We start from the raw sequence: 103430 nt of genomic DNA, 5'->3' as shown, positions 1-103430 counted from the left end.
TGACTTGTCCTCTCAAAGTGCTGGGATTATAGGTGTAAGCCACTGCACCCAGCCCAAGACTATTAGTTATTTTCTAACACCCTTTCTCCTCCACATCCACAGAAATAGAACTACTGATTTTTAACTGTATACATGGCTACCCAGAGTAATGACCACGGCGACTAACCTCTGACCAAGGGGATGTAAAAGCAAATTTCATGTGGAAGCTACTGGGAATCTCCCTTAAAAGATAGCTGCCATGTTCCTTTCTTCTTGACTCCTTAGTTTTTCCTGTTGGCTGGAATGTGAAAGTGAAGCCTAGAGCTGGAGGAGCCATCTCGGACCGTGAGATGACCTGAGAAATAGAGGTCATATAGAGTAGAACAACAAGATCAAAGGAGGCTGCAGTGCCTGAGACCATTATGAGGACAAACAGTCCACACTGGCTTTGGACTGCCGTTCTCTGGACTGCTTCATGAGAGATCAATTTTCCTCTTGTTCATGCCACTATTATTTTAGAGCTCTGTTTCTCTCAGCTGAACCTAATACTAACCAATACGATGAATATACAGAGAGAAAAGTCAAGGCCCTGGAACCAAGAACCCATATAAAGCCTGGATCTTCAATTACCCTTTCCCTCAGTGAAATGGTGAATTAGAAAAAAATCACGTCAGACTTGGGACAGAGGGGTGGCTCACATCTGTAATTCCAGCACTTTGGGAGGCCGAGGTGGGTGGATCACCTAAGGTCAGGAGTTTGAGACTAGCCTGACCAATATGGTGAAACCCTGTCTCTATTAAAAATACAAAGAGTAGCCAGGCATGATGGCGGGCGCCTGTAATCCCAGCTACTTGGGAGGCCAAGGCAGGAGAATTGCTTGAACTCAGGAGGCGGAAGTTGCAGTGAGCCGAGATTGTGCCACTGCACTCCAGCCTGGGCAACAGAGCGAGACTCTGTTTCAAAAAAAAAGAAAAAAAAGAAAGAAAGGAAAAGAAAAAAAAGAAAGAAAGAAAGGAAAAGAAAAAAAAGAAAGAAAGAAAAATCATGTCCATTGGTTTCCTGCCTAGGCCTGAGTTCTGGGCAGAAAAATAGAGAATCCATAATCCCTAATGGAGAATATTTTTTTAAAAGCAGGATATAAAAAGCACCACCCAAAGAGGGAGAAGATAAATCTGAGTGTATTAAAATGAAAAATACACTTCTGAATGACAAAAGACATCATAAATGAAGTTACAGACAATGCCACAGACTACATAAACAACAAGGGATTAGTGTAAGGAAACATAAAGAACCCCATAATTCAATAAGTTAAAAGACAGGCAATCTGGTTTAAAAAAAAAAAAAAACGAATGGGGAAAGAACATAAAGAGGAGTTTCGCAGAGGAGGAAACCTGAATGACCAACAACCAAATTAAAAGGTGCACGACCTCGATACTGAGTATGGAAATGTTAATTAAAATGATAACTCTGCCGTTATTGAGTCCCTACTATGCATCAGGCAACACTGTAAGTGCCGTACATATCAATTTACATCCATCAAATTGGCAAAACTGTTTTTTGTTTTCTTTTTTGCTTGTTCCTTCTCTTTTTATTGTTGTTTTATCTCTCTTTCCTTTTTCTTTCTTTCTTCTTTCTTTCTTTTTTTTTTTTTTTTTTTGGCAAAACGTTTTAAAGCACAACAAATAATCAATTTTGGCAAGGCTGTGAAGCGATGGAAACTTCCAGCCACTGCTGGGGAGAGTACAACCAAATTATAGGGCAATGTGGCAATATCTAGTGAAGTTGAAGATGCAACTCACGGCCGGGCGCGGTGGCTCAAGCCTGTAATCCCAGCACTTTGGGAGGCCGAGAGGGGCGGATCACGAGTTCAGGAGATTGAGACCATCCTGGCTAACACGGTGAAACCCCGTCTCTACTAAAATACAAAAAAAATTAGCCGGGCGAGGTGGCGGGCGCCTGTACTCCCAGCTACTCGGGAGGCTGAGGCAGGAGAATGGCGTGAACCCGGGAGGCGGGGCTTGCAGTGAGCTGAGATGGCGTCACTGCACTCCAGCCTGGGCAACAGAGCTAGACTCCGTCTCAAAAAAAAAAAAAAAAAAAAAAAAAGATGCAACTCACTTTGTTTTGTTTTTTTTTTTTTTTTTTTTTGAGATGGAGTCTCGCCCTGTTGCCCAGGCTAGAGTGCAGTGACGCCATCTCAGCTCACTGCAACCTCCGTCTCCTGGGTTCAAGAGGTTCTCCTGCCTCAGTCTCCCGAGTAGCTGGGACTGCAGATGTGTGCCACCACACCCAGCTAATTTTTGTATTTTTATTTTATTTTATTTTATTTTTATTTTTTTTTTTTTGAGACGGAGTCTCACGCTGTTGCCCAGGCTGGAGTGCAGTGGCGCGATCTCGGCTCACTGCAAGCTCCGCCTCCTGGGTTCACGCCATTCTCCTGCCTCAGCCTCTTGAGTAGCTAGGACTACAGGTGCCTGCCACCGCGCCCGGCTAATTTTTTGTATTTTTAGTAGAAACGGGGTTTCACTATGTTGGCCAGCCTGGGCAACTCACTTCTAGAAGGATACTTGGAGAAAGTTTTGCATGTGTGCTCAAGAATATGCAGCCCTTGGCTGGATACCGCAGCTCACACCTGTAATCCCTGTAATCCCAGCACTTTGGGAGGCCAAGGCAGGTGGATCACCTGAGGTTAGGAGTTCGATACCAGCCTCATCAACATGGTAAAAATCTCTCTACTAAAAAATACAAAAAATCAGCCGGGTGTGGTGGTGGGCATCTGTAATCTCAGCTACTCAGGAGGCTGAGGCAGGAGAATCACTTGAACCTGGGAGGCGGAGGTTGCAGTCAGCTGAGACTGCGCCATTGCACTCCAGCCTGGGTGACAGAGTGAGACTCCATCTCAAAAAAAAAAAATGCAGCCCTATTTGTAATAACAAAAAAAAAAAAAAAAAAAAGGAAACAATATAAATGCCCCCCAGCAGGAGAATGTATGTAAGTCAACATACATACTCTGGATTATTCTACAAGGAAGATGAATGAACTAGAAATATGTATCAATATAGATGAGTGTCACAAGCAAAATGCTGAAAAAGGCAAATTTGGAGATGATATGTACATATTACCATTGGTATATAATTTTAAAATATGTGTAACAATCCTGTAGTCTTTATGGACACCCTCATTGTAGTAATAGTATAAAAATATTTGAGATAATGAATATCTAGGGAGATATGGGGTAGGACAGACTCTGGCAAGGGTGTCAACTCTATATTTTCATTCTTAAAAAGAAAGGAAACTCAGGGAAATATAGCATAGGGTTACAGTTTGATAAAGCTACAGTCAGGCACAGTGGGGCACCTGTAGTCCAAGCTACTGGGGAGGCTGAGGTGGGAAGATGGCTTGAGCCCAGGAGTTCAAGGCTATATAGTGAGCTATATTTGTTCCTGTGAATAGACACTGCACTGCAGCCTGGGCTACATAGCCAGACCTCGACTCTAAAAGGCAACAACAAGGTTAAAACCAAGTAGGGGGTATATCTGTGTTCATACGTTGGTCTCTACACATTTCTGTATACTTGAAATATTAACAGTAAAAATATAAAAGAAGTAATCCAGTCATTTTGAAAAAAATAGAAAATAGCAAAGAACTACATAATCCCATCATTTAGAAATGTTAACATTTTGATCTAAAATGTGTCATCGATTTCTAGTACTTATTGAACCTCTACATTGTGCCTAGTCAGGACACTGGACATTCAAGATACCCCAAGCCAGTAATACTATGCCATTTCTGGATGACACCTTGCCATAGGTACTGTCGAAATCTGTCAAAAAGGTCACAGCTCCATAAGGAAGTATCTTTAGAGTGTATGTTTCAGATTTTTCACTGAATTAATAGTCAATATTTGTCAAAGGGACCGCCCACTGTTTTCTGGAAATAACAATAACCAACACTTTTATTAAGTGTTTGATATGTGCCAGGCCCTATTCTGAGAGCTTTACATGCATTAACACAGTTTGTTTTTCTTGTTTCGAGACAAGGTCTTGCTGTTGCCCAGGTTGGAGTGCAGTGACACGATCATAGCTCACTGTAACCTCAAACTCCTGGGCTCAAGCGATCCTCCTGCTTCAGCCTCCCAGTCGGGAGCTGGGATTATAGGCATGCGCCACCAGGCTTGGCTAATTTTTTAACTTTTTTTTGCAGAGACGAGGTCTTGATATGTTGCCCAGGCTGGTCTTGAACTCCTGGACTCAAACTAATTTTCCCACTTTGGCCTCTCAAAGTGCTAGGATTATGTATTGACACATTTAATTCTCACAACTACCCTCTGAAGTAGGTGCCACTGTTTTCATTATCATCCCCATTTTCAAAAGAAGGAAGCTGAGGCACAGAGAAGTAACTTGCAAAAGTCACATGGCTACTAACGGGTTCGGGGACGGGGGCGGCCAGGATTTCTACCAGGCAGTCTGGCTCCAAAGCTCTTGCTCTTAACTACTGTGAAATCTTATTTTCAGAATCACTAATTTTATGGCAATAATACTTTTGGTTATTGTTGTGTGGCAAGTGGAATCATTAGCATGAGTTGAGATTTGAATTCTAATATGGCATCGCCTAAATTGATCTCATTTCATGTAGTGTGTATGGCCTATCTCCTTAATCAGAGAGCAAGCTTCTAAAAGGCAGACAGGAGCTGGGCATGGTTGCTCATGCGTGTAATTCCAACACTTTGGGAGGCCAAGGTGGGTGGTCACCTGGGGTCAGGAGTTTGAGACCAGCCTGGCCAACATGGTGAAACTCCGTCTCTACCAAAAATACAAAAATTAGCCAGACATGGTGGCACATGCCTGTAATCCCAGCTACTCAGGAGGCTGAGGCAGGAGAATCACTTGAAACTAAGAAGTGGAGGTTGCAGTGAGCTGAGATCGTACCTCTGCACTCCAGCCTGAGTGACAGAGATTCCGTCTCTAAAATAACGCCAGGCACGGTGGCTCATGCCTGTAATCCCAGCACTTTGGGAGGCTGAGGCGGTTGGATCACGAGGTCAGGAGTTCAAGACCAGCCTGGCCAAGATGGTGAAACCCCGTCTCTACTAAAAATAAAAATAAAAAGTAAAAAGCTGGGCATGGTGGTGGGCACCTGTAATCCCAGCTATTCGGGAGGCTGAGGCAGAGAAATGCTTGAGCCCAGGAGACGGAGGCTGCAGTAAGCCGAGATCGTGCCACTGCACTCCAGCCTGGGTGACAGAGCAAAACTCAGTCTCAAAAAATATAATAAAATAAAAGGCAGACACCATTTTTTTAAGACAATATCTTTTTGTAGGCTGGTATGTACCTTCAACAGTGTTATTTGCCTAGAGAAGGTTTTCAATAAATGCTTGTTAGCGGTGGAACGTATCCATACAGCTCAGCAGCAACCTCAATTCTTGCCTCCTCAGAAGAAAGAACTTGACTGATGGGCATAAGGCAGAAGGAGAGACTGAGGGAAGTTTTAGAGCAGGAGTGAAAGTTCATTAAAAAGCTTTACAGCAAGAATGAAAGGAAGGAAAGTACACTCAGAAGAGGGCCAAGCGGGCAACTTGAGAGATAAGTGCCCAGTTTGACCTTTGACTTAGAGTTTTATAGGTTGGCGTACTTCTAGGGTCTTGTGTTACTTCTCCTCACTCGCCCACCTCCTGAGACCTTATCGGGAAGTTGCTGATCACCAGTTTCAGGTGTTTTCTATTAGGAGAAAAGAATTAGAGAATTCTTTCCCTGGCACCGGCTGTGACCAAGTATTACTTTTTTTTTCTTTCTTTTTTGAGACAGAGTGTCCCTCCGTCTCCCAGGCTGGAGTGCAGTGGCGCAATTTCGACTCACTGCAACCTCCACCTCCTGGATTCAAGCTATTATCCTGCCTCAGCTTCCTGAATAGCTGGGATTATAGGTGCACACCATCACGCCTGGCTAATTTTTTTTGTATTTTTAGTAGAGACGGGGTTTCACCATGTTGGCCAGGCTGGTCTCAAACTTCTGACCTCACGTAATCCGTCCATCTTGGCCTCCCAAAGTGCTGGGATCACAGGTGTAAGCCACCATGGCTGGCCACAATTATTACTTTAGCAAGACAGTTAACCACTCACTGCCTGACCATCACGGGATGGTTGCCTGATACTGCTGGTGTGTGTGTCGGGGGAGCCCTCTCCTGCCCTGCTCATACCTGACTAGCTATCTACTGTAACATACTTACTGAACAATTGAAGAGAAACACAAGAAAGCCCACCTACCTTTCCACACAGAAGCAAAAAGTTTAATTTCCTTGGTCAATCAAGAAAGATAGTCCCCAAGAGTTTTTTCTATTATTTCAGTTTTCCTTAACTTTTTTGTTGAGATATAATTCAGTGATTTGAAGTGAATTCACACTCTGGGAGGCCAAGGCGGGCAGATCACGAGGTCAGGAGATCAAGATCGTCCTGGCTAACACAGTGAAACCCCGTCTCTACTAAAAAATATAAAAAATTAGCCGGGCGTGGTGGCGGGCGCCTGTAGTCCCAGCTACTCAGGAGGCGGAGGCAGGAGAATGGTGTGAACCCGGGAGGCGGAGCTTGCAGTGAGCTGAGATCGCGCCACTGCACTCCAGCCTGGGCGACAGAGCGAGACCCCATCTCAAAAAAAAAAAAAAAAAAGTGAATTCATTGGTTTTTAGTATATTCATTGAGTTATAGAGCCATCACCACAATTAATTTTAGAACATTTCAATGAAATTTAAGACATTTTCATCAACCCCCCAAAAACACTTGTGCCCATTTGCTAATGTGCCCATTGGCAGTCACTCCTCTTCCCTAATTCCTCCCCCAACAGTCTTCCCGCCAGTCCCTGGCAACTACTAAATTACTTTCTGTCTCTACAGACTTGCCCCTTCTGAACATCTTATATAAATGAAATCACAATATATGGTCTTTTGTGACTGGCTTCTTTCACTTAGCATGATGTTTTCAGGGTGGTATATTCATACAATGAACTATTAACTGGCAAGAAAAAGGAACGCAGCCAATTTATAATGTATTGCAAGATTTCAGACATATTTATACATTTTATTTTGTACATTTTTATTGTGGTAAAACACACATCACATAAAATTTACCATTTTAACAATTTTGAAGTGTACAATTCCATGATATTAAGTACATTCATATGTTCTGCAATCATCACCACCATCTGTCTCCAGCACTTTTTCATCATCCCAAATTGAAAACTCTGCATGTGGCTGAGTCCGGTGGCTCATGCCTTGCTAACCCCAGCACTTTTTGGGAGGCTGACGCAGGAGGATCACTTGAGCTCAGGAGTTTGAGACCGGCCTGGGCAACATGGTGAAACCCCGTCTCTACAAAAAATACAAAATTAGCCAGGTGTGGCAGCACCCATCTGTAGGAGACTGAGGTAGGAGGAAATATTGAGCCCAGGAGATCAAGCCTGTAGTGACCTACGGTTGTGCCACTGCACTCCAGCCTGGGCAACAGAGTGAGACGCTGTCTCCAAAAAAAGAAAAAGAAAACTCTGTATGCATTAAAAAATAACTCCTCATTTCCCCTCTCACAGCCCCTTGTAACCACTATTCTACTTTCTGTGTCTATGTATCTGACTATTCTAGGTACCTTATTTAAGAAGAATAATATGGTATTTGTCCTTTTGTGACTGGGTTATTTCACTTAGCATAATGTCTGCAAAGTTCACATTGTAGCATGTGTCAGAATTTCTCTCCTTAAGGCTGAATAATACTCCATTATATGTGGATACCACATTTTGTTTATGCATTCATTCACTGATGGGCATTTGGGTTGTTCTCATTGTGTGGCTATGGTGAATAGTGCTGCTATGAACATGGGTGTACAGATATCTGTTCAAGTTCCAGCTTTCAATTCTTTTGGTTATATATTTAGAAATGTAGTCGTTGGATCATATGACAATTCTCTCTTATTTTTCGAGGAACCTCCATACTGTTATCCATAGTAGCTGCACCATTTTACATTCCCATCAGCAGTGCACAAAGATTCTAATATTTCTATATCCTGTATGACTCATGTTATCTTCTGTTTTTTGATAATAGCCAAACCAACCTAATGGTGCGATGTGGTATCTCATTGTAGTTTTGGTTTGCATTTCCCTAATGATTATACCTTGTTTTTTGGTCTGTTTTACTTTATTTTTAATAAATCATATTATCCGTTAAATACCTTGAGAGAATTCAAGAATTTATTTACGGCCAGGCGCAGTGGCTCACGGCTTTAATCCCAGCACTTTGGGAGACTGAGGGGGGCAGATCACAAGGTCAAGAGATCGAGACCATCCTGGCTAACACAGTGAAAACCCGTCTCTACTAAAAATACAAAAAATTAGCCGGCCGTGGTGGCGGGCGCCTGTAGCCCCAGCTACTTGGGAGGTGGAGGCAGGAGAATGGTGTGAACCCGGGAGGCGGAGCTTGCAGTGAGCCGAGATCGCGCCACTACACTCCAGCCTGGGCGACAGAGCGAGCCTCTGTCTCAAAAAAAAAAAAAAAAAAAATTAAATTAAAAAAATGTGTTTACAAAATAAATAATCCTTACGTGTCTAAAAATTGTTTAACTTAGTTTGTTTAAAGTCCAGTACATTTGCGAGTGAAGAAACTAATTGCTGCAGTCATTTAAGCATTAATATGGCAGGCATTGTGCTGGACAGTTGTCACAGCTGAGGTTCCCCAGGAAGAAAACTCTGAGACAGGTGGTTAAGTAAGGAGTGCTCTGGGGATGAATACCTGTGGGAGAGAGGGAAAGAAAGCAGGAATCAGGTCTTCCATAATTTTTGAAACTTTAAAGAGGTCTCGAGATCAAAAATTTCAGAGCCACTGGTCTACAGCATACTAGGGGAGGTAAAACCCCCTCAGAGTCACTTCAAATCAAATATTTATCTGGCTACTAATAGTGGAAGACCCTCTCTGCTGTTCATCTCTCTCCCCCTCTCATTCCCTACTTTCTCTCTCTCTGTCTCTCTCGTCTCCTTTCCTTTACCCACTCTTTCCTAAAAGTCCACCTCCTATATGTGTTTCACTCTGCATCCCTGTGTGTTGGTCTCCCATGTATGTTCATTCATCTTCTGCTCCTCAAATCTTTTCTGTGGATTGCAAGAAACCAAACTGCTCCTGTTTCTATGCTCGCAGTATCATTGTCTTTGATAAAGATAGATATGATAGATTATATATAGTTTGTTTCTTAGAACTTCTGAATAATATAGAGGCATTTTGTTATTGTAGATGCTAGCAGTCAGAAATATATTGCATTTCATCAGGAATATATTGCATTTCATCTACATTGTAAGTTGACATTGTAGTTTTGTAATAAAGAAATTTCAAAAATTACCAACAGTGTCTATTTAAACTTTACTGTGAAGAATGATAGCATATGCTTAGTTGTTGTCATCAAAATATTGGACTCTCAAATTGTCGTGAGACTCGACTGAAATATGGAAGTTCGGCACCTCTGTTTATTTCAATCCAAGTGTGGAAACCACCAGAAAACAGAAAAGCACCCAAAACTCCACCAAGTGCCAATGTTCCTCCAGTGACACAATGAATCTTGAAAGTACGTCATGCTACAAAGGACATGAAAAAGCAAAATCTAAAGCAACTAGAGAAAGGAATCTCTACAGCAATCAAATACCAAATTAGAAGAAGGCTTTTTGTTGTTGTTGTTGTTTTGTTTGAAGAGTTTTTGCTTTTTTGGAAACAAAATGTTTTGCTTTCTCCATGCATCATGAAGGAAACAAAAATACACAGCTTGTTAAATTTAGTTGTGGCTCTGTCACAACAATGATGACAAAATTTTCCTCTGACCACAATGTGTTTGAGTACAAATGGTTCCTCTTTCCAGGCTCTGGCCTGTGCATACACAAATTCCTAGTGAGGTGAGACCCACTCCCCCACAGTGGCACAGCGGAGCTCTTTCTTGAGAGTAGAGAGTGAGGATCCGGCTATCCTTCATATGTGAAGGTGCTAAGGAATTCAACTGTATCCTAGTTGGTGAACGCTATGGCCTTTAAACTCATTCATAAAAACCGGTGATCCCAGCTGATCTAATTTCACCATGGCCAGCCAGGAATGGCACCCAGCGTTGACTATGTGTACCTTTGCCAGCTTGTGGAGTGGGGATCAGTAGACGAGGCACTCCTCCCTGACCCTGTCCCTGCTGTGCCACCAAGACTCTTTACATTGACTCTCTTCCCCAAAAAGGGCTTCATCATTGCAGCTTGTGCATGTAGCTTGCCTGGGGATGAAAGGGTAAGAGGAAACAGGAAATTGAGTGGCAATAAAGGAGAAATGAAAGAAAAAGGACTAAGAACAAATGGGACAATGTCAGCAGAAAGGAGAACAACAGAAGCGGAACCGCAAGAGACAAGGGAACTGTAAAGATGAAAGAGTACTAGAAATTCTAATAATAGTTCCCATTTATTAGTGATTACTATGTGCTAGGCACTGGCTAAACATTTTATGTCAGTTTCTTCATCTCATTTAATCTTTACAATAAACCCTGTGGTAGGCACTATTATAGCATTATGCCTAGTTTACAAAAGATAAAACATGCTCTTGTTATGAAAAAAGGCCAAAAAAACAAATGCCCACAACATTTAGCAGAATTCTAGAAAGAAGAAGATAAAAAGAAACAGAAAAATGGGACAAATAGAAAGCACAGAATCAGATGGTAGATATAAGTATAAATATATTAGAAGTTTGGCTGGGCATGGTGGTTCACGCCTGAAATCCCAGCACTTTGGGAGACCAAGGTGGGAGGATCACTTGAGCTCAGGAGTTCAAGACCACATAGGGAGCCACACAGGGAGACCCCCATCTCTACCAAATTAAGAAAAAAGAAAGAAGTAAATATAAGTGAACTAAAGTCTACAGTTAAAAGACAACAATTGCCTATTGTATAGAAAAAAACAAATTTGCACTTTATGCTGTTCCCAAGATCAGACCTAAAACATAATTGCACTGAAAGGAAAATAAGGATGTAAGAAAATGTACCAGGTACATACTAACCAAAAGAAAGTTAATGATGTTATAATAAATTAGTCAAAATACACTTTAAGACAAAGAATAGTACTTCATTGATGAAAGGTACTTCATAGTGATAAGTGGTTTGGTTCACGAAGAAACTATAACAATTCTAGATTTGCATATATTCGATGAAATAGCCTCGAAAAAAATATATAAAGCAAAAATTAACAGAATTATAAGAAGAATTTGACAAACGCACCATTATAATATCATAGTGAGAATTGTAACACCCATCTCTCAGTAATTAGCAGGTCCAATGGAGCATAAAACCAGCAAGTATGTTGATTTGACCAACACAATCCACAAACTTGACTTAATGGAACGTATAGAACACTGGGCCCAGTAATTGGAGAATATGCATCTTCCTCAAACACTCATGGAACATTTGCAAAAACAAACTATATATTGTGACATAAAGCAAACCTCATCACACTCACAAAGACTGGTACCATCCTGGAAACTGGGAATGAGAAGAAGTTAAGGAGTGGTCCTTGCTTCTGTGGCTGAGAAGTAGCAAGGCTGGTGCAGTATAGCACCAGGGATGCCAATGAGGTCACACTGTGGTCAACTTGCTCTATGAATGAGGGTCGGAATATGCAGTCCAGGTCAACGACTATGGGAAAGATGGGTTTAGGCAGGGACTAAACTGGGGTGGGTTTTGCTGCTCCTCCAGAAGCCTGGTATTTTCCAATCCACAAATGAGGCCTCAATTCTGTGCTTGCATTTGTATCTGTCCAATAGCTAAATATGCAGAGTGACCTCTGGGGATGCAATTGCGATATGCAAATGAGAGCATACATTCCTGGGGTAGAGTCACAGACATGCAAAGAGTCCCTTCCTTGGAGAGGCGTTGTGGATTGGGGCAAGAGGGACTAGAGGCTTCTTTGTTTAAATGAAAATACTAATTACCCTACACTTTCAAAGCAAACAATGGAGACCTTTCAAGGCAAGAAGGTGCAGGTGACTGACACACAAATGGAGCATATGAATCAACCAACCTTCCTTCCTTCCTTCTTTCCTTCTTTCTCTCTCTCTTTCTTTTTTGCCAGTCTTACTCTGTCGCCCAGGTTGGAGTGTAGTGGCGTGATCTCGGCTCACTACAATCACTTCCTGGACTCAAGCCACCCTCCAGCCTCAGCCTCCAGAGTAGCTGGGACTACAGGCGTGTCACAGTGCCTGGCTAATTTTTTTTTTTTTTTTTGTATTTTTTGTAGACATGGAGTCTGGCCATGTTGCCCAGGCTGGTCTGGAACTCCTGTGTTCAAGTGATCAGCTTGCCCCAGCCTCCCAAAGTGTGAACGTTTAAACTGAGGAACCCGAAGGCCGAGGAGAGATCCTAATGCCAGGGAACCGTGTGGCGAAGCACTAACGGAGCTGGTAAAGGCTGGTAAATGTGCAAGGATTGGACCTGTCCTGCTTGGACCAGAACAGGGGACAGGCCCTACGTAGAGTTTTAGATCCAGGGCGGGGAAAGTACAGTGAAAAGATTGTAGGGGATCCTGGCTGAGATGCCAGGGTAGTGGTAGTGGTAGTGGCAGTGATGACAGCAACACAGCCAGAAGCTAAAGGAGGGGCCCTGGATGCTAAGACACAGAGGCCCTTCCTCTTTCAGAGACTGAAGTGTTGGAAAACAGAGTAAGGCCAACTCCAGAGAGGAAGGGTTGGCAGCCTGGAGGAAGTGAGGCCAGGGAGCTTCTGAAAGAAATAATGAATGCTTTCAAGAGGAGCAAGAGAGGGTAGGGGCTCCAGGCCCCAGGAACATGCTCCCGTGTAGAGCAGCACCCCAAGTAGTTTTGCCCAGGGAAGAATCAGCCTCCTGGAACCTGGGCTCTGACTGAGGGAGCCAGTAGTTTGCCTGGAGGCTGGCCCTGTCCCGGGCTGCCAATACCTCAAATAGTCTTTCCTGGGCCTTCTTACCTCCAGACAAGAATTAATGAAGTCTTGGTAATTCATCTTAGAAAGCTAAACACCACATATTATGTCAGCATCTTGTTTGTAAAAGTCTGCTGTGACTTCTTATTGCTTATGAGGTCAAGCCATAAACTGACTGCTCTCTCTCTCTCTCTCTCTCTCCCTCCTCTTAACCTCCTTCTCTCATTCTGGTCATCCTTCAAGGTCTAGTTCAACTCCCACCTACTGTAAGAAACCTTCAAAAGCAATTGCAACCACACAGGCCTGTGTCACCTTTCTTTGAACCTGCACCACAGAAGAGCATTTGTACCATTTTTGTTTGCGTTTTGCATTTTCTCTAATTGCTCTCTATACCTTTCCACAACGTAGACCAGGAGTCTCCTAGGAGCAGGCCTTTGGCTTGTTGGTTGGTATTCTTCACAGTACCTAGAAAAATGTATAATTTATTTATTCAATTAAAATATATTTATTGAGCATGTATTATGTACCACATGTAGTTTTGAGTGCTGGGGATCCCGCTGGGAACCGATCAGAAAAAACTTCTTGTCCTGATGGAGCTTACATTCCAGTGTAGAGAGCAAATGACCCAGGAAGCGGGAGGAGAGAGAGGAAGTGGACATGGGGCTTGCAGTTTTCAATGGGGTGGCCAGGACAGGCCTCAGTGAGAGATCTGACAGAAGCCAGGGAGTGAGGCATGAGGATATCTTGACGGGGAGAGAGCAAATAGCCAAAGAAAAAGTCAAGGCAAAGACCCTCGGACAGGAGTGCATTTAGCTTGTGTGAGGAACAGCCAGGCGGTCAGTGTTGCTGGAAGAGAGTAAGGGAGCCAAGGACAGCAGTAGGAGAGAAGGTTAGAGAGATAATGGGGTCAGATAGGGTAGGGCCTTGGAAGCCATCTTGAGGACTTTAGCATAGGAGAGTTCTGGGTAAAGAGGGTGCCGTGTTGAATTAAAGAGTTAATTTAATAACTGCTGTAGGCTGGGTGCAGTGGCTCACACCTATAATCCCAGCACTTTGGGAGGCCACGGCAAGTGGATCACCTGAGGTCAGGAGTTCGAGACCAGCCTGGCCAACATGGCGAATCCCCATCTCTACTAAAAATACAAAAATTAGCCAGGCATGGTGGCAGGCACTTGTAATCCCAGCTACTTGGGAGGCTGAGGCAGGAGAATCTCTTGAACCCAGGAGGTGGAGGTTGCAGTGAGCTGAGATCGCACCACTGCAGTCCTGTATGGGAAGCAGAGCGAGACTTCGTCTCAAAACAACAACAACAACAAAAACTGCCGTAAGGTTTGGAAGCCCACAGGTCTATGGGTTTCAGGACACTGACCCAGTCACCCAGAAGCATGCCTACTCTCAGGCAAAACCCAAAGGGTCCTGTCAGTGGCCTCTTGTGCAAGCAACACTCCCTTGAGTGAACTCCACTAAAACTGTAGAAGAAAACCACTTGCTGAAGAGCAAGGACCTTTAATTGAATTAAACCCAAACACTGAGAACGAGTTATGAGTCACTAACCATGTTCCATTCATCTTTATATTCTCTGTGGTACCGGAGGATGCCTTCCTCCAAGCTCCCCCGACTCAATCCACTCAGAATCTAAGTAAGAGTAGAGCTCTTGCTGTACACACATGGCTCCAAGACAAGGTCCCTGGGGATTGTTCCTTTCAGTCAGATTACCACCACTAAGCTCCTCCTAGGTAGAAACCCTGGAGTCACCCTGGACAGTCTGGCCTCCAGGAGCTTGAATCCAGTGGCAGAAATAGTCATGCACACAAACCTCTGTGTGATTTGATCTGATAGAGGAAGGTGTCTGGTGCTATGAGCACACACACAGGAGGAAGCAAAGAATTTTGCATTTGGGAGTTAGAGAAGCCACTAAAAAATGTGACACTTGAGAAATGGAAAAGCATTTTAGATAGAGGGAACAGCAAGAGAAAAGGTTTGTAGTGAGAAAATATCACAGGTGACAAACAAGAACCGGGCAAGTCGTAAGTGAGGAAACACTGACTAGGCCAGGGAGCAATAGGGAGCCCTAGGGCCTGTGCAGACAGGAAGTACATGCCCTGTTAACAAGGTGGCAGCCCATCTGACATCTGCTGACTGTTTCCACACTGAAACAGGTCCAACATTACCAGGACTTTTGATTTCTTAAGAGAAGCTGAAAATTTGGGGCCTTAGGCAAAATCTCGTCTTAAAGAAAATTTTGGCATCTAGATTCCCATGAATTCCAACATGATATGGACCAAACACAATTGCTCACAAGGGAGATTCAGCCTGAAGGTGGCCAGTCAGCCACCTGGGACCTGGAAGCCTGGCTGGAAGTGAAGCTGGGAAGAGTGTGGGGAATCTATCCTGAAGAGGCAAGCCTGCAGGCAGAGGAGCTGAGACTGCCTTTTGTGGCATTTGATGAAGGGAGGGGTGTCACTTAAGCTTAAGCTGAGGAATGACATGGACAGATTTGCTCATTGGGAAGATCTGTCTTGTAAAGAGTAGATTCTCATGGCCAGTTTGAAGACTGTTGCTGGAATGGTGATAAAGGCCTGAAATAGAACCATAGAGGTGAAATTGGCTGGTGCGGGGAGGAACAGATCTGAGATGTTTTACCATCTAATAAGTGACTGCAGGGCTAGACAGTGGATGGGGAACTGGGGGTATGAGATACAGGAAAGGGAGTTGTCAAGAGTAAGTACTTTTAGCGTTCATCTCTAATTTTGGCCAGGCATGGGGGACAGTGGGTGGGTGGGGAGCAAATACAAAAGACAACAAAGAGTATTCTAGCTTAGGATCTCTCACCTTTGGCACTGTTGTCATCTTGAGTAGAATAAGTTTTTGTTTTGGGGGCAGTCCTGTGCATTGTATTAAGAACAGCATCCCCCGTCCCTGCTCCAGTCTTGACAACCAAAAATATCTCTCCATATTGCTGAATGTCCCCTGGGATGTAAAATTGCCCTGGTTGGGAGCCACTGATCCAAAATCAGGAGGGAAATTCCCTGTTTTCAACTTCTCCTTTTTCTTTGTTTCGCAGTGGTGTGAGGTTTTGCTTAGGGGACCCTTTGTGAGATTTTTGTCTAAGGGACCAGCACTTTTAGCTAAGCCCTTGGAATATGCTGGTGTCTGTGTCCTTTTTGGACTCAGGAAGGTGTCTCTAACTGGATGGAAGGACACCTGACTTTGGAAAGAGGGACATCATTCTTTCCTGCCAGACATTTTCTTGCATATGCCCTTTTCAGCCTCCAGTTACAGAAAAGGATGAAGCCTTAGCGAGAAGGGCAAGGGTCAGAACAGTTCAGTGGAGTGGCCTAGGTACACAGGGCAGCACAGAACTCCGGCCACCCCAGGCCAAAGTGAAAGAAAGGCCACTGGTAGTCTCACACCCAAGTCATCAGGACTCTAAGGGTTAAACTTGATGTTGACTCATCATTATTTTGATTTACACAAAGCCAAACTGAAAGCTCCTTGTCTACTGCAGTTCCTGGAAAGCCTTCTATCTGTCTTCATTCTTCCTGCAGACCAGGGCAGTGGTCTGATTCAGTCCAAGACGCTCTTTGAATCACAGTACGTGGAGATTACAAATAAAAGTTTTATGTTGAAGAAACAGCATTCCTGACTCTTTCCACACCCTTCCAAAAATTTGAAAAATCGTTGCATGATCTTTAGGGTTGGGAAGAAGGGAAAGTAATGATATAGTCTTAAGTCCAGCAGGCCAGAACTGTCTTGGTGAAAAGAAATCAGGTCTCTCCCCTCTCCACATTGCCCTTTGTTTTTTTCCTCACAATGTTCAAATTCTCAGGGCTTTTCTGGAAGCTCATGATAAGTTGCAATCCCTATTTTTCTAATCATTTGCTACCATTACTGTTTTACTAAGCACTTGGTCAATCTATGCCAAGCAGTGCCCATGATGGGACTCAGCCAGTCCCCAGGGGCTCCTGTTCCAACTAAAGACTCCTTAAAAGGCAGATGACATAACCATTTTGGAAACGTTATTATAAACTTATCGTATAATGTTTATAGCAAACGTCGACAAGTGTATATGTTTGTGGTGGTGGGGGAGGAAAGGCCTTGGGTTACACAGTGGCTGACCTATCTGTGGGAGGGATTTAGAAATAATGACACTATCTCTCAGTTCTACAGGCCTTGATACTTTACAAACTGTTTTCATAAACATTATTTTGTTCAATAACATATGCAAGCCAGGATTTATTATTATTTTTTTTGAGAACAGGGTCTCACTGTTACAAACCTAGGCTGGTTTTGAACTCCTGGGCTCAGGTGATCCTTCCACCTCAGCCTCCAGAGTAGCTCGGATTACAGGTGCATGCCACCATGCCTGCATTCTGGAATTTATTCTGAACCATTAGCCACAAGAATCAACATCCTGAGATTCAGCACAGTAAGGCCCTCCTCCTGGAAGCTTCCCTTGCTCCTTCCCTCCCAAAAGGCACCCTTTTTGTATCCCACAATTCCTTGTTCTTTCCCTTATCACAGCCCCTCAAACTGACTGCAGCTTTCTGTTAGCAGAGCTTGCTTTTGATGAGTGTCTTCTACAGTTCCTGGAACGATTTCATAAATATTTATTGAATTTGAGGGCCTTTATTTCAAGAGTGGAACCTTTGTTTTGAATAGGTTAAACATCCCTGTGCCCTTTGGGTGGGGTCCACACTAGGTATATTATCAGCATTTTTATTGGTATACTTTTTGTAACTGTTTTCAGGTATATGCATTGGCTTAATTCGGCCAAAATACACCTCATTATGGTTCTCATCATCCATCTAGACATGACTCTTTTTTGGGAGAATGTGATAGAATAATGTCCCCCTCCCATGATTCCATATCCTGATCCCCAACACCTGTGAATATGTTACCTCACATAGCAAAAATGACTTTTCAGTTATGATTAAATCAAGGATTTTGAGATGGGGAGATTATTATGAATTATCTGGTCGACCTAATCTAATCACAAGGGTCTTTATAAGGGAAAAGGGGAAGTAAGAGGGTCAGAGTCAGATACGACAAGGGAAGCAGAGGTCTGAGTGGTTCCGCAACAAGCCAAGGAACGTGGGTAGCCTCTAGAAGCTGGAAAAGTCGAAGACACAGATTCTCCCCTAGAATGTCCCGAAGGAATACAGCTCTGCCCACACCTTGATTTCAGCTCAGTGTCACTTCTGACCTCCAGAACTGTAATAAAATAAAACTAAATTTGTGGTCATTTGTGACAGCAGCAGCAGGAAATTCCTAAGGACTCTTGTTTTCCTTCCTCCTAGCCTCACTGACCCTCATAGGCGCCCAAGTATCAATGTGTATTCTTCTGACTCACCTCCCAACCCCTTGAAAAATATGTAGAAAGCTGGTCGTGTGCTTTAAAAAACGCACGTATGGTACCCTCCCTCATGTTTGGAATGTTCCTTTTAAAATCAACAATATGTATTGCCAGCTTTCAAATATGCCCTTTGTCCTTTTCACAAAGCACAGTGCTGCCAGGGTCCCCAAGTCCACCCAGTGAAGTAGGGCTGGTATTACTAACCCTGGAGTCAGCGCTAGCAAACAAAGGCTCATAGGTCAAGGGCTGGAAGCCACGTTTCCAGATTCCCAGGCCAAGGCTGTTTTCCGCAGATGACTCGGTCCTGGTGTCCGGCAGGGCACAGCCCCTAGCGCTTCCGAGGCCCGGCAAGTGTGCAGGCGGCGGCGACGCCGGCTCCGCCGCGCGGAGGGAGGGGGCCCGGGTAGCGCCCGGACTGGGCGGCGACGTGGTGGAGGAAGTTTTGTTCGGTCAGAGACCGGACCCGGGAGCTGCGGGTGAGCCAGGTGTCGAGCCTTGGGAGCCCTAGGAGCCATAGGAGCTGCCAGAGCCGCCGGCGCCCCGCCCCGCCTTGTCCTGCTGCTCTCGCCAGCTCAGGTTACCTGAGGCCGGTGGGCGGGGCGGCCCTTCCCGTCTGCGCCGGCCCCCAGCCTCCAGGGCGGCGGAGCCGGGAAGTGGAAGAGGGAGCGAAGGAGGCGGGGACTGCCGAGGCTCCAGCCCCGCCGGGCTCCGAGGCGAGAGGCTGCATGGAGCGGCCGGCGCGGCTCTGCGGGCTGTGGGCGCTGCTGCTCTGCGCCGGCGGCGGGGGCGGGGGCGCCGCGCCCACGGGTGAGTGCGACCCTCTGGGCCCGAGGGCTGAGGGCGGTGAGGGTCACGAATGAAAGGCCCGGGAGGTCACCGCCGGGCGGAGGGCCGAAGCTGGGGTGGGTGCTGGGGGCTGCCCTCGCGAGGCCCCGCGCTTGGCGGCTGCGGCTTCCCGCGCGGGGTCTCTGGGGCCCTGTACTGGGGCCGGTTCGAGGTGGGACCTGGGAGCTGCGGGGTTTTCCCGAACTCCGGGTGCGGCGGAGGTGGCGGCACCGAAGTAGCAGGACGGCGACTTGTCGTCGCACTTCCCTTGGGCCGTCGGGAAGAGCCAAGGAGGCTGGCGTCCAGGCTTGCAGGGGCGGGGGGCACGAAACATGCCCGCGGGGTCAGAGGGCCGCGGGTCAGCGCCCGGAATGTCGTCTGTGAGCCTCGGAGGAAATGAGGAGCCAGAGCAGGCGGGGACCACGACCGAAGTCCAGGCGAGCTGAGAACGCGCTGGGGCTCTTTACCGGAGGCCGCGCCAATCCTCACTGTCTAAGGGTGGCTCTTGCGGGTGGAAGTTGAAGGGAACCTCTAAACATATCAGTCCTTGTTGAAAAAGGACCTGACGATCATGACCTCCTCTGGCGTGGAAGAAATCCTTTGGGAAACCCAGAACAGCATCCCGGCAGATGATCCCCCCACCAGATGCTCCCCCTGCCCCACTCTCTTTAATAAACCTTATATTTTAGAGTAATTGTAGATTTATGGAAAAGTTGCAAAGATAGTTCAGAGAGTTCCTGTGTGTCCCTCACCCTGTTTGGTAACTTCTAATCAACCTGACAGTTGTGAAAATTTGGGAGTTAATGACTTCCTTAGGAGCAGCTCCTGGAAGGAATGGCCTTCTGTATGTTTCTGGTGACAGTGAAAGCCCCAAACTGTATAGGTTTTATTATCACATTGACACAAACACCTACATATGCTTAGTGTGTTTTTACCAATGTGCTTTGAAATCCAACTTGAAATGTTGATTAGGAAACCTTGATGCCCTCTATGGATTCAGTCAATAAAATACATGCTGCCAGGCAGTGTTTTAGAGGCTGAGGATGCAGCAGTGAGCAAAACAGATCAGGTCCCTGCCCTCAGACATATGGGGGGGTGGGGGTAAATATGATATGTCGGAGGGTGCTAAGTAGAGAAAAACACAGCAGCTGGGAAGGGATTTGCCATTGTAAAAAGGGTGGATCGAGAAGAAAACATGTTGCTGAAAGGTGGCATTTGAGTAGAGACCCGAGGGAGACTTGAAGCTTGTCAGTCAATAATTATTCAGGTGTCTGCCTTATTTAGTACTGAGCCAGGCTCTTTAGGTTGACTTACAACCTGAGAGTGTATAGCAAAATTCTTGCCCCACAAGGGCCTCTAGTTCAGTTGGGGACACCTGATTTCCATAATCATACGGGGACATTGCAGTCCAGAGAAGGGAAGGGACTTGTCTAAAGTTACCCATCTCATTAGTCTCCTGATTTTCACAGTGCCACTCCAGCACCCTCCCTCCTACAGACTCACTCCCACACACACCTGAAACAACAGCTGGCCATCTAGACAATAGTGGCAACTCCCAACTTCATCAGTTTTGTCACAATGGTTTGTTGTTAACTTGCTTCTTTAGAAAACAGTAACTTCTCTCCCCGTTAAAAGTATTGATAGAATTGCATTGAGATATGGTGGGAAAAAATTAGATGTTTCCAGTGAGACTTGAGTTTTAGTGGTTCTGGGCTGGTCATTTCCTCTCTGTTGTGCTGCAGTTAGTTTTCTCATCTGTGAAATGAGGAGGTTGAACTGCATAACTTCTAAGAGCTCCTCCAGCTCTAATCCTCAGAGTGTTTATAAAAGTGATTAGATTACTAGCTTAGTTTAACCTGTCCCACTCAATGGCCCACACTGTGGCATGTCTTAATTATATGTATATGGCATGTATGCCCAGCAGTTTTCTAACTGCTTTACTTGTACCATTTCATTTAATCTTTACCAATAATATAACCTGTAGGTGCTGCTATTAGTCCCATTTTGCACACGAAAAAGTTGAGGCACAGTGCGACCAAGACCCTTGCCCAAATTCTCATAGCTGGCAAAGTGGAAGAGCTAGGTTTCCAACCCTGGCAGCCTGATTCCAGAGGCCACGCCCTTAACCACTGTACTCTGTGCTTCTGCCCAGCAGAAAAGACACGAGTCTTTAGCTGAACACCTCCCAGGGTAGCAGGGCAGGACTGCTTGGGACCCACGAAAGTATGTGCAAGCCATTTGTTAAGAAGCTAATGATACTATATTAGGCCAGGTGCAGTGGCTCATGCCTGTAATCCCAGCACTTTAGGAGACTGAGGTGGGTGGATCACTTGAGGCCAGGAGTTTGAGCATGGCCAACATGGCAAAACCCTGTCTCTACTAAAAATACAAAAATTAGCCGAGTGTGGGATTACATCCCTGTAATCCCAGCTACTCAGAAGGCCGAAGCATGAGACTCATTTGATCCTGGGAGGCAGAGGTTGCAGTGGGCGAAGATCAGGCCACTGCACTCCAGCCTGGGCGACAGAGCAAGACTGTCTCAAAACAAAAAAAAGAAGTGAGTGACAGTACATTGGAGACTGGCTTTATAGTGGCTGGGCTGTGTGGTCCAAACAACTAGTACTATAGGCATTCAAAAGAGAAAAAGCTGAAGGTTGGTAGTTTTATGGAAGAGGTAAAACTTGAGCTAAATCTTCTGGATGAGTGGGTGGAGAATTTATTCCGGGTGTGGGGAATAGCAGGAGCAGAGACCCAGAAATGAGGGTAAGGTGCTCCTTTGTGGTCAGGAAGGAGCCTGGCTTGGCAGGAGAGTGTATTGGTAAAGTCAATCCAGGCGGAATAGCTTGATTTGCCCTTGAAAGCTCTGAGTCCGGAACAGCATGAGGAAAATAACACAGGAGGAGGAAGCAAGCAGGGAGACGACTGGGTAGGGGAGCCCCTGGAGTGTGAAGCTACACAGGAATCTATGGTTGCAGGTCTCCACTAGAAAAATGTGCTGTGAACCCTTCCTGTCCAGGACCATGACTTACTGGTATCTTCCCACCTGGTGGGGCACAACAGAGTATATTTGCATGATTGGGGTAACTAAGAAAGATGTTGCAAGAAAAAAAACGAACAGGAGTTGATGCCTGAGTGGATGTAAGGGAAGGAGATAGATGACTCATATATGACTCTTGTGATTTCCTTAACTTTTCCCGAAATGTGCATGCCTCTGCCAGCTGCTGTGATTGGACAGGCGAGAGCAAAAGCTATAAGCTAAGCAAAATGCCTTCTTATTAAACAGTAGATTGTGTTAACTCTTAATTTAAATAGGATGTTGTGCTACATGACTGTACAGACTTGGGATTTGAGGTTTAGATACAGACATACTTGGGTCCTTTCCTACTCCCTTTTCTGAAGTCAGTGGTGCAATCCCCAAGAAATCGTTGAAATTCGGTGCCTAAGGGAAGCTTATCAGGTAGAAGGGATACTTGTTCTGTCTCAAAGGCCAGGGACATATATAAATTCAACAGAAAACCAAAGCAACCCTGGCCAGGCGCAGTGGCTCACGCCTGTAATCCCAGCACTTTGGGAGGCCGAGGTGGGTGGATCACTTGAGGTCAGGAGTTCGAAACCAGCCTGGCCAACATGGCGAAACCCTATCTCTACTAAAAATACAAAAATTAGCCAGGCATGGTGGTGCGCACCTGTAATCCCAGCTACTCGGGAGGCTGAGGTGGGAGAATCGCTTGAACCCAGGAGGCAGAGTTTGCAGTGATCTGAGATCACACCAGCGCACTCCAGCCTGGGTGACAGAGCGAGACTCCGTCTCAAAAAAAAAAAAAAAAAAAAGAAAGCAACCCTTTAGAATTGTTTTGTCTTAAAGAAATAAAGCAGATAGCTAACACATAGCACTTACTGCCTGTGGGCGCTGTTCTAAGCACATTGGTTGTATTAACTCATTTAATCCTCATAATAACCCTTTGCAAGAGGTTACTATTATTATCCTCATATTAGAGATAAGAAAAGTGAGAGGTTAAGTAATTTGCCTGCTGGCAAGTAGTAGAGGTGGGATATAAACTCAGGCAGTCAGGCTCCAGAGTCTGTGCTCTTAAACAGTACACTATGTTGAAGTTATCCACAAAGAGCTGTTAGAGACCTTTACGAGTAGTATAATCATCACTTATTCGTGTATATGTCTAGGCATGTTGTACACACACACAGCTCACATGTATTTGTATATATTTAAACATTTGGAGATTATATTTAAAGTTTCAGTGCCTGTATTTTTTTCAATTTTTTGCTATAAAATACACATAACATAAAATTTACCATCTTAACCATTTTTAAGTATACAGTTCAGTGTTACTAAATACATTCATAATGCTGTGCACCCATCACCACCATCCATCCCCATAACTCTTTTTATCTTGCAAAACTGAAACTCTGCACCCATTAAACAACTACTCCCCATTTTCCCCTGCGCCTAACCCCTGGCAACCACCATTCTACTTTCTGTCTCTATGATTTTGACTACTCTAAGTATCTCATATGAATGTAATGATATACTATTTGTCTTTTTTGTGACTGGCTTATTTCTGTTAGCATAATGCCCTCATGGTTCATGTTGTATCATATGTCAGAATTTTTCCTTTTTAAAAGCTGAGTAATATTCCATTGTATGCATATACCACATTTTGCTTATCCATTTATCTGTCGATGGACATGTAGGTTGCTTCCATGTTTCAGCGATTTCACAATACTGTTATGAACTCAGGTGTAGAATATCTTTTTGAAACCCTGTTTTCACTTCTTTTGGGTATATACCCAGACATGGAATTACTGTATCATATGGTAATTCTATCTTTAACTTTTTTGAGGAACCACCATACTGTTGTCCATAGTGAAATTTTACATTTCCACCAACTGTGCACTGGGGTTCGAATTTTTCCATATCCTTGCCAACATTTATTTTCTATTTTTTGATAGTAGCCATTCTAATGGGGGTGAAGTGAAATCTCATTGTGGTTTTGGTTTGCATTTTCCTAAATATTAGTGATGATGAACACCTTCATGTGCTTATTGGCTATTTGCATATCTTTGTTGGTGAAAAATCTATTTAAGCCTTTGCCTATTTTTGAATTGAGTTTTTTTTTTATTGTTGAGTTTTAGGACTCCTCTCTATATTCTGGATATTAATCCCTTATTAGATATATGATTTTCACATATTTTTCCATGCTGTGAGTCATTTTTTTTTCTGTGAATATTTTGATGCACACATTTAATTTTTTCCATGAAATCCAATTCATCAATTTTTAATTTTGTTACCTACATTGTTGGTGTCATATCCAAGAAATTGTCACTGAATCCAATGGTGTGAAGCTTTTGTCTTATGTTTTCTTCTAAAAGTTTTATAGTTTTAGTCTTACAATTTAGGTCTCTGATCCATTTTGAGTTTATTTTTTTACTTGGTATTAAGTAAGGGTCCAATTTCATTCTTTTTCATATGGATATCCAGTTTTCCCAGCATCATTTGTTGAAAAGATTGTCCGCATTGAGTGGTCTTGGCACTCGTGTCAAAAATCATTTGACCATACATGTGATGGTTTATTTCTGGACTGTCTATTCTATTACATTGATTAGTATGTCTATCTTTATGCCAGTACACACCGTTTTGATTATTGCAGCTTTGTAGTACGTTCTGAAATCAGGAAGTCTAAGTCCTACAGCTTTGTTTTTCTATTTCAAGACTGTTTGGCTATTCAGAGTTCCTTGAGGTTTCATAAGAATTTTAGGATGGATTTTTCTATTTCTGCAAAACTATGCCGTTAAGATTTTGATATGCATTGAATTGAATCCATGTATCACTTTGGATAGTATTGACATCTTAACAATATTAAGTGTTCTAATACATGAACATGGGATGTGTTTCCATATCATCTACAAACAGAGATAATTTTACACCTTATTTTAACTGGATGTCTTTTATCTCTTTTTCTTGCCTAATTGCTCTGGATGGAATTTCGAGTACTATGTTGAATAGGAGTGGTGAAAGTGGGCATCTTTGTTTCATTCCTGACACTAAAGGAAAAGCTTTCAGTCTTTCACCATTAAGGGTGATGTTTGCTGTGGGTTTTTCATATATAACTTTTAAGTCAATTTCCTTATACTTCTAGTTTGTTGAGTGTTTTTATCATGAGAGGTAAATTTTGTCTAATGCTTTTTCTGTATCAATTGAGAAGATCAGGTAGTTTTTTTCCCCTTTATTCTGTTAATGTGGTATATTACATTGATCGAGTTTTGTATGTTAAAACATCTTTGTATTCCCGGAATAAATCCCACTTGGTCATGGTCTATAATCCTTTTGATATGCCCCTATATTCACTTTACTGCTATTTTGTTGAGAATTTGTACATCAGTGTTCATAAGGCATATAGGTCTATAGTTTTCTTTTCTTGTAGCATCTTTGGCTTTGGTATCAGGTAATGCTGGCCTCGTAGAATGAGTTAGGAAGTTTGAGAAGATTTGGTATTAGTTCTTTAGATGTTTGGTAGAATTTTATCTGTGAAGCCATCAGGTCTAGGGCTTTTCTTTGTTGGGAGATTTTTTTATTACTGATTCAATCTCCTTACTACTTATAGGTCTATTGAGATTTCCTATTTCTTTGTGATTTAGTATTGGTGGTTTTGTCTTTCTGGAAATGTGTCTGTTTCATCTAGGCTGTCCAATTTGTTAGTGTACCGTTGTTCGTGGTACTCTCTTATAATCCTTTATATTTCTCTAGAGTCAATAGTAATGATTCTAGAGAAATACTCATTTTCATTTTTGATTTTAGTAATTTCAGTCTTCTTTCTTATTAGTCCATCTAGCTAAAGGTTTGTCCATTTTGTTGATCTTTTCAAGAAACTTTTAGTTTCATTGATTTTCTCTATTTTTCTATTCCCTTTTTCTTTTATCTCTGGTCTAATCTTCATTATTTCCTTCCTCATGATAGTTAAAAGATTAGTTTGTTCTTTTTCTAGTTACGTAAGTGGTAAAGTTAAGGTTGCTGATTTGAGATCTTTCTTGTTTCTTAATATAAGTGTTTATAGCTAAAAATTTTTCTAATAGTACTGCTTTCACTGCATCATCTAAATTTTAAATGTTTATATTTACGCCTTTCATCAAATTTGGGAAGTTATCATCCATTCTTCTTTCTTTCTTTTTCGTTTTCTTCTTCTTCTTTTTTTTTTTTTTTTTTTTTTTTTTGAGACGGAGTCTTGCTCTGTCGCCCATGCTGGAGTGCAGTGGCGCTATCTCGGCTCACTGCAAGCTCCGCCTCCCGGGTTCACGCCATTCTCCTGCCTCAGCCTCCCGAGTAGCTGGGACTACAGGCGCCCACAACCGCGCCCGGCTAATTTTTTGTATTTTTAGTAGAGACGGGGTTTCACCGTGGTCTCGATCTCCTGACCTTGTGATCCGCCCGCCTCGGCCTCCCAAAGTGCTGGGATTACAGGCGTGAGCCACCGCGCCCGGCCTTTTTTTTTTTTTTTTTTTTTTAATTTTGAGACAGAGTCTCACTCTGTCACCCAGGCTGGAGTGCAGTGGTGTGATCTCAGCTCACTGCAACCTCTGCCTCCCGGGTTCAAGCAATTCTCCTGCCTCAGCCACCCAAGTAGCTGGGATTACAGATGTGCACCACCACACTCAGCTAATTTTTGTATTCTTAGTAGAACTGGGGTATTGCCATGTAGGCTAGGCTGGTTTTGAACTCCTGGACCCAGGCGATCTGCCTGCCTTGGCCTCCCCAAGTGCTGGGATGAGCCACCACACCTGGCTCATTATTTTTTCAAGTATTCTTTCTTTCCTTTTCTCTTTCTTCTCCTGGAACCGCCATAATGCGTACACTGGTCTGCTGATAGTATACCACAGGTCTCTTAGACTCTGTTCACTTTTCTTCAATCTTTTTTTCTTTCTGTTCCTCGGACTCAATAATTTTTATTGCCCTAATTTCAAGTTTATTGATTCTTTCTTCTGCCTGCTCAAATCTACCTTTGATTCTTTTTAGTGAATTTTTCATTTCAGTTGTTGTGCTTTTCTGCTCCAGAGTTTCTTTTCGGTCTCTTTTTAGGTTTTCTGTCTCTTTATTGGTATTTTCATTTTGCTTACATATCATTTTCTTGACTCTCTCCACATCTTCCTTTAGTTCTGTGAACATCTGAAGATATTTGTTTCAGAATCTTTCTTTAATGTATTTGCCATCAGATCTTTTTCAGGGACAGGTTTGGTGGTGTTTAACTTTTTTTCTTTGAATGGGCCATAGTTTCCTGGTTTGTTTGTTTGTTGTTGTTTTGTCTGCCTTGTGATTTTTTGTTAAAAACTGGACATTTAAATCTGGTTTCTCTGGAAACCAGATTCCCCCCTTCCCCCAGGATTTGCTGTTTTTTGTTATTGTTTTATGTATTGTTTTTATTTTTTTGATTATTGTAGGCTGTGTGTTGAGCATCAACCTGAAGTGTAAACTTAGTCTTCTCAGGTTTTTTTCTGGGCTTTCCCTGAGCATGTGTGGTCACTTTCTATTTTTCTCTGTATATGTAGTTTTGTTTCATTTTGTTTTGTTTTGTTTTGTTTCTGAGACTTAGTCTCGCTCTGTTGCCCAGGCTAGAGTGCAGTGGTGTGATCATAGCTCACTGTAACCTCGAATCCCTGGGCTCAAGTGATCCTCCCACTTCAGTCTCCTGAGGAGCTGGAACTACAGATTCATGCCACCACACCTAGCTAATTTAAACAAACAAACCAAAAAATTGTTTTGGTAGAGATGGGATCTTGCAGTGTTGCCAGGGCTGGTCTTTGACTGCTGGCCTCAAGTAATCCTCCTGCCTTGGCCTACCAAAGTGCTGGAATTATAGGCGTGAGTCACCATGCCCAGCCTCTGTCGTCATTTTAGAATTTCTAATCTTTAATGCCTGGCTCCCAAAAGTGGAAAAGGAGAAAAATGAGGTGACAAGGGAAGAGCGCCATTCTTTTACATCTTCTGGAAATCACTTTAGCTAGATAGGGAGGGCTTGCAACAATGGGGATAGGTGCAACCACAATGGCTGCCAGCCTCTTTGTCTGTACCTCTGTGATCAGAAGCAGCAATCAGTAATCAGAATACAAATCCCTGATATTTGGAGGACAGAGTACTTTTGCCCACAGAGCCCACAAGCTGTGGGCAGAGGGCTCCAGGAACATGTGCACAGCTGCCTGCCATCGGGTTGGGGATGAAGGATGGGCAGCTACTACTGTGTAAAAGCTGACATTGATTGAAATTTATTGCAATTTGTTGTTCAAGCGTTTCCTTGGAGATTGCAAGCCTTCAATATAAGTGTTTCCTAATATAACTCTGCAGTCTTCCAAAATTGTTACATCAAACAGATTCTGCCACTACCATTGTTATCTAGGTGAGGAGACAGATGTCTGGTACTTCCTACTCTTGCCATATTCCCAGAATCCATGTGTGTGTGTGTTTAAAGTGTAGGAAGTAGAAAAATCAAAAGATATGGAGGGAACCGGAAGAGAAAAAGAAAAGGATAGCAGATAGCTCCAAGAAGCCCAAAATGCAAACTAGTTAGAAGATCTGACCAAAGGACACTTCAAAACAGATGGGAAAATATTAATCCCATTTAAAAGGTTGAATATAGGGCAGGCTATTGTTTTATTTCAAAACTGAGGTTAAAGTAGGTTTTAAAAGGTTTTAAATTACCTTGAAAATTGGAGTACAATTGAAATGAACCACAAATAGGTATATTTTTATTATCAGGGCTTTAATATTTGTGTGGGAGTGGGAGGTAGGCGGGTAGGGAGAGCACTGGAAGTGCTAAACTAGGTATGTTGGATGTGTGTCTGGGAACTGCAGAATAAGGCAGATAATCCTACAGTAAATAGTAGTCTCCAGTAGGAACAATGTTTTTATTAGAGGCTCTCTACCTGACAAATGATTTGTCTTCAAAAATATCATTGATATGGTGTTAGAAAGGCCAAAATGGAAAGTCATACATGCTTTTAATCACTTAACATCCTAACTATAGCTCTGTTGCCTGAGCCATTGGTGCTTCCTGGTACTAGCTCAGTTTTAATGCAGTGCAATAGGAATTCTTTGCTTCCACAAGGCCTTATCCTGCTGTGGGCTGCTCCTTCTCACAGTTGGACCTTGGGAAAAGCTATTGATAGTAGAGTTAGAAGAGGGAATGATTTTTTTTAATTTCAAATTTTATTATAGATTAGAGAGTACATGTGCAGATTTGCTACATGGGTAAACTGCATGATGCTGAGACTTGGGGTCCCAACTATCTGATCACTCAGGCTGTAACCATAGTACCCAACAGGTGGTTCTTTGGCCCCCAAACCCACCTCCCTCCCTCCCCTGTCTAGTGATCCCCAGTGTCTGTTGTTTCCATCTTTATGATCATGTGTATTCAGTGTTTAACACCCACTTATAAGTGAGAACATGCGGTATTTGGTTTTCTATTCTTGCATTAAATCACTTAGGATAAAGGCCTCCAGCTCCATCCATGTTGCTGCAAAGGGCATGGTTTTATTCTTTTTGTGGCTGCATAGTATTCCATGATGTATATGTGCCACATTATCTTTATCCAATCCACTGTTGGTGGGCCCTTAGGTTAATTCCGTGTCCTTGCTTTTGTGAATAGTGCCGCAGTGAACATACAGGTGCATGTGTCTTTATGATAGAATGAGTTATTTTCCTTTGGGTATATATCAGCTAATGGAATTGTTGGGCTGAATGGTAGTTCCATTTTAAGTCCTTTTTTTTTTTTTTTTTTGAGACAGAGTCTTGCTCTGTTGCTCAGGCTGGCATGCAGTGGTGCGATCTTGGCTCACTGCAACCTCCACCTCCTGGGTTCAAGTGATTCTTATGCCACAGCCCCCTGAGTTTCTGGTATTACAGGTGTACACCACCATGCCTGACTAATTTTTGTGTTTTTAGTAGAGGTGGGGTTTTGTTATGTTGTCCAGGCTGGTCCCGAGCTCACGATCTCAAGTGATCTGCCCGCCTCAGCCTCCCAAAGTGCTGGGATTATAGGCGTAAACCACCGTGCCCGGCCTATTTTAAGTTCTTTGAGAAATCTCTAAACTGCTTTCCACAATGGTGGAACCTGTTTGCATTTCCACCAACAGGGTATAAGCATTCCCTGTTTTCTACAGCCTCGTCAACATCTGTTTTCTGACTTTTAAATAATCACCAGGGAATGAATGTTGAGGGTCAAGGGCCTTTGTAGACTGCTGACCAAGTCACTGCTATGAGAAAACTCAACTACAGAGTGCCTGTGAGTTTGATGTTTTGGGACAAGTGGAATTTTTTGCTCAGTTAGAGAGGAAGGTAACAGTATAAATATTGCTGATTATGTAACAGGCCCAATGCACTCCAAAGTATTAGTGCATAGAGTACAAGATTTAACTCTTATCATTTGGTAAATTACTATTACTATAATCCTTAAGTAATTAATAATGATTCCGTTCATCACTTTAGAAAATTTGGGGGAATTATTTTCAAATAACTTTAATAAACCTCTATGTTGAAATAATTTTTGGTTGGCAGAAAAGTTGCAAAGGTAGGACAGAGGGTTCCTGCACACCCATCACCCAGTTTCTGGGGGATGATTTTGATAGTCTTGGTCTCAGGAGAAGTTCTCAGGAAAGTTTAAAATTATGTTTCACAGTTCCTCCTGTTTCTCTTCCCTCTTCAGATTAGTCAAAGCTCTAGCTCTAGCTGTTTAGTGTCAGACCTCAGGGGAACAAGGGCTGCTAAGTCTCTTTCTCAGTACTTCTTTGGAAAAAGCTATAAAAAAACAATTACCAGGTCATGTTAGCAAGCAGAATTAAAGATGAGCTTCTTAAACTTACTTATAGAACTGCTGAGATTTTGAACAATCTGTTTTTTGTTGTTGTTGTCATTGTTTTTGAGACCCTGTCTTGCTCTGTCACCCAGGCTAGAATGCAGTGGCATGATCTTGGCTCACTGCAGCCTCAAACTCCCGGGCTCAAGTCATTCTTTTGCTTCAGCCCCCCAGTACCTGGGACTATAGGCATGTACCAGCATGCTTGGCTAACTTTTGTAACTTTTTTTGTATAGACGGGATTTTGCTATGTTGCCTGGGCTGGTCTCAAACTCCTGGGCTCAAGCCACTTGGTCTCCCAAAGTGCCAGGATTACAGGTGTGAGCCACCGTGCCCAGCCTGAACAGTCTGTGTTGAGTGAGGTGTGTATCCCAAGGTTAGGGAACCCCAAATTCCTGGAAGAGGACAACTTGGAAATATTAGTATTTAAGAATATCACTCTTTTCTATGAAAGTGGTTAAGAATGTGACCTTGGGGCCACACTTTTCAAGTGACAGTCCCAGCTCTGCCTCATTTACTGTAACCATGGTATATGGAACAAATGACTTCACGTGCCTGTTGCCTTAGTTGCCTCATCTTTAACATGAGGCCAGTAGGCCGGGCGCGGTGGCTCACACCTGTAATCCCAGCACTTTGGGAGGCCGAGGCGGGTGGATCACTTGAGCTCAGGAGTTCGAGACCAGCCTAGCCAGCATGGTGAAAACCCATCTCTACTAAAATTACAAAAATTAGCCAGGCGTGGTGGCGTGTGCCTGTAGTACCAGTAACAGGCTAGATGAATCACTTCACCCCAGGAGGCAGAGGCTGCAGTGAGCTGAGATCGTGCCACTGCATTCCAGCCTGGGTTACAGAGTAAGATTCTATCTCAAACAACAACAACAACAAAAAAAAAACATGAGGCTAATACTAGTCCCTATCTCAAAGATTGTTGTGAGGATTAAATGGATTAATATGTGTAGAATATTTAGAATAGTCCCTGGCCCAGTATATGTTAGATATTGTTAACTCAGCTATTACTATCTTGCCCTCCAGAACTTGGGAGAATTATTAAGCAAACCATTAAAAATACTGTTGATAAATTCATTTTTTTTGTCCTTGATTTGAACAGAAACTCAACCACCTGTGACAAATTTGAGTGTCTCTGTTGAAAACCTCTGCACAGTAATATGGACATGGAATCCACCCGAGGGAGCCAGCCCAAATTGTAGTCTATGGTATTTTAGTCATTTTGGCGACAAACAAGATAAGGTAAGTTTTCTGCAACATGTTACATTGATGAGGTAAAGTGAACACTATGAATTGGAGCCAAGAATAAGCCAAATTCTAATCTTATATCAAAGTGGAAATTATATTTTAGGGTGTGTTTAAATTTCAGTTGGAGAAATTACAGAAGCAACTATTGACACAAGTGAACACTTAAAAATATTTCCTAATTGTTTGACAATTAAATGCAATTGAGATTGCTTTGACAGGAAATATTAGATATCTTTTTCTCTAAGGTACTCAATAAATAATTACGTTATTGTTAAAATTTGTTCCTGTGTTCCTGTCTGTAGCTATATCGCCTTGTATCTCTATAACACTTAATTTTTCAGGGAATTTTTACATTTACCATCTTGCTAATCACATGGACAAATAGATATAAAAGCACTATGTGGCGTAAAAGTAAATGGCCATATGGAAAGTGAAAAAGTAAGATGTCAGTGGCAGGTGTGTTTGAATAGAGGGTTCCATAATGCCTGAGGAAAAAGGAGGAAGAATTTCAAGATTTCTAGTCAACTGATATAAGTGAATTTTTGTTAATAGGTTTGGATAATTTCAGGTTCTTTATGATAATCTTATTCAACTGTTTTTTTTTTTTTAATGTTTTCATACCTTCTTTCAGTGTGTATGTGTTTGTTGCAGGGTGGTGACGGCGAGGGGGTTGGGTGTTTGGGGTTGAATTTGTCCGGGATTTTGAGTAGGCAGAATGAGAAGTTATTAGCAACAGTGCTTTGCATTGGTGAATTGTAGAAGCACCAAGTTCAGGCAGCTTTGGTGGCAGGAAGAGTCAGGAGAACTAGCTTCTGGTTGGCACTGTCACTCTTAACTGACTCTATAGCCCGGGATAAAGTGCTTAACCTCTCTGAGCCTTTGTTTCCTTACGTATAAAGTATGGCTTTACTCGTTTCCCTGGCTTGCCGGAACACAGAAAATAATGTATATAAAAGTTTAATAGTCAGGATGGAACATGCTCTTCGTCTGGAGGGAAATTTGCTATCTGCCTTCCTCTCCCTTGGCTTGCTGAGGTATTACTTATGGCTTAGGCGTTAATTGATGAAGAATTGAGGCTTGTCAGAAGTATTTGCATTTTAAAAGAGGTCTTCTAAATGTGGAAGCCAATGATACTACCAGCAGTGAGACTGGAGTTCACCTTTACATACTGTTGGCTTCCTCTTGTTCCTCCTAAGGAAGGGCCTTAGGCATTTGGAGTCTTAGTGGTGATTTTTGGTGACTGAGCCTTGAGAAATTCAGAGAGAGACCCTAAACGCCTCTGGATGTAAACCCTATAATCACCCAAGTGTCTAACTGAAACCCTGAGGAGAGGTTGCTTTTCAGGTCCCTTTTTCTTAAGTTGTCAAGGATCAATCAGGTAGCCAGGCTGGTATTCTAGCCTAGAAATCAGGCTATTTCCTTAGTGTATGTACAGAAATTTAGAGTTAAATGTAATTTTAGGAGACAGTAGAATCAGATAGAATTGTGCTTGAAATTTTATCTCTTCCCCTTTCAAGCTGTTTGATTTTGGGCAAATCACTTAACCTCTCTGAGCTCCCATTTTCTTGTTTGTAAAATATGGGGTTGTTGGGGGCAGGGTGGGTAATAATAGTACCTACTGAATATGGATGGCATGTGCGTTAAAGGAGATGAGGTTTGTAATGCACCTGACACAGAGTTAGTGCTAGGTAATTGTTAGCTTTTATTATTGTTACTGTTGTTAGGTTGAGCCATGTGAAATTACCACTTTTATGGATCAAAATGGTTGAATGTTGTCAGTATTATTTGGTTCAGCCTAATATTATCATTTAATCTTGTTTCTTCCATTTTACCCCTGAAGAAACCAGATAGAGACCAAAAAGGGGGACCTCTGCCTAAGGCCAGCTCATTTATTTTAGCCATTTGACAGCATTGATGGCCATCAGTCCTACAGTTGTGATGAACACAGATTATTCCTTCCAATCAGTGATAGGAGATATCCTGTCTGGACCTTTTTCAAGTTTATCATCCTGAGGCTGAAAATGAATGGCAGAAGTAATTTTCCTCTCCTCTTTCTGTTCTTTGGGTACAGCATTAGCATCATGGGGCCAAACTGAGGTATATTTATCCCTGAGGCATATTGAAGTGTTGACATTATGATAGTTCGTACATTAGGGGGCTTAGGAAAGTGTTCAAAGGTCCCAAGTTGCTAAATGAGATAAACTCTTGAGGTCATTTTCAATCTTAAGATTGGAGGCTCATCAAGTTGAGAGACAGGGATTTGCAGAGGATCTTTGAAAAAGAAAAGATTAGTGTAAATGGCTGCCCTCCACCATTTTTTAAGTAATGTCTAATAGTTCCTCAGCTGGCAAGTAGAAGGAGGATCTGGCATCAGATTTTAGATATCTTTCATCACTAAGAAATGGGCAAGTCCCATTAGGCAAATGAAAAGGCCAGGCATCCAAATAGGAAGATGCTGAAGCTAATTCCCTTTCTTTTTGAGAAAGGAATTCTGGAGTTGAGAGAGGTGCAGTCCAGCCAAGTGAACATCGGTCTGGGGAGATCACTTCAGGACTCTTGCCTTGGTTTTTGATAAATTTTAAAAGAGAACCAGATTCCCTACAGGGTGGAGCATAACGTCATACAGCAGCTACCAGTAGGAATGATTCACCAAAGCCAAAAGTCACGTGGGAGCCATCACACATACCTCATCAAGATTCGATGGAAGGGCTGGGCGTGGTGGCTCATGCCTGTAATCCCAGCACTTTGGGAGGCCGAGTTGGGTGGATCACCTGAGGTCAGGAGTTCAAGACCAGCCTGGCCAACATGGTGAAACCCCCTCTCTACTAAAAATACAAAAATTAGCCGGGCGTGGTGGTGTGCACCTGTAATCCCAACTACTTGGGAGGCCAAGGCAGGAGAATCGCTTGAACCCAGGGGGCAGTGGTTACAGTGAGCCGAGATCATGCCACTGTACTCTAGCCTGGGCAACAGAGCAAGACTCTGTCTCAAAAAAAAAAAAAAATCTAATGGAAGGAATTTAGGAATTTAGTTTCTTGTGTGATACAGAGAGGTATGCTTGACTTGGCAGTTGTTAATAATCTGGGTTCCTACTATATTAGTGCCAATTTAATATTGTTTACCTTGAACTTTGAAAGAAATTTTAAAAAATTATTATTTGAAAAAATTTTCCCTCTACTGTCCCTTTTCTGTGTTGTTATTCATATGCCTAAAGCATAAGGTTCAGATTTAGATACTAAGGCGTTTTAAAATTTTTTATGTTATTTTATTTTGAAATGGAGTCTGCTCTGTTGCCCAGGCTGGAGTGTAGTGGTGTGATCTCAGCTCACTGCAACCTCTGTCTCCTGAGTTCAAGCAATTCTTGTGCCTTAGCCTCCCAAATAGCTGGAACTACAGGTGCATGCCACCACGACCAGCTAATTTTTTTGTATTTTTAGTAGAGATAGGGTTTTGCTGTGTTGGCCAGGCTGGTCTCAAACTCCTGACCTTAGGTGATCCTGACCTCAGGTGACCTTGGCCTCCCAAAGTGCTGGGATTACAGGTGTGACCCACCACGCCTGGCCACTAAGGCATTTTTTAAATTAAAAATTCCGTTGTGATAATTTTTGTGTATTCAAACTCTGTAACCCTCTAACTGGAACAGTGTCCATTATAATATGAAAACTGGGGTTATTTTCATGATGATTCTAATTTGACTATATTTGACTGTACAGTCTAATTTGACATTTGACTGTGCATTTTCCCCTGGTGTCTTCAAAGGGCAAATATAGCTTCCAAACAAGAATTGCCATGGATCCTTGGATAAAGGTGGCTTCTTCAGAGATATATAGGACTTGCGCTTAGTAAAATTGTGAGGTTGGTAAAATTTGTATTCGAAACTTTCCTGCCAGCATTACCATGATCCTGGAGGCAGGTCTTCAGCTTCACATACTCGGAAACCTCATTTCCTCAGCACACATGCATCTCTCAAGGGCTAATTTTTTACTTTGTTGTGAAAATGGTAATGATAATGGTGAAGCAGTCTAGGAAGATTTCTGTCAGCATAACTGGTGCATTTCATCCCTGTCAGCAGAGCCTATATAGGAGGCCAAATGTTAAGTAGATTTCTTGGTGAGGAATCAGAAATTAGTTGTAAAAACGTACTCGTCTAAGAATAGCTGGAGGCCCTACTGAGGGTAAACAGCTTTGCCAGTGGGACAGAAAAATTCCATGTCCACATTCCTGTGTCACCCCCTTTTTCTTCCCTGTCAGGATTTTGCTCACAGACATTTCTTTTTCTGTTCTTCCAGGGCTGACCAACTCCCTTTTCAGAGTGCTGTCTTGACTGGACCTAAGAGCTATTCTGGTTCTATAAAGTGATTTTGTTTTTGTGTCCTTGCTATGATTTATTCATTGTTGACTTGCTAGTTACTTCTCAGAGGCCATCCATATGTCCTGGTTTTGGGGGTATCTCACAGTTGCCCTCATGCTCAGCTGGCAGCAGGCATGTGACATGGCAGAATAGCTCCTTACGGTAGTAGATAGAACTAACTGTAGCAAATTTTCCCCTTCATGGCCATCAACATGTAGATGAAATAGTATCTCTGACTTGAGTCAGAAGTTATTGCAAAACAGGAAATGCTCTCCTTGGAGCTCTGATTAAAAGCAGCTCCATTCTTAATTATTCCAACTCTGTCAATTTGGGAAATGTTTGTTTCCCAGACAGCCCATTAATCTCATTATTCTAAGTCATAGTAACCAGGCTGGTGATTTATGTCTCTATGATGTCTACAAATTGGCTTCCTATGGTTCCACAAAGCATATCTACTTTTCAGAATGAGAATGTATATACTCAGCACGTATAGCAGTGTTTGAAATTTATACATATATATGAGGTAGTCAAAATAGTCAAACAGTAGACAAAGAGGTTTAATGAAAAGTCTCTCTTCAGCCGTCAGGTCCCCCTCCTTTACTTCCTTACCCAGAAGTAACCATGATTACTGGATTTTTATTTTTTGAGACAGGGTCTCACTGCATTGTCCAGGCTAGAGTGCAATGCTGCAATCTTGGCTCACTGCAGCCTCCCCCACCGGGCTCAAGTGATCCTCCCACCTCAGCCCCATGAGTAACTGGGACTACAGGCATGAGCCACCATGCCTGGCCAATATTTTTTTTTGTACAGATGGGGTTTTGCCATGTTGTCCAGGCTGGTCTCAAACTCCTGGGCTTAAGCGATCTGCCTGCCTAAGCCTCCCAAAGTACTGGGATTACAGGCGTGAGCCACTGAGCCTGGCATGATTCCTGGATTCTTAAAACATTCCTTTTTTTACCTTAATTTTCATGGTACAGTGCATCTACTTCTAAGTGAATTTTGATAATCATACTGTGTTTCCTTTAGAATTGTCTTTAGAGAGTTGATATGTTAGCATTGTAGATTTATAGGTAAATTTCATGTTTATACCTTTAAAATGTGGGAAATTATTTTATCTACACCAGGGTTTCTCAATGGTGACACTACTGACATTTGGTGAAGGGTTTGTTGTAGGAGGAGGGGGGCTGTCGTGTGCATTGTAGGATGTTTAGCAGCATCCTTGACCTCTACTTACTAGACGCCGGTAACCTCCCCCTCCCAAGTTAGGACAATAAAAAATGTTCAATATTGCCAAATGTCCCTGAGAGTGGCAGGGAGAACAAAATCGCCCCCAATGGAGAATCACTGATCTATACCATTTGAGGACTTTTTTAATTAGAAAAACAAAAAACAAACAAAAACCAACACGTTTGGACATGTAATGTTTCATTATTTAAGTGTGTGTTTGCTGAAGCAATGCCTTTTACAATTTTCTAACCTTAGAAACTAGCTCCAGAAACTCGTCGTTCAAAAGAAGTGCCCCTGAATGAGAAGATTTGTCTGCAAGTGGGGTCCCAGTGTAGCACCAATGAAAGTGAGAAGCCTAGCATTTTGGTTGAAAAATGCATCTCGCCCCCTGAAGGTAACAACTGAAAGCACTATCTCTTGGTGTTTAGAGAATAAATCCAAATACTCCAATGCTTTTGTGCATCGTTCATTAATTCATTCAATTCTCAAACATTTTCTGAGTCTAATAAGTGCCAGGCATTATACTAGGTGCTAGCAGCTCAATGAAAATATGAGTATGTCTCTGTCTTGAAGAAGCTTACAAACAACTTGAATAACAATACCTAATAGTTATATAAAATTTAATAATTTAAAAAATGATATACACATGCACGTGTATGCATGTGCACATGAGCGCACGCGCGCGCACACACACACACCTCCCTTAGGTCGAGACTCACAAGCTTATCTTGGGAAGTGAGTAAGGCATGTATTATTACCCTGATCCATTTTATGAGGAAGAAAGGAATTGAGTGACTTGCTATATGTCTTCACATTTCAGTCCCAGTGCTTTCAAAATGAAAAACAAAATACTGTCTTGCCCATTATATGTGATAATTAGTTTGATATGCAGGATATATTTGGGAAAAGGTGTTTAAAGAGAAAAATAGTATGCTGGCCTGGCTCCAATACAAGTCTAGACAAGATAATACAAGACAACCCTAGGAAAAGCTGTCAAGTAGTGAGGATGATCATTGTTCCCCAATCCCACCTCACCCAGTGTCCTTCTGGCTCTTATGTTACATACAGGGAGTAGCATATACTGATTAAGTGCAGGGCTACCAGAAACCAACTGTCTAAGTCCCAGCTCTGCCAGCTATTAACTGTGTAACCTTGGGCAAATGTCTTAGCCCCTCTGCACCTTAGTTTCCTCATCTGTAAACTGGGCATGATGATGGTATCTCTGGATGCAGTGGCTCACGCCTGTAATCCCAGCACTTTGGGAGGCCAAGGCGGGCGAATCACCTAAGATCAGGAGTTTGAGACCAGCCTAGTCAACATGGAGAAAAAAATAATAATTAGCCAGGTGTGGTGGCGCACACTTATAGTCCCAGCTACTCAGGAGGCTGAGGCAGGAGAATTGCTTGAACCCGGGAAGTGGAGGTTGCAGTGAGCCAAGATCGCACGACTCCACTCCGGTCTGGGTGACAGAACAAGACTCTGTCTCAAAAAATAATAATTATTATACTATGCTATGACATAAAATGATTGAGGATGGCTCAGCGTAGTACCCCTTCAAGGATCATGAGGGATAACAGATTTACGTTTTAAACAGAGGTGTTTAATTTAAAGACATTATACCTTAACTAAAATGGCTTTGTAAAGATAGAGATTTTAGGTCAGAAAGATATTAGGGCTGTTAAAGTCATGACACGTAAGAGGCAACTACTAAGAGTTAAGTTAGGCTTACCTTTGCCCAGAATTGCTTTAGGAGGAATGTTTGTTTATTTATTTATTTAGAGACAGAGTCTCATTCTGTCACCCAGGCTGGAGTGCAGTGGCAAGATCTCGGCTCACTGCAACCTCCACCCCACCGGTTTAAGCAATTCTTGTGCCTCAGCCTCCCGAGTAGCTGGGACTACAGGTGTGTGCCACCATACCTGGCTATTTTTTTGTATTTTTAGTAGAGACAGGGTTTCGCCAATTTGGCCAGGCTGTTGAACTCCTGACCTCAAATGATCCACCCTTGTTGGCCTTCCAAAATGCTGGGAATACAGGCGTGAGCCATCCTGCCTGGCTGAATGTTTCTTTAAAAAAAAAAAAAGTGTCAGTATTGACCAAAAGACAGAAAGTTAAATTGTACCTCAATAATTTTTTTAAGACAGATGTATACGTAAGGGTTGTTTGTATATCCACATTCATTTAGGAATTGTGTGGATATTGTCTATGACTGAAATAGTTTTTGATCTTTTATCTCTCCCTCCAGTTACGGGTATTACTTAGGGTCCCTCAGGGATAGGGAAGATGTTTTCTTTGTATCAGGAGGTAAGAGAGAAGGTTGTGAACAAATTAGATTTGGGTTTCCTCCATCCTGGGTGACTTCTGGGTAAAATGGGGTGAAAGATGAAGAGTTTGCTTTCTGATGAAGCAGCATGAAGCACTCTCATCATCCCCCATGCCAAAGAGTGATTCGCTACTTTACATTACAAGGAAAGAAGGGTCTTAAACTTTTGGCCTGGATATTGTAGGTGATCCTGAGTCCGCTGTGACTGAGCTTCAATGCATTTGGCACAACCTGAGCTACATGCAGTGTTCTTGGCTCCCTGGAAGGAATACCAGTCCCGACACTAACTATACTCTCTACTATTGGTGAGTATGTACAGTACAATTACTGGAAGACTGATTGTGTTGGGAGCCTTTGGATCCAACCTAGTTAAAAAAAAGAACGGTCTATTTTTTTCTGCAAACCCAACAAGATGGACAATTTGCTTCAATGAAAAATGCATCTGCCTTTGGTGTCTACTTTTTAAATAAACTTTCTATTTTCAAGTATAGATCCTATATATTACCAGAAAAAATGTACAGAGAGATCCCATATACCCTTCACTCAGTTTCTCCCAGTGGTAACATCTTGTGTAACTATAGTGCATTATCAAAACCAGAAAGTTGGCATTGGTACAATCCGAAAACCTCCGTCCTATTTCAACAGTTTTACATGCACTCGTGTGTGTGTATATGTATAGTTGTATGCAGTTTTATCACATGTGAAGATATACAATGGTTCCATCACCATGAGGAGTTGCCCTTTTGTAGCCACACTCACCTTCATCTTTTTTTTTTTTTTTTTAATTGAGACGGAGTCTCGCTCTGTCTCCCAGGCTGTAGTGCAGTGGCACGATCTCAGCTTACTGCAAGCTCCGCCTCCCAGGTTCATGCCATTCTTCTGCCTCAGCCTCCCAAGTAGCTGGGACTACAGGCGCCCGCCACCATGCCTGGCTAATTTTTTGTATTTTTAGTAGAGACAGGGTTTCACCGTGTTAGCCAGGATGGTCTCGATCTCTTGACCTTGTAATCCACCCGTCTCGGCCTCCCAAAGTGCTGGGATTACAGGAGTGAGCCACCGCGCCCAGCCTCACCTCCATCTTAAACCATCTCTCCTTGTACACCCCTCTCCCCCAATCCTGTAACCTCTGGCAACCACTAATCTGTTCTCCATCTCTTTAATTTTATTATTTCAAGAATGTTACTGAAATGGAATCCTATAGTACATAACCACTTAAGACTGGTTTAAAAAAAAAAAAACTCAGCGTAATACCCTGGAGATCTGTACAAGTAGTTGTATATCAAGAGGCCACTCCTTTTTATAGCTCAGTAGTATTCCATGATATGGATGTACCAGTTTTTTAAACCATTCATTCATTAAAGGATATCTCAGTTGTTTCCAGTGTTTTGCTATTATGAATAAAGCTACTGTAAATATTCACATACAGATTTTTATATGAACATAACTTTTCATTTCTCTGGAATAAATGCCCAAGAGTGCAATTGCTGGGTCATGTAGTAATTGTGTATTTAGTTTTTCTTAAAAAATGCCGAACTATTTTCTGAAGAAGCTAGTTCACCTTACATTTCCACTAGCAATGTATGAGTTATTGATATCTACTTTTAAAAAGGAAAGTGATATCATGTCTGGGGTCAAAAAGTAGTTTGTTTGTTTGTTTGTTTATGTTTTTGAGATAGAGTCTTGCTCTGTCACCCAGGCTGGAGTGCAGTGGTGCGATCTCGGCTCACCTCTGTCTCCTGGGTTCAAGTGATTCTCCTGCCTCAGCCTCCCAAGCAGCTGGAATTACATGCATGCACCACCATGCCTGGCTAATTTTTGTATTTTTAGTAGAAACAAGGTTTCAACATGTTGGCCAGGCTGGTCTCAAATCCCTGACCTCAAGTGATCTGCCCATCTCGGCCTCCCAAAGTGCTGGGATTACAGGTGTGAGCCACCACACCCAGCCTCAAAAAGTAGTTTAGCTTCCTGCAAAATAACTTTGATATTTTGATATTTGATACTTCAGTATTTGGTATTTGTGACTGTATCTACTACAAAGTTTGTTAAATTTCTAAGTTAGTCTTCCATCATTCCCTTTAGAGCCTAGAATTATTAGCAACAGAACAAGGAAGAAAGACCAGGTTAATCCAATTTAATTCAGTAAACTTTTATTTAGAACACTTTGTGGATAAACCACTGAATGCACAACAGAGACAAGAAACATATCTCTTCTCTCCTAAAGCTTAAACTATAGAGAAGATAGTGCCTGATACAGTGACCTGCATTAAATTAAAGAAGACAGTGTATACTGAAGGCTGTTGCAGAGGGATAGATTCCTGTGGGAAGTTAGGTTGAAGCTTGGGTTGGTGGTCGAGGGGAGGTGGATGGGTGGATGGAGAGGGGACTGGGAGGCTTTGATGAAGGAGGCAGACTGCCCAGATGGGGAAGTTTCTCTGAGGCTGGCCTCTGAGGAAGAGCGTTTTGAGAAATGGAGATATTTAATCATTGTGATATCAGGGTGGAGAAGGGGAGACCTAGCATAGGCAGTCTGCCTCCACATGGCCTTGTTCCCTGACTGTCATTTGTTAAGACTGCTTCTGAGAGAATGGGATGTGGAGGGCCATGTCCAAGACTTGTGAAGCTACTGGATAGACATGGCCTTTCATGCTAGAGTGTCTGCTTTGCCTGATGACATGATGGAAAGCATTTTTGATACATTAAAACACTCATGGCTATACCATGGAATAGAATGCAAAACACACACACACACACACACACACACACACACACACACACACACACACACACTTTTGGATGAAAACCTCCAAAGTTGCCCCAGGATTCACATCCGCACTCCTCCCTGGTGGAAGGATCCTCCTGGCAAAGTTGGGAAGTCCTGAAGGTGGAGCCAGAAGTTCTGTGTGGTTGTGTCTGAAGTCTGTTTCTTTTTTTCCCCCTGATGTAAATCTCATTTGAGGTTTTGTAGTTTCACCTGCTCACTCTTGATACCTGTTGTTTCTCCTTTACTGAAAACCCTTCAGTGGCTCCCTGGTGGCTTTAGGTTAAAGTCCAAACTCTCCAGCATGACAGACAAATCGCTTTATGACCGACCTGGCCCCTGTCAACCTCTCCAGACTCGGTTGCATGTGCCTCCACGCACCCCCGCCCCTCTTGCAGCCTACCGTTTGCCCACAGCAAACTTCTTTCAGTTCCTCAGACTGCTTTCTTCAAATACTCAAACAGAACACTAGATTTCAAACAGAATATTCACACAGAATAGTGGAAACATTCTGCATCCTCTTGTAGCCCAGGCCTTTCCTTTCCACTTGGATGCTTCTTATTTGTCTTTATCTTTATTTCAGCCCAGACACCATTTCCTCTCCAGAAAGCCTTCCTTGACCTCTCAAGTCTAGACATGTGCCCCTTCCTCTTGTCCCACGGCACCTTGCAATTTCTTGTGTCATACTACCCAGCACATTGTGTTGTCATTTCCTGTTACTTGGTGGTAACCTGCCAGGCTTCAGTTTCTCTTGAGAGCAGGAGCTGTGTCTTGTTTCTCCTGGTGCCTGATATTTAGTAGGTATTCTATAAACAAGTTGTGAATGTTTGGTAGGATCCCAAGCTAGAGAAGATTTCAGTGATGACTTACGAGGTATAAGCAACTGAGGAGTATTATCGTTCATGAATAAAAAGAGAGAAGGATTGAGTAGATCCAGATCCCTAAAGAATTGCTAAGAAGGGGCCAAAAAACTAAACCTTACTAAGAAGGAGTAGCCTGGCTATTGATGTTGCAGTAAAGTTTAGGGAAAGCTGTTACACAAGCTTTTAAGATGTCTTGTGAGTTGGTAGCATCCATGTGTTTATTATGCTATTAACCCCTGTTGTTTTCCCTGGAGTCATTATTGGTAAAACCACAGGGAAAACCTTTAAAGAATCTATGTCTATATAAGGGGCTGGAAAAGAAGGGAAGAAGTCTTAAAACTGTATCTCATTCCATGGCAGACTGGGTAGGAAATTATCCCAGCTATTAGAATCAGGGTGCCACTGGAGGCAGATGGTGGCCTAGTCCTTGGGGTTCTTCTAAGACAAAAATAGGGAAGTGCCTTGGGAATATAGTAGCGAAAACACAGTCTCAATGCAAATTGTTAAAAGAATGTTTCCTCTGGGTGAATGAATTACAAAAAAAACGACTGACCAATTTGAAAAAGCATTCCTCTTCCTCTGGGCTGAAGCAGGCTGTCACCAAAGCTGAGAGCAGATGGTACTTGGGCTGGCTTTCAGCCCTCAGTTGATGTCTTTTTGCAGGGAACAATCTGTATAGCCACTGGAGGTGGCTCAAGCCACAATCCCAAGATAGTGGTGGGTCACTAGCATCCAAGGGAGGCAGGTATCAAGGATCCTACTTTTTTTTTTTTGGTGATAGGGTCTTGCTCTGTTGCCCAGGCTGAAGTACAGTTGGTGTGATCATTGCTCACTGCAGCTTCAACCTTCTAGGCCCAAGCCATTCCCCCACGTCAGCCTCCTGAGTAGCTGGGATCACAGGTGTGTACCACCGTACCCAGCTAATTTTTGTGTTTTTTGTAGAGATGGGGTTTTGCCATGTTGCCCAGATTGCTCTCAAACTCCTGGGCTCAAGCCTGCCTCGGCCTCCCAAAGTGCTGGGATTACAGGCGTGAGCCACCGCACCTGGCCTACTTCTTGTCATACACAGTCCCAGAGCTGGTCATCAGCAGCGGCTCTTTCTGTAAGTGTAGTTCTGTGCCATCCAGTATAGGAGCCACTGGCTACATGTGGCTAGTTACGTTTTAATTTAAATTAATTAAAATTGAATCAAATTAAAACTTCAGTTGCATAGTCTCACCAGCCACTTTCACAAGTGATGAGTGGCTCTTGTATTGGACAGCACAGATAGCAACCATTTCCATAATGCCAGAAAGTTCTGTTGGATGGTGCTGGTATAGGTTCTGTATCTTATCCCCTTACCACCTCACAGCTTATTCTTTCTGGGCCACACTGCTTGGGTTGAAATCCTGGCTCTCTTCCTTACTTTAGTGTGATTTTGGGTAAGTCCCTTCTCTCTCAGCCTTAGTTTTATAATCTGGGAAATGGAGATAGTAATAATAGTGCCTGCTTCTTAAGGTTATTGTGAGGGCCAGTGTTTAGAGCCATGACTAGCTGCTAGCATATGTAAAGTAAGCACTCAATCCATGATAGCTCTTATTACCATTGGCTGGGTGTGGTGGCTCACTCCTGTAATCCCAGCACTTTGGGAGGCCGAGGCGGGTGGATCACGAGTTCAGGAGATTGAGACTATCCTGGCTAACATAGTGAAACCCTGTCTCTACTAAAAATACAAAAAAAATTAGCTGGGTGTGTGGTGGTGGGCACCTGTAGTCTCAGCTACTCAGGAGGCTGAGGCAGAAGAATGGCGTGAACCTGGGAGGCAGAGCTTGCAGTGAGCCGAGATTGCGCCACTGCACTCCAGCCTGGGCGACAGAGCAAGACTCCATCTCAAAAAACAACAACAACAACTAATTATTATTGTTATTCATCTCCACTCCCTTGCAGTTGCAGTCAGTACACAGTGCTGGCCTCTTCCCCTGTCTCACAGAATTGGTACCTAACCCATACTCCCTTCTTTCTTGCTCTCCTCTAGATAGATCCTTTCTAATCAAAACCACAAAAGAAAGGGAGTCAAGACACAGTGCCCATTAGCAAGCACCAGAAATGGTTGCTTATGCAGGTACCAGTATAAATCACATCAAACAAACTGCCAGAAACTGTTTTCCCTAACCTCCAACCAGAAAATATACAGTCTCTCTTTGTAGGTTTTTTTTTTTTTTTTTTTTTTTTGGAGACAGAGTCTCATTTTATCGCCCAGGCTGGAGTGCAGTGGTACGATCTCGGCTCACTGCAGCCTCCGCCTCCCGAGTTCCAGTGATTCTCCTGAGTAGCTGGGATTACAGGCGCGTGCCACCACACCTGGCTAATTTTTGTATTTTCATTAGAGACAGGGTTTTACCATGTTGGCCAGGCTGGTCTTGAACTCCTGACCTCAAGTGATCCACCCGCCTGGGCCTCCTAAAGTGCTGGGATTACAGGCGTGACCCGTGACGCCTGGCCTGGAGTCATTTTTTGAAATCAAAATAATTCATTGCAGCCCTATGGCAATGACTTGTGTTCCTGCAGGGACAGTCTGGCATTGAACAGACCCTAGCCTGAAGAGCTGCAGACTAGTCATACCAATGAATTTTAGGGAATGTTTTTTACCACATTAATCATCTTCTGAGTTGGGAAAATAGTCTTTAATTTGTCAGTTTCCTTCTCATAGCTGCAGTGTGACTCTGCAGATGAATTCAGTATATAAATTTTAACAGGAATCACCTGCTGTTTTAGGTTAATGTTTCACAAGCATTCAAGAAATGTTATCTATTCAGAACCAGTATTTTCCCTTCTATAACTATTTCTAAATTACAACAAAATTGTTTTAAAATTTCATATCTGAGATCCATGAGCATATGCAGAATACTCAGGGTGCAGAAATGAAAAAGGGATCAAGAAGATTGTGCATTCGAGGAGTTCCTTTCATCATTAAAAAACAATTTTACACATGGCTTTCTTTAGTTATGTAAGAAAAATGTCATTAAATTTCTTCAGTTTCTGTTTTTGGCCGTGGGCGGGAAACATTCCAGGACTGTCTGATCCAAAAACTAGTCATGACAACAACTTCATTTTTACAACACTGTTTTCTTCATAAACCAGAGGGAGCTGCAACTAGGGGGAAAAGCTCATGTACTACCTTTTGAAGGAAAAAAGCATTTTCTATATTGAAGCATTTCTTTGTGCTGCCTTTGAAGGAATAAATACATTAGCTCTGAGTTTTTTTGTTTTTTGTTTTTTAAACTGACTTGCAGCAGAATCTCCTGGAGAATTGCTGTTCAAATACTGGTTCCTAGGTCCTGGCAAAACCTTCTAAATCAGACTCTCTGGGAGAAGGTTTGAGGAACCTGCATCTTAAAGTAGTACAGAGGATTCTGAGTAACAGGTTAGGGATTTGGGACTCTTTACTCTTAGTTCATTTTTCTTAAAATCGTCTTCCTTTTCTGCAAAACCTTTGTGCAACTCCCTTTGTGGCTGATGATGTAAGACTTGACTCTTGTCTTCTGCCAGTTACTACAAAACAGTTCTCTGATAGCCTAGATTAAAAAAAAAAAAGTGTAATAAACACATTGTCTGCCTGTGCTGGGCTAGATGCTGATGATCTTTGGGGAAAGATATGTGTAGAGGAGAAATGGTAAATAAGGTATCTACAATACTGCTTATGGAAGACAGTTAAAGCCACACAGTGGAGTGAGACACTTAGAAAGCCATTGTGTTTTAGAACATTGACCTGGCAGTGATTGGAGGGCACGAATAATGAAGGTCAGGGAGGTCAATCTGAAGAAGCAATGGAGCCTGTAGTCATTAGGGTGTGAATCTCAGGGTGTGGGCAATGGGAGTATCATAGAAGACGAGGATCCAGGAAGCTTTGCAAAGGAAGAAAGAACAGAATTTGGTGATAGAATACAGGGAACAGAGGTGGGGGGAAAGGTGATTTTAATTTAAATTATCTAATCTAGGAGCCCAAAGAAAATGAGCTCTGACTGATGGAAATGGGAAGGTTGGAAGAAAAAACAGTTTGGTGGGGAAGAGGGTGCATGATGTGTTTTGGACGCTGGATTTGAGGCAACGGTAGAACACTCAAATGGAGCAGTTGGAAATCTGAGATTAGTTCTGAGGTGAGATGTCAGGATTAGGAATTCCCAGCATAGAAACTGTAGTCGAGGGATAGGAGAGTGATAAACTGGAGGTGAGTGAATGAGGGAGTCAGAAAGAGAGAAGAATGTGAGTAGTCCTCCTACTCCCTCTCTGCTGGAAGAGGGAGGAGGGAGTGGAACAAGCCAAGAAATAAGGAAGGAGCAGGGCAGAGGGACCAGAGGAGGAATCATAGAATTCAGCAGATAGGCATTTTCAGGAAGCATGAAACTTCTAATCCCAGCCTTAGAATGTCTTCTCTTATACAGAAGAAATAGGCCTCCTGTAGTCTCCATAGCTGCTGATAGTACCAGTGTTCATCAAAAAGGAACAATCTAGGCTGGGCGCAGGGGCTCACGCCTGTAATCCCAGCACTTTGGGAGGCCAAAGCGGTGGATCACTTGAGGTCAGGAGTTTGAGACCAGCCTGGCCAACATGGTGAACTCCTGTCTCCACTAAAAATACAAAAATTAGCCGGACGTAGCAGTGTGTGCCTGTAATCCCAGCTACTCAGGAGGCCGAGGCATGAGAATCACTGGAACTCCGGAGGCAGAGGCTGCAGTCAGCTGAGATTGTGCCACTGCACTCCAGCCTGGGCAGACAGAGTAAGACTCTGTCTCAATAAATACATAAATAAATAAATAAATAAATAAAACAGAAAACAGTCTTTTCTTCCTAGCATATGAAATGAGTCACATTGTAAAATAGGGTTGTTTATTTTTAAAGTTATCTTGCCTATTGCGAATATTGCTTTTCATGGACATCTTCAGTCATTAAAAAGAATTCTGCCTTTTTTTTTTTGTGGGTCTCACTGTGTCACCCAGGCTGGAGTGCAGTGGTGCAATCTCAGTTCACTGCAACCTCTGCCTCCCAGGTTCAAGAGACTCTCCTTCCTCAGCCTCCTGAATAGCTGGGATTACAGGCGCCTGCCACCACACCTGGCTAATTGTTATATTTTTGGTAGAGACAGGGTTTCACTATGTTGGCAAGGCTGGTTTCCAACTCCTGACCTCAAGTGGTCCGCCTGCCTCGGCCTCCAAAAGTGCTGGGATTATAGGTGTGAGCTACTGCGCCCAGCCTGCTCTTATTTCTTGAATACCTTGTTGAATATAATGCAGAAGATTGTCTCATTTTTTCTCGTAGGCACAGAAGCCTGGAAAAAATTCGTCAATGTGAAGAGATCTATAAAGAAGGCCAATACTTTGGTTGTTCCTTTGATCTGACCAAAGTGAAGGATTCCAGTTTTGAACAACACAGTGTGCAAATAATGGTCAAGGATTATGCAGGAAAAATTAAACCATCCTTCAATATAGTGCCTTTAACTTCCCGTGGTAAGTTTTAGAAGTCCTCTAAAACAATATGGATAAAAAGTGTGTTATATCTTTTGCACAATCAATACAAATAATAGAAAACGATGATTTTGGATTTAAGATCTTCTGAAACAAGGGACTATATTGATGTATAACTTTCTTTGATAGGTCCTTTTTAAAGAAGCAAACTTGGAAGTTCTTTTTATTGAACACATGTGCCAGATGCTTTATCCTTGTTTACTTATGAGTACACTGAGAGTTAGAACAGTTAGTTGTAGAATCAACATTGGAATTGTCTCAGTTCATTGTTTGTTTCGTATTTTCTGGTATTCTGTTGTTTATAACAGAATACCAGAAATCGGGTAATTTATCAAAAAAAAGGAATTTATTTCTTACAGTTCTGGAGACAGGAAAGTGGAAGGTCAAGGGGCCAAATCTGGTGAGTGCCTTCTTGTTTGTGGGGACTTTCTGCAAAGTCCCAAGGCTGCACAGGGCATCACATGGTGAGGGAGTTGAGCATGCTAGCTCAGGTCTCTCTTCCTCTTCGTATGCATCCACCAGTCCCACTCCCATAATAACCCATTAATCCATTAATCAGTGAATAGATCAATCCATGAAGGCAGAACCCTCATGACCCAATTATCTCTTAAAGGCCCATCCTCTCCATACTGCCACATTGGGGATGAAGTTTCAACGTGAGTTTGGGAGAAGATAAACATTCAAATCATAGCAGGAATCAGGCCGTCTGACTCTAAGATCTAGTCTCTTGATACTTAAAGAGGATGATGCTCATAATGATCATATATAGTTCCTGAATAATCTGTCTCTTAGAAAAGGCATAGACTGAAGGTAGTGTAATCGGGCGATATTCCAAATATTTAACATTCTGTATGGCATGGGAACTGATCAGTTAGAAAAACCAGTATAGCCATAACTGTGGGTGCCAGCTGCATGTCAGCCTGTTAGAAAGTACCCTCAACTTGAACACAAAGTATCTGATTAGGTTCTAACTCCTCCACTTTGGGCAAGGCATATAAACCCCCTTCAAATATTTCCTTATCTGTGAAATGGAATATATAATCTCTCTCTATCTAAAAACATTGCCATAAGGTCCAAATGACATAAAGCGTATTAACACATTTTGTAAATTGCTAAAGCAAATTCCATAAGCGTAATGGGTTATTTGTTGAAATATCCCAACTGGGAGCTCAGATTCTGGCTAAGATAGTCATAGAAGTGAATTCTAATAGGGTACCAAAGTCAGCTTACTTTGTAGGCCAAGAGAGTGAGGTTGGAGTATTTTGCCCAGTGGGGTAAGCTGAAGCAGAGCCCTTTTCTTTGTTTGGCAGATTATCTTAAATGACCTTTTAAGGCTTATTTTGCTGTTTTTCTCCCTGGATATTAATGGTGATATAAAGGGAGAAGGAAGATCCTTCTTAAATAGAAGATGATATCTTCAAGTTGTTTTCTGTTAATTACCCATTATCTTCTATTGCTTGGTCTTAAGTATAACTGACTCCTGAAAAAGTAAATTGACCAGGCTAATGCTTTTTAAAAAATAAATTATTTTTTCTTTTTCTGAGACAGGGTCTCTGTTGCCCAGGCTGGAATGCAGTGGTGTGGTCACAGCTCACTGCAGCCTTGACCTCCCGGGCTCAAACTATCCTCCCATCTCAGCCTCCCGAGTACCTGGGACCATAGGCGTGTGCCACCACGCCAGGCTAATTTTTGTATTTTTTGTAGAGACAGAGTTTTGCCATGTTTCCCAGGCTGGTCTCAATCTCCTGAGCTCAAGCGATCTACCCACCTTGGCCTCCCAAAGTGTTTTATTCTTAATTGTGGTTATAAACACACAGCATTAAAATTACCATCATAAACATTTTAAGTGTACAATTCAGTAGTGTTAAGTATATTCACATTGTTGTGCAGCAGATCTTTAGAACTTGTTCATCTTGCAAAACCGAAACTCTGTTCATTAGACATTAATTTCCCCTCCCCCCCCCCGCCCTTGGCAACCACCTTTCTACTTGCTGTTTCTATGAATTTGACTACTTAAGATATCTCATAGGAGTGGATTTATATAGTATTTGTCTTTTGTGACTGGTTTGTTTTACCTAGCATAATTTCCTTGAGGTGCATTTATGTTGCAGCGTGTGTCAGAGACTAAGCCAATGTTTTAATGGTGGTCTTTGATTGACGTTAGTAAGTGACAACTAGGGAAGCCCCTTGTAGCTGGTGCCTTATTACTCATCAGGTGGAAGTACATCTGGATCCAAGCCCTTCTTTATTCTCTATGTTGCATCTAGATGTCCTGATTATACCCTGGCCATTTTCTAACCAGATGCAGGTCAGAGTTCATATCATCTGCTAGATATCCCAAATATGTTCCTTAAATACATTTTACTACACAGTTTTAAATAAACTTCTTCCATAATTGTGGCTAATCAGAAATTCTAAAACTATATATCTGATCATGAAAGGCCACTAAATGCATTGGCTCTGTTTTGATTTAACTTTATGAACCCTACATATATATGCAGTTGTCTCTCAGTATTTGTGGGGCATTGCTTCCAGGAACTTCCAAGGTACCAAAATCCATGGATGCTCAAGTCCCTGATAAAAAGTAGCATAGTACTTGCATACAACCTATGCACATTTTCTCATATACTTTAAATCATCTCTACATTACTTATAATACCTAATACAATGTAAATGCTATGTAAATAGTTGTTATATTATCTAGGGAATAAATGAGAAGGAAAAAGTCTATACATGTTCAGCACAGATGATATTTTTTAAAAAATATTTTCAGTTCATGGTTGGTTGAATTCATGAATGTGGAATCCATAGACTGTGTGTGTGTATAATCAAACTTTGGAAGCTTACTTGTGTTTTATTTTTGTTTTTCAGTGAAACCTGATCCTCCACATATTAAAAACCTCTCCTTCCACAATGGTGACCTACATGTACAATGGGAGAATCCACAGAATTTTATTAGCAGATGCTTATTTTATGAAGTAGAAGTCAATAACAGCCAAACCGAGACACATAATGTTTTCTCCGTAAGATTTTAAAATTATTGTTTTTATTTGGCTATTTTTCTTTTACTTGAATTTCTTACATTGAAATATCAATGAAACATAGCTCTTACATTTGTCAACTTATGATGATGATGATGGTAATGAAACTTCTTGTCTAAAATAAGGCATGGTGGAAGATTTGAAGATTTATGGTATAATAGTATCAGCTGCAAGTTTCAAGCCATTTATTAATTCATCTGTAAGCCTGTTGAAAAGGCCTATTAAACAGTAATTCATGTGCTCAACACGTTCTTATTAAATGTTCACCATATGCCAAGCACTCTTTTGTGTGCTGGGGTAAGGCAGTGAACGTGACACCTGACAAGTTTTTTTTCTTCATGAATCCTACATAATAGAAAACGTATGTAAATCAGCAAGCTAATTTCAGAGCGTGAGTGCTGTGAAGAAAATAAAATGGGCTGATGTAGTAGAGTGACTGGGAGAACCAGAGAGAATATTAGGTAGGGAAATCATCTGAGGTAATGACATTTGAGATGAGACCAGAATGATGAACAGACACTAGCCATATGAAGATCTGGGTGTAGGGGGTCAGCAGATACAGACTCCGAGGCAAGAATGAGCTTAGCATGTGTGAGAGACCAGAAAGAAGGGTGGGTGGTGTGGTCAAAATGTAGCAGGAAGAGATGTCTAAGCAATAGGCAGACATCAGATCATGCGGACACTTTGGAGGCTCTGATAATACCATTCTGTTTTCTTGGAGTTTGTGGCAACTAAAGTAATCAGATTTGAATAGTCAATATTCGTTGGATTATGTGCCTGTATGCTATTCAGAATCAAATGCAGAACATGCTAATTAGAGGTCCTGTAGGACACTGACCAGAATGTGCTATAATCTCAGGACATCAGTCCAGTTGTTCTGCTTTAGGGTAAAGGTCACAAACTAGGGCCTCACACTTTTTTTGTTTGGAGCACAAAGTCGTGATTTGTTTGTTTCTTTGTTTACTAGATTTGAATTTTTTTGCCCAGATTTTAAATCATAGTACCTTAAGAGTGTATGTCCATAAGATGGCGCCTTAGGACCATGAAGACTACACCACTCACTTGTGTGCTACCTGCCTGGACCCTTTGTGTGTTTGAGCTTTGGAGGTTAGAAGTGAAGTGTTTTATAGTGGCTTTTAAAGGAGCCTAGCATCTCGCACGTGGGTAAATTCCTTGGTCCAGTTGTTTCAGCTTGTCATGGAACTTTCAAAATGCTTGCTAAAATAAGCCAGTGTTGACAGGCTGTAATTCCAACTCCAGAGGGAGTGACCAAGTCCACAGCAGAACAGAACAGCAAATGCTCTTCTGGGCATTTGCATTATGAATCCTTCTGCTGAAATATAATAATCATTATTAGTACCAGAAATTAAGTGCCCCAGGAAATACAGCAAAGGGAAAAAACTAAGGGCTTCCATGTGGAAGGGGGTTGGTGCTTGAATTTACAACAAAAGCAGTTATCAGAAAACTGAAATACACTTGTTTACTCCAGTCTTTACTGTTCTCTCCTTTCTGAAATCCTGAGATGCATGTCTGAAATCCCGAGATAGTATTCATTTTGCCACTCAATTATTTTCTGCTGTTTAACCTATCACATGTATGCATTTTCTCTCCACTGAAAATATAAACTACAGAAAACCAAATGCCACATGTTCTCGCTTATAAGTGGGAGCTGGATGATGAGAACACATGGACACATGGAGGGGAACAACACGTACTGGGGCCTGTGGGGGTATGGCGGGGGAGGGAGAGCATCAGGAAGAACAACTAATGGATACTGGGCTTAATACCTGGGTGATGGGTTGGCATCAGGAAGAACAACTAATGGATACTGGGCTTAATACCTGGGTGATGGGTTGGCATCAGGAAGAACAACTAATGGATACTGGGCTTAATACCTGGGTGATGGGTTGATCTGTGCAGCAAATCACCGTGGCACACATTTACTTATGTCACAAACCTGCACTCCCTGCACATGTACCTCAGAATTTAAAAGTTGGTATTTAAAAAAAAAAAAAAAGAAAAGAAAATATAGACTCCTGTAGGAAAGTCGAGTGCTGTCTACTTTGTGCTGTTCCTGCTACTAAATAGCAGCTAGCATGTATTAAGTGATTACTATGTGCTAGGTATCTTAATAAGCACTGTATCTGAATTGTTTCATTTAATCCTCACAATAATCCTAAGGATCTAGGTCCTGTTATTTTGCCTCCATTTTACAGATAAGAAAACTTAGTTACTCCTAAGGTCACATTTCTAGTAAGTGGTAGAATCAATATTTAACCAAAGTTGTAACTCTAAAACTTAGATTCTTAACCACTAGACACCACCTCAATACTTCCTCTTAACAGCAATAGCTGTCATTCATTAAGTGTTTATGGAGTGCTACAAAGATGCACTTCTATGTGCTTCTTCATACAGTAGCTCATAGCAACCCATGAAATAGAAACTATTTTAACCTATATTTTATTGAAAAACTAAGGCTCAGAGAGGTTAAGTAACTTGCTACAAGCCACACAGCTAATAATTCAGTAACACTTCAAAGTTTGGTTGGTTTCCATGTATTTAACTTTGACCAAGAATACTTAGCATAACATCATGTGCATAATCATCATTTAATATATTATTATTGAATTGAGTTACTTTTTTTTTTTTTTTTTTTTTTTTACAAACTTCTGAACTGAAGAGAACACATACACTATGGAAGTTATCTACCTATATCAGAACTATTTTCTATTTGGAATTAACTCTGTACACTTGAGTTTAATGTTCTCTCTCCTAGCAGATGTAGAATGTCATCAGTTTTTTGTGTGCTCACAGATTTTGAGCTCTGCTGCTTAGAATTTTTTTTTTCCTTTTGGAGGAATTATTTTGTCTGGTGTTACACTTAAGAGGGGGAAGTAAGTGGGAACATGAACTGGTACTATCACATGGGGGCTATGGTTAGAGGTAGCTCATGACAGAATTATGAAGTAAGGAACAACTTGTCTCTGACCACCCCCCACCCCTCAACCTTCCCAGCAAACTATCTTCTGGGTGCCCTGACTTTCCTTCTCTTAGTGGTCTCTGAATAGCCAGTAAACTATGCAGGGGGATTTACATTTGAACAAGAACCTAGAGACCTAAATCTATAGGTTGATTCGCCAAGTTTGCAATTTCTGTATATGGGAGATGGTCCAGGGGAGGAGGGACATCAATTTGCAACTTGATCCCTCAACTGGTAGTTGACGCTTGTGATTCCCCAACAGGTCTACTATTCTAAATGGCCAGTAATAGGGTATACTAGCCCCCTGAGTGGGTTTTTTTTTTCTCAACCCCTGTATGAAATATTGAAAGGATGTCCCTTCATCATTTGCTTGGCCTCTCAGCTCTTCACACGTGCTGGTAGGAACTATTTAGTGAATGACATTAAATGTCAAAAATAATAGCTGTGTGTTCTGGTCTTGGTTCCAAGTTTAAACATCTCTTCGATAGAAGTTGACTATTTAAGCAAACAGATTTTCATGTGTTTTTTACTCCATTTTGGAAATACTTGCATTTAAGGAAATTAGTATTCTCTTTACATTAGACAGCAAGTGACTTTTATTATGTGGAGGAGAATTTTGCATTACACTTTCTTTTCTCCAACCCAGTCACGTTTTATATCTTATACTCTCAACAAGGGACACTGGTTTCTCACTCCCTGTCTCTTTTTTAGAAGTTTCTATTGAGGTACAATACACAATCAAAATTATACAAATCATAACCTATAGCTCAATGATTTTTCACAAATGATTTTTCACCTATGTAACCAGCACCACAGAAGCCCCCTCATAATCCCCTTCAGTTGCTATCCTCCTGAAGAGCAGCTACTATCCTGGTTTCTAATCCCATAGATTGATTTTGTTGCTACTTTAAAACTTTATATAAATGGAATTATAGAGAACGTACTTTCTTTCCTTTTTTTTTTTTTTTTTTTTTCCCGAGACAGAGTCTTGCTCTGTCACCCAGGCTGGAGTGCAGTGTGGTGGCACAATCTCAGCTCACTGCAACCTCCGCCTCCCGGGTTCAAGCGATTCTTCTGTCTTAGTGTCCGGAGTAGCTGGGATTACAGGCATGCGCCACCACGCCCGGCTATTTTTTTTTTTTTTTAATTTTTTAGTAGAGACGGGGTTTCACCATATTAGCCAGGCTCCTGGCTCTAGAACTCCTGGCCTCATGTGATCCACCATCCTTAGCCTCCCAAAGTGCTGGGATTACAGGGATGAGCCACTGTGTCTGGCCCAGAATGTACGTTTTTGTGTTTGCCCTTTTTTTCACTCAACATTATGTTTATGAGATTCACCAATGTTGTTTCTTATAGCTGTAGATGGTATGTTCTCATTACATTCATTCCATTGTGTGAATATACCATACTTTATCTATTATCCCATTGATGGACATTTGGATAGTTTCCAATTTGGTTTTATGAATGGAGTTTTTATGAACATTCACATACTTATCTCTTGGTACACATGTGCGTACATTTGTGTGGGGCATTTATATAGGCATACATGGGTCATAAGGTTACATATGATTGTCTCTAACAGATAATAACAGTTTTCCTAGATGGTTGTGTCAGTTTACACTACTAAGCAGAAATTGTGAGTTCTAGATGCTTCATATCCTCTCACAACACTTGTTGTTGTCAGGTAAGTGTGTGTATTGTTATCTTGTGGATTTAATTTGCATTTTTCTCATGACCGGTGATGTTGAACACTTTTTCAGATGTTTATTCACAACTTGCTTATCCTCTTGTAAAGTGCTTGTTCAAGTCTTTTGCCAGTTATTTTTTTAAATTGGGTTTTCTGTCTTTGCCTTATTAGTTAGTAGGGTAAGAAAAAATATATATGCAAGTCCTTTGTCAGAAATTGCAAATATGTTCTCACACTCTATGCACTGCCTGTTTATTTCCCTAATAAGGTGTCATTTGATCAACAAAAGTTTTTAATTTTAATATAGATGACTTTATTTAAAAATTCCCTTTATGGTGAATATGGGAGGTTTTTTTGGTTTTGTTTAAGAAATATTTCCCTTCTTCAAGGTCATTAAGATAGTCTATGTTTTCATCTAAAAGCTTGCTATAGTTATGTATTTATTAATTTATTTTATCTTACACATTTAAATCTGCAGCATATCAGGAACTGATTTTGTGAGTAGTGCGAGGTAGGGGGTCAAGATTCGTTTGTTTCTCCATATGCATATGTAATTGACCCAGCACCATTTATTAAAGACCAACCTTTTTTCACTGTTCTTGATCATCTTTTAATAGGATAAAAGGAAAGCTTGTTAGAAGTGACTAAGCGATGGAAAATGGGTTTTTAAACATTTAGAACTCATTAGTTTGTTTATTTATTTTTATTTTCAAGGTCCAAGAGGCTAAATGTCAGAATCCAGAATTTGAGAGAAATGTGGAGGTCAGTAAATTCAACATTAACTATTTGGGCTTAGACTTACAGCAGTTGGGGGTGGAGCATAGCATAAATATGAGCTGCTTTGAGAAAGACAAATTACTTTGTTCCATGAGTTCTTGCCAATTTTTTTGAAGAGTCAAAAATAATTTGAATTGCAATCCAAGTCTTAATCATAGACAGAATTTGGCAGATAATTATATTATGATTCAATAACAGTGAAAAAGAATAAGCTGGTAATATTCCTTGTGTATTTTTATTTTATGCCTAAGAATACATCTTGTTTCATGGTCCCTGGTGTTCTTCCTGATACTTTGAACACAGTCAGAATAAGAGTCAAAACAAATAAGTTATGCTATGAGGATGACAAACTCTGGAGTAATTGGAGCCAAGAAATGAGTATAGGTAAGAGAACAGAATTTTTATTAAAATGTAAAACATTGATGCATAAAAACTAAGCTGAAGCAGAAAATAGACCGGGGAAAGGGGCTGTCATGCTCTCTTGATGTGAGGAAAAGAGTACTTACAATTGAAATTTATTTTCTTTTTAATCACTTTCAAATCACCCAGGCAGGGTTAATTTACGTATACAGTTTTTTAGAAAACCATAATCCAAATGGTTTTGTGTTCTTCTCTATCTCATTTCCATTTTTATTAACAAACTGAACAAAAATATAGAAAGCAGGCATAGGCTGCACACAGTGACTCACGCCTGTGATCCCAGCACTTTGAGAGGCTGAGGCAGGAGGATCGCTTGAGCCCAGGAGTTGGAGACCAGCCTGAGCAACATGGTGAAACCCCATCTCCACAAAAAATACAAAAATTAACCGGATATAGTGGTGCACGCTTGTGGTCTTGGCTACCCAAGAGGCTGAGATGGGAAGATCTCTTGAGCCTGGGAGGAGGAGGTTGCAGTGAGCCTAGATTGTACCACTGCCCTCCAGCCTGGGTGACAGAGTAAGACCCTGTCTCAAGAAAAAAAAAAAAAAAAAAAAAAAAAAAAGGCAGGCATAATCAAATCTGCACATTGTACAGTACTAGAGACTGTCCTACAAGTGGTTGGCAGAAACAAGAGTGGAGCCATTTAATAGAGAGAAACCTGTATCTAAGTTTGAAAAAAAAAATCATTTATTAATTGAAAGGCTGAGCAAGCTAGGCTCAAGTACTGGACTGGAAAGACCTGTGCTTTATGGATGTGTGTGTGGTGGGGTGGGATACAGGGCTTTATTTGACTGTAAGTGCAATGTGACTCAACATTGTAACCTTAAATGTGTCAAAAAGGCAAATATAATCTTAGGAGTGATAAGTGGAGCACCCGGAAAGGAATGCTGCAGGTTGGGGCACAGAGCTATGGCCACATCAGAATTGTGCAGTATTCCATTCCAAGGCAACACATTAAAGGAGTTGCCTTGGCAGACCAGAATCTATCTTTGAAAGGGTAATCAGGATGTTGAAGAATCTCAAAACTTGGCAAGGAACAATTGGTAAAGTAACTTTGAGGAGTCATGATTGCTGATTTCTAATATTGGAGGTATTGTCAGGTACAAAAAGGAATAGGCTTTACTTTTTATGTCTCCAAGGGGCAACACAGAACCAACTTAAGAACTTTTTAAACAGCTGTATATGAGCCAAACAGGTTGTTGAGGTAGCCAATTCCCTATTAATTGAGAAGCTCAACAAGTTATGTGCCAGGCATGGTTGTATTAGTTTATTTATTGCTGCATAACAAATTACTCCAAAGTTTAATGGCTTAAACCAACATACATTTACCATCTCACAGTTTCGGTAAGTCAGGAGTCAGGAGTCTAGTCACAGCTTAGCTGGAGGTCTCATGAGGTTGTAGTCAGGCTGCAATGAGAACTGAAATCTGTCTGAAGGCTTGACTGGGGACAGAGAATCCATTTCCAAGTTCACTCATACAGTTGTTGGAAAGCCTCAGTACCTCACTGGTTGCTGGATGGAGGCTGTCGCAGGTTAAATTGAATCTCCCAAAAAGATATATTCGTAGGTTTCAACCCCTGGTAAATGTGAATGTAACCTTATTTGGAAATAGGATTTTTGCAGATATAATCAAGTGAGGATGAGGTCATGCTGGATTAAAGTGGACCCTTCATCTAATGCCTAGTGTCCTTATAAAAAGAGCAGCCACACAGAGCACAGAGGCACACAGACACACAGGGAAGAAAGCCATGTGAAGATGGAGGCAGAGATTGCAGAGATGCAGCTACAACCAAGGAACACCAAGGATTCCCAGGAGCTACCAGAAGCTAGGAAGAGGCAAGGAGGGATTCTTCTCTAGAGCCCTCAGAGGGAGCATAGCCCTGCTGACACCTTCATTTTGGACTTCTGCCCTCCAAAACTGTGAGATAATACATTTCTGTTGTTTTAAGCCATTCAATTTGTGGTAATTTGCTTCCCTTAGTTCCTTGCCACTTGGACCTCCCCATAGAGCTAATTCCTGACATGGAAACTGGCTTTCCCAAGTGAGTAATCCAAGCAAGAAACAGTGTGAGAGAACACCTAATATGGGAACCATGGTCTTTTATAATCTAACCTTAGAAATGACATCCCATTACTGCTGCTGTTCCGTTTTTTAGAAGTGAGTCAATTCGTCTAGCCCACGCTCAAGGAGAGGAGATTACACCAGGGTATGAATAACAGGAGGCAGGAATCATGTGGAGAAATCTTAGTGACTACCTAAAACAATGGTGCCAGGCCTTGATGATGCTTTCTAGATGTTCATGACCTAGTGGGAAAAATGAATATGCATGTAGACAAACGACAGTCTATATGTTAGATGTAGCAAGGCAGGCTTTGGAATTGCACAGTGTAACTGGAATTTGAGGCCTGATGCCATTATTTACTAAATCCTTCTGGATGACTTACTAAACCTCTCTGAGCCTTATCTTTCTCATCTGCTTAAATGGGAGATAATGCTATCATTATAGCATATATATGAGATAAGCATGCAAAACCACCCAGTATGGTATCAGACGTATGGTAGGTGCTTATTTAAGAATAATAGTAGTTGTTGTTAGGATTATTTTAGGTATTTTAGTAGTGGTAAGTAATCAGTAAAATATGTAGTCACTGTTAATGAGATGACATATTTAATATAGCATCTTTGTTAATAGTGTTTAAAACTAGTTAAGATCTTCCGATTTACCTGAGCGGGCGGGGAAACCCGCCCCGTGAGGATCCCCTGGGCTCGCCCAGTGCACAGGGGAAGCGTCCCGTGGCTGGGCCCCTCTTGGTCAGCCCATGCAGCCGCCATGACCTGGAGCATCACAGCCGGGGGTGCCCACCAGCTCAATACCACCACATTCACGCGGCAGCGCTTCCCCGCCTGGCAACCGCTGCTGTTGGCCAGCATTACGCTGCAGCTCTTCTACGTGGGCCTGGCCTTCTATTACTCCTCCAACAGCATCAAGGAGCTGGAGTACAACTACACTGGCAGCCCGGGCACCAGCAACTGCTCGGTGTGAACTGCAGCTGGCCAGGGCTGTGCACCACCGCCCACCTGCTCATGCGCCTGGTACTTCTCACTGCCTGAGCTCTTCCAGAGCCCCGTGTACCCCTACTACGTGCTGACCAACTTCTACCAAAACAACCGGTGGTATGGAATGTCCATGACAACGCGCAGCTGAGCAGGCTGCCCAGCACGCTGCACCACCCGGTCAATGAGTGCACCCACTGCGCCGCCTGCCCATTGCGCACCCTGCACCATCATTACCAACAGCCTCTTCAACGACTCCTCCTCGCTGTGACACCAGCGCCGGCCGGCGGGCCCTACGTGGAGGTGCCGCACTACCGCACTGCACCTGCATCGCCTGGTAGACCAACAACTATCCCATCAAGTTCTGCAACCCGCCACTGGTCAACGGCAGCCTGGCACTGGCCTTGCATGGCACGGCACTCCCGCTCAACTGGCACCGGCTGGTCTACGACGAGCTCAGCCCCATCCCCAACAACACCGGCTTCATCAACCAAGACTTCGTGGTGTGGATGCACATAGCAGCGCTGCCCTCATTCCGCAAGCTGTATGCGGACATCCACCAGGGCAACTACTCAGCTGGGCTACTACGGGGTGTCTACTGTGTCAACATCACCTACAACTACCTGATGCGTGCATTTGGCGGCCACAAGCTCCACATCTTCAGCAGCATCTTGTGGATGGGTGGCAGGAACCCCTTCCTGGGCATCGCCTACCTGATCATCAGCTTCCTCTGCATCCTCACCGGCTTTGTCATGCTGATCATCTACATTTGCTACCAGGACCAACCAGAACGATGAGGACAATGGGGAGGAGGGGTGATTCCAGCTTTCCAACGACCCTTCCTGCTTCTTGCCAAAACTGTTGCAAGCTTCTTTCAGCCTCCCCCCTTTGCCCCTCATCCTATTCCAACTTCTCCTCACTTTTCCTCCCTTTGTGAATGAGGGTACCAGAGGAGGGAATTACCCGCTTACTCTTGGGGGCTGCTAAACCTTGTTGCCTGGTGGTGGAGGGTTGACTGCAGAGTGAAACATCCTTGCAAATTCTCCCCACCTCCTTCATCATACTGAGTTGCCATGTTAGGTTCTCCAAGTCAGAGAGTGGAAAGGATCCCTATAGAGACTCATTTTCAACCCCTACCAGAGGAAGAGATTGAGATACCTAGCAACATGAAATAACTCAGTCAAGATCAGGCAGCTGGCAAGTGGTTCCTGACGCTAAGGCTAAAGCTTTTGCCACTACAGTACAGTGGTTTTCTTTCCTTTGTGGGGAGGGTGGGTTGGGATGGAGAGAGACCCACAAACTGTCTGCAGAGGCATGGAGGGGTGTGGGAGAACATATTTGTTAAATATGCATATAGATGAGGAGTCACCAACCCGAGATTCTGACACAATAATGCTGGGGTGAGATGCTTGAAACTGTGTTTTAACAAACTCCTCTGGAGATTCTCGTATTCTCTCAAATTTGGAAATCACTACCCTGAACCAGGTTGGGCCTGAAGCAGTCACCTGAGTCCAGTTTTTCAGATAGTAATTTGTTCCCAGGGACAGTGACACCATAATGTTGCAGGTTTGGTCTGGCACTCTGCCTTAAATGACCTGTGTACGCTCTAATGACTTGTGGAATGAATTTTTTAAAAATCACTATCTCTGGGCTGGGTGCTGTGGCTCATGCCTGTAATCCCATCACTTTGGGAGGCTGAGGTGGGTGGATTACTTGAGGTCAGGAGTTCAAGACCACTCTGACCAACATGGTGAAACCTTGTCTCTACTGAAATATAAAAATAAGCTGGGCATGGTGGCAGACGCCTGTGGTTCTAGCTCCCGGGAGGCTGAGGCAGGAGAATCGCTTGAACCTGGGAGGCGGAAGTTGCAGTGAGCCGAGATTGCGCCCCTGCACTCCAGCCTGGGAGACAGAGTGAGACTGACTCTGTCTCAAAAAAATTAAATTAAAAAAAATCACTATCTCTGGAAAACTAGTTGGTGTACAGATTTGTAGGACAGGGTTTGTGTTGATTTATTTGATATTTTAGTATAAGCAAACAGGCAAACTTTACCAGATCCTGTGTAGAAACTTGAAAATGTGAGGCCAGTTTGTACATTTCAGAGGGAACTGTAGAATCAGATAGCTGGAAGGGATCTCTGAGGGAAAGTACTTTCCCTAGTCACATCTGTGTCTCCTGGCTCAGTCTTCTTCATCATTTAATTTGTGTGTTTGGGTGTGTGCACGCGCGCATGTGTGCACTTACAAAGGGCTTCATTCATACCTTTTCTCTTGGATCTGGAAAAAAATTTTTATGTTTTCCAATGAGATACGTTTGTAGTAATCATATTTGAATCAATACTAAGGCATATATAGTTTTATATGTAAACTAGAATCTTAAAATTATTTGAATCTTTGAGATAATGTTAAAAGTCTTAGCTAAAATCATTCTATTGATTTTATCAATTGACTAATATCAATGTTTAAAGTTATTCTAAGAAGGAATATTTTTATTTAAAAAAATCTTTCATGGCAAAATAGCTTAAAAGAACTTTTAAAAAAACCCTTTGTGATATGTTACCAGTTTATTTGCTAAAAGCAGTTATTTGGTATTTGTCAGACAGAATTATTCAGTGCCTGCTGTCTATTATAACTATTTTCCAGTTACTACTAATTCGTTTATACTCCTTCCTTTAAAGCAGTGCAAGATCTTGAAGTTGTTTTTTTTTTAATCAGTTAAGAAATATCGAATTGTATTGAATAGTTTACATAGTTTAGTCTGTTCTAGTTCTTTGAAAGTTACTGAACAATGGACAATGTGCATGTCACTGACATCTGTCTCAGATCTTCTGGGACAATCATGATTTAAGACATTCTATGCCATTATTACATATGCCAAAAAAAACTTGGATAATTCCAATGTGTTGGCTTTCCAACTTCTGAACACTACATAATTTTACTATCAGTTTTTGAATAGTGATTTTAGGCTATGAAAACATTATTATATGTACATAGAGAAATTTTTATTTGTTATGAATGTTTGAGCTCACTAGCCCAGCCCTCCTCTATTTTGAATAAGAGAGTTTACTACATTTTTTTACTATGTAGTTGAAAACAACATGTATTTTGTCATTTTTAGAATGGTTAGTCTATTTCTATAAAATTTTACATGAGGCTGGGCACAGTAACTCATACCTGTAATCCCAGCACTTTGTGAGGCCGAGGCGGGCAGATCACTTGAGGTCAAGAGTTTGAGACCAGCCTGGCCAAAATAGGGAAACCCCATCTCTACTAAAACTACAAAAATTAACTAGCTGTGGTGGTGTGCACCTGTAGTCCCAGCTACTCGGGAGACTGAGGCAGGAGAATCGCTTGAACCGTGGAGGCAAAGGTTGCAGTGAGCTGAGATTGTGCTCTTGCACTCCAGCCTGGGTGACAGAGTGAGAGACTCTGTCTCAAAAAAACCAAAACAAACAAACAAAAGTTTAAATGAGACCATCAATTTTAAGGGATTCTGATTCAGATTAAATTAATCAATATGGTTCCAGGCCCTAGTCTCTGAGTTTTTGAAAGAGAATAAAGCTTATATTTGTCTTTTTAAAAATATCCTGATTTCAGGTAATCTTTTAGGTATTTGTTCACCCAGGGAAGTTCAGGCACCAGAGGAGGACTTTTTTTTTTTTTTTTAAACTATTAATTTAACAGAAGATAAGATAATTGAAGAGTTTGGGAAAATAGGTTGGGGGAGGGAGCAGAAATATTTGTGATCTTACTAGCTAATGGAATTGCTGCTTGGTTTATTACTAAAAGGGTTTTATTTCTCAAGTCTTTCTTCTGTTTGCTTTTCATTCTCCAGGTAAGAAGCGCAATTCCACACTCTACATAACCATGTTACTCATTGTTCCAGTCATCGTTGCAGGTGCAATCATAGTACTTCTGCTTTACCTAAAAAGGTAAGGTAGCTGCCCAGGCAGGTTTTGCAGTTTCTGATAGCCTGTTTGCTATGGTTATTACTCTTAGTGCTTGTGTTTTATGTCTGCCCAGTATATAAGAAGCATGTTGCCTGTAAGTAGCTTTTGGGAGCATGACATGACAAGGAAGTATTACTGTGCCCACTTTCTTTTCCTTTTCTTTTTTCTTTTCTTTTCTCTTCTTTCTTTTCTTTCTTTTTTTTTTTTTTCCTGAGATGGAGTCTCTGTTGCCCAGGCTGGAGTGCAGTGCGGTGGTGTGATCTTGGCTCACTGCAGCCTCCGCCTCCTGGGTTCAAGCAATTCTGCTGCCTCAGCCTCCCGAGTAGCTGGGATTAGAGGTGCCCACCATCACGCCCGGCTAATTTTTTGTGTTTTTAGTAGACAGGGTTTCACCATGTTGGCCAGACTGGTCTCAAATTTCTGACCTCAAGTGATCCAGCCTCCTCAACCTCCCAAAGTGCTGGTATTACAGGCATGAGCCACTACACCTGGCCACTATGCCCACTTTCTAATGAAAAATGCGTTGGATTAGTTTTCCAGGGCTCCCTGCTCAAGCATGGCTCCCTTTGCATGTGTTTAGGATTGTTGAATAGGTCCTATGTTCACTTAATACTCTTTCAAATACCTAATCTATCAAGTTAGTCAGTAGTTCTTGGAATGAAGTTTTAGAAATGGAGACCATTACTAATAAAATGACTGTCTAGTATTAATACAAAGCAGGCTACTACTTAATATTGTGGGAAAGAGAACTTCATCAAGTTGTCATGAATGTATGGTATCCATTCCTTGAGAAGGTATTATTTTCTCTATCTCATTATAGGACTGTTATTTGCTCTTGCAGTAAATAACTAAGGTTGGAATAAGGTTATTAAGCTAGATCCAGAACCAATATTTTATCATTATTTCAACATTGATTCAACATATATATATATTTTTTGAGTGCCTAATTGTGAACCAGGCAGTGTTCTAAGTGCTAAAGTTACAGCAGTAAACAGGACAAAGTCCCCATTTGCATTCTAGAGGGAAAGATACACACACGCACATACACACAGACACACAAAATAAATAATAAATACTATGATTTCACATAGAAGTATAAGTGACAGTACCGGGGTACGGCTAGGGAGGTGCATTTTACGTAGGATGGCCAGAAGACTCCCCTCTGAGGAAGTGACATTTGAGGAGAGACTCCCAATAATGTAAAGGAGTGAGTCATTCAGATATTCAAGGAAAGAGCACTCCAGGCCATGGGAACAGCAAATGCCAAGTCCCCAAGGCTGAAATGCACTTGGTTTGTTTGGCTGGAGTGGAGAGTGCAAGGTGGAGAGTAGCAGCGAGTGAGGACAGAGGTTGGCCAACCAGATCACACAGGCCATGGCAAGGAACTGCGATTTTATTCTAAGCATGATGAGGAGCATTGGAGAGTTTTGAGCAGAGTTGGCACATGATCTGAATTACTGTCATAAAGATCATTGTAGTTGCTGAGTGAAGAACTGACTTGGGCAAAAGTGGAGGCAGATGGAGTAGTTCAGAGGAATTGCAGTGTTTTGGCAGAAAGATGAGGATAACCTATACTACGGGGTTAGCAATGGAGATAGCAAGAAGTGGTCAGAAATAGTATATATTTTGAGAGTAGAATTGATAAGACTTGCTGATAGCTGCCTGTCTGTGGAGGTATGAGGGTAATTGAGGATTCAGAGATACCTCTTAGATTTTTGGCTTGAGCAACTGAGTGAATGCTGGTGCCATTTACTGAGACAGAGAAGACTGTGAGGAAAGCTGGGTTTGAGGAAAGATAAGGACTTCAGTTTTGCACATGTTGAGTTTGAGATGCTTATTAGATATCCAAATAAAGATGTTAAATAAGCGATTGTGTGCATGAATCTGGAGTTGAAGGGAGAGGCCTGGGCTGGAAATCTAATTTTGGGAATCCTCGGCATGTGAATGGATTTAAAGCCCAAAGACTGAAGGGAGTGCTCATAAAGTGAATGAGATAGACAAGAAGACAAAAGACTGAATCCTGGGGGCACATCCATGGACACTCACTGGGAGATGGAGGCAAGCCCATTAAAGGGTGCTATAAGATTGGAAAATGGAGAAAAGTTGGAAGAAAAAAGAAACAGGAATGTATCCTGTTCTCAGAAGATTATTTTTTTTTTCAAAATTATACACAGCAAGTGCCCATCTGGTCTATTAAAAGTAGAGCAGCATTATTATTTAGATGATAGGGTATAAGTAATTCACTTATTCTGATGGCCCCTGTGCTCCACCTATGGGCAAGAGTGGAACTTAATGACCTTAGAACATTGATTTTTGTGTACCCTATTTTAGAAATTTCTTCACAACTGCCTTGTCAATAAAGATGACTTGTGTACCATGTCTTTTGTCTGTGCCTTCTTTTAATATGGTGGTATTTATGTGGGACACTGCTATGGACTGGAAGGTTTGAATCAAAATGTCTCTGTTTTCTTAAAGGCTCAAGATCATTATATTCCCTCCAATTCCTGATCCTGGCAAGATTTTTAAAGAAATGTTTGGAGACCAGAATGATGATACTCTGGTAAGAACAGATTTCATGGGGCTTAAAATTGTTTTGTTTTGTTTTGTTTTGTTTTGTTTTGGAAGCTCTGGGATTTTTTAAAAATGTGGTAAAGTATCCATAACATAAAATTTATTATTTTAAGCATTTTTAAGTATACAGGCTGGGTATGGCGGCTCACGCCTGTAATCCCAACACTTTGGGAGGCTGAGGCAGGAGGATCACTTGAGGCCAGCAGTTTGAGACCAGCCTGGACAGCATGCCACTGCACCCAGCTAATTTCTGTATTTTTTTTGCAAGATCCTGTTTCTACAAAATATATAAAAATTAGCCGGGTGCAGCAGCATGCATCTGTAGTCCCAGCTACTTAGGAGATTGAGGTGGGAGGATCCCTTGAACCCAGGAGTTCAAGATTGCAGTGAGCCATGATCATGCCACTGCATTCCAGCCTGAGTGACAGAGCGAGACTCTCTTAAAAAAAAAAAAAAAAAAAAAAAAAAAAAGAGTATACAGTTTAGTGTCATTAAATGCATTTGTAAGTTGTGCAACCATCACCACTATCTCTTTCCAGAACTTTTTCGTCATCCCAAATAGAAACTGTGCCTGTTAAACAATAATTCCCCATCTCCTCATTCCTCCCACCCCTGGTAGCCTCTATTCTACTTTTTGTCTCTATGAATTGAATATTCTAGATACCTCCTATATTTGTCCTTTTGTGTCTGGCTTATTTCATTTACCATAATGTTTTTAAGGTTCATTCATGTTGTAGCATGTATCAGAATTTCATTTTGAAATTGGTTCTTCTAAAGTACAATTTATTTTTAGAAATTTGAAGAAGAGCTGACTTAAAATATAGTATCTGAGGCCATGCATACCAGTGAAGAAGTCTTCAGAATACTTTGCTCATCTTATATGACTGGACTCCATTCTCTCTCTGGTTAGGGGACATATTTTATCAAAACATGCAGGAGGGAGGGCCTCCTTTATAAAGCTAGCCTAATGAGCAGGCCTTCTGACTCTTGGATAATTTAAAAAACTTGATGTGGGGATATATAAACATAGGGTAAGCAATTGAAATGCATTGTGTTCATGTTGTTTCTTGGAAGGCTAGACTCCAGAGACATAGAAATGGAGCAGCCCTACCCCAACTGTTATAGTTGGTTTCCTGCAGACTCTCATGCTAGAATTTGTGGCTAGAAAACTTAAGACATTATGGGAACAAAAGGGTTTGAGGCTTCTGTGATAAATCCAACTAAAGTTAGATTTCAACTTTATCATCCACCCTACTGAAATAATAAAAACACTAAGTGAAATAAATATTATTATCATTATGTATATCTTAAAGGAATAATAACAAGCATAGGGCAGTTAATTTAGGGAAGTAGTACTGCATAGTAGATAATAGCCTGGTTTCTGGAGTCAGATTGTCTGGATTCATATCCCTGCTGTGTCATTTACCATCTTTTTGACCTTGGATAATTTTCTTAGCTTCTCTGTGACTCAATTTTTTCATTAGTAAAACGGAGGTAACAATAGCACCTGCCTCATAGTGTTGTTATGTGGATTAAATTAATTTAATACCCAACAGGTGATTAAATGGAAACTGCTTAGCCTACCTGGTACATTGTAAGTGCTTAATAAGTGTTAGTGATTAGTATTACTATTGATGATAATTTATTTTTATCTTTAATTCCCAAATAATTATTGTAATAATGGGCAATTCTCAATGGTAGTGATGATATTTGGTTAGGGAAGGAAGGCAGAGAGGCATATATGCTATCAGAGGAGGATTCATTTGGATCACTTTTTCACCAGGTCATCTTCACAGACAGTAGATAACTCTGCCAGACCCTGGGAGTCAGGGCATGTAGATCCAGAAGTTAGGTACCTGATAAGGACATTGTATGCCGTATCTGGAGCGAGTATGATAACTATGGTTCTCCAACTTTAGTTGAGTCACAATCAACTGGAGTGCTTATAAGAAATACAGATTTCTGGACCCTACTTCCAATCCCCTGACCTGACCTGATTTGGCAGGTCAGGGACGAGTTCTAGGACTCTGCATATTTAACAGGAGCCCGCAGATGATCCATGTCCCGCTAAGAGAGTCTGTAGACCACACTTTGAAAATCACTGATAAAGATATTTACCCCTGTCTCTTACGTCATTTCACCAGCTGTGATAGATGCTGGAGGTTGGGAATTGTACTCTAACAACTTTAACCAGCTATTGAAAGTCTGCTATGTGTCAGACTATTATGTATTAAGTGCTTTGCCTATATTACCTTATTGAATCTTCATAACCACCCTGTGGAGAAGATGCTGTTGGTATTATTTTACAGATGAGGAAATGGAGCCCCAATGAGGTTAAACAATTTAGTTGCAGTCACACAGCTAGTTGGTGGTAAGGTAGAATTTGACCCAGGGCTGTCTTATGCTAGACTTCTCTTGGTCTTTCTACTAGGCTGCATTGCCTCTTGTAAGATAGAATGCCTGTCCTGAAGAACCTCACCATCTTCTAAGACGTCTGTATGACAGAAGTAGAGGGTTGGGATAGGGGATTTCTGAGAAAAAGATTTGGGGTTATATTATGAATAGCTTTAAATGGGAAGATATTGGCATGTCTTGTGTATATTAATGGCACTTTTCATGCACTGCTGCTGGTGGGCCTGTAAAATGATAGATATCCTTTCTGGAGGGCAAACTGGTAAAATGTAACAGGAATCTTTGAGCCTATGATTATACTTTTGGGACCAATTTTGAGGAAATAATCCAACAGTGGCACAAGAGTGGTCAATGCAGCATTTGCTTTTAACATGAAAAATTAGAAGCCAGTGAAACATAACAATTGAGAATTAGTTTAAAAAAAATTAAAATTAGGTTTTCAAGGCATTTAATGTTATAACAAAATACTCAAGATACAGGAGTAAGAAACAGACTATAAACATGTGTATTGCAATCATAATTTTTATTAAAAATGCTTTAATATATACATAGAATGAGGGGAAGGAAATGGGTCTGAATGAATGATCATTTCTAGGCAAAGGGATTGTGGGTAACTGATATTATTCTCTCTCTACCTTTCTAAAATTTCCAGATTGCCTATAGTGAGCATGTACTACTTTTATAATAAAAGAAACCCTGTACAAGTCATTAAGGGATAAAGAAAATACTGTAGTCATCCAGGTCTGAGAGATAATAGGGACTTGAACTTAGGAGGTAGCAGAGGAGATTGACGTAAGAGACATTATTAAAGGAAATCAACTCATGATGATTTGGTGAGTCTGTGTGGGTGATGAGAGGTAGGGAGAGTAAAAAATAATTTCAAGTTTTCAAGTCTGAGTAATAGAGTGAATGATGGTAACACTGACAGCAAAATCAGATCAATTATCTTTCTCAGAGATGGGAAAATTGCTTTTTTCAATTTGCTGTCTAGAGGATAATATGTTGTTTCTGTCCCGATGAGTCAGATAATTCTGTAATTTGGTGACGCAGGTATACTGACAATATGGGCCATTAAAAGCACAAGGTATTTTTGTTTTGTCCATTGCAGACCATTAAACAAAATCAGTTCTTTAAAACTAAAAGTATAATAAAAATTCCAGAGATGGGGAAGGGTAAGAGAACAAATTTTTATGTCTGCTTTTAACCAAATGGCATATGCTGCATATTCTTTTACTTCTAGCATCATTGAATTATTGAATGAACATAGCCCTAGAGGTCATCTAATGAGGTGGATGTTGACATGTTTAACTATTTCCCTTTAATTATAAATGTTCAAAACTCGAGATTCTCACTCATCTCCCGAGATGGGGACATTAGGAGCCACAGAGAAGTTTCTTAAGGACTGTCACTGTTTTAAGCCAATCTTGTATTGCTATAAAGACATACCTGAAACTGGGTAATTTATAAATGAAAGAGGTTTAATTAGCTCATGGTTCTGCAGGCTTCAAAGGAACTGTGGTGCCAGCATCTGCTTCTGGTGAGTACCTCAGGAAGCTTACAGTCATGGTGGAAAGTGAAAGGGGAGCAGGCATCTCACGTGGTGAGAGTGGGAACAAGAGGGGGTGGGAGGTGCCATACACTTTTAAACAAACAGCTCTCATGAGAACTCACTGCTGTGATGACAGCACTAAGCCATGAGGGATCCATCCCTATCACCCAAACACTTCCCACCAGGCCACACTTCCAACGGTGGGGATTACAATTCAGTATGAAATTTGACAGGGACATATATCCAAACTCTATCAGTCACATAGAGAGGCAACTGCAAAACCTGGACTAGAACCCATATAGCCCAAAGTTACCAACTTCCAATCCAAATAAATAATCTTTGTTCTTTTTTAAACACTCTTTTCTTCCACACTGCACCATTAGTAGTTGTTCTTATAGGACAACTTTTTAGTTATGGCCATAAATAAATTAAATCTTCAGTATAGTTTTCCTTAAAGTTACTCGTGTTTTGATGATGTTTTGTTCATTACTGTAGTAACGTTTTGGCCAACAGCATTTCTTTCTGTTGCTTTGCTATTTGCCTTTTCCTTATGACTAATTGGGCTGTTGGCCATATTGAGGGGAGGTAAGGGGAGTTGCAGAGGGAATTGCTTCTCCTCTCTATCTGCATTTCTTTTATCCATAAAAAAAAACTATTCTCCCCCTGCTTCTTGGAAACCAATTCTTATTTTCAGCATTGTGCCATTTTTATATTCCTGATCAGAAAGGAGCTTTTTAAAACATGGGGATAACATCCAAATACTGCTGATTATTTTTTTTTTACTTCAGTGTGTATCTTTTTTTCTTTTTGGAGATGGAGTCTCATTCTGTCACCCAGGCTGGAGTGCAGTGGCAGGATCTCGGCTCACTGCAGACTTCGCCTCCCAGGTTCAAGTGATTCTCCTGCCTCAGCCTCCCGAGTAGCTGGGACTACAGGTGGTGCCACCATGCCTGGCTAATTTTTGTATTTTTAGTAGAAATGGGGTTTTGCCATGTTGGCCAGGCTAGTCTCAAACTCCTGACCTCAGGTGATCCGCCTGCCTTGGCCTCCCAAAGTGCTGGGATTACAGGCGTGAGCCACCATGCCCAGCCTCAGTGTTTATCTTTAAAAACTAAGAATGCTTTCCTACATAGTCAAAATAGCATCACTGTACTTTAAAAATTATTAATTCCTTAATTTCATCTAATATTCAGTCCATATTCAAGTATTTCCAACTGCCCAAATTGTCAGGAGACAGATATTATCCAGTCGTCTCACCACTGACCACTAACACAGTGGTTGAGATTGACCACTATATTTAAGGTGATAATAGCATGTCCCCTCCTGCCATCTGCACTTATTTCCCCTGTTGCTTCAACACAGATAATCTGTGTAGTGTTATGCTAGCACCTTGTCAAGTCTTCGGCTAATGCTTTTTACATCAGTTGATATCATTGCTTGAATCAGTAATTTCCTTAGGGGTTGGGTTGAATATTACAATTTTTCTCTTTCTGTCATTTCTACATTTACTTTTGTTTGTTTGTTTGTTTTGAGACAGGATCTTGCTCTGTCACTGGGGCTGGAGGGCAGTGATGCAACCTCTGCTCACTGTAGCCTCAACCTCCTGAGCTCAAGCAATTTTCCTGCCTCAGCCTCCTGAATAGCTGGGACTATAGTCATGTGCCACCACACTCAGCTAATTTTTAAATTTCTTTTGTAGAGACGAGGTCTCACTATGTTGCCCAAGCTGATCTCCAATTTCTAGGCTCAAGCGATCCTCCTCAGCCTCCCAAAGTGCTGGGACTACAGGCATGAGTCACCATGCCTGGCCCATTTCTACACTTATCAGCTGGCACTTATCTATAAAGTGCTGCTTTCAGTCATCAACTGAGCTCTTTAGTTGTTCTGAAATTTAGTTCCTACTAAAAAGACAAGATGCATATTTAATTATTTCCCTTTGTCAATTTTTAAGGTGAGGAGTTAGATTAATAGACACCTCAGATAGTACCAAGTTGTTCCTCTCCATACCACCACATTCAACTTGTTTTATTGTTTTTTTTTTTTTTTGAGACAGGATCTCACTGTGTTGCCCAGGCTGGAGTGCAGTGGTGCGATCATGGTTCACTACAGCCTCAACCTCCTGGGCTGAAGTGATCTTCCCACCTCAGCCTCCCAAGTAGCTGGGACTACAGGCGTGCACCACCACGGCCAGCTATTTTTTGTTTGTTTGTTTGTTTGTTTTTTGTAGAGATGGGGTTTTGCCATGTCTCCCAGGCTAGTCTGAAACTCCTGGGCTCAAAAGATCTGCCTGCCTTGGCCTCCCAAAGTTCTGGGATTACAGGCATGAGCTACCATGCCGAGCCTCAACTTGTTCTTTTTCAAGTTGCAATGATTTTAAGGTGTGGAGATCTACAATTCATTTTGTATAATTTTCTGTTTTGAATGGTAATCTAAAGACTGGGGCATGAAATAGGTAGACTTGTATACCAAGGCCAGTGTTTTTGCATGGGGCTAAGGTACATGAAGCTGTCTTCACTTCTATAGGCAATCCACTCTGGAAAACATCTTTTCCAAATCTTGAAAGTAATCTTAAATTGAGACTTGATGTTTCGTTGTACTACCAAATTTATGCCTTTAAAATGTAAAAGCCTATATAACATGCTGTTTTTCTGGGCTCAGATAATTACCAACTGAAAACCAGTTGTGTAAGCCCCCTAATCACTGATTTTCTTCATCTATGATGTTTTTCATCTTTGGCCATTACTCTGTTGTTATTACTTTGTTTTTAAAATTGACAGTAAGGATTCAATTTTGGACTGGTAATTGTGTGGATTTATTTATTTTTTCCTACAAGTGGTTCAAAGGGTTTTAAAATTAGACAGGTGTATAATTCACATAATTGAATAGCAGGAAAGAGCCATTGCATTTATTTCTTTTACCTCACATGGACATATTCATAGAAGCAGTACTCAGGAAAAGGCCACTGTGTTGATAAAGGGTGGAAATGAGAGTAATTCCAATTTTGGGGATGAAAAAAGGCAATCAGAAAGATTAATGTATTCTGAAAAGCCCCTTCTGTTGTAGTGTTCACCTCATTAAAACAAATTGCTTTTTTCTTGTTCAGCACAGCCAAGTGTTGGGTCTAATGCCCAGAAGCAAAAGTGTAATTTTCAGGGTGCATTTTTAATAATTATACAGTTTTAATTTATGAAAAATCCATGTCACACACACACACACACACACATATATATATATACTTCACCACTATACTTTCATGCATTTTTTAAGTTTTTTTTTTTTTTTCTGATCACTTGGGAGGCTGAGGCAAGCGAATCACCTGAGGTCAGGAGTTCGAGACCAACCTGGCCAACATGGCGAAACCTCGTCTACTAAAAATACAAAATTAGCCGGGCATGGTGATGCGTGCCTGTAGTCCCAGCTACTTGGGAGGCTGAGGCAGGAGAATCGCTTGAGCCCGGGAGGCAGAGGTTGCAATGAACCGAGATTGAGCCACTGCACTCCAGCCTGGGCAACAAGAATGAGACTCCATCTCAAAAAAAAAAAAAAAAAAATATATATATATATATATATAGCAATATACATTTAGTATAGACAAATTAGAACTAGAGATAATCAAGAGAGAAAAACAAAATCACTCTTAATCCTGTCACCCAGATAAAACTATCTTTAATGATATGTGAACAACATAGGGAAACTGAAATATCTTTAGTAATAAATGGAGTAATAGCAACCACAATAACAATAGGTCATACTTACGGAACCTTTACTATATGTCTTAATAACACTGTCATCTTGAATTGTATTTGAATATAACAAATGAGAATTAAAAGAATTTCTGAACTTTTGATATATTATAAAATAATTTTAAATGATGTTTGAAAAGCTATTTTTCCATATACTCTCCCCATTTGCTCTCCATTTTTGAAGTTGTTGAGCATCTCCATTGTGGGTGTCCTCATATAGATCCCTCATTGAGTCTTACTTCAATGTGTGGAGATACACTTGATGCTCACTACCATTTTTTATGTCAACATTGCTCCAGTCATTTGGGTTGTTTGAAGCTCGAAAGTTTTCTCAGGAAGGATTCATGGGACCAGCATTTCCTGAATTATTTACCAATTGATGGAATTGGCTACCTTTATCATTGAAAGTCATTTTGGCAAGATATAAAATCCATGGCTCATACGTCCTGCCTTGCGTATCTTAAATGTGTCATCCATTTTCTTCTGGCATAGTATGTTTTTGTCAGAGTCAGCAGACAATATAATTTTCCTCCTGTATTAAAACACTTGGTCTTTTTGTCTGGTTGTCAAAGGATTTTTTTCTTCAAAGTCCAATAATTTTACCAGAATACGTGTTGGTGTTGTGATTTTCTGCAGTATATAGTGTGCTTTCTCAGTATGTAATTTTAGATCTGGTTTTTAAAATTTTAGTAAAAGTTTCTTCACTTATAGATTTTAGTTATTCTGTTCCCGTGTTTTCTTTGACCTTTCACATCTTCTTTTTTGTTTTGGCACAGGGTGTTGCTCTGTTGCCTGGGCTGGAGTATGGTGGCACCATAATAGCTCATTGCAGTCTCCAACTTCTGGGCTCAAGTGATCCTCCCAACTCAGCCTCCTGAATAGCTGGGACAGGCATGTGCCATCATGCCTGGCTAATTTTAAAATTTTTTTTAGAGACGCGATCTTGCTATATTGCCCAATCTGGTCTTGAACTACTGGATTCAAGTTATTCCCCCACCTGGGCCTTCCAGAGTTGAGGGATTATAGGTGTGAGCCACTGCACCCAGCCCGTTCAGTCCTTTCACATCCTCTTGAATAATTTTCATCCACCTTCATTTCGTTTTTGTTAAAAAATCCTACTTTTTATCTGTTTCTTTAAGGTCTTATCTGATGATATGTTGTGTTTATTTGCCCTGTGTTTCTTCTAGCTTAGTCTTCAATTTTGAAATGATTATTTTCTTTTACTTTTATTTTATTTTATTTTATTTTTTGAGATGGAGTCTCACTCCATTGCCCAGGCTGGAGTGCAGTGGTGCGATCTTGACTCATTCCTAACTCCGCCTCTCAGATTCAAGTGATTCTTCTGCCTCAGCCTCCCAAGTAGCTGGGATTACAGACACGTGCCACCACGCCTGGCTAATTTTGTATTTTTATTAGAGATGGGATTTCACTATGTTGGCCAGGCTGGTCTCGAACTCCTGACCTCAAGTGATCCACCTTGATCTCCCAAAGTGCTGGGATTACAAGCATGAGCCACTGCGCCTGGCCTTTCTTTTACTTTTAATTCTCCTGTGAGTTTTGTCATCCCATTTCTGAGTTGTTTATATTGACTTTTAATATATTCTTCTACATTGTTTACTTTTTTTCATATCATGTAACTTTTTTAATATACCTCAGCTAGTTTTGAAATATTAGATTATAGTTTTCATCTGTTTTGTGGATTACATTCTGTTATGTTTTAATTCTGTAAAAATATTCTTCTGTGACTCATTTTTATTTTATTCTTTAATTTTAAACATTTTTTATTTTTTAAAAAATTGTCACTTTGGGAGGTTGAGGCAGATGGATCACAAGGTCAGGAGTTCAAGACCAGCTTGGCCAACGTAGCAAAATCCCATCTCTACTAAAAATACAAAAAGATTAGCCAGGCTTGGTGGCAGGCGCCTGTAATCCCAGCTACTTGGGAGGCTGAGGCAAAGAGAATCGCTTGAACCTGGAGTCAGAGGTTGCAGTGAGCCAAGATCATGCCACTGCACTCCAGCCCGAGCAACAGTGTGAGACTCCGTCTCAAAACAACAACAACAACAAAAAAAAACATTGTATTTTTTTTTTTTTGTAGAGGTGGGGTTTCACATGTGTATTGCCCAGGCTGGTCTCAAACTCCTGGGCTCAAGCAATCCTCCTGCCTTGGCCTCCCAAAGTGCTGGGATTATAGGCATGAACAACCATGCCTGGTTTCTGTTGTTCATTTTTGTATGAAATCAGTTTCCTGAACTTTTAGAAGGAGGCTTGATTGAGACAAGTTGTTGTTTTTTTTTTCCCCTAATTTTATGGCTATAGAGCTCCATCCTCTAGTGAATTACATTCTGAAATCTCCTGGCCCTTTCTGTCTACCTTTTCTGCTTTAATCTAGGCTTTCTTTTATGTCTCTCTTGTCCCTGTCCTGGCCAATTTGTAATCCAGTCCCACCAGTTTCTCCTCAGAGTGCAGCTTTGCCCTGGAAGGGATCAAGGATTAGTTTTGAGAGTTTCTGGAGGCCCAGGCTGCTTTCAGTCTAGACAATGAACTCCTTGCACTCAATCACTGTTTGAAAAGATGCCAACCCTTCCCTTTATTAGTTGCTCATAAATTTGCTTGCTGAAGTTTGAGTTGAGTTGTTTTACAGTTCTCAGATCTATAGGATGCCATGTTGAGTCCGTTTATATACTCTTCCACAGCTGATACCATTTTGGTCCTGTAGCTCTCTCTGATTTATCCACGCTCACTCTTACTTTGAGGTTCATGGGGGAATCATTTTCATCTTGTTTTGTTGTAGATTTCATCTTGTGTTGGTAGATTTTGGATTTACTTTCCTATTTATATTTCCCACTTGTGTTTTTTTATGGTGATAGTTGGGAAGATTCAAAAATTATGCCGCTACCACCATCTTCTTCGCAGAATTTTTCTGCAAACTATAGACCAAGGGGCAAATCCTGCTTGCCACTTGTTTTTGTACAGTCTTTAACCTAAGAATGGTTTTTGTGCTATTAAATAGTTGGGAAAAAAATCTAAGAATACTGTTTCATGGCACATGAAATTAAGATTTCAATGTCATACAGTTTCGTTGGCCAGGCCCATTCATTTATATATTGTCTGTGGCTGCTTTCATGCTTCAACAGCAGAGTCGCGTTATAGGCACAGAGACTATATGGCCCCCGAAGCCAAAAATACTTTTTATCTAGCCATTTTCAGGAAACGTTAGTCAACCCTGGTCCCCTATAATATAGTTTTTAGTGGCTAAATAATATTCCATTGTGTGCACGTATTATAATGTACTTAAAAAAATTCCAATTGGCATTTGGATGAATCCTAAATTTCATTGTATAGGCATCATTTCACAGCTAAGTATAACCATATGTATTAATATTTTATTACTGTCTTAGGATACATTGTTACAAGCCAAATTGTGTGATCAAGGGAGAGGGCATATATATTTTAAACTCTTTGATACAGACTGAGTATTCCTAATCTGAAAATCTAAAATCCGAAATGCTTCCAAATCTGAAACTTTCTAATGTGACATTCAAAGGAAATGTTCATTGCAACATTTTGAATTTCAGATTTTTGCATTAGTGATGTTCAGCCAGTAAGTATATAGTGCAAATATTCCAAAAACTGAAATACTTCTGGTCCCAAGCATTTTGGATAAGGGATGCTCTACCTGTATTGACAAATTGTCATCCAGAAAGATTGTACAGATTAAATTCCCATTAAGGAAACTGGCTAAATAAGTTACGGTGCATTCATGCAATGAAATATTACGTAGAGGTTAAAATGAGGTAGATAATTTTACTGATGTATAAAAATATATAACATACACTGTTAGGTGAAACACCCAGGTTACATATGGAGAGTATGATTCCTTTGTGTCAAGGAAACTGGGACATTAAAATGCACAAACTTAAATTTTTTCATAAGAAGCATAGATTACAACTAAGTTGTGCCAGTTCATGTACCTACCAGCAGTATGTTCGACTGGTTGTTTGACCATACTTTTGCCAATATGATGTTATCTAATTTTAAAATTCTTGCCAAGTTAATAAATGAGAAAAGAGCGTCTTAATTTTATAGTCAGGTTTTGTACTTTTTCCCAAGTTCATTGGCTTGAATTAATTCTTTTGTGAAATTCTTGTTCCATGTCCATTTTTCCTTGTTGTATTCATCTTTTGGTGGTTTGTAAAGTTCTTTACATATTAGATATTAACCCTTTGGCTTCTTATCCATGTTTTCCTTTGTGTTGTATTTAGGGTAATTAATGATGTACAAAAGAGTTTTCTTTTTTTATGCAGTCAAATCTTCCTGTAGTTTTAGGTGTAAAGAGCCCTTTCCACCTTAGATTTATATAGTTGTTCCTCTACATATTTTTCTAGTACTTATTTGATTTTGTTTTTTTATATTGAGATCTTTAATCCATCAGGGATTTATTCATGTAGGCTATGAGGTAGGGTTTAGCATTGTTTTCAAATGCTTATATTGCCCAGTTGTCTTAGTGTCATTTATTAAATAAGCCATTTTTTCAAGGTTATGTAATTTTTTTCAGATTGTTTTTATTAGAAATCTGTATATTTCACGTTTTAAAATCAAGTTTGACGTGTAATTTACAGTAAAAGTTACTCTTTTTTCAGTGTTCAGTTAGAAGAATGTTAGCAAATATATGCAATTTTGTAATCACTGCTCCAATAAAAATATAGAATATTTCCATCATCTCCTAAAAGTTCTCTTGTGGTCCTTTGCAGTCAACCCCCTCTGTTAATCATAGACCCTTGCAAACACTGATCAGTTTTCTGTCCCTAAAGTCTTGCAAGATGACCTATAAATGAAATCACACAGTACATAGCTTTTTGAGTTTGGCTTCTTTTACTCAGCATAATGCGTTTAAGAGACATCCACATTGTGGTGTGTGTCAGTAGTTCATTTCCTTTTATTGCTGAGCAGTATTCTATAATATGGTTGTAACACAGTTTAACCATTCACTTGTTCAAGGACATCAGAGTTGTATCTAGTTTTTATCTATTACTAGTGAAAATGCTATAAACATTCATGTAGAAGTCTTTGTGTGACATGTTTTCATTTCTCTTGGGTAAATAACCTGGGAGTGGGATTTCTGGGTCATGTGGTAAGTGTATGTGTTATTTTATAACCAAGTGTCGGACTGTTTTCCATAATGACTGCACTGTCTTATTTTCACCAACAATACATAGAGATCCAGTTTCTCTGCGTTCTTATGAGCACTTGGAATTGTCGGTATTTTTAATTTTAGCCATTCCAGTAGGTGTGTCAGGGTTATGTAATTTATTTAGAATAATTTGCATATTTTCAGCAGCGTTTCCCAACTTATCCCCTCATCTCTTAACTTGCGCAGTCCATCTTCAATTGCACAACCTGAGGCAGTTCTTGTTTCTGTTTTCCTTCTTTCTATTTCTTTTCCTAAGAACATCTGTGCAGAAAACGAGCTTAGACATAATCTAATGCAGGGTTTGGCAGACTTTTTTCTGTAAAGGGCCAGATAGTAAATGATTTTGTTTTTGCAGGCCATTCAGTCTGTGTCACAACTCTACCATTACAACATGAATGCAAGCAAAGGCAATATAGAAACAAATACAAGCATTCAGCCAGATTTGGCCTGTGGATCATAGTTGGCTAACCCCTGGTTTAGTTTAACAACTTTATTTTACAGATGAGAGGACCGAGCTCATGTTTCACCCTTTCCTCTGATTTACAAGTAAAAGTAAAAAAAAAGACAAGGACCAGGATATTGGCTTTTACCATAAAAGACATGCTTGAATTGGGTTCAAGATAAGTGTGCTTTATGTGTAATTTCCTGTTCTAGCAAATAATGTTAGATGAAGCTCTTAATATAGGGTCTTTCAACAATTTCAGTTGCAGTAAGACTTTTGGAACATCTTATGTTTTGCCATTCATCTCAATGCTACTTGACTTTTTGAACCTGTTATGTCTCTGGAGCAATGACATTAAGAAAGTAAAGGTAATAAAGTTCTCAGCGAAACAATTGGAGTAAGAAGGGCATGACATCGTTTTATTCTTCTTAATGGATTTTATTTCCAATGTTGGAAATGTCCAAATTTGTTTATTTCTGGAGATAGTCATTGTACATCATGTAACTATCCCATGATTCCCACCTCCATTTAATGTTAATTCCTGATTGTTCTGTTTCATTAATCATTCAGATAGATAAAGATTCTTAGGTCAAAAACGAAAAAAACAGGAAATCATACACTTATGGTTCCATGCACACCAACCTAAAAATAAGCATTGGCACTAAGTACTCAGGGAAAGAACACTGTTTAGAAATGTCATTTTGTGTGTGTTTTTTCCTCCCTTCTAGCACTGGAAGAAGTATGACATCTATGAGAAGCAAACCAAGGAGGAAACCGACTCTGTAGTGCTGATAGAAAACCTGAAGAAAGCCTCTCAGTGATGGAGATAATTTATTTTTACCTTCAATGTGACCTTGTGAAGATTCTTCCCATTCTCCATTTGTTATCTGGGGACTTATTAAATGGAAACTGAAACTACTGCAGCATTTAAAAACAGGCAGCTCATAAGAGCCACAGGTCTTTATGTTGAGTCGCGCACCGGAAAACTAAAAATAATGGGCGCTTTGGAGAAGAGTGTGGAGTCATTCTCATTGAATTATAAAAGTCAGCAGACTTCAAACTAGGGGACAAAGCAAAAAGTGATAATAGCAGTAGAGTTAATCTTATCAAGAGTCGTGACAACTTCCTAAGGGATCTATACTTGCTTTGTGTTCTTTGTGTCAACATGAACAAATTTTATTTGTAGGGGAACTCATTTGGGGTGCAAATGCTAAAGTCAAACTTGAGTCACAAAGAACATGTAGCAAACAAAATTGATAAAATCTGATATCTATTATTTTGGATCCCATTGAACCATGTTTGTGGCTATTAAAACTCTTTTAACAGTCTGGGCTGGGTGCGGTGGCTCACGCCTGTAATCCCAGCATTTTGGGAGGCCGAGGCGAGTGGATCACTTGAGATCAGGAGTCTGAGACCAGTCTGACCAAAATGGTGAAACCTCGTCTCTACTAAAAGTACAAATTTTAACCGGGTGGCATGCGCCTGTAATCCCAGCTACTCAGGAGGCTGAGGCAGGTGAACTGCTTGAACCTGGGAGGTGGAGGTTGCAGTGAGCGGAGATCACACCACTGTACTCCAGCCTGGGTGACAGAGCAAGACTCTGTCTCAAAAGCAAACAAACAAAACCAAAAAAACCTCTTAATAGTCTGGAGTCATCATTCCCTTCGACAGCATTTTCCTCTGCTTTGAAAGCCCCAGAAATCAGTGTTGGCCATGATGATGACAACTACAGAAAAACCAGAGGCAGCTTCTTTGACGAGACCTTTCAAAGCCTTTCAAAGGCAGTGGAGGTAGAATGACTCCTTGGGTATTAGAGTTTCAACCATGAAGTCTCTAACAATGTATTTTCTTCACCTCTGCTACTCAAGTAGCATTTACTGTGTCTTTGGCTTGTGCTAGGCCCCCAGGTGTGAAGCACAGACCCCTTTCAGGGGTTTACAGTCTATTTGGGACTCCTCAGTTCTTGCCACTTTTTTTGTTAATCTCCACCAGTCATTTTTCAGACCTTTTAACTCCACAACTCCCACACTGATTTCCCCTTTTGCATTCTCCCCCCTTCCCTTCTTGTAGTCTTTTGATTTTCATTGGAAATTAGGAGGTAAATCTGCTCAGGAGACCCAGAGGAGCAGAGGATAATTAGCATCTCAGGTTAAATATGAGTAGTCCGAGAAACAGTGACTAATTCTTGCATATTTTGTAACTTCCATGTGAGGGTTTTCAGCATTGATATTTGTGCATTTTCTAAACAGAGATGAGGTAGTATCTTCACTTAGAACATTGCTATTCGCTTGAGAAAAAAAGAATAGTTGAACCTATTTCTCTTTCTTTACAAGATGGGTCCAGGATTCCTCTTTTCTCTGCCATAAATGATTAATTAAATAGCTTTTGTGTCTTACATTGGTAGCCAGCCAGCCAAGGCTCTGTTTATGCTTTCTGGGGGCATATGTTGGGTTCCATTCTCACTTATCCCCACAACATATCCGTATATATCCCCTCTACTCTTACTTCCCCCAAATTTAAAGAAGTATGGGAAATGAGAGGCATTTCCCCCACTCTATTTCTCTCCTCACACACAGACTTATATTACTGGTAGGAACTTGAGAACTTTATTTCACAAGCTGTTCAAACATTTACCAATCATATTAATACAATGATGCTACTTGCAATTCCTGCTTCTAGGGGAGGGGAGATAAGAAACCCTCACTCTCTACAGGTTTGGGTACAAGTGGCAGCCTGCTTCCATGGCCGTGGAGAAGCATGGCGCCCTGGCTTCTCTGAGGAAGCTGGGCTTCATGACAACGGCAGATGTAAAGTTGTTTCCTCCTTGTGAAGTCAGGTTGAGGCTGGGAGACAGCCATTGTAGATGCTCTACTTTGTTCTGCTGTTCTCTAGAAAGAATATTTGGTTTTCCTGTATAGGAATGAGATTAATTCCTTTCCAGGTATTTTGTAATTCTGGGAAGCAAAACCCATGCCTCCCCCTAGCCATTTTTACTGTTATCCTATTTAGATGGCCATGAAGAGGATGCTGTGAAATTCCCAGCGAACATTGATGCTGACAGTCATGCAGTCTGGGAGTGGGGAAGTGATCTTTTGTTCCTATCCTCCTCTTTTAGCAGTAAAATAGCTGAGGGAAAAGGGAGGGAAAAGGAAGTTATGGGAATACTTGTGGTGGTTTTACAGTCACTAAAAAGTGATCCCTAGGCCTTGGGAGCTCTTGGAGGCCTCTGTATCAGTGGATTTCCCATCCCCCGTGGGAAACTAGTAGGCTCATTTACTATTTTAGATCTAACCTATGTGGATTTTTTCCTAACATACCTAAGCAAACCCACTGTCAGGATGGTAATTCTTATTCTTTCATTCAGTTAAGTTTTTTCCTTCATCTGGGCACTGAAGGGATATGTGAAACAATGTTAACATTTTTGGTAGTCTTCAACCAGGGATTGTTTCTGTTTAACTTCTTATAGGAAAGCTTGAGTAAAATAAATATTGTCTTTTTGTATGTCACCCAAATGTTTTCCTTTGGTCTTATTTTGGGGAAATGCTGAGAGGTAGAGAAAATGGGAGTTAAAAGAAGAAACATTATGAAAAAATTCCAAGCCAGCTATTTTATCTTATAATCATTCATCATGAGCTTCTTTGATGTTCTGGCTGTTCTGGTGTGCCTGTGTTTTCTGATAAGGCCATGAATACACTTAGTTTAATATTAATTTAGCCTTTGTAAGCAGCACCTAAAGGGACTTAAGTATTCAATAAATTATAGTTATGATAATTAATGGAAATGGAGGGTTGGTCCTTTCTAATATTAAGCTAAAGTGGAGTGCAATATGATTAATCATATACATGATGTGGACCTCTAGTCACAAGGTAATAGATTAGCAGGTTAGATTAGAGACTAAGAAAACCAGTTTTTGGCCGGGCGCAGTGGCTCACGCCTGTAATCCCAGCACTTTGGAAGGCCGAGGCGGGCTGATCACGAGGTCAGGAGATCCAGACCATCCTGGCTAACACAGTGAAACCCCATCTCTACTAAAAATACAAAAAAATTAGCTGGGTGTAGTGGCGGGTGACTAGTCCCAGTTACTCGGGAGGCTGAGGCAGGAGAATGGCGTGAACCCAGGAGGCGGAGCTTGCAGTGAGCCAAGATGGCGCCACTGCACTCCAGCCTGGGCGACAGAGCGAGACTCCGTCTCAAAAAAAAAAAAAAAAGAAAGAAAATCAGTTTTCAATAGCTGTCCTTTTAAATGCTGGTGATACTGTTTCATATTTTCTATAACTACTGCAAAATGGTTTTAATGTCATGGAGGTTTTCTTCCCCTCATTTGTGTTAAGCTCAAGGAATATGTTTTCAATCAGATCACATTTGCTAATTACCCTGAATCTTCATAGAATCCAAACCCTAGGGTAAGAGTGAGGGTGCTGATCTTGGTCAAGTTACTTCTTTAACTATCTAGAATTATCCAGGAAGATTCCGAAAATCTGTTTCCAGGTAAGTATAGCTGTTTTGTTGTTGTTCTTGTTGTTTTAAAATAAGAAACCTCTTTTCTGATTTTTAACACATCAACACTGAGTGTTATAATGGAAAACATTTAAAATTGAGAACCCCCTTGAGGTCGTAAATTTGTATGATATCTATGGAAAACAAATTCCTGTAGCCACAAACATGATCACTTTGTCTCAGGGGTAGAGGAGCCAGAATGATCTAAGCACATTTGCTTTCCAGAGTAATTTATCATTTCCTTGTTTCCATGAACTTTTGCTCTTTTAAAGGTGTAACTTATGCTCACATGAAAAGCACATTATGCTACTAGCTTATTAGTAGTTTTTTAAAAAGCCAGAGGACAAGAACATTTATTTCAGAGACTCTGTTTTAAACCCTAATGGTTGGGTCAAGCAAAGTTTTTCTTGTAAATTCCGTAGCTAAATCTTAGCATGCTTTTACTTTAAGCAGGGGAGGAGTTTTACTGACATTTGGATGTGCTAGATATTTTTGACATCAATCCCCAAGATGATTTCTTCCTGAAGGTTCTTTGGCTTTCACTATCTTTCCTAATGGTCACATTTTTAGTTTACCATTAGCAACAGGAAAATATTTAACTGCTGGTTTTCAGCATTTATTGGGTAGACCATTATACAAAAAAAGAAAATTAATAGTTTCTGAGTGGCTGCTATGCGCCAAGATACATGTGTGATTTCACATAATCTCTATGCTGGTCACATGAGATAGGTTGTGTTGTTAACGTCATTTTACAGAGGAAGAAACTTGAGACATAGAACGATTAGCTGTGTATGCAAGATCACATATCTAGTAAGAGACTAAGACAAAATTGGGAAACAAGTCAGTCTGACTTTAAAGCCTGTATAATATAGTCAGTGGGATATTTACTTGTTCCCAAAAGGCAGTTACCTAAAGAAAAAAAAAATCTTATTTCACATTTTTGCCAAATTGCTTATCAACTGGAAGATTTCTGATTTTAAATCATTAATTGCAAAGTGAGCATTTTATAGTGTCTTTTTTTTTTTTTTTTTTTTTTTTTTGAGATGGAGTTTTGCTCTTGTTGCCTAGGCTGGAGTGCAGTGGTGTGATCTCGGCTCACCGCAACCTCTGCCTCCCGGGTTCAAGCGATTCTCCTGCCTCAGCCTCCCAAGTAGCTGAGACTACAGGTGACCACCACCACGCCCGGCTAATGTTTGCATTTTTAGTAGAGATGGGGTTTCTCCATGTTGGTCAGGCTGGTCTCGAACTCCCAGCCTCAGGTGATCCGCCCACCTCGGCCTCCCAAAGTGCTGGGATTACAGGCGTGAGCCACTGTGCCTGGCCTATAGTGTCTTTTAAGAGATTCATTTGTGCATTCATTTATCTATGAGCTAGGCAATGTGCTATGTAATAGTAATTTAGAAGTGAATAAGATTTGGCTTAGTATGAGGTAGTTAGTTAAGGGAAGGCTACTTTGTATAGGGGAAAGAAACCTGGATTAGCATTTAGGAGTTCCAAATTAATGTGGGCAGATAACTTTCTCTGTCTGGGTCAGTTTCCCTCTCTGTAAAATGAAGGTGTTAGACAGTGATGTATAATCCCATCCATGACTCCTAACAGTGACCATAGGTTGTGTAGTTCATTTGAAAGTGAGAATTTTTGCTATAAACACTGGCTCTGGGCATCTCTAGGCATCAGTGTTCTCATCTGTAAAATGAGGAGGTTGGACTAGATTAGCTCTATTAATTTTGACATCCAATAAAGGCTAAGATGATTTTTGTTTTACAAATCAAGAAAATGCCTCTTACTTTCACTACAGGATGTAGCGAAACTGCCAAAAATAACCAGAGGAGCAGGCCCTTTAATGCAGTGGGAAGAACAAAGGAATTAATACATTGGATGAAACCTGTGGTCTACCCAAATCAGGATTTTCACAAGGGCCCAGCCATGATTGTGTCTAACAAATATTTATTAATATGCATGTATGATACTTTAAAAGTCAAAGAGTATTATAGGGCTTATCACTTACAAAAAGCAGTCTCCTGTCCCACTCCTCCTTACCCCTGATTCCTGCTCCTAGAAAAGATGTCAACACCCTAATTCTGGGACCTGTGACTATGTAACTTTGCATGGAAAAAGGAACTTTGCAGATGTAATTGTGGTTCAGGCCTTAAGATAGATTTTCCTGGATTGTCTGGGTGAGCCCAATATCAAGCCCTTAAAAGCAGAGAAATTGGCTGCTTTAGCTGAAAGCAGAAGAGGGAGAATGAGTCAAAGCACAAAAAGGGCTCAAAGTGCTGTTGCTGGCTTGAGGATGTAAGGGGCCATGTAGGAAGTGTGGGAAGGAACTGGAGACTACCAGTAACTTGAATGGGCCTGGATCCAGATTTTCTCCCAGAGCCTCCATATAGGAGCACAAGCTGGCAGACACCATAATTTGGGCTTTGTGAGACCCTCAGCAGAGAGAGCAGCCACACTGTGCTGGACTGCTGACCTACAGAAGTGTGATATAATACATTTGTGTTATTTTAAACTACATTTAACATGTTTTACCTGTTTCTTTTGGTATATAACCCTTTACTTTTCAATAATACCCTAATATTGCAATTTCTTATCTTTATTTAGGTTTAGAAATGATCTAACTTCCTTCTGTGGAAGATGAGGAATTAGCTTGCTCTTATGCCTCTTAACACACACGTGCACACATACTCACACTTCTCTTCCAAAAATATAAATATTTTGGTTAAAATAGTCAATATTTGCATTATATTTATATAAATAATGCTTGTGGTTAACTTATGCACTGTACCATTAATTATATTTTCTTTGTTGTTTTTTCCATATTGTCTCCCTTTCTTTGATTTGTTTTTTTATGTACCTGTCATGAGTTCAATCCCAAACTTTTCTGAAGAACCATAACACTTCACTCAATATGATCAAACATATTAGGTAATCCATGAGTTTCATGTATTTTTGGGGGGAGACAGCCCTCTTTAGAGTTTGCTGCCCTCCTGATCCATCCTGAAATGGTTGTTCTCTAGGCCAAGCATCCAGCTGCCATCCTGGGAATTCCCTCCGCTTCCAGCTTCTGTTTCCTGCATTCCCAGTTGTCCCCCTTCTTGGATTATGCCCTGGTTTTGCTGGACCACACCGTTTACTAAATTCCTTAGAAAGGCTGCACGGGAGGTGATTTTATTTTATTTTTTTTAGACAGGGTCTCATTCTGTTGCCCAGGCTAGAGTGCAGTGGCATGATCATGGCTCACTGCAGCCTCGACCTTCCGGGCTCAAGTGATCCTCTCACCTCAGCCTCCCAATTAGCTCGGACTCTGGGCACATACCACTATGCCCGGCTAAGTTTTATTCATTTTATATTATTATTTTTTTGAGACAGGGTCTCGCTTTATCACGCAGGCTGGAGTGCAGTAGTGTGATCTCGGCTCACTGCAACCTCCGCCTCCCAGGTTCAAGCGATTCTCCTACCTCAGCCTTCCGAGTAGCTGGGACTACAGGCACTTGCCACCATGCCCAGCTATAATTTTTATTTTTTTGTAGAGATGGGGATCTCCCTATGTTGCCCAAGCTGATCTTGAACTCCTGGGCTCAAATGATCCTCCCACTATGGCTTCCCAAAGTGCTGGAATTACAGGCATGAGCCACTGCTCCCAGCCAAGGTGATTTTAGTAAAATCATTTTTTGTCTAGATATAATCTTCACATATGCTTAAAATTTTTACTAGGTGAAGAATTACTAATTGGAAACAATTTCCTCTGAGAATGTTGAAAGCATTATTCCGATGTGTTCTTGCTTCTAGTGTTGCTTTAGAAATGTCTGATTGATTTCTAATTTTCTACATGTAACTTTTATCTGCAAGGTTTTCTCTTGGCCTCTTTCTCTTGGTGTTTTAAATTTTAATAATATGTCATATTGTGGATCTTCTTCCATTTACTGGGCTGGACTTTGTGAGCCCTTTCAATATAAAATCTCATGCTTCATTTTTGAGACATTGCTTTCTATTATTTCTCACATAATAGCTTCTCTTCTATTTTCTTTATCTCTAGGATTCCTATTAGTTGTATATTGGACATCCTGGACTGATTCTGTAATTTTCGTATCTTTTTTCTCCCATGTTCCCTCTATTTGTCTTTTGGTTCTGCTTTTTGGGAGATTTTCTTAACTTGATCTACCTGAGGCTCAGTCCTCATCTGTAAAATGTTGATAAAATGTTGACCTACCACATAGGGTTGTTGTGAGGTGTCCATGAAATAAAACATAAAATGCTTAGCACAGCGAACTTTAATAAATGGTAATTGTGATTGCACATACTGTTGTTCTGGAACCAATTTTTTCTCCCTTCTCATGTGAAAGTGACAATCCTGGTTTACAATATCATATTATACTATACTATTTGCCTTCATTGTAGTGAATTTGTAATGGTGTGGCATTTTCCAATTACACTGCTTTTAGAAAAAAATTATATGGTATAAATCCAGTTAGCAACATTAACTCTTATTTATACTTCTACAAATACTTAAAAGTATTTTTTTCTTTTTTCTTTTCTTTCTTTCCACTCTCCCCTCATCCCTGGGGTAGATGAGAAATGGAAAAATAATGCTGGATATCCACTCCCTGACAGTAAAATAGGTAGTTTGGAGCCCAAATTACTTTCTCAGGATGAGAATGCAGATCAAACCTTTAACATGTGAGGGTTGCCATACACTCTGCCTGCCATGCGGCCCCAAATAAGGCTGGCTAGTATCTGGGGGCACTGAGGAGGCTAATGGATAATTAACAAACATCAAGTCCAGAGGAGGCCTGAATTCGCTCTAAGCTTCGCAGTCAAAGGTGGCCCTGCCTGCCCACTTAGGGCCCCATGAAGACTAGAACTAGAATTACAGAAAAAGAATGTCTGCAAGTCAAGAACAATCTGGCTTTACTACTTTATTTTTGTTCATTCAGCTGTATAATTGGGGGCGATATTAAAGCTATGCGATATGGGCACCAACCAATCAGGTCAGATGCTGGCTATAATTACTTGGTAGGTATGTATCAACCCTGGATTCAACAGATATTTATTGAGTGTCTACCATGTGCCAGCACTGTGCTACCTACATACTGTATGATGCAGGACGAGTTTCTTTCTCTGAGCTTCAGTTTGCTCACCTGTGGAAAAAAAAGAGTAAGTGATCTACAGGGGCTCCTTTAGGTCTAACATTCGCAATCAATAAAATGGTAACTTTTGATTGTTTTGGGAAAATAATGGAAACAGGTATAGAAAAGCAGCTGACCTAAGACTTGCAGATTTGAAAATGGGGGAAAAAATCAGAAAATTATTCTGAGTTATTGTTTGACTTGAGAATTGGATTAAGAATCAGTTCTACATGTCTTATTTTCATGATGTTTCCAAAGGGAGGCAAAGATAGCTCTAATCGAGGGGTGAGTTTGTTTTACAGCCTTGAGCATTCAAGCTCCACCCTACTATCCCCCGCCAACATGCATATACAAGACACCTTCCCCCTAATAAATCTACTACTTTCTTTTAGCATCCTCTCTCCAGCTGCTACACTTCCAAACCCTTTCGTTCAGTGCTTGGCAACAGCTTGTCCACTCTGGCAAGAGTCCATGTTCCAAGCTTTTCTTAACTCTTTTCAGACTTGTCCTGCCTCATTTCCTGTTCCTTGTGGCCTCTGCCTCCTCCTAAGATGTTTGATCAATTCATCTTTGCTAATGTAGCCAAGGAGGGCTAAGAAGTTTGTGGGTTACTATTTCTGGATAAAATTAATATTACAAGGGGATATTACAATATCCCCAAACCATGCTACCATTTTTATGGTGGATTTAAAAAAATATTTTATTATGGGAAAGTTCAAACATGTAGAAGTAAGGAATCTGTTACAGTGAATGATCATATACCCGTCAACTAGCTTCGACAATTATCAAAATGGTCAATCTTATTTCATCTATACCACCACCCATTCCCTACTTCCTACACAATGAATTATTTTTAAGCAAGTCCCAGACATCATATCATTTCATCGGTAAATACTTTAGTATATATCTCTACAAACTAAGGACCCTCTTTATTTTAAAAAACTACAATACCATTATCACACTTTAAAAATAAATGAGAATTGCTTAATATTCTCAATTATCTAGTCAGTGTTTACATTTCCCCAATTGTCTCATAAGTCTTTTTTTTTTTTCCTACAATTTGCTTGAATCAGGATCCAATAAGGCTCGTGGTAGTTTTTAAAATAATGATGCTTTGTGATATACAGGGGTGAGAATTTGGGAACAAATGATTGTTTGGCCTTTAAAATCATACTACATTGACATTTAGGAATGAATACAGCCCTGCTGCCACAAAGTAGCTCTTTTTCCCTTCCAGACTGCTTTGACTAAAAATTTGTTTAGCATCCCATTGGATTCTGGAAATTCTTCTTGTTTTCTCTTTTCCTTCCTTCCTTCCTTCCTTCCTTCCTTCCTTCCTTCCTTCCTTCCTTCCTTCCTTCCTTCCTTCCTTCCTTCCTTCTTTCCTTCCTCTCTCTTTTCTTTTCTTTTTTCTTTCTTTTTTTTTTTTTTTTTTGGAGTTTTGCTCTTGTTGCCCAGGCTGGAATGCAATAGTGTGATCTCAGCTCACTGCAACCTCTGCCTCCCGGGTTCAAGCAATTCTCCTGCCTCAGCCTCTCAAGTAGCTGGGATTACAGGCGCCCACCACCATGCCTGGCTAATTTTTGTATTTTTAGTAGAGATGGGGTTTCACCACGTTAGCCAGGCTGGTCTCGAACTCCTGACCTCAAGTGATCTACCCGCATCAGCCTCCCAAAATGCTGGGACTACAGGCGTCAACCACGGTGTCCAGCGAATTCTGGAAATTCTTTATTAAGTGTAGTCAGACATCTGTGAAAGAAGTGAAAACTCAAGTTTGGCCTTGAAGCTTAGAAGTTCTCACACAACCAAGACATAGTCTTCCTTAAAATAGAAAAAAAAAAAAAAAAAAACCAGCTATGCATACACACACACACACACAAATGCCAACTTCTAATATGTCTATGGAATGTTTTTGCAAATGGTAGTACAGAGCATATCTGTGTTGTATAATTTTTTCCCACGTGATAAGGACCAATATAAACAAATTGGAAATGTGATACTAAAAGAGATTACTTCAGCATGGATTAATTAAGGCCAATATGGGGCAATCCTTTTTTGATATTTTAAAATGCACTCAAAATTTTAAAGCAGGGTGGAAAAATAGGCTTATGGGTCTGAATGTTAGGTTGAGAAAAATTAGCTGTGGTCAAGTGTGTGCTTTGTAAATCTGCTGAGTTTACACTTGATCATGCAGTTTTCCATAAGTTGCTGCCTTGAATACCACTGGGAAATATACAAACCATGTGACTATGAAACCAACCCAATTGTCCCACAGAGCTGATGTTTCTGATCTCTTTGAATAAACATAGAAATTGATCCTTCCAGTCTTAAAACTTGAGAATGTTACATTTGTCTTATCTGAGTTCCTTTCTCAGGAAATACGCCATCAGGCCTCCCAGATAGTATCAAGGATCTGAAAATCACCAAATCACCACATCTGGACAGTGAGAAGCCAGATCCCTGACCCATCTTGATTGGCTGATGAACCAACTGCTTCCTGTTGACCAACTCTTCTTCCTTATCCCTCCCTAATTCCTGTTTTCCCACACATGGTTTCACATCTTCCCTGCTATACAAACACCTAATTTTAGTTGGTCGGGGAGATGGATTTGAGACTGATCTCTCATCTCCTTGGCTGCTGCACCTGATTAAAGCCTTCTTCCTTGGCAATACTCATTGTCTCAGTGTTTGCCTTTCTGCACAGTGAGAAACAGGACCTAGATGGAACTCCTGATGTTTTGGTAACATTACTACAGACCTCTCAGAATGTCTAAAATAAAAATAATGACAACACCTCAATAATAGTAAGGATGCAAAGAAATTGTATCACTCATATATTTCTTAAACTGCTACTCTGAGAAAGAGTGGCAGTTTGTTTAAAAACAAAGCATGCAGCTATCACATGGCCCAGCAATTGTACTTTTGGGCATCTATCCCAGAAAAATAAAAACGTATGTTCACACAACAACCTTTACAGAAATGTTTATAATGGTTTTATTCATAATTTACAAAAACTAGAAAAACTCAGATATCCATCAATGAGTAGGTGAATGAGTGAACAATTTTTGGTATAGTCACATCGTGGAATACTACTTAGCAACAAAAGTGAATGAACATCACCTCACACTCATTAGGATGGCCACTATTAAAAAAACCCATAAAATAAAAAGTGTTGGTGGGGATGTGGGGAAATGAGAATCCTTGTGTGCTATTTGTGGGATTGTGAAATGGTGCAACAGCCATGGAAAACAGAATGGTAGTTCCTCAAAAAGATCTACCTGGGCCATGTGCGGTGGCTCATGCCTGTAGTGCCAGCACTTTGGGAGGCCAAGGTGGGCAGATCAACTGAAGTCAGGAGTTCTAGACCAGCCTGACCAACATGGAGAAACCCTGTCTCTACTAAAAATACAAAAATTAGCCAGGCGTGGTGGCGGGTGCCTGTAATCCCAGCTACTCGAGAGGCTGAGGCAGGAGAATCGCTTGAACCTGGGAGGTGGAGGTTGTGGTGAGCTGAGATTGCGCCATTGCACTCCAGCCTGGGCAACAAGAATGAAACTCCGTCTCAAAAAAAAGAAAAGAAAAAGAAAAAGAAAAAGAAATAGATCTACCATATGACTCAGCAATCCCACTTCTGGGTATTTATGCAAAAGCATTAAAAGCAGGGTCTTGGGATATTTACACACCCATATTCATATCAGCAGTATTGAAACATGGAGTCTGGGAGCAGCATTCCTATTATCAATGTCTACTCTATTCCACTTTGTGCTTTTATTAATTCATTCAAGAAGGCTTTTGATTAGTGTAGATCCTGTACAAGATGCTGTAGTAGATTCAAAGAAGAATAGGGCATGCTTTCTTTTCTTTTTTAAAAAATTGAGATGGTGTCTCACTATTTTGCCCAGGCTAGTCTCAAACTCCTAGGCTCAAGTGATCCTCTTGCCTGCCAAGTAGCTGGGACTACAGGTGCAGTGCATACTTTCTGTCCTATTATTGCTGATAGTCCAGCACAGGCATGGCAAATTTGTTTCATTTTGTGGATCAGTTCTTCTGGAATACTGTTTCCAGAAGGATTTTGAGATTGGGTTTGGGCTCAGTGGGAAGATGGCTAAGATCTATTAGTGATGTCTCCTGTTGGGTACTGGTTGGGGGGGGGGTGTTGATGTACTTGTGCCACATGGTTGCCACCTTGGCTAAGGGCTAGAGTGACATATTCATGTATATAAATAATGGATTATTAACAAGGCAGAATATTAGCAATTAGAATTATGAAAGGAGGTCCAACTAAAGTGCTGTATATAGGCAGTGGAAAAAATGATGGGGGTGTCAGGGTTGGGAGGATACCCAGAAAAGTTTTTTGAGGGCAGTGCTAGTTGGTCTGCACATTAAAGCAAGAGTAGGATCTGAAGAGATTAACAAAAGGGGGCATCCCTGTCCTCAGAAGGACTTTGAGCAGAGTGGAAGGATGGATTGTGATAGAAAGATGACAGAGATAAGCAGATGACCTAGGGATTAGGCAAGAGGTGGAGAGGATCTGCTCCATGCCTGGCAAACAGGAGAGGAGGGCACAGATTTGAAGTAGTTTAGAGGTGGACTCACCAGGACTCCATGAATGGGAGGGAGATGCTCAAAATGTTATAGAGAAGCAGAAGTTTGGGTGGGGAATGGGGAGTAGATGAGAAATACGAATTTCATTTTGGACATGTTCACTGTAGTATGCTAGAAGGAACCATTAGGTTATGATTTCCTACAGGGTTGGGGACACTCATGGATGGCAATGAGAGGAGCGCAGCTTCAAGAGTCAGGGTTATGGGAGCCAGCTGCCAGGGAAAGACCAATGAGGTCATTGCCAAAATAAGACACATTGCAAGCCCTCTCAGCACAGTGTGAGGACAACCCAAATCTAAGCTAGCTCTGGGGGCAGTCATGGGATGGTGGGTTAGATGTCAAAGCGGAGCCTTCATCAGGAACTTGGCAGCCCAAGAGTAACACACTGCTGCCATCTGGGGGCTGCGTGTAGAAATTGTAATGGCAGCTTGTGAAAGCCACTTAGTGAGAGAGGACATTATTTTGGAACCACCAAGACCCTTCCTCTCAAAAGCCTTTTATAGTTCTTCCTTAAATTCTTTTCAGCCTAGTTCTACTTCTCTGTCCCCAGTGAAGGAAACAATGGGTGCACATGTTCTGTAGCATATTTCCAGAAGGGCTGAACCCCTGAAAGCAGACTACTTTCAGTCAGCTACAGCATCCTAGCACTGAATTGAGATCCTCCATGCTGCTGCTGCTACCGTACTCTAGCAACTGACCAAAGTTCTTGCCTGAACCACCCTCTGCCGGATCTCCCAAATCCCCTCATTTTGACTTCGTCACTGCCTGGTTCTGACCTTTGATACTAGAATACTGCATTTTTGCCTCCAGGGGCACAATTTACTCTTCCATGTTGTCTTTTGCTAACATCTTTTTCCTAAGTGGAACTGGATCTTCATTTACTCATTTTTCATTCAGCAAACATTTATTGAGTGGCCATGGTGTGTCAGGTACTAGGATACATTAGGGAGCAAAAATAGATGGGGCCCCTCAGAAACCTGTATTACAGTCTAACTGTAAAGACAGAAAACAATCATTTTAAATGTGATAATTGCTATGAAGGAAAGGTCAATGATGCAGTGAGATGTAGTGAGGTGAGATGAAGAAAAGGTTGATGAGGCTGTGAGAACAGGTAACAGGGGATTCTGACCTAGCCTTGCAGGGTAGCAAAAACTTTTCTGAGGATGTGACATTTAAGCTGAAATTTTAAGGATTGGTAGGAATTAGCCAGAAATTAACTGTTCTGAAAACTATGAAACCCATAAGGCTGGGAAAGGGGCCATCCTCCTTGTTCCTCTGTCTTCTACAATGACAATACAGCAGGGAGATTCAATTGCTTTACATAAGACAGTCTCTGGGAAAATCTTTCATTCTGAGTTAGCATGTCAACTACAGTGAAAACATGTCTAAAAATATCAATTACAACAACAACTAGAAAATCAGGAAATGTAGAAATAAAGAAACCCCCCTAAAACTCCTCCAAATTAGACTGCCCTAATGAAAATAGGAATAGGTATAAACAAAGAAATACTAATGTTCTTGAAGTCTTGTAATACTATCATTTGGTTTATTTCTTTCCTTTTTATTTTTCATTTAAATAATTGAACCGATTTTTTATTTTTTGAGACACGATATTGCTCTGCTGCTCAGGCTAGGGTGCAGTGACACGATCACAGCTCACTGCAGCCTTCAATTCCTGGGCTGAAGCAATCCTCACACCTCAACCTCCTGAGGAGCTGGGACTACAGGTGTTCACCACCACACCCACTAAATTTTTTTGTGTGTATTTTTAGTAGATACAGGATTTCAACATGTTGTCCAGACTGGTCTTGAACTCCTGGGGTCAAGTGATCTGCCTGCCTCAGGCTCCCAAATTGCTAGGATTACAGGCGTGAGCTGCTGTGCCCAGCCTAACTGCTTTGTAAAAATCTCCATATACACTTATTTGAACAACTTGATCATAATTTCTTAAATCTTTTAACACATCAGACCTGAACCAAATCAAGGTACCAAAAACCCACCTGAGCTTCAGACGCCTCATCGGTAAAATAGGTATTGTAGTATAGTAATAGCTATATCTTATGGCTTTTGGAGACTTAATGAGTTGACACTTACAAAGCACTTACACCATTGCCCAGCCCATTGTAAGTGCATAATACATGTTAATATTATTATTCCAGGGCTGACCTGTTTGTGGAAGATGTCAGGGGAAAATATTTCCAGGCTGATGGAACGTTGAGGTTGCTTCAACCTCATGCCATGGTTGGTTACTTCAGCTACCCAAGGACCGGCCCTGACATGAGAAATGATAAGTGAAAAAAAAGAGAATCAAGCCCAGTACATAGCATATAATTCACCTGGCTTGCAGAAGTACACACAAAAGCTTATTCTGTAGTTCATATTCAGAAGAGATCTCCCCTCCCTCATTCCTAACAGGTAATCATCTAGTCTCTGCCTAAATCCTTGCAGCAACAGGGAGTGCCTATTTTTGGAGAAAGGCCATTTTATTTATTGATAGTTCTAATTTTCTGGATCTATCTTCAACTTCCAGAGTAAAAAATCATTTTTGTCATGTATCTTCCCATTAATCTTCCTTCTGCCCTGGAGAACCAAACAGAACAACAACAACAAAAAAATCCTCACTCAAAATTGGCAAAATTGAGTAAGGACATAGATTACAATATTGCATCACTATTAAGTGTCCTAATTTTGGTAATGGTCTTCTATAAGAATGTCCGTGTCCCTGGGAAATATGCATTGAAGCATTAGGGAGTAAAGTGGCATGATGCTTGTGACCTGCCTGCAAATAGTTCCTAAAAAAAAGAACATTAATATGTAAGTAATGAGAGAGACTAATAAAAACAAATGCCAAAATGTTTAAAATTGGTGGGATCTGCATAGATGGTATATGGGAATTATTTGTTCTGCTTTTACAACTCTTCTGTAATTTTTAAATTATTTCTTTTTTTTTTTTTTTTTTTTTTTTTTTTTTTGAGATGGAGTCTGGCTCTGTCGCCCAGGCTGGAGTGCAGTGGCCGGACCTCAGCTCACAGCAAGCTCCGCCTCCCGGGTTTACGCCATTCTCCTGCCTCAGCCTCCCGAGTAGCTGGGACTACAGGCACCCGCCATCTCGCCCGGCTAGTTTTTTGTATTTTTTAGTAGAGACGGGGTTTCACTGTGTTCGCCAGGATGGTCTCGATCTCCTGACCTCGTGATCCGCCCGTCTCGGCCTCCCAAAGTGCTGGGATTACAGGCTTGAGCCACCACGCCCGGCCATTTTTAAATTATTTCTAAATAAAAAGTTAATAAAAATCTTGGGCTGGGCATGGTGGCTCACGCCTGTAATCCCAGTACTTTGGGAGGCTGGGGCGGGTGGATCACTTGAGACCAGGAGTTTGAGACCAGCCTGGCCAACACAGCTAAACCCCATCTCTACTAAAAATATAAAAATTAGCCAGGTGTGTTGGTGCACACCCGTAGTCCCAGCTACTCGGGAGGCTGAGGCAGGAGAATCGCTTGAACCCTGGAGGCAGAGGTTTCAGTGAGCCAAGATGGTGCCACTGCACTCCAGCCTGAGCGACAGAGTGAGACTCTTTCTCAAAAAAAAAAAAAAAAAAAAAAAGAGAGAAAAGATAATAAAAATCCTCTCTCTTTCATAGAACAGCTCTTCAAAGGTTTGAGAGCAATTACATTTATTCTATTCTACTTTTCTATCTCACTCATTTGTTTGCTCTTCACTCATTCATTTATGCTTTGATAAATATTGATTGAGCACTTGCTTTGTACTATGCCCAGAGCTGGGCACTATGGAAGTGGTGGAGAAGAAAGTCAATTCTACCTGGCTCTCATGGAATTCAGGGGCACTTGGTGGAGTCCAAAGGTAATCAAATTATTCTACAAGTAATTGCATTATTTCTAACTCTGATAGGGCTATGAAGTAAGAATCAGGGAGGGTGGGGTGGTATAAGAGAGCCTGCCACAATGTTCTGAACCTACTAAGTGGCCCCAGCATTTAAGGTTGTAGGGGTGCAAAGGGCAGTGTGCCAAAGAGATTAGCATTCCTTTATGAAAAATCTCTTGGCGGAAGGGAAGGATTTCTAAGCCCAGGTGAGCAGCTTTGGACAAGCCGTTCCATTTGTCAAGTCGTTCCATCTGCTTCCTTAAATGTCACAAAGTATTGAAGAGAGATTGCCTGGGCTTGAATGACAGCTGCTGTTTCCTAGCCATGTAGTTGTGAAAGAGGATAGCAGAGCCTTGGTGCCTTCATGCAGATTGAGACCCTTGTCCCCCATCGATCACAGCTATGCCTGATGGCATGGCTATGGCAGTTGGGTCCGTTGCCACACAATTTCAAGCCTGGGCCTCAGTTGAGCCCAGATGAGTCCTGGGAACAAAAACTCCAACAGGAATCATGCCAGTTTCTGTAACAGGATTTGCCTTGCAACCTAGATGAGAAAACCGATTCTTTAGAGTCATCAGCATGTATTTTTTCCCCAAGAAAAATAGCCATTAAATGTGGGGGTGGATTTGAAGATCAAGCTGAGAATGTGCATGTGAAGCCTAACACTTAGAACATAATATGCCCCCAACAAATGGCAGCTATCATTCTTTTCATCAGTGATACCAAGGTGGGCTGGGTGAAGAAGAGTGAGGCGGCTGAGGATGCTGGATATTTAATATCTCCAGGGCACTGTCAAGGGACAGGGGACAGGGCTCCAAATGGAAGAATGAAAGAACTTTCTTTTTTTTCTTTTTTTTTTTTTTGAGATGGGATCTTGCTCTGTTGTCCAGGCTGGAGAGCAGTGATATGATCTCGGCTCACTGCAGCCTCCACTTCCTGGGCTCAAATGATCCTCCCACCTCAGCCTCTCGAGTAGCTGGGACCACAGGTCTACATCACCATGCCTGGCTAATTTTTTATTATTTATAGAAATTGGATCTCCCTATGTTTCTCAGGCTGGCCTTGATCTCCCGGACTCAAACAACCCTGGCACCTTGGCCTCCCAAAGTGTTGGGATTACAGGCATGAGCCACTGCAGCCGGCCAAGAACTCACTTTCGCCCATCTCATAGTTTTGCTTGTCATGATCATCTAGTATGCTAAACAGTCAGTACTCGAACTCTAGTGCAATATTATTCATTCAATGAATGTTTATTGAGTGCTTGCTATATGACAGACACTGTCCCAGGTGCTGGGGCTACACAAGTAAACAAAACAAGTAAACACTTAGCTTCATATTTCTATATACCATGAGAGTTTTCACAGTGCTTTCGTGTCAATGATTTCATCTGTTCCTCACGATAATCCAATGAGATAGGTACTATTATTATTTCCATTTTATGGGTGGGGGAATGGATATATCCAGAGGTTAATTAATTAGCTCAAGAGTGACAGAGCCCAGGCCCCCAGGCTGTAGTTTAGTGCTCCCTTCACCACACACACATTCAGAATGGCCACCATCCTGATCTACTTCTTGCCAGTCTCCCTCTTGCCAGTGGGCCCCCAGGGCTTTCCAGCCTGACTTCTGCCTCTGGACCCCACCCTCCTCCCCCACTTTCTCTAGATCTTGTCTCTGCCACAGCAGTCCAGTTGATCAGTCACCAAGGATTTCTGAAACATCCAGCACCATGATTTTACCATGATTTCCCAAAGGGCTACTTGGGTCTCAGTCATCTCAGTCAATCCAGACCAGCAGGCTGGACTACATTTTCTGAGGTGTTGCAGCTATGCAGAATTGGTTGGACTGTTTGCTGAGCCCCTCTATGGTGGTGCTCTGGGAGGACGCTCTCCTGTGTTCAGATACCTGGTGCAGAATTAGAGGAATTGACAAAAAACAGTTTTGGATGCCAGGTTCCCCATTAGGAGTTTGACTCTGCACTCCCTCAGATTTGGTGGCATGTGCTCTCCTGTTGGTAATACACTTCCTGTGACCTGGAAATCCTACTGCTATATTCCTTAGGTTTGGCCAGACTTTAAAACCTGCCAGATCATTGCAACTTAAGCAACTTCTAGGAACATCTCTTTACCAGGTGTTATTTAGGGAACATGAGAGATTTAGGTCTGCTCTGAAATGGTACATTGGCACTATATAAACTTTCCCAGTACACAAAGCACTCAGGCTTTTGGACATGTTTTCTCCTATTAAGTCATATAAATAGCTTAATAAAACAGTATTTGGTTAAAAACTCTTTGATTTCCCCACTGAACGATGGTTACATTCAACTCCAAGAAAACATGGAAAGTGCAAAGGCTTTGGAATTAGATGGATCTGTTTTCAAAACATTATTCCACCTCTTAAAGCTGTGTGACTCTAGGCTTCTTACTTAACCTCTCTGAGTGTGTTTCTATTACACATACCATGTCTGTAATCCTAGCACTTTAGGAGGCCAAGGGGGGTGGATCATTTGAGGTCAGGAGTTTAAGACCAGCCTGGCCAACATGGTGAAACCCCATCTCTACTAAAAATACAAAAATTAGCCAGGTGGTAGTGGTGCACGCCTGTAATCCCAGCTAGTCCGGAGACTGAGGCAGGAGAATTGCTTGAGCCTGGGAGACGGAGGTTGCAGTGAGCTGAGATCACGCCACTGCACTCCAGTCTGGGCAACAGAGTGAGACCCTGTCTCAAAAAAAAAATGCAATTGTAATATTTTCATGTACTGTATCTACAATAAATGGAAAATAGGACAATAACAGACATACAACAGGGACTCAGAATTAATGCATCTCATAACGCGCTTTAGGAAGAAATAATAACAGATGCCAGTTATAGAGCACTTACATGTCAAAAAACATACTCAGCTGGGTGTGGTGGTAGGCACCTATAGTTCCAGCTACTCGGGAAGCTAAGGTGAGAGGATCGCTTGAGGCCAGGAGTTGGAGGCCACGGTGCGCTATGATGAGTACAGTGAATGGCCACTACACTTCAGCCTGGGCAACAGTGAGGTCCCTTATCTAAAAAAAAAATTCACAAGGTATTACAAGGATAATCTTCTTTAATATGCACAGTAACATTTTAGCTAGATGCTATTATAATCTCCACTTACAGATATGGAAACTGAGGCCCAGAAGGATTATGAAACTAAAAATTAAGTGGTAGATGCAGAACCTATTTGGTTTGGCTGTAGAGCCTGCATGCTTTATCACTAATTCCCTATCTTTAGTGCTTTGCACAGGAACCAAAGAAGTACGTCTTTTAGGAAAGTCAAATCTTCCTTCTCCTCTACCCAACACTCTCTCCACTCCTATTCTCTCTTTTAATCTTAGGGACACTTAATTTAGGAACCCTTTTGTTGAAATATCTGGAATTGATAGCCTGGCTCAGTCCAATATTTTAACAATTCAGTGTAGTCCACATACACTCAGGTGAATGAGTTTAATTTTAACAGTTTATTGAAAATAAAACAGATATACAGAAATGTGCATAAAACATGTATGTAGATTTTAACAAATCGTTAGAAAAGAAATACCCATGTAACCACCAAGAAAAATCAGAAATAAAACACTAGGATGCCACAGAAGCCCTCTGTGGTTCTCTTTTTAATCAAAGCTCTTCTCTCATCCCCAGGCGGAACCACTAGTCTGACTTTTATAGGAATAGTACTATACTTTCTTTTAGTTTTTGATAATCTCTGTATGCATATTTAAGCAATATAGTTTAGTCTCACCTTTGTTTGAACTTTATATAAATGGATCCACACCGTAATTTTTTTTTTTTTGAAACGGAGTCTCACTTTGTGGCCCAGGCTGGAGTGCAGTGGCACAATCTCAGCTCACTGCAAGCTCCGCCTCCTGGGTTCACGCCATTCTTCTGCCTCAGCCTCCCGAGTAGCTGGGACTACAGGCGCCCGCCACCATGCCCGGCTAATTTTTTGTAGTTTTAGTAAAGACGAGGTTTCACTGTGTTAGCCAGGATGGTCTCGATCTCCTGACCTCGTGATCCGCCCACCTCGGCCTCCCAAAGTGCTGGGATTACAGGCATGAGCCACCGCGACCGGCCCGTAAATTAAAAAAAAAAAAAATCTTTATTGTGATATAGTGCGCATCTTTAAAATTCATCCTTTGAAAGTGTACAATTCAATGGTTTTTAAATATATTCAGTTATATGACCATCATCACAATCAATTTTAGAACATTATCATCACCACAGAAAGAAACCCTGTACCTATTAGCAGTCA

The 103430-nt window shown here is 41.3% G+C and overlaps 2 protein-coding genes across 3 annotated transcripts; both read left to right on the top strand.

Annotated features, from left to right (window-relative positions):
- The first annotated feature begins 18925 nt into the window (after positions 1–18925).
- On the top strand, positions 18926–84552 carry LOC105468380 (interleukin 13 receptor subunit alpha 1). Of its 2 annotated transcripts, none has more exons than XM_011718495.2 (11): positions 18926–19075; positions 32057–32196; positions 38036–38174; positions 40288–40408; positions 49020–49207; positions 52097–52248; positions 57648–57695; positions 57962–58094; positions 65021–65117; positions 67611–67695; positions 71620–75236. In XM_011718495.2, exons 1-11 carry the CDS (start codon positions 18994–18996, stop codon positions 71779–71781), a joined length of 1347 nt encoding a protein of 448 aa, XP_011716797.1. In that variant the 5' UTR covers positions 18926–18993; the 3' UTR covers positions 71782–75236. The 2 variants fall into 2 exon arrangements, with proteins under 2 accessions (XP_011716797.1, XP_011716798.1); XM_011718496.2 differs by lacking the exon at positions 71620–75236 and adding an exon at positions 81775–84552 and having other exon boundaries at positions 18927–19075.
- LOC105468379 (cell cycle control protein 50B) lies at positions 58101–61982 on the top strand. Its single transcript, XM_011718494.3, is given in 5 exon segments — positions 58101–61316; positions 61319–61401; positions 61403–61469; positions 61472–61512; positions 61515–61982. Coding segments are annotated over 5 exon segments (1014 nt in total). The 5' UTR covers positions 58101–60961.
- Positions 84553–103430: the final 18878 nt, after the last annotated feature.

Source organism: Macaca nemestrina, chromosome X (assembly GCF_043159975.1).
Source record: "Macaca nemestrina isolate mMacNem1 chromosome X, mMacNem.hap1, whole genome shotgun sequence".
Classification (NCBI taxonomy): domain Eukaryota; kingdom Metazoa; phylum Chordata; class Mammalia; order Primates; family Cercopithecidae; genus Macaca; species Macaca nemestrina.
This window is presented reverse-complemented; position numbering and strand designations above follow the sequence as displayed.

Coding starts and splice junctions, on each gene's coding strand:
- LOC105468380 (XM_011718495.2), top strand. CDS start 18,994: ATGGAGCGGCCGGCGCGGCTCTGCGGGCTGTGGGCGCTGCTGCTCTGC. Junction 32,197..38,035: donor TTGGCGACAAACAAGATAAG/GTAAGTTTTCTG, acceptor TTCTAACCTTAG/AAACTAGCTCCAGAAACTCG. Junction 38,175..40,287: donor ATGCATCTCGCCCCCTGAAG/GTAACAACTGAA, acceptor TGGATATTGTAG/GTGATCCTGAGTCCGCTGTG.